Source organism: Aquarana catesbeiana, linkage group LG04, assembly GCF_042186555.1.
Source record: "Aquarana catesbeiana isolate 2022-GZ linkage group LG04, ASM4218655v1, whole genome shotgun sequence".
NCBI classification, from domain to species: Eukaryota; Metazoa; Chordata; class Amphibia; order Anura; family Ranidae; genus Aquarana; species Aquarana catesbeiana.
In genome coordinates, this window is record NC_133327.1 from 617,804,929 (window position 1) to 617,949,107 (window position 144,179).

The 144,179-nt window shown below is 43.0% G+C and overlaps 1 protein-coding gene across 2 annotated transcripts; it reads left to right on the top strand.

The window, feature by feature from the left end:
- The first annotated feature begins 2,620 nt into the window (after positions 1 to 2,620).
- EHD3 (EH domain containing 3) lies at positions 2,621 to 110,052 on the top strand. Of its 2 annotated transcripts, XM_073628288.1 has the most exons (7): positions 2,621 to 3,279; positions 30,160 to 30,336; positions 43,417 to 43,514; positions 75,193 to 75,240; positions 90,800 to 91,212; positions 99,058 to 99,222; positions 106,135 to 110,052. In XM_073628288.1, the coding sequence occupies exons 1-7, from the start codon at positions 3,053 to 3,055 to the stop codon at positions 106,660 to 106,662; spliced, it is 1,656 nt and encodes a 551-aa protein (XP_073484389.1). In that variant the 5' UTR covers positions 2,621 to 3,052; the 3' UTR covers positions 106,663 to 110,052. The 2 variants fall into 2 exon arrangements, with proteins under 2 accessions (XP_073484389.1, XP_073484390.1); XM_073628289.1 differs by lacking the exon at positions 75,193 to 75,240 and having other exon boundaries at positions 2,622 to 3,279.
- The last annotated feature ends 34,127 nt before the right edge of the window (positions 110,053 to 144,179 follow it).

Below are 144,179 nucleotides of genomic sequence, written 5' to 3' on the forward strand. Positions count from 1 at the left end.
AATGATAATATATGTCACAATGATGTAATGTGCCATTTAATAACTATTGGCTTACATGTATTTATGTATATTGTTACAGTACTTTTTAATAAAATCTGAGGCTGCAAAATGCGTTTGCCCACTAAATGGATCCTAATGCCAGGAAAGAAACTATTTGGATGGCTAACCTGTGGATATGTTTTTAAACTTTCTTTTAATATCTGTGATATTTTTTAAAAAAATGCTATGTTTTTATATATAATCAGTTTGTTTTTGCTTGTATTATACCCATGGGGCTACATTTAAAGTCTCACCCAATTTCTGTATTTTTGTGTGTATTACGTAGGGGATCGTACCTCCAAAGGCTAGGAATTCCGTAACGCCCTACCCTGACACACAAAATTAAAGTTTAGCACTGGGAAACACTTTTTGAAAGTTAAAAAGTGAATTTTATGTACAACTATACAGATCAGACCAAAATAAGGGACAAATGAAGAGGAAAGAAGGACAGAGGGACTTTGTTCCAAATCAGGGAGCTATGCTTTTTGGGTTAAACCGTTGTCATTGAAACAGCAAGTGAAGGAAAAACTCGATGAGGGGACAATACACACTACAATCTAACTGCACAACCCCCATAAAATCTCTTTTAAGTTTGGCCAAACTGTGAAAAAACAGGAGAAACCTAAACAATCCAATCAATTTGCATTCCATTGTGCAAGCCCTTATGTTACACAGTTGTTTGGAGATCTAAAGAAGATTGTTCAATTCGATTGTATAGTGTATACCTTGCAAGTAATACATGGACGGTAAAGGCAATAACAGCCATAGCCTGACAAGTGTTCTATTCATTCCCCACTCTACCTAAAAATATTAAAAGTTTTGTCTGGTTGTATACTTTGCTGTCAATATTTTTATTAACGCTTACAAATAGTACAGATAGAAAGACGATTACCTACATATTGACAGTAGTCTAAGGATTCGCCTAAGTATATTTATTTGTTTTGTAAGTGAATAAATCAACTGGAATCAACTCTATCACCTAAGTTTAGGCACAATAAAACCAGAAAGGAAGGATATAGCAAATTAGAAATGGATGTGAGTCAGGAAAGAATAAAGAAAAAGCGAAAAGAAAACTAAGTGCATACAGCATCTCGCCAGTGCCTATACACTGGGGAAAATAATTATTTGATCCCCTGCAGATTTTGTAAGTTTGCCCACTTACATAGAAATGATGGGTCTATCATTTTTATCTTAGGTGTATTTTAAATAATAGAGACAGAATATCAACCTTAAATACAGAAGAAAAAAAAAACAGCATACAAATGATACAATATGATACAATAAATTAAGTTGCAGTTCAGTGAGTAAAAAAATCTTTGATCCCCGAGCAAAACATGACTTAGTACTCGGTGGAGAAACCCTTGTTGGCAAGCATAGAGGTAAGACGTTTCTTGTAGTTGGTGACCAGGTTTGCACATATCTCAGGAGGGATTTTGCTCCATTCTTCTTTACAGATCTTCTCTAAATCCTTAAAGCGGTTGTATACCTGCACAAAAAAAAAAATGTTAAACAAAAAAACCTGTAAGGCAAACCGGTTCCCTACTGCGCATGCACGAAGTATGCTGCACATTCTAACTGACCCAGCGGCAGAGGAAGGAGGAGGGGGGCCGAACTTCTGAGGGACGGCCCTGCGGCGATGTCTCCCAAGTGGGGAAGGGTACCTGTCTAAAACAGCCACCCCCCCCCCCCCTTCCGAAAGGAGCCAAATGTGACACCGGTGGAGAGGAAGCAGATAACCGTGGAACTCCGCTTTGGGTGGCAAAAAACGCAGCTCAGCTGCGCATTTTTGCCACACCGTGACCACAAGTCTAAACGAGGCTAAAAAAAAAATTGAAGCCAGACTCCAGTTCACACTTTATGATCAGTTACAGCAAATCGTTTTTTTTTTTTTTTTTTTCTTTTTGAGATAAAGGTTTTGCATCAATAAATAAAATATACTAATTTTAATCACCCCTGCCAGTGTTAAGTGGTTTGTCTCATCCCTGTAAACTGATACATGCTGCTGGAGAGCTTGAGTTTGTGAAAAACAACAGACTTGCTGCCTGGATCACCAGAAGAAGAAAGAAAGCCTAAAAAGGAACCGAATGCAGCCACCACATCTAAGAATTGGTAAGCTGCAATCTAATAATTTTGGGTTTAATACTGCTTTAACTGAACAACCTGAAGCTGACTGGTTGCCAACAACTACTCCAGTTTTGATCCATTCCCCTCACTGAATGAATCCCTTTCGCACTTGAAGCACCACTGCAATCTGCCTGCAATGGGTTAAAGCAACGAATTACCCTATGACAGTCATTATTGGGCTGTTAAACCTATAAAGTAGTTTATTCACACATTAATCACAGTTCACACGGCCGTTATACAACGATAGCTAAGAAAACAAGTAATGAAGTCACAGGTTATTTTTAGCAGGAGACTAAATTTAGAACAGCAAAGGTGAACAGCGCTATCGCCACCGGCCGCTAGATGTCAGTGCGGCACACGCAGAGGGCAGACGGCGATGCTTGTACCAGCGCTGGATCAGCCCCGCCCCGTCACTGCAGTGCTCGGGATCTGACAGAGCCGCACTCACCAACTTGGCTCCGCCCTCTTCGGCTTCACCCCATGCTCACTGCTGGGGGGGCGGCTTGCCAGGAGATGGGAACTTCCGGTGTACACCGGTTTCCTGGGTTGCTGGCATTTAAATCCAGCTGGAAAAGGCTGATGTGCATCTTTAGATCCTCTGCTCTGACCTCCCATCAGCAGCAGCACACAGCTGAAAGAACATCATTCTTCCCTTGTACATTATTCTCCTACCTAGTCATTGCCAGTGATTGCCTTGATCAGCAGCTGCAGAAGCAATAGCAAGAAAAAAAAGAGAGCATTCTTCTTTATAATCTGCCCATCATCAGGCTGCAGCATTGGCCTTGGACAGCTCTTCTGCAAATCTCAGATTTTTAAAAAAAATATATTTTTGCTGCTGAATTTGTAATTAGATTTATTTAATTTTGCCTCTCTTGCCTGTATCTGCACCATGTTCAGCTGGCTGGGGACCGATGATCGGAGAAAGAAGGACCCCGAAGTCTTCCAGACGGTCAGCGATGGGCTAAAGAAGCTCTACAAGACCAAGCTTCTCCCCCTGGAGGAGTATTACAAGTTCCATGAGTTCCATTCGCCGGCACTAGAGGACGCTGACTTCGATAACAAGCCCATGGTGCTGCTGGTGGGACAGTACTCCACCGGGAAGACCACCTTCATCAGGTAATTCTAGCTTCTGGGTGACTGGGGTCATTTGCTGGGCGAGTTGTGATGGGGGTCGTTGCCAGGGGCAATGGTGATACTAAGTGTGCCATCACCCGTGGCAACCAACTGATTCAGTTTCTTCCAGTCCTGATAGATTTCTGATTGGTTCTGATGGTTTACAGCCCTTTGCGCTGCCTGAGCAAACAAGATGATGGAGAGTGGAAGGATAGTCTAAAGAGATGCTCCACAACCTGGGGTGTGCAGTAGTATTAAACAGTTTTGGATGTGCAGTAGTTAGCAGTATTATTGAACGGATGGGGCTGTGCAGTGGTAGCACAGAACAGCTGTGGATGGATGGGAATGTGCAGTAGTTAGCAGTAGTGCTTCACAGCTAGGGATGTGCAGCAGCAGTTAGTAGTAGTTTCAAACAGCTAGGGGTGTGCAGTAGGTAGTTGCAGTAATAAACAGCTAGGGGTGTGCAGTAGGTAGCCGTAGTAATAAACAGCTGGGGGTGTGCAATAGGTAGTTGCAGTAATAAACAGCTAAGGGTGTGCAGTAGTTAGTTTTAGTATTGAACATCTGGGGCTGGGTGTGTGCAGTAGTATTGAACAGTTGGGGATGTGTAGTAGTTAACAGTAGCATTATTCAACTGATGAGGATAAGCACAAGTAGGATTGAACAGTTGGTTTTGGGGATGTGTAGTAGTTAGTATATTGAACAGTTGGGGTTGGGGACATGTAGTAGATAGTTTATTGAACAGTTGGTGTTGGGGGTGTGTAGTAGTTAGGAAATAGAACAGTTGGGGTTGGGGGGTGTAGTAGTTAGTATATTGAACAGTTAGGGGTGTGTGTAGTAGTTAGTATATTGAACATTTGGGGATGTGTAGTAGTCAGTATATTGAACAGTTGGGGTTGGGGATGTGTAGTAGTTAGTATATTGAACTGTTGGGGTTGGGGATGTGTAGTAGTTAGTTTATTGAACTGTTGGGGTTGGGGGTGTGTAGTAGTTAGTATATTGAACAGTTGGGGATGTGTAGTAGTCAGTATATTGAACAGTTGGGGTTGGGGGTGTGTAGTAGTTAGTATATTGAACTGTTGGGGTTGGGGGTGTGTAGTAGTTAGTATATTGAACAGTTGGGGATGTGTAGTAGTCAGTATATTGAACAGTTGGGGTTGGGGGGTGTGTAGTAGTTAGTATATTGAACAGTTGGGGATGTGTAGTAGTTAGTATATTGAACTGTTGGGGTTGGGGGTGTGTAGTAGTTAGTATATTGAACAGTTGGGGATGTGTAGTAGTCAGTATATTGAACAGTTGGGGTTGGGGGGTGTGTAGTAGTTAGTATATTGAACAGTTGGGGATGTGTAGTAGTTAGTATATTGAACAGTTGGGGTTGGGGGTGTGTAGTAGTTATTATATTGAACAATTGGGGATGTGTAGTAGTCAGTATATTGAACAGTTGGGGCTGGAGGTGTGTAGTAGTTAGTATATTGAACAGTTGGGGTTGGAGGTGTGTAGTAGTTAGTATATTGAACAGTTGGGGTTGGAGGGGGGGTGTAGTAGTTAGCAGTAATATTGAACAGTTGTGGCTGGGCTATGGACAGCTCTCTGGTGCTGAAGGACTACAAGACCCACCATGGCTCTGGTTGGCAGGGTATGCTGAGGCTTGTGGTTCCCTGGCCTCTGGAAGTATCTCTTCTTATTAATGAGTGTATTCACTACATCAAGGCAAAGACCATCTATGATAGCTAACATTAGAGATGTCAGTGCCCGCATTAGTTAGTTCATTCTCTGGGTGGGGCGGGTATTTTACTGTGCGATGTAATGTAGATCATTGCCAGGGCGCACAGGGATATGGAGCGTCATCAATAGCAGCGTTTCGGATTCTTGCAGTCTTGCCAGTTAAGAAATGTTTTTCTATTGGCTGCTGTGTGTTGATCAGCCTTTGGCATATCTTTGTTGGTCACTGTACTGCCTTACTGAAAGTAATAGAGTAAGACTGCAACTGCAAAAGTGGAAGGGATGGGAATGGGACAACTCTGATCTACAGCCTGGGTTGTGCAGTAGTTAGTAAAAGTGATAAGTAGTTTGGTCTGGGGAGGGGTGCAATAGTTAGCAGTAGTGATGAGTAGTTTGGTCTGGGGGGTGCAGTAGTTAGCAGTAGTGATGAGTAGTTTGGTCTGGGGGGGTGCAGTAGTTAGTAGTAGTGATAAGTAGTTTGGTCTGGGGGGTGCAGTAGTTAGTAGTAGTGATAAGTAGTTTGGTCTGGGGGGGGTGCAATAGTTAGCAGTAGTGATGAGTAGTTTGGTCTGGGGGGGTGCAGTAGTTAGTAGTAGTGATAAGTAGTTTGGTCTGGGGGGGGTGCAATAGTTAGCAGTAGTGATGAGTAGTTTGGTCTGGGGGGTGCAGTAGTTAGTAGTAGTGATAAGTAGTTTGGTCTGGGGGGGTGCAGTAGTTAGTAGTAGTGATAAGTAGTTTGGTCTGGGGGGGTGCAATAGTTAGCAGTAGTGATGAGTAGTTTGGTCTGGGGGGGTGCAATAGTTAGTAGTAGTGATGAGTAGTTTGGTCTGGGGGGGGTGCAGTAGTTAGTAGTAGTGATAAGTAGTTTGGTCTGGGGGGGTGCAATAGTTAGTAGTAGTGATAAGTAGTTTGGTCTGGGGGGGGTGCAGTAGTTAGTAGTAGTGATGAGTAGTTTGGTCTGGGGGGGTGCAGTAGTTAGTAGTAGTGATAAGTAGTTTGGTCTGGGGGGGTGCAATAGTTAGTAGTAGTGATAAGTAGTTTGGTCTGGGGGGGTGCAGTAGTTAGTAGTAGTGATGAGTAGTTTGGTCTGGGGGGGTGCAGTAGTTAGCAGTAGTGATGAGTAGTTTGGTCTGGGGGGTGCAGTAGTTAGTAGTAGTGATGAGTAGTTTGGTCTGGGGGGTGCAGTAGTTAGCAGTAGTGTAAACAGTTGGGGCAGGGGTGTTGACTGCTCTCTAGTCCTGAAGAACTACAAGTCCCAGCTTGGCTGTGGCTGATAGGGAATGCTGAGGTTTGTGATCCTGGTATCTGGAACTGGGTGTAGAACAATAATGCTGCAACCAAAAAAAATCTAACTAGGTTTTGTCGACTCTTTCCCGTGCTTTACTTTATGTCTGTGACTTTATAAACAGCCAAATCCTTTGGGGTTGATTTACTAAATGCAAGTAGCCTATGTACTCTACAAGGTGCGGTTGCGCCAGAACTTATTAAATGAGGTGAAGCTTAATTTTGTAAAGATTACTCAATCACATGCAAGGAAAATAAACTATAAAAAAAAAGCATTGTTGCTTGTCATAATTGGATGATGGAAGTCAGCAGAGCTTTCACCCTTTTACCAAGCTCTGCACTTGCAAATTGCACCATTATTATGATATTATGTTATTTTAACTGACAATTGTGCGGTCGTGCAACACTTTACCCAAATAAAATTGATGCCCTTTTCCCCCACAAATAGAGCTTTCTTTTGGTCACCTCTGCAGTTTTTACTTTTGCGCTATAAACAAAAAAAGCCCAACAATTTTGAAAAAAAAAAACAAACGATATTTTTTACTTACTCTGCTATAAAACACATCCAATAAAAAAATGTAAAAAAAAAAATCAAATTTCTTCATCAGATTAGGCCAATATGTATACTGCTACATGTTTTTGATAAAAAAAAATCCCAATAAGTGTATATTGATTGGTTTGCGAAAAAGTTAGTGCCTACAAACTATCGGAAAGATTTATGGAATTTTTCCTTTTTTTTTTTTTTACTAGTAATGACGGCGAGCAGCAATTTTTTAGCACGACTGCGACATTGTGGGGGACAAATCTGACACTTTTTGGGGACCAGTGACACCAATACAGTGATCAGTGCTAAAAATATGCACTGTCACTGTACTAATGACACTGGCTGGGAAGGGGTTAACATCAGGGGCAATCAAAGAGTTAAATGTGCTCCTAGAGTGCTTGCTAACTGTGTGGGAGGTGCTTTGGCTGTGAGAAGACAGAGATCCGTGTTCCTGCTTAGCATAGACACAGGATCTTTGTCTCCCCTACTTACAGAACGTCGATCTGCCTTGTTTACATAGGCAGACCGCCATTCTGGCTCTCTCGTGAACGATCAGCGGGTCCCAGCAGACATCATCAGGTCCACCAGACCGCTGATTGGAGCTGGTCGCCAGCAGCGCGCGTGCGCATCGCAAACCCGGAAGAGGCTATCATGTACAGGTCCATGATTTCGCCTGTAGGATCGGTCAGGGAGCGATCGGCAATCAGTTAAATACCTTTACAAGTCTGCATGAATAAATTCCTGACATGCCACAGTATACAGCAACTGAGTCATTTTTCTAAAAACCCTTTTCCTTTTTTATAATGAAAAAGCTATCCATGTTGTTGTTTGTGTTCCATCCAAGTGACCGTCCCTAGACTGAAATATCAACACTCTGCTGCAGGCAGGAAGAAGTATTTCCTCAGTCTCCTCTCCCCTAGAGATCAGACTGCAACATTGCAACTCTGTAGCACATCACAAGATGAGAGGTTGCAGCAGGCATATAATGGCTTACCTGTAGATAAAATGAATATCTGCTAAACGTGCAATGTATAGGAGATATTCACCCTGCATGCAGCCAGTGACGTCACTGGAACATGCTCTCTGAAGGTCCGGCATACCTCGCCAGAACTTCAGAGCTTTGTGCCGGAACCGAGGGCTCCCATGGGAGTGACGTCATCTTGGCTCTGGCCAATCACACAGCTCGAGTGTGTGAATCCCAAAGAAAGACCGGGGGAAGAGGTCAGCCCTCTCTGCGGTGACATTGCACCATGGGAGGGCTTTGTTCTAAGGTAAGTATTCCATAATGTGCTAGTATGTAATGCATACTAGCACATTATACAATTTCCTTACAGGTGTTTTTTTTTTCTTTTTACCAGCCGCGGTTTACAACCACTTTAAGACGAAGAAATCTACCACTGTAGTCATCATAGGATATGTCTGGTGTCCTTATACTGTATATAAAGAGAATAAATGTGACAGTCATGTGACGTGTCAAGGCCACCTAGACAAGGTCTGACTCGCTGTCAGCAGGTTTAGAAATGCAGAGACGTGATTCCTTGTACACACAGATCACACCGCTTCCGGTATAAACCGGTATTCTGGGAATCGTTCTCTCTCCAGTTAAAGGAGAAAATCTGGATTTGCAGCCAGCGCCATAGAAATTGGTTCACCTCCTTATCGTTGTATCCGCTATCTGGAATTCTGTTATTTTGTTTCATGTTTATTGGGGCTCAAACCACAAACCACAGTCTACAAAAACTTTACAAAAAGTCTTGATTCATGAAATCTGAACTCTGAGCACACTCACTTTCATTTAAATGTCTTCCTCAATAGCCACAAAGGATATAAATCCACTTTGTGTGCACTGAATGCCTTTCAAAACCCAGATATTATCTTGTAAAAGTAGCAGTGACATCATCATTGTGCTGTACATAGTCTGTACAGAGGGAAGAGCTGTGGGAGGGACCCAGCAGACCCCGCCCACTACAGGCTGCCTGCAGAAAACGACAGGAGGGGGGCGGAGACAAGACCAGTCACTCTGCACAAGAAGAGAGAGCAGCAGTGACCGGTCTTTATTTCAGGGAGATCCTACACAGAGGGAAAGTTTCACACTGAATTACTGCACAGATCTGGAAGAAATACACAAATCACACCAAGTTTCAAGAAAACACATGCACTCTTCTCACATCAGATAGAAGCAGCACAGACACACCCATGTAGCCTAAGTACAGTCCATAGGGAGCCCATTAAACAGCTGGTCCTGCTCCCCACCATGTGTTATCTACCAGATACAGCAATGACACCTCCCTAAAGATATATACATCACTATACAGTATACAGATGTTTCCTAGTATGTACAGATTTATGGATAACATTAATTCCAGAAATTCCAAGCATGGGAAAATATTCACTGTAATACTAAACCTCTCCGAAACATTTGGCTAGATGAGAAAATCTATCTATCTATGCTTGCACTGCTCTGTGAAAAGAGATCCACTGCAGATTGCACTTCACAGAGCGAAACAGGTATAAACAAGGCTTTATGCATCAGGGAGACATACTGTTGCCATTCAACACTTCAAGGGAGATTTAAAGTGATTTTAAATGTTAGTGTTTTTTTTTTTAAATAACAAACATGTTATACTTCCCTCCTCTGTGCAAGGGTTTTGCACAGAGCAGCCCCGATCCTCCTCTTCGGGGGCCCATCAGTGGTGCTCTTGGCTCCTCCTCTTCTCGAGTGCCCCCACGGAGAGCCGCTTTCTATAGGGGCACTCATGCAGGCATGCTGCTGCGTCAATGGCTGCTGCTGCTATCAATCTATCCAATGAGGACCCAAGACAGCGGCTGGTGCTGGTGTGCTCGTCCCCGTCACTGGAACGATCGGGTTCAGGTCTGTAAAAGGGGGGCTCTGGGGGGCTGCTGCACTACAGAACGTTTTTCACCTTAATGCATAGAATGCATTAAGGTGAAAAACCATGAGGGTTTACAACCCCTTTAATTAAACTGGAGCACTCAGAATCTGCTGCAGCTGTGCATAGTAACCAATCAGCTTCTAACTTCAGCTTGTTCAATTAAAGAGGAAGTAAACCCTCTGGAAAAAAAAAATAAACACCCTGCAAGACAAAGGCATATGCATAGCATACTAGCTCATTATAAATTACTTACCTGAGATCGAAGCCCCCAAAGCGGTCCACGTTCCCCTCCTCCGTCGCCACCATATCTCCCCGCAGTGACTTCCGGGTATCGCGGCTACGGCGCTGTGACTGGCCGGAGCCGCGATGACGTCACTCCCGTGCATGCGCGGGAGCCGCCACTAACGGCGCGATCCTTCTTAGAAACGGCACGCTCAGTGTGCCTGTGCGCCATTGTCTACATTGTCTAAATTCTTTCGAAATTCGACCCGTGTTTGGCCAGCCTAATGCTGTCCATACACTATACGAAAAATCAGCCGAAATTCAGTCATTTAGACCGTTTGTTTTTCGGCCAGTTAATGGGCATAAAATCGATAATCGTTGAGACGTTTTTGAGCCAAAAAAAGGATAAGGAGGATAAGTTTGGAAATTTTCTGCCGAACGAATGATAAATTGAAAGGTTATTGTGTTTCCCGTCCGAACTGTCTGCACTAGGTATATGTAAAAAGACGAACAAAAAATACATTCATTTATGTCCACTGAGCGTTTTATCGGTCATTACAAGATGGCACTATCGTTTGCGCTCACGACCGAATGTTTGTTTTTCGAAAATGGGTTTGGCTTATTTTTCATATAGTGTATGGCCAGCACAAGTTTTCATAAAAAAATGGCTACCATGTACAGCTGCACCAGATTTTGTACTTTCCGGTTTTAGTAAATCAGATGATGAAGATTCCTTGATCAGCATAGCTATTCAAGTGAACAAAGTTTGGGACATTTTGACTTTTATTTGCTTAAATCTTTAGAAAAACTTTTTACAACACATTTCGAGGGGTCTTGCAGCCCCACTTTCTCAGGTGTAGTTTCCAGCCTGCCCAAAACGTCAGTGATAGAAGCAGCTGAAAAGACCTCTTCCACATGGATGCCCAAGCCCCACTTGTTAAAGAGATCGTAAAATTTTTTTGTTTTTTGTTTTTTGTTTTTCTATTAAAATAGCAAACATGTTATACTTGCCTCCTCTGTGTAGTGGTTTTGCACAGAGCAGCCCAGATCCTCCTCTTCTTGGGTCCCTGGCTGGAGCTTCTGGCTCCTCCCTCCTGTTGAGTGCCCCCACAGAAAGCAGCTTGCTATGGGGGTACCCGAGCCGAGCTGCAGCTCCGTGTATCCATTCAGACACGGAGCTGTGCCTAGGCCCCACTTTCTCTGTCTTCTCATTGGCTAACTGAATTTGATTGACAGCAGGGGGAGCCAATGGCATGGCTGCTGTGTCTCAGCCAATCAGGAGGAAGAGTCACGGACGACCGAGGCATTCATGGACATCACTGGATCGAGATGGGCTCAGGTATTTTTTAGGTGGCTGAGGGGGCTGCTGCACACATAGAATGCATTAAGATAAAAAACCTACATTTACAACCACTTTAAGGAATCAAGATGTTTTTTTCTTTTTTCTGATCTAAATGCAAAAAATCTGTGCAAGTACCCTAAAAGTCTACTACACAAGATCAGAATATCATACAAAAAATATTGCTTTTGAAGCGATCGTGCAATAATCTGATCGTTAGTACACAGCTTTCATTCAAAATTATCCGCAAACATTTTACTTGTACAATACCAGATTGTATGATTGCCGTTCAACTTAAGACGGCTACAGCGTGGGCTTAAAATGCTGGGAGGACGTCACGTAGGTGTGCCCCCCTGGTACTCGGCTGATCACTGATCGAGGTAAAGGGCCAATCACAGCGGGCCCTTTACCACATGATCAGCTGTCAGCAAATGACAGGTGATCGTGGAAGTAAACAGAAGCTGGTTATCAGCTTTTTTTTTTTTTTTTTCTTCACGCTGTCAGCATGAAGAAAAGAAGAAAGCCATTAACCAGCGTTTGTTAGAGGGGCATCGGTCCCCTTAGTGCCCACCAGTGCTGCTACTCAGTGCCACCAGTGCAGTCTATCAGTGCCCATTAGTGCTGCCAATCAGTGCCCATCACTGCCTCATCGTCAGGGTCACTTATCGGTGCCGCCTCATCAGTGCCGCCTCATCAGTGCCCATCAGTAAAGGAGAAACAATACCTGTTTGCAAAATTTTATAACAAAATCTAAAAAGAAGTTTTGGGGCTTTTTTCCCCAAATTTACGGTCTTTTTTTGTTTGCGTAGCGATTGTCATTCAAAGTGTGAGAGCGATGGAAGCTGAAAATTGGCCTGGTCAGGAAGGGGGTATAAGTGCCCGGTAAGCAAGTGGTTAATCATCAGTACAGTTTTTATCTGAAAATACAATACAAATACACAACATTACATCATTTCCAAATTTGTATTATGTCATTCGAGAATTTTCATGCTTTAGTAACCTCTCCATTTTCGATATGAGACTGGCATGTAAAAAATATATAAAAAATGGCCGATCATTTGTCGGATGATGTCGGATGATCTCATTGTATGTGCCAGGCTTAAGTATCGTTATGGACAGATGTTAGAGGATTCTATCCTGAATGTCTTCCTGCAGTTGGTGTGCTGTATGTCCTTTCCTTTGTAGCGGATCTATAGATATACCCCGGGGGGGGTTACATTAGTGTTCTCTGATTGCATCTATAATACTCAGAAAAGTATCGATTGGCTTGAATCAGAAGGGAGGAAGTGTGGAGCTGCCGGGGGCTCAATCATTGTTTTATTAAAGCGGAACTCCAGCCCTACCTTCAGTCTTGCACAGTTGTACAGGTTTCTCTCCTGTACTGAAATTGCTTACTCTGATTTTACTGCACACTGTGAGCTTCTTACAATATGCGTTAGAAGCTGCTGCAAGTCAGATAGAGCTCTCCTCATTTCCTGGCTGAGGACATCAAGCATCATCTAGCTCTTTCCTCTCTCCCTGACTGTCCCTAGCCCACCCTTCATTCAGTGGATTTCAGCTCCTTTAATAATGGAGGGTCAGCATCACATGGAGGCGTTACCTATGGTGGACTGCATGCAAATACTGTATAGACTGCATAGAAACACCCATTTCCAGACATCCACCTATAAGGCATTTTGAGATTTGCATAACTCCTCCCAGGCGCCAGCTCACAGTGGCATCAGAACTGAGGGCTCTTGAGAGGAGCACTGAGGCCGGGTGTTGTCATGTTTTCAGGAAGCTATGTACAGCAGCCTGCAAGCCCCTCCCACAGCCATGATCTGCCACATTGCATAGAGACACACAGAGACCCAGTGATGACATCTTCTGAAAACAGATTATATTTTAAAATATGGTTAGAATGTTGATATTTTATTTATTTATGATATTTTTCTAGCACCGTCAATTTACGCAGCTCTTTACATATATATTGTACATTCACATCAGTCCCTGCCCTCAAGGAGATTACAATCTAAGGTCCCTAACTCACATTCTTACACCTACTAGGGACAATTTAGACAGGTTCACACTGAACTGATTTTCAAGTCGCCGGCAACTGCACCGTTCCAATCAGTGCAACACCGACTTTGCAGCACTTCACCGATTTACAAAAGTAGTTCCTGCACTACTTTTGCCCATTTCGGTTGCAACTTCAATAGACATCTGCATGAGGCCACACAGATGTCTTTCAAGTTGCACCCGAAGTCGCATGGACATGCTGCTTTGAAATCATGTGGCTTCAGATGAAGTTGCACGATTTCAAAGCCTTGTTCAGTGTGAATGAGGGCTAAAGGCAACTTGTCACAGGTCACAAACAGGGGGAGATTTACTAAAACTGGAGCACTCAGAATCTGGTGCAGCTGTGCATGGTAGCCAATCAGCTTCTAACTTTAGCTTGTTCAATTAAACTTTGGCAATAAAAACTTGGAAGCTGATTGGTTTATATGCAGTGCTGCACAAGATTTTGCACTCTCTGGTTTTAGTAAATCTCCCCCACAGTCTGTAATTACTATTAAGATTGTATCAGTAACTGAGCTGGAATTTGTCCCTGATGTGTTATGTAAAAGTCAGAGTCCACAGCACTGAGTATGTTACTGCGGCTGGTTATACTTACTGCTTCATTAACCCCTGCAGCTCTGGAGAAGTCCCAGCATCCTCCTTCTCTATTAGGCACACAGAACGCTCAAAGTCATTTTGGATGTCGGATTTCTGGCAGGAAAACGCGCCTTTAAAAACGTGATTTTATCAGAATTTTGCATTGGCGTCAATGCGTGTTTAGCTAGCTTTTAGCTGCGTTTCTCTGCCTCTATTCAAAATCAATGGTTCCCTATGGGAGCCCATTGATTTGAATAGAAGTCACACCAGAAGTTGGATCATGATGATCCGACTTGCTGTGCAACTTGTGTGCTGAAGATGTTGAAGGGGAACCCGAGCACGCAGCCCGGCAGGTCAGGATAAGTGGGGGGACGAGCGAGCGCCCCCCCCCAGCACCTTGTCCCCATGTTGATGAGGACAAGGGTCTCTTCCCGACACCCCTGGCTGGTGGTTGTCTGGATCTGTGGGCGGGGACTTATCGTGATCTGGAAGCCCCCTTTAACAGGGTGTATGGGGTACAACGTACCCCTACCCATTCACCTAAAAAAAAAGTGTCAAAAATAAACACACTACATGGGTTTTTAAAGTATTTTATTAAAGAAGCTCCCATTTCTGGCGACGTGTTCTCTCCCCTCTGTGCTGTCCTCTCTCTCCGCTATCTTCTGCTCTTTTGCTGGGTCTTCTCCCTCTGTTCTTCTTCCGATGTTGACTCAACGCGATCTCTCGGTGTAATGCTGGGTCCGCCGTGTGCAATGACTTATATTGTCATGGGGCGGGGCCACTTGCTGACGTCATTCGGAGGCCCAACCTCCTTATGACGTCACCACCCGGGGCATGATGTGACGATGACGTCATAAGGAGGTGGGGCCTACAAATGACGTCAGCAGGTGGCCCCGCCCCATGACAATATAAGTCTTTGCACACGGCGGACCCAGCATTACACTGGGAGATCACGCCGAGTCAACATCGGAAGAAGAACAGAGGGAGAAGACCCAGCAAAAGAGCAGAAGATAGCGGAGAGAGAGGACAGCGCAGAGAAGACCCGGAGAGAGGAGAAGACCCGGCAAAAGAGCAGACGATAGCGAAGAGAGAGAGGACCATGCAGAGGGGAAAAGAACCAGGGAGGAGAGAACATGTCACCAGAAGAGGGAGAAGACCCTGAGATGCTTTAATAAAATACTTTAAAAGCTTGTGTAGTGTGTTTTATTTTTGACACTTTTTTTTTTTAGGTGAATGGGTAGGGGTACGTTGTACCCCATACTCATTCACCTAGGGTGGGGGGCTGTGATCTGGGGGGGCCCCTTGTTAAAGGGGGCTTCCAGATCACGATAAGTCACCGCCCACAGACCCCGACAACGACCGGCCAGGGTTGTCGGGAAGAGACCCTTGTCCTCATCAACATGGGGACAGGGTGCTTTGGGGTGGGGGCCCCAGGGCCCCCCTGCTCCAAAGCACCCACCCCCCATGTTAAGGGCATGTGGCCTGGTATGGTCCAGGAGGAGGGGGGGGGGGCTCGTCCCCCCACATATCCTGACCTGCTGGGCTGCGTGCTCGGATAAGGGTTTGGTATGGATTGTGGGGGGGACCCCACGCCATAAAATCCATACCAGTCCGAAGGGTCTGGTATCGTTGAGGGGGGGGGACCCTATGCCAATTTTTTTTTTCATTGGGGGGGGGGGGGTTCCCCTTCAACATTCTCAGCACCGCAAGTCGAATCATCATGATCCGACTTCTGGTGTGAATGGGTTCCATTGATTTTGGCAGAGAAACGCCTGACAAGGCTTAATGCTCTGGGCGTTCAAACAATAGCCCATAAACTCCACTGCTGATAAAAGCTAAAAAACCTCCATGTGTGCATGAACACATAGGATAACATAGAGTGGAGTTTATGGGCTGTTAAAAAAAAACGCCCAAACGCCAAAAAACGGCCGTTTTTGAGCTCCAGTGTGCATGGAGCCTAACACACGTGACACCTGCAAACTGCCAGTATGGGAACTGCCCAATGTCTTTATAGAGCCAAAGCCTTTGTCCGCTACCAAGACATGCTCACAGATAAAAAGTCACAATAGCTGTGTTTTTATGGTAATATTATGCTCAGTAAAGCAGGAGAATTATGTTTAATCTTTTTTTATTAGTTTTGCAGTCCCAATAAAACAAATCGACAAAAGCAATAACATGTCAGTAAATACAAAGGGGTCAGAGGAGCTTGATCATATCAGTGCTCGCAACTGTAGGTAATGCATAGCAAGAATACAAGTATCAAGAATAGTAAGGCCACATACACATGGAATAGGAAGCATCCCTTATTTCCATTATACAATTAATCTGAATCTCCCTAACTGGGGCACAGACAGCAATAAAAACTGACAGGGGTTCTAATCCCTCTTGACTCTACCCAAAACTAAAAGAAAATGTTTTGCCTTTAGTTATACTTTAAATGGAATGTACAGGAATATTGGTTTTCTAGGGGTTGTTAGAGGAGCCCTCCATTGTTTAACATGACCCCTTGCTTTACCAATGCAGAACAAAGCATCGGGTTCACCGCAGGCTAAATTGTAGCTTATATTTTTAAAAGATATATATTGCCCACATTGTTTAAAACTAAAAAAAAATGAACAAGGCAGACGAGGATTGCTCTTGCTGCAGTGCCCACCTCCTCCCCTGCAGAAAGTCCTCTCCAATGTCCAGCTCTGTTCCTCTTTCAGGATGATTTCAGCCATTCGGCTCTAGACATGTCCTGAAATGCCAATGATGCCCATGCAGTTTTTGGCTGTGTTCACAAGTGTCTGAGCCAAATCAGCCCCCTGCTGCAGCCTCTCACCTTATGACTTAGGTGTCCGTTTATGAAGCAGTGATCAGCGGTGATCCCGAGGATCACCGCAGATCACAGTCCATAAACAGTTTATGAAACAGTGATAATCGGGGGAGAACATGTTTGAACTTGTTCTCCCGCCGATTATCTCTACACACGGAGAATCCTCATTGAATGACACAGTAACGGCCAGTTTATGAAGCGGTGATCTCACCGCTTCACTGGCGATCTGTGTCAGAATTCACACTCCCAGGTTCACCATCTCAGAGGTGGTGAATCGGGGAGTGAAGAGGAAATCTGGGGGGATCTGAGGGGGAAGGAGGAAGATTTTTAACTTCCTTATGCCTCGTTCAGACCCCCCAACACTGTAAGCATGTCCCCCTGTCATATTTATGTGTATACATATTTATACATATATACATATAATGTGTATATGTATATATATATCATGTGTGTGTGTATACATGTATATATAGTGTGTGTGTGTGTGTGTATACATATGTGTATAATGTAGGGGGACACATTATTTTATTAACATTAATCCACGCCGTTGAGCGGTGATAATTTATCACTGCTTGATAAACTGACATCTGGTGCTGTAATCTCGTAAAGTCTCACGAGATTCCAGTATCAGGGGACGTTCTCCACTATTTGAAGCATTTGTAGATCTCTTCACTCCTCCAAAGGTGAAGCGATCTACACCGCTTCATAAACTGGCACACAGAGGAGAAGATTCTTCACTGTGAATGCCGGAGAACGAAGCAGTGAATAGATTTCACTGCTTCATAAACGGACACCTTACTACAATGTTGCAATCTGATCACTGAGGGAGAGGAGACTGTGGAAAGGCTTCATCCTGTCTGCAGCACTGATGACATCATCTTGGTCTAGGCAAAGTCGCTGGATGGGAGCTCAAGGATGGCTTTTAAATGATAAAAGGTGGATCTTTTGTGAAGAATGATGCTGTGTCTGTCAGGGCTTTTTTTCAGCGGGAACGTGGGGGAACACAGTTCCGGCACCTCCAGCACTGAATGTATGTAATAGCATGGGGTGTGGGGTGTGCTGGAGGGTCTATTGATGTTGGCTGCTGGGGAATCTATTATCACTGTTGGGGATCTGATTTTGTGTGAGGGTCTATTGTTGCTGATGGGGAATCTATTGTTGCTGGGGGGGGTCTTATGTTGCTGGAAGGGATCTACTGTTGAGGGAGAGGTCTACTTTTACTGGCTGCTGGAGGATCCATTGATGCTGGCTGCTGGGAGATCTGTTATTGCTGCTGGGGGGGGCGTCTAATGTTGCTTGGGTGGATATTTTGTTACTGGGTGTGATATTTTGTTGTGGGTGGTTCACTGTTGGTGCAGGGAATCTATTGTTGTTGGGGTGGAGTCCATTGTTGCTGGGGGATTCTATTGTGGTGTGGGGATCTATTGCTGGGATTTTATTCCTGGCTGCAGGGGATCTATTTTACTGCTTTTCTTTTTATCATTAACATGTTCCATACAAATGATTTAGTGCCACAAAATGATACTTGGTTCTGTATTGTCTAAAAGGGGCAGCACTGGTAGGTGGGTATGGGGTGGAATCAAGGGATGGTGGTCAGAGGTGGGTAGGGGGCAGGGACAAGGGGTGACACAGACCGGGGGAGTTCCTGCACCTATTGTCCAAGAAAAAAAGCCCTGGTGTCTGTATATTGTAATGTGCCAGAAATGTATTTATGCAGGCTTGATCATATACAGGTCCCCTTTAAGTTACCAATCTGTCACAGATCCTTTTGTTCACCTCCAATGCCCCGTACACACGGTCGGATTTTCTGACGGAAAATGTGTGATAGGACCTTGTCGGAAATTCCGACCGTGTGTGGGCTCCATCACACATTTTCCATCGGATTTTCCGACACACAAAGTTTGAGAACAGGATATAAAATTTTCCGACAACAAAATCCGTTGTCGGAAATTCCGATCGTGTGTACACAAATCCGACGGACAAAGTGCCACGCATGCTCAGAATAAATAAAGAGATGAAAGCTATTGGCCACTGCCCCGTTTATAGTCCCAACATACGTGTTTTACGTCACCGCGTTCAGAACGATCGGATTTTCCGACAACTTTGTGTGACAGTGTGTATGCAAGACAAGTTTGAGCCAACATCCGTCGGAAAAAATCCATGGATTTTGTTGTCGGAATGTCCGAACAAAGTCCGACCGTGTGTACGGGGCATAAGTATTAAAGTAGAACTATAGGCAAAACTTTTTTTCATTATCGATAGAGCAAGACAAGGCAATACCCTCTGTCAGATTTTTTTTCCGCAGTCTGTGTCTCATTGCATATATTTCCCCTCACTTCCTGTCCCATAGCCAAACAGGAAGTGAAAATAAATCTCTGCAATTTAAGAGAATTCCTTGGGGACCCCCCGAATTTCTGGGGACTACCCAAAATTTGGGACTTTCTTTTACTTTCACGTTCAATGATAATGATATACAGGATAAATAGAGAGGATGGATCTCCCTAACGGGGACACAGACAGCAATAAAAACTGACAAGCATTCTAATCCCTCTCCATTCTATGCAAAACTAAAAAAAAAAAATTGGCTTTAGTTACACTTTAAGTACACACAATGATGACTGTTGGGAATATTTTATTCATTGACTTTGTTCTTGTTTTCCCAGAAGAATAGATGAGGAGTAATCTTGTAGTTGGTTTCTGAATACACAGAGCACTCTTTTTTGCCAAAATAATTCCTCCTCGGGGTATGGCTGTCCGGAACAGTGTAATCATTAACTCTCGCTTGTCTGGGTCATTTACTCATTCTTGTTTTCTCTTTTCCTACTGGGCTAAGTGTGCATGCCTTGCAGTGTGCCAATATGCTGGCGTAGAGCGAACGCACAGGGCGGTGGGGGCATCCAGCCTTTCCCATGATGTGCATGTAATGTCGAGCTGCTTGTACCTCCCTTCCCTTCACCACCCTGCAGCTCTTTTCATCCTGACAAAATGGTCATACTGCTGAGGTTCTCCCTGTGTGCTCCCCTTTTTTTAAAGCTGCTTCTGTGTCTCTCCTTCCTTCCAACCCCCAGTGACTGAAACATGTTAGATTGATAGCATTTTACAGTACAACAGAACCTAAATAGCTCACAGTGTTGAGCTGCTAAGCAGGGGATGGTGGGAAGATCATGATAGTTTTAAAGTTTTAAAGTCCAAACTGAACCAATATAACTGCTTATACCAGGCATGTCCAAAGTCCGGCCCGCATTCCGGTTTTGAACGGCCCGCCTGGTTATTTGGACATATATATCTTTTGTGGACCCCAACGATCTCCCAGCGCTGGGGCCACTAAAGATATATATGCTGGCTGCCTTGTAGGGGGCGGGACAAGTGCCGTACACACAGGGGAATTTCTTGTTTACACGTCAGCCTCTCTAATAGGAAGTCCTGCCCTGCCATTGGACGACTGTTCTGTCCATCATAGGAGGCGGGACTTTCTATTAAAGAGGCCGTAGAGAAAACAGGAATTTTCCCTGTATGCAATCTTTTGGCACTCGTCCCGCCCCCCCTCCCTGTCCCCTCCAAGGCTGCAGATGGATGGGCATCAATCAGGATGCACTGATGGCAATGGTGAGTCTGCATTCCTGGCAATGGTGGGTGCTGCATTCCTGGCAATGGTGGGTGCTGCATTCATGGCAATGGGGATGCTGCATTCATGGCACTTGTGAGGCTGCAGATGGGCACTGACCCCTATTTTGCTTTACAGTTCTTTATTTAAAATGTAAGTTTTTCTCCTGAAACTTCCCTCTTAAAGTGAAGGTGCGTGTTATACGCCGATAAATACGGTATATCCAAATAACATGCCCAAGCTCATCTCATTACTCACACACAGCCACAAAGGCAAGAGAATCCTTGTTGGGCAATGTATTAGTGCACTAATGCATTAATGGTTCAAAGAATGTCAGGCAAAATGGTCGGCCCTCACACATGTTCACTTCATCAAATCTGGTCCTCTTTGAAAAAAGTTTGGACACCCCTGGTTTATACCATACATGTGGGATCCCTTTAGAGCAGTGGTTGTCGTTTTACGAGCCATAGGTGGGCTCAACTGTAGCCCTTGACATCGTCAAAGGGCCACACATAATGTTTAATATATGTAATGCTTGAGAGGACTGTTAGAAACATTCCCAATAAAGGAAATGAGGGTCGGAGAGTGGGGCTACAGAGTGAGAGTGGGGAGTGCAAAGGCTACTCGAGCCTGAGGGCCGCACATACCAAAGGGCTCTAGAAGTTGGAGATCCATTGGTGTGCGCAGCCTATTGCATTAGGGTTTGCACCCCAGAGCACAAACACACATGCATGTATATCAACAGCAGTGGACGGTATTAGTAGAGCAAGGGCTGCTGTCAGTAGGGCAGTGGATGGTGTCAGTAGTTTTTGAGACAGAGAAAGGGACTGAGGAAAGAGATTCCTCAGTCCCTTTCTCTGTAGCCTCAGCTGCACTGGAGAGTGAACAAATTGGAAGTGCTCTGTGCTGAGCGGCTTTGTAAGAGAACTGTTACGTCCCGGGTTCACTCGCGGGTACACTCGTTCGTAAAGGACTCTTTACGCACGCATGCGTTCGGGAAGGTCGCTTCGGATCGCAGACGTGCCAATGCGCGTGCGCAAAGGAATGGGCGCACCCGCGGGAGCGCGTCCGCGCGGCCCTTTGGCGCCAGACGGCCTATTTAAAGGACACACTGACTGTGACAGGTGCTGACTGATCTTCAGCTGTTCCTGTATCTGTATCCTGTGTTACCTGCCTGCTTGATATCTGTTGCTGAACCTTGGCTCCCCTGACCTTGTCTCTGGACTCTCCCATATCCTGATTCACTGGTTCCTGACTTCGGCTTCCTACGTTGACTCTGCTTCTGCCTGATGATTTGGTACCTTGCTGTCCGCCTGCTTCCGAACCCGGCTATTCCTGTGACTCCGTTCCTGTCTCCTGTTTGGCTCCAAGCTGCCTGTCAAGTTCCTGCATCTCGGCTCCTGCGATCTGCTGCGACTTCCTGCCTACCTAAAGTCGCATCATCTGCCTCAAGATTCCTGGGTTACTTCTACAGGCACTCGTGTTCCTCCTTTCCTTGGGGTCCCTCTGTTCCCACTCTCAGCGGGACCCGGGTTGGAGATACAAGGGAGGCCGACCTCGTCACTTCAGACTCCGATCAGGTACGTGACAGTATCAGTCAGCCAGCAATGGAGTCTGAAAGGGAGGCCTCACCTGTTATGGACATTTGCCGGGCAATTTCTGCACTAGCCCATACCGTACGAAATCTCCAAGAAGACTTGGGCCAGATGCAAGATCGTCTACCGAATCTGCTTGGTGTCTCATCTGCAGCTACTCTCCTTGCACTTGTAAATACGTCTGTACAGACTGACTTCTGCCTGCTCAACGAAACCTCTCTGCCTCCTGAACCTAGAGTACCTTTGCCAGAGCATTTTTCAGGGGATCGCAAATTGTTTCGCACTTTTCAAAATGCCTGTGAACTTTATTTTTCCTTGTTACCACGAACCTTCTCATCCGAGCATATTAAAGTGGGATTTATCATTACACTCCTATGAAATGAACCACTCTCCTGGGCTCATCATCTTAGAGAACACCATGATCCGGCCTTGTCTACCGCTGACTCCTTCTTTTCAGCCATGTCCCAGCTGTATGCTGACCCTTTCCTCCAACAGACTGCTGAATTTACACTGGGAAAACTCCAACAAGGCTTGAGATCCGTGGAGGACTATGTAACAGATTTCCGTGTCTGGAGTTTAGATACGCAGTGGAATAAAGCCGCTTTACATCATCAATTTCGTCTTGGACTCTCTGACCAATTAAAAGACGAACTTGCCCGAACAGGAGTGCCCTCATCCCTGGAAGATCTGATCCATCTTGTTATCCAAATTGACCGTCGATTGCGTGAAAGGCAATCTGAGAAAGCTAGTACCAAGCCAGCGTCTCTCTCAAGAAGTTTTGCTCCTGTCTCCACAATCACGTCCAGATTACCTAAGGGTCACTCCAAGAATAAGGAGCCTCCTGAGCTTCCCCGCAGAAGCTTTTCAAGACCACCACTATCTTCCTCTGAACGCCTCCGGCGAGTACGTGACGGACTATGTTTTTACTGCGGAGGAGCGGGCCATTTCATCCAAGCTTGCCCCATAAGACCTGCCAAGCCCACTTCTACGCCCCCTTACATGTTGCATCTTCCTGGGAGGGATCTGCTACACCTCCCTCTTTCGCTCCAGTTTCATTTGCCAGGGAGGACTATTTCTGTAACCGCAATTATAGACTCTGGAGCTTGCAGTTGTTTTGTGGACTCAGCCTTTGTCTCCTTACATCAACTTCCTGTATGTACCAAGAGGCAGGAATTTACTGTGCATCTGGCAGATGGCTCTGGTCTCAAGTCTGGGCCTGTTACACAAGAGACTGTACCCATTCTTTGCCAAGTCTCTTCGGAACATCAGGAGCTGCTCCGTTTGGACGTCATAACGTCCCCCATGTTTCCTGTTATCCTGGGGCTACCCTGGTTAAGGGCCCATAACCCTCATATTGACTGGCTTACCGGAGATATCTCATTTTCCTCTAATTATTGTCAGAAACATTGTTACCCAAAAAAGTTTGTTAATCCTGCTCCTCTCCTCAGCATCCACTCGGACCCTGAAACCCTGGAATTAGTACCCACAGTCTATCATGAATTCTTGGACGTATTTAATAAAAAGAGTGCAGAGAGCTTACCTCCCCACCGGACTTACGATTGTCCCATTGAACTCCTACCAGGGACGGAAATTCCCTTCGGCCGAATTTACCCTCTCTCGGAACCTGAACTAGAGGCCTTACGCAAATACATTGATGAAAGCCTAGAAAAAGGGTTTATTCGAGCCTCTTCCTCCCCAGCAGGAGCTGGTATCTTTTTTGTGGAGAAAAAAGATCACTCCCTGAGGCCCTGTATTGACTATCGTGATCTTAATAAAATAACTATCAAGAACCGGTACCCACTTCCCTTAATTCCCGAGTTATTTCGGAGACTGCGTGGAGCACGAGTTTTTTCCAAGCTAGATCTAAGAGGTGCCTACAATTTGGTGCGAATCCGAAAGGGGGATGAATGGAAGACTGCCTTCAGGTCACGCTTTGGGCATTTTGAATACCTAGTTATGCCCTTCGGTCTCTGCAACGCCCCAGCCACCTTTCAGCATCTGGTAAATGATGTTTTTCGGGACTTTCTTGACCTGTTTCTCATTGTCTATCTCGATGATATTCTTATCTTCTCTGACTCAATCGAGATCCACCGTACCCATGTGAAAAAAGTTTTGAGTAAACTTCGTGAACATCATCTCTATGTCAAGGCTGAAAAATGCGACTTTGAAAAACATACAATTCAATTCCTGGGACTTGTCATCTCCGCTGATGGGATCTCCGTGGATCCCCAGAAAGTCGCTGCTGTTTTGGATTGGCCAGCTCCTACAGATCGAAAGGCGGTACAAAGGTTTGTGGGATTCGCTAATTTCTACAGGAAATTTATTAAGAACTTTTCTGGTATTATTTCTGCTATCACCCTTTTGACCAAACAGCATGTTCCCTTCCGGTGGAGTACTGAAGCACAAACATCTTTTGAGCAGTTGAAAGCCTTGTTCACCTCAGCTCCCATCTTAAAGCATCCTGACCCTTCCTTGCCCTATATTCTGGAGGTGGACGCCTCTGAAATCGCAGTGGGGGCCATATTGTCGCAGCGACAGGGCCCCAAGTCCTTACTCCATCCTGTGGCATTCTTCTCCAAGAAATTGAATCCCTCTGAGAAGAATTATGATGTAGGGGACCGGGAACTGTTGGCCATTAAAGCTGCCCTCGAGGAATGGCGCTATCTGTTAGAAGGAGCCTTACACCCTATACTCATTTTCACTGACCATAAGAATCTTGAGTATTTGAGAACAGCTAAACGACTCAGACCTCGGCAGGCAAGATGGGCATTGTTCTTTTCCCGTTTCACATTCCACATAACCTTCCGCCCTGGTTCTAAGAATGGGAAACCAGACGCGCTGTCACGCATGTTCCATGACCCTGTTCATCCTTCCGAAGCAGACACCATTTTACCTGCCAAGAACTTTCTTCTTCTCCAAACCAATCTGACTTCCCAAATAAGAGCTGAGCTGTTGGAGCATCCCCCTTCCCAAGATTTATCTCTTCAACTCAAAGACGGGCTGTATTACCATAAGGAACAGGTCTTTGTCCCGGAGCAGTTCAGGGTTTCTGTCCTCAAGCGTTGCCACGATCATCCTTTGGCAGGCCATTTTGGGATTCACAAGAGTATCAACCTAATTTCCCGTTCTTTCTGGTGGCCAGACTTGATTCAAGACTGTAAAAGATACGTCAAATCCTGTGTGACCTGTCAACGCAATAAGACTGACCGAGCCAAGACTTGGGGCCTATTAGAATGTCTTCCTGTGCCTAAGAAACCATGGAGCATGATATCCATGGATTTCATTGTGGAACTTCCCCCGTCTGAAGACTTTACCACCATATTTGTCGTGGTTGATCGCTTGACTAAGATGGCACACTTTTTACCCATGCAAGGAACCCCGTCTGCCGCTGAGACTGCTTCCATATTTATCCGAGAGATAGTGAGACTACATGGTATTCCCGATAATATCACTTCTGATCGAGGGGTACAGTTCACGTCCAGATTCTGGAGATCTCTCTGTGAAGTCTTGAACATCGAGCTCCGTCTGTCCTCTGCCTACCATCCTCAAACTAATGGACAGACGGAGAGAACCAACCAGACGCTGGAGCAATATTTGCGTTGCTTCTCCTCTTTTTCACAGGACGATTGGTCACCTCTGCTTCCACTAGCGGAATTTGCATACAATAATTCCATCCACTCTGCTACCAAGCAAACCCCCTTTTTCGCCAATTATGGATATCACCCTTCCTTTTTGCCTGAATTACCCGTGGATTCTGCTGTGCCTGCTGTTCAAGACAGACTGAGTTGGTTCATCTCCAATAATAAAGTGCTTCAGGACACCATCTCTAAGGCCCAGGCCAATAACAAAAGATTTTTTGACAGGAAAAGGAGGGGTAACTTAAATCTGAATCCAGGAGACAAGGTCTGGCTATCCACTGCTAATTTAAAACTGAAGTGTCCCTCCAAGAAACTTGGTCCAAAATACCTGGGGCCCTTTGCTGTAAAAAGGAGGATCAACTCTGTGGCTTTTGAACTTATCCTACCAAAGAATCTCAAAATTCACCCTGTTTTTCATATTTCTTTGTTGAAGACATCAGTACCCAATCCCTTTTCTAACCGGGATCCAGAAAATCCTCCTCCATTGCTCGTTGAGGGCAGTGAAGAATTTGAGGTAGAAGCCGTTCTCGACTGCAGAACCAGGAATGGCCTAACACAGTTTCTGATTAAATGGAAGGGCTACGGCCCTGAAGACAATTCCTGGGAACCAGCTTCTAACGTACATGCCCCGCAAAAAGTACGAGCATTTTTTCAGCACCATCCAGAAAAGAAGCCCCTGAGGGGCATCCGGAGGCTGCCCGTAAGGAGGGGGCAATGTAAGAGAACTGTTACGTCCCGGGTTCACTCGCGGGTACACTCGTTCGTAAAGGACTCTTTACGCACGCATGCGTTCGGGAAGGTCGCTTCGGATCGCAGACGTGCCAATGCGCGTGCGCAAAGGAATGGGCGCACCCGCGGGAGCGCGTCCGCGCGGCCCTTTGGCGCCAGACGGCCTATTTAAAGGACACACTGACTGTGACAGGTGCTGACTGATCTTCAGCTGTTCCTGTATCTGTATCCTGTGTTACCTGCCTGCTTGATATCTGTTGCTGAACCTTGGCTCCCCTGACCTTGTCTCTGGACTCTCCCATATCCTGATTCACTGGTTCCTGACTTCGGCTTCCTACGTTGACTCTGCTTCTGCCTGATGATTTGGTACCTTGCTGTCCGCCTGCTTCCGAACCCGGCTATTCCTGTGACTCCGTTCCTGTCTCCTGTTTGGCTCCAAGCTGCCTGTCAAGTTCCTGCATCTCGGCTCCTGCGATCTGCTGCGACTTCCTGCCTACCTAAAGTCGCATCATCTGCCTCAAGATTCCTGGGTTACTTCTACAGGCACTCGTGTTCCTCCTTTCCTTGGGTCCCTCTGTTCCCACTCTCAGCGGGACCCGGGTTGGAGATACAAGGGAGGCCGACCTCGTCACTTCAGACTCCGATCAGGTACGTGACAGGCTTCTTGTTCATTCCCAAACTGAAGCATAGTTTACTATGTTTACTATGCTTCAGTTAAGAATAAACACAGGAGCAATCCTTACAGATCACTCACTGTGTTTATTCAGAAAAGGAAGGGTCCGGTAAATGAAATTGTTTACTGGCCCCTTCCCCTGCTTTCCATCCTGAAACATCCCCTGCAGTACCTGGCGGGGGAGGAGAGTGGGGAAGCTGGCAGCACTGCAGGGGGAGACAGGGGGCCCCAGAAAGCAGGGGAAATAGGCACTGTATGAGGTGATTAGGGTGTGCCCCAGCACACCCTGTGCGCATGCTTATGTGGAGATCACTATAGTAGACATTTTAACTCCAAACATCTTCACTATCTTCTGGGTCCCACACCACCCTGCTGCATTCTGAACACAGGAGGTTGGCACAGGTGCCACTCAGAGAATGCTTTGCATATTCTCAATGAATGCAAAGTATTTTCTGATTGGATGATGTGGAGAGGCAGGGTTGTGACATCTCACTCTTCACTTTTTTCTATTTAGAGAAAGTTTTGCATTCTCTGAATGGTGCTTGTGCTGAGCAGAATAGAAGGATAATACACTTACACAGCAAGCAGTATAACACGTGGAATACACAATCCAAAAGCACCACCGTGGGAGTTGCCGGTGTGCGTGATGATGTCACAGAAACAGCTCCTCCCGACGCGTTTCCCCTAAACGGGCATCATCAAGGAAGGCGGAATAGTTACATAAATACAAGCTAAATTAAATAACTGTGTAAAATTGACATACCTGCAATTCTTTTTTTAAAACTATCCTTGCAGGAAGGCTAACCCTTCACTACGAGGGTTAAATGCTTGTTTTTGGCTTGAGGAGCTTTAAAAAGCACTTTAATTACGTTATTCCTCACTCCCCGGACACTTGGCAGTCTCCAGCTAGTGAGCGGACCCTTGGAATCATCACTTACATCCTCACCCTTTTCTCTTCAATGTTCTGCCAGCAGTTATCACATAGAATATAGGATCAGCACTCCAGCATTGTACGTGATAACTGCTGGCAGAGAATTGAAGAGAAAAGGGTTGGCCTGAGTGATCACATGGAGAGGAAGATTTAGCTTTTGGTTCTATTATAATGAATATGTATGTAACAAGACTGAAATGTGTGTGTGTGTGTTTTTTTTTTTTTTTTCTGTAGTTCCGCTCTAAGTATGTTCATTTTCCATGCACTCACATTCCTCGTTTTTAGGTGCGTCATAAAAAAATCGCATAACCTATACACCCGAGATGCTTTACATATTTGACACCTTCCTGGTATTTCAGAGCACCCTGTGATGGAATTTTATCTTATGAATTTTCCACATGTAGATAGATGAATTTTCTCTGTTCACTGTCAGTCGATTTGTTGCTGTGACCCCCTCTAACCTGGCAACTGAGATAAGCAAAACAAAAGGTATACCCCACTCAAATATGAACACTTCACATTAATAATATTATTATTATTATTCAGGATTTATATAGCGCCAACAGTTTGTGCTGCACTCTACAAAATAAATGGACGCACTACAGTTACAATGTAATTCAATACAATTGGATTGGGGGGGCCCGCTTACATTCTAAAAGGGAGGGGCAAGTAATGCAAAAGTTAATGACTTGCCCCATGCTCCTCCATACCTCTTTTATTTGAATATTCTCTTCACACACCCCCAACCCTTTTTTTTCTCATGGGGTCACATGATGCTCTGTGTTCAATTTATCCTTGCTGCAGTGGTGGTCGATCCTTAATGCTGCAGACAGTCCCGACATTATGAAAGTATTGCATTGTGAGCACAGCCCAGAATGGTGATGCCCCAGGGGGTGTGTCCATGACAGTCTGGGCACACAGGAAGTGTGAGGAATGACACTAGCTGTCATCCAACCTGGAAGAGGACCGGCTGTGACTTAACAGAGTTTCTGTGGAGGAAAACCTCTCTGGAAAAAGGGTGAGTATTGCAAAATAAATAATATATAAATATAGATAGATAGATAGATAGATAGATAGATAGATAGATAGATAGATAGATAGATAGATAGATAGATAGATAGATAGATAGATAGATAGATAGATATATCTATACATATACACTATATTGCCAAAAGTATTGAGACGCCTGCCTTTATACGTACATGCGCTTTAATGGCATCCCAGTCTTAGTCTGTAGGGTTCACTATTGAGTTGGCCCACCCTTTGCAGCTTAACAGCTTCAACTCTTCTGGGAAGGTTGTTCACAAGGTTTAGGAATGTGTCTATGGGAATATTTGACCATTCATCCAGAAGTGCATTTGTGAGGTCAGGCACTGATGTTAGATGAGAAGGCCTGGCTCGCAGACTTCACTCTAATTCATCCCAAAGGTGTTCTATCAGGTTGAGGTCAGGACTCATACTCGCTCATGCATGTCTTTATGGACCTTGCTTTGTGCACTGGTGCACAATCATGTTGGAACAGAAATGGGCCATACCTAAACTGTTCCAACAAAGTTGGAAGCATGAAATTGTCCAAAATGTCTTGGTATGCTGACTCCTTAAGAGTTCCCTTTACTGGAACTAAGGAGCCAGGCCCAACCCCTGGTAAGCAACCCCACACCATAACTCCCCCTCCGTCAAATGATGTGGACCAGTGCACAAAGCAAGGTCCATACGGACATAGATGAGCGAGTTTGGGGTGGGGAAACTTGACTGGCCTGCACAGAGTCCTGACCCCAACCCGGTAGAACACATTTGGGATGAATTAGAGTAGAGGCTGCGAGCCAGGCCTTCAGCTCCACATCAGTGTCTCACCTCACAAATGCGCTTCTGGAAGAATGGTCAAACATTCCCATAGACACACTCCTAAACCTTGTGGACAGCCTCCTCTGAAGAGTTGAAGCTGTTATAGTTGCATAGGGTGGACCAACTCAATATTGAACCCTACGGACTAAGACTGGGATGCCATTAAAGTTCATGTACGTGGGCTAGTTTAAAAAAATTAACTGATTTGTTTAAAAAAATAAAAGTTTCTGAACCTCAAGGTCCCTCCATCAGACAGGTTTCCAAAATAAGCAGCAGAAAATACTCAGAAGTATCCACCGCAACTCATCGTCTTTGGGTTACTATACTTTATCCCTTCACACAGGATGTTGAATAGTTTGGCTCTATAGGTGATCCAGAAATTGACGTTTGCACGTATCCTTTCTGTCTTCACAGGTATCTTCTAGAACAGGACTTTCCGGGGATGAGGATAGGACCGGAACCCACCACTGACTCTTTCATAGCGGTAATGCAAGGTGACGTTGAGGGGGTCATTCCAGGCAATGCGCTAGTGGTGGACCCCAAGAAACCGTTCAGAAAACTGAATGCTTTTGGGAACGCCTTCCTGAACAGGTGAGCTTGTTTAGATGCTTTATTACTTCCACCAGAGAAGAACTTGTTGGAAAACTAAGAATATGTTACAACCTTACAATCTCTTTTAAGCTCACCAAGTTACAACCTTTGGACAACCTTTACCATAAGTGTGTAATCTGGGCTGAGGAGTACCTTGCACAACATAGTTGGTAGAGCTCTATAGTTGTATTGTATCGTGTATGGTCAGCTTTATGGTCAGTGTTCCCAAGTAACACATTGGGGTTCATTTACTAAAACTGGAGAGTACAAAATCTGGTTTTAAGAAAGCTGTAGAGGGTAACTCCACTTTTGTGGGGGAAAAAATGTTAAAAAAAAATAGTATAGTATTTTCAATTGCGACATACCGTATATACTCGAGTATAAGCTGAGTTTTTCAGCTCATTTTTTAGGCTGAAAAACTCCCCCTTGGCTTATACTCGAGTGAGCCGTACTTTTTATTACTAAAACAGCGTGCGTCTCCTGCTGTGTAATGCATTCTGTTCAGCCGTCCATTGAAACAAAGCCCCGCCTCCTCCTCATCTGTGATAGGTGGAACACTGATACAGTTTCCCAGCATCGTATCAGTGTTCCTCTATCACGGACGGACGAGGAGGAGGCGAGGTGGGCTTTGTTTCAATGGACGGCTGAACAGAATGCATTACACAGTGGGAGACACACGCTGTTTTAGTAATGAAAGGTACGCTGCAACTGGGCACAGTGAGACTGCAACTGGGCACAGTGAGGCTGCAGATGGGCACAGTGAGGCTGCAGACGGGCATTGTTTACTGGTAGCTGCTGCATTTTCCCACCCTCGACTTATACTCAAGTCAATATGTTTTCCCAGTTTCTTGCGGTAAAATTAGGTGCCTCGGCTTATATTCGAGTTGAATTATACTCGAGTATATACGGTAAGTTATATTGTATTTGGATGTTGTTAAAATTTCCTTTCCCTTTCAATCTTAAGTGTTGTAATTTTCAGTAAAATGCATTGCAATATGACAACCTGGGGGCATTCTGTACACAGATTGTGGTGAGATACTCCCAAAGGGAAATTACGTGTAAGGGCCGATTCACACTGCTGCGATGCGGGAACCCTGCAAATCCACTGCGGGTTCCCGCATCGCATGTTTTCCGCATCGCATGTTTACCTGCGGCTGTTCACACTGCCCTATGCGAACTGCTGGGAGTGTCAGGTAAAAGTTAATGACATCCCCAAATCAGTTCGCATATCGCAGTGCGGGCTGAAATCACATTGCACAGAGATCGCATGTGATTTTCACTGCAGTGCGGTGCGAATCACATCCGATCTCTGACATCGCACCAGTGTGAACTGGCCGTAAAGGAATGCAGACCCTGCAGCTTTCATCATTAGAACCCTGCAGGTGGAGCAGCTTACTGATTATAAAACCACACCCATACAGATTCATTTAGCACATGGACACAGACAAACAAACAACTATTTCTTCAGCATAACAAAAGGAAGGAATCTGCAACAATGTATATTTTAAAATCCTTGCAAAGTACAACAGTGGAGTTACCAACGGAACAAGCTGAAGTTAGAAGCTGATTGGCTTTCATGCACAGCTGCACCAGATTTTGCACTCTCCAGTTTTATTAAATCAACCCCATTGTTTTTACTTTGAAGCAAATCAGACTTATATGGGGTTGCCATTGCTATCCATCTTCTGAAAGTGCTACTTTTCTGGCTATTTTGCTGAGCCACTGGCTTCAGTTCTTTTTGCGTCACGGACCTGGAACAGGTATACAGATAAGGAATGTCAGAAGTCCCTATCTTCATGCTTGTTTATGCTTGTTCTGAGATAATTACTTAGGGCATTGAAGAAAGAAGGGTAAGCATTAGAGATGGTTAGCTAGCATTTTCAAAATGAGAGGTCAGTAATGGTAAAATCCATATTTCTCTTGTGATAGGTTTCTCTTAAGCAGCCCATAGGTTATGCAGTTGATGGATCGACTTCAAGCTGAACTCCAGTTTTTGATACACTTTACGTAGTTTGTTTGGGCCAAGCTGGCCAAACAAACTATGTCCCTCACTAACATGTGAGGCCGCTAGATGTGCCGTATAAACTGTATGTAGCTGAGGCTACATACAGCATACAGCACTGTGTTCCGGGTGCAAGCCAAGACCTTCCTGTCTCATACCCGGAAAACACAGTAGAGTCTATCTGAGCGGCACTCAGCCATTCAGAGAAAGCAATGTATTCGAGCAATAAGTCAGAGAGGTGAGCTGATGATGTCACAACCTCTGACAACCAATCAGCTTTGTATTCATTGCTAGAATACATTGCTTTCTATGAGGGGCTGAGCGCCGCTCAGATAAACTCTATTGTGCTCCAGGTATAGACAGGAAGGTCTCGGGTTGCACCCGTAACACAGTGCTATATGCTGTATGTAACCTCAGCTGGAGTTTAGCTTTCACCAATGGCGGCTGGTGCTCTATTTTTTTGGGGGGGTGGCAAACAAACCAGCTGACCCCCCCCCCCGGTCGTTCAGTCGCACGGTAAAACCAACTCAACCCCCCTGTCGCTCGGCGAACAAACGCCCCCCCCCTTCCGTCGCTTGCCTGTTCACCCGTCAGCCCCGCACTTACTCCATCCAGGTCACAGGCAGATTCGGTGGCTTCTCCCGGTGTCTCCTCGGCACCTCCCCCCTGCTCCTGGCCAATACGGTTGCTTCTCCCCTCGGCCAATCGGGTCTTAAGACCCGCTTCCTGATTGGCCGGGAGGAGAAGCAGGAAGACAATAGCGAATATTAATTTGCTATTGTCACACAACTGGCTCAGGGTGTAATGCTCTGCTCCCCAAGCTCTCCCTTTTTTGATGCTAGGCAGAGCCTCAGGCTCTAAAAACATGCTTAAAACAAAACAAAAAAACATTAAAATCCATGCGTCCAGCGCCCTGCATGTAGCTTAGGGGCTGGGCGCAAGTATTAGGGGGGGGCGGCGCCCCTAAAGGAGAGGCTGCCACTAGCTTTCAGTACAATCAACCTGCCCATAGATGGATCGAATCCCGGTCAGTCCCTGCTGAACCGGTTCGGTTCGATCTATCTATGGCCAGATTAAAAAGAACCAGTACTGTAAAAGATGTGCTTATTAAAGACAAGTAGAGTCCAACTCACTAGTCTCCAGATTTACATGTGCTCTCCCTGCAGCTCATCTGTTCTTTGCTTCATTATGCCAGAGCTGCCCCCTTGGTGACTAGTGATCTGATGGGGTAATGGTTAGAGTAACTCCACATTCTGTGTACAGAACACCTCCAGGTAGTCATATTGCATTTTACAGAGAATTACAGAGCTGCAGATTTAAATGGAAAGGTCATTTTTAATTACATTCAATTACAATATGACTTGAGTCGCAATTGTATATGCTATATTATTATTTTTTTTATTTGTTTTTGGTCTTTTCCCCAAAAAAGTGGCGTTACCCTTTAAAGCTGGCCAAACACCAATATAATTTTGTTCAACTGTACATACAAAGATTTTGAAAAAAATGTTTATCAGGGCATTCTTTCTTGCTATCATTGAAGCACCCCTGGAACAGGAAGTGAAGGGAAATTTCTCCAGTGGTATACAGACAATAAAAAATCAGCGCATTATGCGTGTGTGCTGGTGTGCAATGTGAACGTATTCTGCAGTGCATTCACATTGTTCATTTTCTTCTTCTTTTTTTATATCAATGTTATTTTTATGCAGTGCAGCATGTTGGCTCCGTTCACATCTCCGCGTTCCGAACCGCAATTCGCAATAGCGGCAAATCACGGGACACCCGTGCGTTCCCGGTGCGTTGCCCGCCGATTTCAATAGCACCCCAAACACAACGCAATCTTCCCGCAATTCGTCGGGCGCAGTAAAAACGCACAAACAAAATCATGGGACGCCTGTCGCCCAAAAGAAATACAAGAGCTTCTTTTGGGCGACGGGCGTCCCGCGATTCTGTTTGCTTATTTTTACCACGATTGTCGCCCCCATACTCCTAGATGTGAACGGAGCCTCATAGCATATTGGAACAAAAAAAAAAATAGAACATGCATTTCTTTTCAGCACACACCAACATAGCGCACTGGCTATGGCACAAAAAGCCAATTGCCTGTGTTGGAACTGCATTGGGCAACACTTTCTAACTCAGCCCAACAGGGCCGATGTGAATGAGCTCTAACACTGTGTTTGATTCCTGAAGCCTATGATATTTATTATTGTAAGGCTCAGCATTAATATGTATGTGGTCTAACAGGCTGGGCGAGGATAGCGCTAAAGATACAGAAAAGAACCTCTGATCTGCATGTGTAGATCCTGGTGTGTGTTGCGTTTAACCAAACATTAGGAATTTGCTTTATACTGAGGGTTGTCTACACGCCCTTCTCTAATGTGCTGCCAAAGTCAGGACAATACAGAGCGAGGCACTGAAAGCTTGAGAGGAATATCTTCATTCCCCTGAGGGCTGTTTGTACTGAGCACTCCACACATGGACTAACACTGAGATAACCAACCCACGATTACAGAGGAGAGGAGGAAAGCTCTAGAGACTGGAGAGCCTAAAAGCCCATTAGATATCGGCCATCTGGTTTAAAGGGGAAAGAACAATTTTTTTTTCAGTGACAACCTTAAAGCCCAAAGCCATTATCAAAGAAATTAAATATTCAACAATTATTACCAGGGGATCCCAAATATCATAAGAAGAGGCTCCAGCACTGTGCAAGAGCTCATCCTCTTATGATTTAAAACCATTGGTTTTTCCAGGATCCTGGGAGAAGGCCCAGTGACGTCACCTCGCTTAGACGAGCGCACCAGAAGGCGGGTGTAACAGTAGTATTTTTTTTTATTTTTCTTCCCAAGCTTTGCTTTTTTAAATTGCTTTCACTTTAAAATGAAGTGTCCTTTACTCCAGTGTTTGTCAACTGGTGTGCCGCAGCACCCTGGGATGCTGTAAAGGGACCTCAGGGGTGCCACAGCAAAAAGACAAAAATCTGCATGTACAGTCCGATCTAAATGTATGTTCTGTCTTAACTGTGGTACACAGATAGGAGGGAGAGAGCACAGCCCGCACCTCCTCTCAGCACTCTCCTCCTCTTTGCCCCTAATCTCTACTCCTGTCAAAAACCTGGGCAGCTGTGCCAGCCACCTGCCCGCATCCTACCAACCAATTACGTAATCCATTGCTAAGGACATATTGGGTGGCTGGTAGAACTTTATAACTTTATAGGATGGAGGAGGGATTTTTGAGAGGGCAATTTGTGCTAGGAGGGGGATTTGTCCTAGCAAGAGGGATTTTGGAAGCGAGGGATTTTGGATTGGGGGGGATTTGTGCTAGGAGGGGGGATTTTGGAGGGAAGTATTTGTGCTAGGAGGGGGATTTTTAAGAGGGCAATTTGTGCTAAGAGGGGGATTTTGGAAGGGAGGATGAGTGGTATAAGCAGGGATTATGGAGGTGGTGATTTATGCTGGGAGGGGATTTTGGAGGGAGGATTTGTCCTAGTAGGAGGAGTTTTGGAGGGGGGGCATTTGTACTAGTAGGGGGGATTTTGGATTGGGGGGGGAATTTGTGCTAGGAAGGGGGATTTTGGAGGGAAGTATTTGTGCTAGGAGAGGGGATTTTTAAGAGGGCAATTTGTGCTAGGAGAGGGATTTTGAAAGGGAGGATGAGTGGTATAAGCAGGGATTTTGGAGGTGGGGATTTGTGCTAAATGGGGGGATTTTGCAGTGGGTTTACAACCTACAGACCACTGAACTTTGCCTCACAGACTACATTTCAGGGCTTGTTCACACCAGGTGCAGTGCGGTAATGCGTGTACCTTTTTTGTGCGTTACATGCACATAGAGCAGCCCATTACAAAAAACAGGACGCATGGGAACACACAAAAAAATGTGTGGGCACTCAGACGCACCTCCTGCTGTGAACAAGCCCTCAAACTAGTGTGCCACGGGATTGTTCACAATTCTAAAGGGTGCCTTGACTGAAAAAAGGTTGAAAAACACTATTGTCCTCTGACCCTACCCGCTTGCCCCCAATGCAGTGAGAGTACCTTGCTGGCCAATATAGGTATTTATAAAAAGTATATATAATTACAGTGCTTGCAATAATATAAACAATTAAATTAATGAGTGAAAAAAATAAAGTGCAGTTGTGCTCCAAACATCAAGGTGCACCACACACCCCTCCTGTGCCCCCACTCACCGAAAAGAATGGACCCCTAGCTTTTCAGTCCAGGGGTCGTTCAGGCTAGAACACTGGCCATAAATGGCAAAAGGATCCAATGAAGATCTCCCCCCAATCGTGATGGTCATATGTGGATATTATCACCAAAAATGAAAAAAAGAGGGACTAATAGTGAACGTTTACTGTACAAAATAAGGGTAGTTGGCATGGACCATAGGGTGAGTACATGGATTGAAAACTGGCTACAAGGGCGAGTTCAGAGGGTGGTGATAAATGGGGAGTACTCAGAATGGTCAGGGGTGGGTAGTGGGGTCCCCCAGGGTTCTGTGCTGGGACCAATCCTGTTTAATTTATTCGTAAACAAACTGGAGGATGGGGTACACAGTTCAATCTCTGTATTTGCAGACGATACTAAGCTAAGCAGGGCAAAAAGTTCTCTGCAGGATGTGGAAACCTTGCAAGAAGATCTGAACAAATTAATGGGGTGGGCAACTACATGGCAAATGAGGTTCAATGTAGAAAAATTTAAAATAATGCATTTGGGTTGCAAAAATATGAATGCAATCTACTCACTGGGGGGGAGAACCTCTGGGGGAATCTAGGATGGAAAAGGACCTGGGGGTCCTAGTAGATGATAGGCTCAGCAATGGCATGCAATGCCAATCTGCTGCTAACAAAGCAAACAGAACATTGGCATGCAATAAAAAGGGGATTCATTCCAGAGATAGAACGATAATGCTCCCGCTCTACAAGACTCTGGTCCGGCCTCACCTGGAGTATGCTGTCCAGTTCTGGGCACCAGTCCTCAGGAAGGATGTACTGGAAATGGAGCGAGTTCAAAGAAGGGCAACAAAGCTAATAAAGGGTCTGGAGGATCTTAGTTATGAGGAAGGTTGCGAGCACTGAACTTATTCTCTCTGGAGAAGAGACGCTTGAGAGGGGATATGATTTCAATATACAAATACCACAACAGGGATAAAACTTTTTTCGCGGAAGGGAGTTTAACAAGACACGTGGCCACTCATTAAAATTAGAAGAAAAGAGGTTTAACCATAATCTACGTAGAGGGTTCTTTACTGTATGAGTGGCAAGGATGTGGAATTCCCTTCCACAGGCGGTGGTCTCAGCGGGGAGCATCTATAGTTTCAAGAAACTATTAGATAAGCACCCGAACAACCACAACATACAGGGATATACAAGGTAATACTGACATATAATCACACACATGGGTTGGACTTGATGGACTTCTGTCTTTTTTCAAACTCACCTACTGTGTAACTATGTAACTATATCTTTTAAAGATAGCTGGGAGCAATGTAATTGACAGCAGTCAGTGCAGACAGAGAGCACAGGAAGTTATCAGCTCACTGGGTTTCTGGCAGAATCAAGTATTTTTTGCACCAAAGGGGAAACAATAAAAGAAGTTTACTGTTAGGGTTTACATACACTTCAGTTGAACATCCTATTAAGGCTGGCCATAGATGGATAATTAATTTTTTTTTCAATCAGTGAGCTATTAAAAATAACAGATTTTTTTAATCCACACAAAGAAAAGTTGATGGAGATATCCTCTGCACTGTTATTGTATTCTGACAGCGGGACTCCACTGCCAGAATATACTGATCAGCACTGCAGTTGCTGATGGAAGGAATTTGGATCCATCTATGGCCAGCCTTAGGTCACCAGAGCTGTACGGACTGTAGAGAAGACTCAGGGTTGGGTCTTCCTCGGTGGGTATGGTGTGAATTTTTACAGCTACGTTCTGATTATTGGACAGGGACGTGTGAGGTCAGGTTCAGAGATGACTAATGCTCAGCCAATCTCCATCTTACATAGCAGGAATATTTGTCCTGTAAGCTCTAATTGAACTGAGTGGGCGGGCAGGATTAGTGCAGATATTATCAGAATTATACATTTCCTTAGGCTCCATTTATACTTGTGCGACTTGTCATGCAACTTTGGACATCAAAGTTGCATGACAAGTTGTTCTCCATGTTTTCCAATGATAACCATTCATATATGCGTGACTTAAAGTTGCAGCAACTTCAAAGTAGTTCATGCACGACTTTGGTGCGACTTTCATGCAACTTGAGGGCCATAGAATTCAATGTTAACCCTCAAAAGTTGCATGAAAGAAGTGCCCGAATGTTATACAATGCAACTTGTGTGCAAAAGTTGTCCATTATCACTGGTCAAAGCCAAGGTTGTATCACAGTTGCACCCATCCAAAGTTGCACTCCAAAGTTGGCTCAACTTTGGAGTCATACAAGTGTGAATGTAGCCCATTTAGATGCATGTGTGTGCATAGAGGTGCATTTTTTGTAGTGTAAGGCTCCTTTAACACTTGTACGACTTTGAATTTGTGCCGTCTTTGGCGGGTACAACTTTGTATGGGTGCAACATGGATACGACTTTGGCTTTGACCAGTGATAATGTTGCACACAAGTTACATTGTATACCATTCAGGTATGACTTTCATGCAACTTCTGAGGGTTAACATTGGAGTCTACGGCCCTCAAGTTGCATGAAAGTCGGACCAAAGTAGTGCATTAACTACTTTGAAGTAGCTGCAACTTTAACTCCCCCCCCCTCCCCCTTCACATTGACTGCGGCTTTGAAATGGTGCAACTTCATCTGAAATTGCACGATTTCAAAGCTGCATCTCGGGTGCGACGTGGAAGCTATCTGTGTGACTTCATGCCCAGATGTCTATTCAAGTCGCACCCAAAATCGGCAAAAGTAGTGCGTGTACTACTTTTTCAAATCAGTGCGGCACCGCAAAGTCGGTGTCACACCAATTTTAACAGTGCAATTCCTGGCAATAGGATGCGACTTGTGGTGCGATTTGACCTGTCAGTTCACATGACTAGTCGCTCCAATGTGAACGGGGGGCTTAGTCGCGCATATGTGAATGGGTATCATTGGAAAACATGGGAAACGACTCGTCATGCAACTTTGATGTCCAACTTGTTGCATGACAAGTCGCACAAGTGTGAATGGAGCCTTAGACAGATGCGTTGTCATGTGTCATGTGTTTTTTCTTTGTGCGTTGACATAGTTTAATGCAGATCTAAAGTCCTGCTATCACAGTGAGCTGGTAAGCTCTTTATTGCAAAAGAGACCCGCAAAGTCTCTTCTGCAATAAGATATACCTACCTGGCTGCTCGCAGTCTTCTCCAGCATATAAACGGAATTGCACATGCATGTACAGCTCCGCTTACACTGCCGGTCCAGTCTCTGTGTGCAGGGATTACTGACTCCTATGCATGCACAGAAGTGACCTCATCCCACGCTAGCCAATGAAGATGCCCGAAGACCGCCATACAGCAGAGGATGTTGGTGGCGACCCAGGATCGGACTGTTGGAGTGAAGGTAGGTTTAATTCAGCTTTGGCACAAAAAAATTCATCAAACTGCATGTAACATGTAAACGGTGGGTAGCAGCTGGGGTTGAGGAAATCTGACAAGCACACTGTTGGCTGTCAGATGGAAGCGATGGGGCGGAGCCACACACATCCCAGCTGAAGGTAAACAACAAGCACCTGCAATAAAAAGTTACCCCAAAATTCAAGTAAAGGGGATGCTGCTTGGGTGTAGGTCGATGATGTATGTGGCCATGCTTTGAGTTCTACTCTAAAATATGTATTGTAGGATGAAATGTGGACTATGCCTTTAAGTGAGAACCATGTTGGAGTCTGCTGTTAAATCTTTTATTATTGTGAAGCCGAAGCCTCGTCTCACAGAGGGTTACAGGCCAAGCTTGATCGGGTTCCAGATTTTCTGTCAGTTTATAATTTCATACTTGGAACAAACTCTGCATGGCGAATATGTTCCACAAACACAGCGGCTCTGTGAAAACAAAGCCGTGTTTGCAGAGTATGTTTATTCCGACACGTTCCTCTATGCTAAAACTCGCCCGCTTATGTCCAACTTACAGTATGTGAAACAAAACTCAATTTGATAAGATCAGCAATCAGCTAGTGTTATACCAGAACATAGGAGCTCTGTAGAGCTTTATATTCAAACTGTTCTCCAAATTATTGATGACAAGTAATAGTTCAAGAGACCTAACAATGCAGAGTATTTCAGGAGAGGAGAGTTATATAGGGGAAGGAGCAGAGTATTTCAGGAGAGGAGATTTGGATAAAGGAAGGATCAGAGTCCTCCAGCAGTGCAGAGTATTTCAAGAGAGGAGAGTTAGATAGAGGAAGGAGTAGAGTCCCCCAGCAGGGCAGAGCAGGCCTGGATTGGCCATAGGGCACACCTGGCATTTGCCTAGTGGGCCAGCCGGTAGCTGCAGTAGCTGGGCTGCTCCTTGAGCCCATGCCTCTCACCCGGCCAGCCGCCTATTAAGTTCAGCAGTCGAGGCCGGAGGGTAGAAACTACCCAGCTGCCCCATGAGCGTGAAGAGCAAGGAGCTGCTATAGACCCCATCGCCTGGTACCTGCCAGACCGGAGAAAAAGGGAGTGCCCGTGCAGCCCCTTGTGCAGCTGGATAGGAGGAGTGGCGGGGAAGCTGCATATAGAAGAATTGATCTTTCCATTTTCCTCCTGCAGCTACTGAATGCCTGCAGGAGGGAGAGGAGGAGAAGCGGGCATTCAGAGGCTGCAGGAGGAAAATGGAGAGATTGATTCCTCTATATATATACCCAACATGGCACACTTCAAAATTGCGCCCGCTCGTGGAATGGCGTCAAACTTTTACCCTCAAAAATCTCCATAGGCGATGTTTAAAAAATTCTACAGGTTGCATATTTTGCGGTACAGAAGAGGTCTAGGGCTAGAATTATTGCTCTCGCTCTACCGGTCGCGGCGATACCTCACATGTGTGGTTTGACCACCGTTTTCATATGCGGGCGCTACTCGCGTATGCATTCACTTCTGCACTTGAGTTTGTTGGGACGGGGGTTTTTTTAAGAACATTTTTTTTATTATTTATTTTACATTATTTTATTTATTTTTACACGGTTTAAAAAAAAAAAATTGTGTCACTTTTATTCCTATTACAAGGAATGTAAACATCCCTTGTAATAGAAAAAAGCATGACAGGACCTCTTAAATATGAGATCTGGGGTCAAAAAGACCTCAGATCTCATATTAACACTAAAATGCAAAAAAAAAAAAAGTAATTTAAAAAAATGACATTGAAAAAAAATATGCCTTTAAGAGGCGTGGACGGAAGTGACAATTTGACGTCGCTTCCGCCCAGCAGTGTCATGGAGATGAGTGGGCGCCATCTTAGCCTCACTTGTCTCCAGGCACACCACAGGGAAGGACGCGATCGCCTCCGCCACTACCGATGGCTCCGGTAAGCGGCGGAGGGCACCGGATCGCGGTGGGGGGCCCTCCCCCGCCACCGATAAAAGTGATCTTGCGGCGAATCCGCCGCAGGGACCACTTTTATCTGAAAGCCGGCCGCCGCACGAAAACGGGGATACCGGGGTTATGGCAGCTAGCTGCTGCCATAACAACGATATACCCCTTCAAAATTTGGACGTACATCGTCGTACGGTGGTCGGTAAGTGGTTAATGTGAAATAGTAGTAATTTCGAATGGTAAATAGTATAGGATCATGCGTGTCCCGCTGCCTAAACTGACCAGGGGTGGTCCGAAAGAGGCTGAGTGGAAATGAGGAGATGGAAGGTGGGTGATCTAACGCATGAATCAAAGTGATATAGTTTATTCATAAACAAAATAGATGAGTACAAAGAAATGACTACGAATTCATACAAACTTGGTTACAAGTTATTCATTAAAAATTAGTTATGCCCATACAAGGACAAATGATCAAAGTAGGCTAACACGTTTCGAGGTGTTCCCTCTTCATCAGAGCCTTGGAAAGTAAAAGAAAGTCTGTTTATTTCATTGGACCCGCTGGCCAGCTTTAGAAAGGGAAAGGAGCAGAGTATCCTAGCAGTTCAGAGAATTTTAGAAGAGGAAAGTTAGATAGGGGAAGGGGCAGAATCCCCCAGCAGTGCAGAGTATTTCAGGAGAGGAGAGTTGGATAGCGGAAGGGACAGAGTCTTCCAGCAGTGCAGAGCATTTCAAGAGAGGAGAGTTAGATAGAGGAAGGAGTAGAGTCCTTCATCAATGCAGAGCATTTCAGGAGAGAAGAGTTAGAGGAAGGGACTGAGTCTTCCAGCATAGCAGAGTATTTTGGAAAAGGAGAGAAAGAGAAAGGAGCAGAGTACTCCAGCAGTGCAGAGTATTTCAAGAGTAGAGAGTTGGATAGAGGAAGGAACATATTACTCCAGCAGTGCAGAGTATTTCAAGAGTAGAGAGTTGGATAGAGGAAGGGACATATTACTCCAGCAGTGCAGAGTATTTCAGGAGAGTAGAGATGAATAGAAGGAGTAGAGTCCTTCAGAGCAATGCAGAGCATTTCAGGAGAGAAGAGCACAGTGGTGTATTGGGTAGCATTCTCGCCTAGCAGTAAGAAGGGTTGCTGGTTCAAATCCCAACCACGACACTACCTGCCTGGAGTTTGCATGTTCTCCCTGTGCCGGCGTGGGATCCTCCGGGTACTCCGGTTTCCTCCCACACTCCAAAGACATGCTGGTAGGTTAATTGGCTTCTGTCTAAATTGGCTCTAGTATATGAATGGGTGATAGGGACCTTAGAGTGTAAGCTCCTTGAGGGTAGGGACTGATGTGAATGTATATGTAAAGCGCTGCGTAAATTGATGGCGCTATATAAGTACCTGAAATAAAAAATAATAAATAGAAGAGTTAGGAGGAAGGGACAGAGTCTTCCAGCAGTGCAGATTATTTTGGAAAAGGGGAAATGGAGGAAGGAGTAGAGCCCCCCTAGGAGGTCAGATTAGTGCTGGGAGGCTCCTTTCTTATGTAGTGTTCATACATCCATCTGTATATTAGCAATGTTCATGGTTTATATCCTTTTTCTATTGTGCAGGTTTGTCTGTGCACAGTTGCCGAATCCTGTTCTGGAGAGTATTAGTGTGATTGACACTCCGGGGATCCTGTCTGGGGAGAAGCAAAGGATCAGTCGAGGTGAGACTCTCTCTTTCTGCTGTCACTGCACTTCTCAGACTCCGACTTTCTTTTAGCGAAGTTTACCATAAAATTATGTCCAGATTCATTGTCATTACGTATTGATATTCTGTAGGGCTTTTGTTTTATACTAATAAAGAGCACTTCAATAATTCAGATCTGTATTACATGTGACACCTCACTATACAAAATTGCCGTTACTGATTAAAATTTTCGTGTTCGATTAATCGATTTTTTTTAAATTGATTAATCGACTAATTTTGATTAATTATAACGCACATACAGATCCAATTACTTTTAGCTGATTTAGCACTGTTGTTATGACAACGGCCAAAGCCGGACATAGCAGGGCGTGGCTAGGACGTCACACGTCATAAACTCAGCCTCACTGTGCCCATAATCTCAGAATCACCGTTCTCATAATGCAGTCTCACCGTGCCCATAATCGCAGCCTCACCGTGCCCATAATGCTGTTTCACTGTGCCCATAATCGCAGCCTCGCTGTGCCCATAATGCTTTCTCACTGTGCCCATAATCGCAGCAATGCCGTACCTATAATGGCAGCCTCACCGTGCCCATAATCGCAGCCTCACTGTAGTCAGTGTCTGTGCCTGGATTACACAGTCTGCGGGCATCTCCCGCTGTGTGTCTCAGAGCTGATTGTGAAAACTTTGGCCGCACTGTGAGAAAAGTCCCGCCCTCCTCCTAGATCAGCTCGTGTGATAGACAGAACACTGCGTCTATGTATGACATATAGTGAAGGAGGAGGAGGAGGGAGCGGAGCGCTGCACTGCAGCCACAGCGTGGCCCAAAGCACCCCCACGGCAGGCAGCCTACCGATCCAAAAAATTTTGATTGATCAAAAAAATTAACAATTAATCGAGGAATTAATCGTTAATTTCCACAGCCCTACAAAATTGGGGAAAATGTTATCTGAAACTTTACCCCTCTGCTCAGTAAAGGCAACAAAATATCCTGTAATTAGATAACATAGCAGAACAAAAAACTAGCCATAGATGGCTGGCCATAGATCCCTCCATCTACACAAATGAGGTGTATGGCGGAAGCCCCTCCTGTGCTGCGACAATGTATTTTGACAGCGGGACTTAGAATACACTGACCAGCAGCTGATCGACAAATGTTTTCCAGAGTGTCCCTTCAACAGAGGTCAGTCAAACGATCAACTTCTGTCAAGCAGAGATGGCCACACATGGATAAAAATTCAGCCAGTGCCAGCTGAACCGCCCAAATTTCGATCTGTCTATGGCCAGCCTAAGCAAAACACGCTGTACATAATGGAAGAATACATTATCACAGTGAACAGGCAGGAGTATAGTGTCAGCAGTTCTGGATCACAAATCCCGTCATGATGCTCAGCAGCCTTTTCTGCTGCAGTTGATCATTCCTAATCTTAATCTGTTGCTGCCCACATAACCAATATGTATGGCATCAATGAGGATGGACTTTACAGGCCACATGCCGCAAATATGTGTCCGAGGTTTCTGTTCTAAAAGTGCGCTTATTGCACACTCCCAGCACAGTGAGCGAGCTGTCATTGGTGGGACAGCCAATCACAGTGGTCACATCATCGGCCAGTCCTTCCCACCCACCAAGTGTAAAGACCCTGTTAAAGGGATGCTGGGGGTGGGCAGGAAGGGGTTAAAGTGCTGTTGAGGAATCATTTATTTTACAAATGAAATGTGTTGCTCTAGCCCTTTAAATCTTGTAAAACATCTAAGACTACTACAGCGCGACCACAGAGACTGCAAAAAGAGGATACCTGCTCAGATTCAGGTTTTTACATTGTCTGCAAGTGTAATACTCTAACTTGTTATAATTATCACCGGAAGAGAACAGAGGGGGGATCAGAGTTGGGGATTCTCCTCTCATTGGGAGGATTTATGCTCCCTGTCTCCCATGTCACAGAAAGGAAAAAGAAATCTACCCCATAGGGACACAGACAGCAATAAAGACCTGACTCTTTCCAAAACCAATAAAATGTTTGGTTGGAGTTCCCTTTTAATGTGCCTAAACTTATCAAGGTGTTAAAGGTTTAATAATAATAATCATTTTTTTAAAAAAAGTTTCTTTTTTTTAATTTTTTTTCATCTTTATTTATATTTTATAGGGCTGAAACAACTTATCGATTAATCGACAACTAATCGATTATGAAAATAGTTGTCAACTATTTTCATAATCGATTAATCGGCCAGCCAATTAGTTGGCCTGCATACAGAATGCATTATTTGTTTACATATCAGGAAATACAGTGCAGCACACATGGAGCTCAGTACATCATCCATACATGTCAGTAAGTGCCTGAGAACTTGTGGATGTGAATGTGTGAGCAATGCCTCATGGAACATGTAGTCCTGGGCAGGAAGCGAGTGGGTCTAAAGGCAGATGTTTTTTTTACCGTGCTATAGAGGAACGCTATACTATAATTTGCAGCTTGCTATTGGGGTACTCTGAAGGCAGGAGGAACCAAAAGCATCAGTGGGGGACCCCAGAACAGAAGAATCGGGGCTGCTCTGTGCAAAACCATTACACAGAGCAGATAAGTATAACATGTTTGTTTGTTTTAAAAAAAAAAATTACTTTAAAGACTGTGCAGGGAAGATCCGCATCTGAACCTAGAAAAGGTGGAGGCTGATAGACTGGAGGTCACTACCTGCCTGGAGTTAGCATGTTCTTCCTGTGTCTGCGTGGGTTTCCTCCGGGTACTCCGGTTTCCTCCCACACTCCAAAGACATGCTGTAGGTTAATTGGATCCTGTCTAAATTGTCCCTAGTATGTGAGTTAGGGACCTTAGATTGTAAGCTCCTTGAGGGTAGGGACTGATGTGAATGTACAATGTATATGTAAAGCGCTGCGTAAATTGACGGCGCTATATAAGTACCTGAAATAAATAAAATAAATAAAATAAATAAAATAAATAGGTAACAGAAGGCATTACAATTACATTTTAAGTAAACTTTTACATGGAGGCAAGCCACAATACGTGGGAGCAGGGCACATTACATGAGGGTAGGGCACATTACATGGGAGCAGGGCGCTCATTTCAAGGAGGCAGGGCATATTACATGAGGGCAGGGCACATGGGAACATGGCACATTACAAGGAGGCAGGGCACATTATGTGGGAGCAGGGCACATTATGTGGGAGCAGGGCACATTATGTGGGAGCAGGGCACATTACATGCGCCCCAGTGTAAAAGGGGTCTAAATAATCTGCAGTGATCTCTGAGTCTGATGATATTTACCAGATTCAACCTCTAATGCCGCATACACAGGCTCGGACTTGCCGACGGGACAAGCTCCATCGGCATTTCCGCCGGAAAAATTTAGAGCATGTTCTCTCGGAAATGCCGACAGAAAAAGTCCAATGGGGCACACACACGGTTGGATTATCCGACCAAAAGCTCCCGTCTGACTTTTTCTTTCGGAAATTCCGACCGTGTGTACACGGCATTATAGTATATACAGTATATCTCTTCTGTCTGTTATTCTCAGAGTGGATTAGAGATTTTGCTCCCTAATCATATAGTTAGTTATTTATATTTACCACTGCATATAGATATTTAAGAATAAATTGCCTTTTTTTTAAACTTTACATATTAAAATTATACACCACACTTTTTTTAAGGTTGTTATTATCCGATCAATCGATTACTCAAAAAAATAATCGGCCAACTAATCGATTATGAAAATAGTCGTTAGTTGCAGCCCTCATTTATAAACATATAGAAGACACAGTAATGAATTCAAAAGAACAGACTCAAGTACAATTCTGGTTACATAAAAGAGAGACTAATCTCAAGATATCGCCCAGTAGTTTTTAGTTTTGTGGAGAGGGACGGATATATATATATATATATATATATATATATATATATATATATATATACATATATATACATATATATATATATATATATATATATATATATATATATATATATATATATATATATATATATATATATATATATATATATATATATATATAAAATGTCCTTTTTGGATCTTAATTAAGCAAACTGTTCCATTGAGAAGATATGCTGTATCACCATTGTTATATATACCCAAGTGCCTTGTACTCCCCAAGAAGAGGAATTTCATTATCACTTCTCAACAACAAAGATTAAAATCAAATGTGGAGAGGGGAAGAAAATGTTTCCATTACATGTACAGGCTAGGCTTCCTGCAGAGTGCTGGATGGTGGTATCTTTGGAGGTGCAGCGTTCTCACCTTAAGCTGCTCTTTTAGTTTGGACTACAAACACCTTCTTTCCTCATCACCATTCCATATTGAGGCAGTGTTCTGTAGTGCACATAAGACAACTGGCAGAGCTTATAACTTTGTTTAAAATTTCAGTGTACAAAAATTACAAGGACACTGGATTTCTGGCGGCATTAACAGGCATTATTCACATCCAACCATCACATCTAAGGACTGCTAAGCTGCAATATATTAAATTTCTTTTAAATTAAATGTATTTAAAATAAATGGAGAGGGAAAGAGGGAGGGGTGGTCATGAGAGAATAGTACTGGGACACGGCTTTCAAATCCATCACTCTTAGACCCCTTTCACTTTGGGGCTGCCCGTGGGTTGGCACTAAAGCGCCGCTTGTTTTAGCGGTGCTTTAGCGCTGTTTAAACTGCGCTTTTTGGCCGCTAGCGGGGGGTTTTAACCACTGCTAGTGGCCGAAGAAGGGGTTAAAAACGCCAGTATTGCGGCGCTTCGGAAACGCTTTTCAGGCGCTTCGGAAGCGCTGCCCATTCATTGCAATAGGCAGGGGCAGGGGGTGTATACAGCGCTCCCAAACCGCCCCAAAGATGCTGCTTGAAGAACTATTTCTAACGTCCCGCAAGCACAACGCCCCGGTGTGAAAGCACTCAGGCTTTCACATTCGGACTGCATGAGAGGCAGTTTTTGGGCGCTTTACAGTCGCTTTTTCTAGCGCTAAACCGCCTGAAAACTGCCTCAGTGTGTAAGGGGTCTTAGAGCTGAAGTTTAATCTGCTTGTATTTCACCTTCTCTGGTTCCCTTCTCCCTTCCCATCACCTACATACTAATGATTTTTTTTTTTTGTCTCACCTAAGTGTAGCACAGTGACTGCTGCAGTGCATTTCTTTCATCTTTTTTGTTTATGGAGCGGCACCTTTTACTTGAATAGGCCTCCCTCCACTCCAAAAAACACTCCAAAGAAGCTCATGTACCATCTCTTGGCACAGAGCCAAGAGTGTTTGTTGTTAAGATTTTTTGCCGCGATTGTATCACTTTTTTTTTCGCTGAACAATTGCGGCAAAATCTCACCACGTTTGGGGTGCCATTAAGAAATTATGGCAGCGCAAACGCGTTCCGTGTTTTGCCGCGATTCTGGAATTGCAGGCAGAACCACTGCGATTCCGCCTGCGATCCAAATCGCTCAGGTGTGAACGGAGCCTTACATACTTTATTTTAGACCCAGTGACATCATCGCAGGGTCTCTGTGCTTCTCTTTGCAATGCAGGCAGATCATGGCTGTTGGGAGGAGGTGGCAGGGTGCCGTACATAACTTCCTGAAAAACATCCCAGCATCCTGATCAGTTCTTCTCTCTAAAGTCCTCAGCCCTGATGTTAGCAATGGGAGGAGTTATGCAAATACCAAAACGCCTTGATGGGTGGATGTCAGTCCAGAAGAGTGGATGTTCCTAAGCAGAGTACATTTGCATGCACGGGGCTGTAGGTAGCATCCACATGTAATATTGAGTCCCCATGATTGAAAAAACAAAAATCTTATGGATGAAAAGGGCAGACCAGGAACTAAGAGGCTTGGAAGGAAAGGGCTAGGTGATGCTGGACATCCTCCAGCAAGGTGAGGCAGGCGCTATCTGACTTCCTGCAGCATCTGATGCACATAGTGAAAAGCTCACAGTATGCAGTGAAATCAGAATAAGCAATGTCAGTACAGGAGAAGAGCCTGTACACCTGTGCAGGACTGAAGGGAAGGCTGGAGTTCAGCTTTAATTATAAATCAAGCAACAACAACAAAAAATGTAAAAATCATAAAAATAACTTTCAGGTACACACAATAGCAGTGATTTGGACTGCATGATTTTAAAATACATTGTAATTTCCCTTTTAAAGCCTGTGGGATCACTTCCAATAAAGGTGTCATTCCGTTCAGAGAAATCCCCTTGTATATTGCATTCGGAAAGTTCCCTGCGGACCCCGATGTGTCACTGAATTGTTCCTGGAAAATCGGAATTTCCACCATTTCATTTATCATCATCTGGAATTTCATCTCTCCCTCCCTTCCTCTGAGCTGACCTTGCCATTGGCTAGGGATGATAGGGGGAAGCTGCATGCTGCCCTCTAGGGGTCATTGCCATTGTCACAGTTAATTTCCTCGACATGAGATATTAGAAACTTGGGTTTTGGAATAGGTCAGGTCATATGGAAATAAAGTTATCTAAAGGAAATGTGATAGGATGACCGACTATTAGAATACAGCAAAGTTCACAATACAAAATATTATCAAGTGTTACATTCCATTTGATTTCCTTTAGTACATATAGTACAGAGACTGCATGTCATTTCATTGTCTTGTGTGTGCTGTGTACAGCCAAAAGCCTTTAGAATGACACAAATATTAATTTTCACAAAGCCTGCTGCCTTAGTTTTTATGATGGCAATTTGCATATACTTCAGAATGTTCTGAAGAGTGATCAGATGAAGATGAACTTAAAGTGATTGTAAAGTCTTATTTTTTTTTTTTAGTTAAAAATAACAAACATGTTTATACTTGCCTTCTCTGTGCCGTGGATTTGCACAGAGCAGCCCAGATCCACCTCTTCTTAGGTCCCTCTTCTGTGCTCCTGGCCCTTCCCTCCTGTTGAGTGCCCCCACAGCAAGCAGATTGCTATGGGGGCACCAGAGCCGAGCTACAGCTTCGTGTATCCATTCAGACATGGAGCCGTTACCCGGGCCAGCCCTTTCTTTCCTTATTGGCTGATTGACTTTGATTGACAGCAGCGGGAGCCAATGGTGCAGCGCTGCTGTCTCAGCCAATGAGGAGGGAAGTCCCGGACAGCCAAGACACTCCTGCAGCATCACTGGCTATAGAGGGACCTCAGGTAAGTATTAGGGGGCCTGCTGCACACAGAAGGTTTTTTATCTTAATGCATAGAATGCATTAAGATAAAAAACCTTCTGCCTTTACAACTACTTTAATTCCATAAAAAAACATTTGCACTGCATTTATGAAGAAGGTTTCAGAAAGAGCCAGGTTCCATCAAGAGCCAGGACCGTCTTCTACAGTTGATTCAGCTGCGAGATCGGGGCACCAGCAGTGCAGAGCTTGCTCAGGAATGGCAGCAGGCGGTTGTGAGTACATCTGCAAGAACAGTGAGGTGGAGACTTTTGGAGGATGGCCTGGTGTCAAGAAGGGCAGCAAAGAAGCCACTTCTCTCCAGGAAAAACATCAGGGACAGACTGTTCTTCTGTAAAAGGTACAGGGATTGGACTGCTGAGGACTGGGGTAAAGTCATTTTCTCTAATGAATCTCCTTTCTGATTGGGGCATCTGGAAAAGACCTTGTCCAGAGAAGAAAAGGTGAGTAAAACCATCAGTCCTGTGTCATGCCAACAATAAAGCATCCTGAGACCATTCATGTGTGGGGTGGCTTCTCAGTCAAGGCAGTGGGCTCACTCACAATTTTGCCTAAAAAAATAATTGAAAGAAGTGCTAAATGTCACTGAGTATCCGCTAAACTATCCCAAATGCCAAGTAACAAAACATTGAAAGAATTGAGTTTCCTCTAAGTGAGACTTTTGGAAAGGGATAGATAACGCAATGAGGTATGAGAGTAATATAAAAAGTATATAAGATTTTATTAGAAAACATAAGTTTAAAATAGTAAGCACATATATACACTACACATGTCAAAAAATCATAATTGGGTACTGGACAAGACTATTCAGACAGTGGCAGTTCAGAAAGGACAGCTGATAATCGCAAGGATCTGGTATGTTGAAGATGAACATAACAGAGAAGACCCAACACGTTTCGAAAATGCTATTTCTTCATTAGGGGTGTATGCGATTTTGTCGCAGAACCTATAAACGTCGTATGAGCTGTGTAGTTCTAGAATAGATTTCTTATCCAGGATTTAACATTTAAAAGCAGTTGTGTATTGCAGCTGTCAGCCTGTGGGGCCCCCGGCCCGGCGGGGTAAACCGGAGCACCAGCGCAGATGGATAGATCCAACGGCAGTAGGAGGGGGAGCAACAGCAGAATCCCACACAAAGGACAACCCAAGCTGGCCCTCCGAGATGTACCCCTTGCCTGAAGGCGGTCACAGTGAGAGGGGAGAAACAGATGCCAGAACCCAGGAGACAGTGATCTGTTTATATACAGGTCTACAAATCCACGAGTCAAAAGACCACTCACAACACCTCCATGAATAAAGAATGGTACAAAAACATCCTCTGAGAGCGACTTCTCCCAACCATCCAAGAACAGTTTGGTGATGAACAATGCATTTTCCAGCATGATGGAGAACCTTGCCATAAGGCAAAAGTGATAACTAAGTGGCTTAGAGAACAAAACATTGAGATTTTGGGCCCATGGCCAGGAAACTCCCCAGACCTTAATCCCATTGAGAACTTGTGGTCAATCTTATATGGCGGGTGAACAAAAAACACCCCATAAATTCTGACAAACTCCAAGCATTGATTATGCAAGAATGGGCTGCCATCAGTCAGGGCATGGCCCAGAAGTTGATGGACAGCATGCCAGGGCGAATTGTAGAGGATCTTGAAAAAGAAGGGTCAACACTGCAAATATTGACTTGTAATTTTCAATAAAAGCTCTTGACACTTATGAAATGCTTGTAATTATACTTCAGTATACCATCGTAACATCTGACAAAAAGGTCTAAAAACAGTGAAGCAGCAGACTTTGTGAAAATTAATATTTGTGTAATTCTCAAAACTTTTGGCCACGGCTGTATAAGACAGAAAACAAAGCTAAAAAAAAAGGATCAAAAAGCTGCATAAGATTGGAGGGAGGCATATTTCAGGAGAGTAGAGTTATGCTTGTTATACACATGCAGTTCTTCATTTAATTAGAAGGTTGAGCAAAAAAACGGAAAGATCCCCGCATCAACATAGCAATGTGCATGCAGGGGTCTCCCCCGCCATGCTATTCTATTCTGACAGGGGGCGCTCCGCTGCCAGAATACACAGATCAGTGCTGTTTAAATGCTGGTTTTCCAGCATGGCTGTGCAACAGAAGCCAATCATTAGACCAGCCTGCTGAACTGGCCATTTTCTCTCTGTATATACTCTGCTTAGAGGAAGGAGCAAAGACCTCCAGAAGTGCAGAGTATTTCAGGAGAGGAGGGTTATATAGAGAAAGGAGCAGAGTCCCACAGCAGTGCAGAGTATTTCAGGAGAGGAGGGTTATATAGAGAAAGGAGCCGAGTCCTCCAGCAGTGCAGAGTATTTCAGGAGAGGAGGGTTATATAGAGGAAAGAGCAGAGTCCTCCAGCAGTGCAGAGTATTTTCAGGAGAGGAGAGCTTGATAGAGGAAGGAGCAGAGTCCGTCACGCGTACATGCTATTGCTTCAGTGCGCATGAGCCGATTACATCGGCACATGCAAATACAGGGGATATCTCCTAAACCGTGCAGGTTTAGGAGATATCCTGGGTAGCACAGGTAAGCCTTATTATAGCAAAAAGTGGTCTGTAAGAGTTTACAACCACTTTAATCTTCTAGCAACGTTTTTTTTTCCCTCCTTCTGCTTCAAATTCAATAATGTTCTTATTTTGTTCCTTTATTTATTTATTTTGACTAATAGTTTGTTCTTGCATGTTTTTTTTCCTTCTAAGCCAGACTATAATGATCTAGTTTAAAATAGCAACCAAAAAAATTTATTTATGGAAGTTTTTCCCATTTTAAAAGAATGACAGTAGGCATGTCTCAGTTAGTTTGGGGTATATGATCTCATTGTGGGTTTGGCCAATGCCAGTTTTCCCCTCCATTCGCCTTCTACTTTGCAGAAGGGCTTGTCACTTTACCACAGGGGTGGGCAACTGCAACCATCCAGCTATTACAGAACTACAAGTCCCATCATTCCTCTGCTTCTGGGAATCATGCTTGTAACTGTTAGTTTTGCAATGCCTCATGGGACATGTAGTTCCAATACAGCTGGAGAGCCACAGTTCTCCACCGCTGCTTTACCACAATACATCTGCTAACAAACCAGTCCTGCAGATGAGTTATCAGAGAGACTACGTAGAGATACTGGTGTTGCAGAAGCACACAGCGTGCACAAGGAGTCACTGGATGACACAGGACAATAGTGCACTGGATTCACAGGGGATGCAGCATGCACTGCAGTCACAGGGGTCTTAGAATGCATTGCAGTCACAATGATCACAGGCTGCTCAGGAGGCACTGGAGTCACAGGGGTCTCAGGAGGCACTGGAGTCACAGGGGTCTCAGGAGTCACTGGAGTCACAGGGGTCTCGGGAGTCACTGGAGTCACAGGGGTCTCGGGAGTCACTGGAGTCACAGGGGTCTCGGGAGTCACTGGAGTCACAGGGGTCTCGGGAGTCACTGGAGTCACAGGGGTCTCGGGAGTCACTGGAGTCACAGGGGTCTCGGGAGTCACTGGAGTCACAGGGGTCTCGGGAGTCACTGGAGTCACAGGGGTCTTGGGAGTCACTGGAGTCACAGGGGTCTCGGGAGTCACTGGAGTCACAGGGGTCTCGGGAGTCACTGGAGTCACAGGGGTCTCGGGAGTCACTGGAGTCACAAGGGTCTTGGAAGGCACTGGAGTCACAGGGGTCTCGGGAGGCACCTGACTCACAAAGGTCTCGGGAGGCACTGCAGTCACGGAGGTGACAGGGTGCACACAGGATGCTAGGTACACTGCAGTCTCAGGGGTCACAGGATGCTCAAGGTGCACTGGAATCTCAGGGGTCAAGTAATGGCACAGGATGCAAGGTGCACAGAAGTTACAGAATGCTCAGGGTGCACTGGATCACAGGGGCCAAACAATGACAAGGTACACTAGAGTCAGCGATCACCAATTATTTCACGATGCAATGGAGCCACGGGGGTCACAGGTTGACACATACAAGGTGTGCTGAAGACAGAGGGGTGCACTGGAGACACAGAGGTACACAGAGGCGGTGCTCTGGAGACATGAAGGCATGCTGGAGGAACTAGGGGTCAGTTGGAGATACAGGGGAGGCACTTGGACTGGAGAGAACATTGGAACACCGGAGATACATAGAGGGGCAAAAACTCAGGATGTAGGTAAGTCTCTGGTAGCATGGCAAGCAGCTTGTCTTGGGCATAGCAATACATCGCACTGCCACTTAAGGCGGTACCTTTTTGCTATTTTTCCGTAATGCCGACACTACAAGCAAAACGGGAAAGTGCCAGCAACCCTGTGCCAGAGAGGGGACCCCGCGCTGAATCCGGGAGGAGGTGAATGTGGCACAGACCTGAGAACTCGTGTGGTAGAGTCCCTAAGAGGTAGAAAACCGCTCCTTAAGGCTCAACTCACAAAGCTCTATATATATCCCAGCTGAAAGTAATTGCATTTAAAAAAAAAAAAAAAAGTATCTTCCTGGTTTGTAATCTATTCAACTGCAAAAATTAAGATTCTATATTGTTAGGCCCAGCATAAGTATACCCACATTGTGGGGTTAATTTAATAAAACTGGAGAGTGCAATCGGGTACAGCTCTGCACCAATCAGCTTCCAGGTTTGTTTTGTCACACCTATGCAGGTTGTAGTTTGCATATTCCAGGTGCATTTTGTGTTTTTCATTACACGTTTTTGATCCATTAAAGTCTATGGAGCCAAAAACACAACCCGCTGGCCCCTGGCCCTTTCCATAAAATGCACAGATGTGAACGTGACCCATGTTAAATGGACTCTAGTGTGTTTCTGCAAAACTGAAAACGCACTAACTAAATGCATAGGTGTGAACCAGGCCTAACTGAAAAAACTGCAGTTAGAAGCTGATTGGTTTCTATGCAGAGCTGCACCAGATTTTGCACTCTCCAGTTTTAGTAAATCAACCCCAATGCGTGTTCCGAAACGTCACTGGTTGCATGCTTTTCGGGTTCACTTTAGCAAAGAAAGCTTCCATATTTTTTTTCTGAAAAATTCCATTTTATGTTAAGCCCTTAATAAAATTCACACATCTTATGAGTGACATGCCTGCGTTAGAGGCTTGTGTGGATTTGGCGGCACTACGTTACCTCATTTTCCCATTCTTGTGGATTACGTATAAATATTTACAAGGGTGAAACATTCTTCAGCATCCTAGAAGCCTAGTAAATTTTCTAGAAGGGCTGCAAGCCTCATACAGTGCCTGGTGTCCACATTCCAGGAATCGGTCACCTGAAACTGGAAACTGAGATCAGAAGGCTGATTAGCCACAGATTCATGTTACCCTCTAAATGGAGAACTTTCACTAACCTGCAATAGAACACGCCGCTAGAAGAAGGAATTTTAACCAGTTTAGACCTCATATCTGTGCACCCCCTATGGACCAGAGCAGTTTTTACATCTCTGCTATGGACCTATAGCCAGCTATAACTTTGTAATTACTTAAAATAATAAAGTAGGTTTTTTTTGTTGACATTTCTTCCAAAAATGATTTCATTTTTTTAACCTCCCTGGCGGTATGATTCTTTCGGATTTTAGGTGCTGAAAGCGGTACAATTATTTTGCATGGAAATTTGGCGTTTTATATTGTAGGTCTGTAAATCTTAACAATAACACACTTAAATCTGTCCAAACCAGAGTCTAGTAGATATCCCGGGTATGATAAAGTTTGAAACACAAAAACATAAATTATAATATAATAAATAAAAATAAATAATTAAAAAAAATTAAAAAAAATAGTAATAAAATAAATTTCCCCACAATTCACTATCGCTCAATTCTGCAAGTGTTCTAATTTACTATCGCTGTTTTCTAGCTGGTCTAAAGCCACTTTTGACGTAAAGGGACACTTTTTGGTTGCTATGGACAATCTCCAGTTTCCAGGCAGAAAGAACAGTGTATATCATGTAAAACTGCATGCAGGGCATGGGCCAGAGCACTGGGGACAAAAGGGATGTGAAATCATTTCATACAGTACTGTAATCTGTAAGATTACAGTACTGTATGTGTTATGATTTTGACATTTTTTTTAATTTGCCGCCAGGCTCCGCCCCCGTGCGTCGCACCGCTCGCAGGGAACGGAGCCTGGCACGGAGAGGCTTCGGAGAAGGACGGAGCCCTCGGACACTGCGGGGGACATCGCAGGATCCCGGGGACAAGGTAAGTAAAGCCGCCCCAGGATCCTGCAATGCGATCCCGAGTGTGGCTCGGGGTTACCGCTAATGGTACTGAATTTTAACCCCGAGCCACACTCGGGAATACCGCCAGGGAGGCTACGCAATCTATTAGAGCTGCACGATTCTGGATAAAATGAGAATCACGATTTTTTTGCTTAGAATAAAGATCACGATTTTTTTTTTCATTGAAGTGTTTTTTTTTCCCCAAAAAAATTGCTTTTGAAAGACCACTGTGCAAATACAGTGTGGCATAAAATATTGAAACATCCTCTAGGGTCTCTGCTAAAAAAATAAATTTTTTTTGCATATATATATATATATATATATATATACGTGTGTGTTTGGGGCTTCTAAGTAATTTTCTAGCAAAAAATACTGATTTTAACTTGTAAGCAACAAGTGTCAGAAAAAGGCTTACGCTTTAGGCTCCGTTCACATCTCCGCGTATGGGGGCCCATTGATTTTAACAGGCACCCCAAACACTGTGCGATTTCCCCACGATTCGTCTGGCAACAAACGTGGTAAAAAAAATGCAGGTAGAATCGCGGGATGCACGTCGTCGAAGAGAAGCTCCTGTATTTCTTTTGGGTGATGGGCGTCCCGCGATTCTGTTTGCGAGTTTTTACTGCGATTGTCTCCAGATGAATCACAGGGAAATCGCGCCGCGTTTGGGGTGCTATTAAAATCAACAGGCAACGCATCGTGAAGGCACGGGCGTCCCGCGATTAGCGGCTATTGCAAATCACGGGCAGAGTCGCGGCGATTGCGCCCGCAATTCAGAACTTGGGGAGGTGAACGGAGCCTAAAGAGGTTAAACTGACCCCATTTGCAGGCCGAAGTTCATCCCTTTGATCTAAAAGAACCAAATGATGCAATGGGGTTTATTTACTAAAGCTAGAGTGGGCAAAATTAGTCACAATTCTGCAGAGAATCCAATCATCTTCAAACCTCAGCTTGTTTAGTTATTATCAATTATCAATAAATTATTATCAATTATCAATAAAACCTGGAAGCTGATTGGTTTCTCTGCAGAATTGTGACTAATTTTGCCCTCTCTAGCTTTAGTAAATAAACCCCAATGTTTCTTTTTATCTCTCAGCGCTGAGCAATATTGTAATAAAGTTTGCCGGCTGCCTTTTTTTTTTTTTTTTTGACAGCTGTGTGCAGAGAACAGCTCTTCACTTGAATCGTAGAAATGCCGGATTAAGATCGTAAGGTGGTTGAATCGAGATTGTGATTTTTTTAACAATTAATCGTGCAGCTCTACAGTCTATAGACAAAGAGAAACAGAACTTTTTTCAACTTTGATCAGTGTTTCAAAATAGTGTTCCTACTGTAGATAGAGCAAATTATAAAATGTATGAATGTTATCCTATTTAAAATGACACTAATGACATTTCTGTTTTAGTGCAAAATGAATGAATTAAGAAGAAAAAAGTTGAAATACTAAATATTAGGGGAAAAAAAAAGGAGTTAAAGTGGGAGTAAACTACCATGTATGATTTTTACCTATAGGCTATAATAAGGCTTACCTATAGGTACAGTAAATATTTCCTAAATATGCACTGTTTAGGAGATATTAACTTTAGATGCAGTCGGTTACATCACCCGGCGCATGCGCTCTGAAGGAACGGCATGCCCGTGCTGTTCCTTCAGAGCCATGCCATAAACAGTGACTCCCGCCGCACATGTGCAGGAGTGACGTCATTGCCGGCCCAGCCATTCATATGGCCACAGCCCCCAAACCTAGAAGGAAGAATGGGTGAAGATGGAAGCACCTTCAGCGGTAACAATGTGACGCTGGAGAGCTTCGTTTTTAAGTAAGTCTGTCATAATATGCTAGTATACCATACATACTATCACATTATGACCTAAACTGCCCGGTGCCTATTTTTTATTTTTACAGCATTAAATAAGGCAGATAAAGGACAAACTATGGCGTTAAATGGCAACAAATTCTATTGATTTACTTATTTTTTTACTGGTCAGGTTGCTTTAGGCCCCAACCCGCATTCCGTGCGCAGTTACCGCATCACGTTCAAAACATACTGCAATTGCAATCTACCAAACGGGCCAATGTTAAGTTAATGGCACCTCAAACGCAGGTTGCAAATGCATTCTGTGCCATGTGATCTGGTTGCAGTGAGTATCCAGAAGTAGTGCATGCGCTATTTTTGGTGCAGTGCAATTTGAGCCCATTCAAAACAAATGGCCTGAAATTGCACCACAATGAACTGCATGTGGATCCCACAGTAACGTGCAGCGAGTTCCCGTGTGCTTCCTAGCACGAACTGACCCTTAACTGACATCATATGCAGATCCATTTGATCCGCAGGTGAATGATAATGAGTAGATACAAAAAATAACATTGTTTCTTTGTATCTCTCTATCTGGCAATTGAACAATGTTTGTAAGGTCCGTTTTTTTTTATAGCAGCAGCTATGACAGCTGCTTTAATACACAGCTTAAAAACGTATTTACATGCTTAAAAACCTTTATTTTCACAATCTTGCCTCCACTTTCCTGTTATAATAGTTGTGAAGTGTGTTTAAATCTGAAGTTTAGGTATGATTTTTATCTTGCATAATATTTGTTCAGCTTGGACCCTTGTAAATATGTTTATCTCATACCTGAGTGATCCCTATGTAAGCTCCAAATCACTGTAGTAGTGTCTGCTCCTACACTAATAGCAGACGTAATTTGGGTCCAGAGCAAGTCCAATACATGGCATTCTCTGATAGGACAATGTGGGGATTGTGTATTCCGTGAAAAAATACAAGGCTTTCTCTGAATGGCAGTAGTGCTGAGCGAACTGGCTTCTGTAATTACCATTTAGAGGGGCAGTCGCTGTGCACTGGACATGGAAGAGTGCTGAGATCACTGTGACAGTGGCGACTACTACAATGATTTGCAGCTTACATAGATATTGGTTAGGAATGAAAAATGCAAAAATCCAAGCTGCACCAACGTAACTATGCAAGAAAAATCATACCCAAACTTCAGCTTTAAATAAGACTGTACAGTCCAATGGGTGCCATAACTGTGTTCCAAAGAATACATCCCTTCTTCTTTCTCAGCAACAGGTAATGAGAGTGTGCTTCTTGTTAGGGGTGTTGCCGGTATTCATCTGGGCTAGCATAGAGCATGAGAGTGAGAGGACAGACACCACATTAAGGCCCCTTTCAGATGGATGGAGTCTGCTAGGGGATCTGCCTGCTCAACAAGGAAATGTGTCCGCTGATCCCCGCTGAGCAGGCAGGTGACAGATCCGTGTGTGCTGTACTTATGCAGAGTGGACACAGGCACAGCCCACTTTCCTCAATGGGCAGATGGGGAACAGATCTGTTTTTAGCGGATAGGATCAGATCCAACTGGTGTCAATGGACACGTGTCCGTTGACATCCGCTATTCAACAGAGGGCAATGGATGGTCTGCTCAGGAACGCCTACAGAATAAAAAAAGCACACACCTTCCCTTCAACGCACTACAACACTCAGATGTGATTACACGTGCGCTGCATTGCCCAAAAGAAGTGGTGGTGCATTTATTTTGTGAGTAGGGCTCATGAAGCACCATACGATCTAAAGTGTAAATAATTCATCTGCTGTTGAGGTAAATGGTGAGGCAGCTTTCTTGTGCTCGCTCAGTAGAATATCATACTAGCACCAATTTTGGACAGGAGCCATTTAACCTACCTATGTTTTTTGGGGTGTGGGAAGAAACCTACATAAGCACTGGGAGAACGTGCAGACTCCATGCAGTTAGTGTCCTGACCCAAGACCCCATTTCTGCAAGGCAGAAGTGTTACCCACTAAGCCACTGAAAAAATCCCCCATTTTTGCTGCAAGCTATTTTTCTTCCAAATAATCACAAAAAATTACAGGCAAAAATGTCTCTGTAAGAATACATTTCAGCGCAGTGTGTTTTCGATTAAGTAGGTTCATATTCTTCCTGCTACTGAATAGTGTCCATTCACAAGAACTTCCCTAGAAGGCAACTTATTTACTCCACCTTATTATTTTTTAGGAACCTCCATGTAGAAAAAACCCTTTGTAGTCATCACTTTTCCCATAATAGCAATGTGCTTTCCCTTTTTATATCTCTCACTTTGACTTCCTTCTTGTAGTCAGGATGTTGGTCTTCACAGTTCATAATTCAGCCAGGGTGGAAATTGTGGAAACCTTGTGAAATAAAGATTGATGTCTTTGTTGGAAGCAGAATCCTTCTCTCTGAGGTGCACAGGCTGCAAATAATCTAAAAGTTATAAATCTTTCACAGGATACCTCCAGCTTTGCTGCATATTTGTACTTCTTATTCTATGATCCCGTTGCTGTAGACAGGCCACATGCTGTCAGTGGTGAAGTGGAAGCATGTGCTGTTCTGGAATTACGTTTATGCAAAGTCTCAACCACTTTTTAATTTATTTTTTACAAGATGGAATGTTTTTTTTTTTTTTTTTTTTTTGTATTGTCTGTGTCTCAGTGCAGAAATTTGGCCTTCAGAGAAGTAGCAGGATGAAAGCAGGGATCTCTCCAAAGGGAAGGGACAGTTGTCACCGGGTTTCCCCATCAGAAGAATTCCCCGCTGTTTTTGCACCAGAGACAATGTTTACCATGATAAATAGGATGAATCACCGCAGCATTTGACTACATATAGTATCATTGTACTATTTTTTTTTTTAAATGAATATGAGAACTTTCCAAGTGCCACATCCAAATCTATAAGACTAGAGAGTAGGAGGAGGTCCAAGTGAGGACAAACATCCCCGAAAGGGCCCCTAAATGCGGACTTTATAGACACACCATGAGACCATGATTTATATAAAAATTCATACTTTATTACAATTCAGTTAAAATATCCACAATACATATAAAATTGGGTAAAGAACCCACTCATAAAATCAAATACCCTCTACTGGATCCATACTCAAAGACCTGAACATTGATGAATAAACAAAGCAATATAGCAATATTATGTATAACCAGAATGTGCTGAATCCAGACGTTTGCCAATGTGTTTCGTGGTACTGTCCCTTCATCAGGACAAGAGAGGGTAAGTAGGTGAAAAAAATAACAAGGATAGAGCAACCTAGAGGCATCTGGTGGGTGGACATAGAAGCATAGATATCGTCCACATCCTCAATGGTGCAAGGTATGGACCAATATATCCCTATTAGAAGGAAGTGTAATAACTGGATCAAACTGGCTCCTGATGGATTATCAAAGATAAAGGGACAATGATGTAGTGCCAATAATACGATCAAGCTATATAAGAGTCCATATTTCCCGGGGTCAAAGAGGATCCAATTATAGATTCCATATATCCCCTTATAACTCTACATCATCAATACCTCAATGTAAAGGCCATTGTCTGCCACCACCTCAATGTTTAAGGCCACCATCTGCCGTCACCCAAAACCAACAACATTTTTTTTTCCTATTCATCAATAAAAACTCTGTAAAAGAAAAAAAAATGACACAGAGGTTCTAATTGTCACATTCATATCTCCTGGAATCCTAGCACTTGGTCTCCCCCCTGGCGCTTTGCCCCCGACACTTCCAGATTTCACCCAGAGTGCTGGCACCATGATCAGCCAGGAGACTGCTCTCTTAGTCAACCCCACAGCCAATCAGTAGACAACTGTTCTGTTTGGCACCACCTTAAATTTTAAAGTGATACATGACTTGGAGTTTGAGCAATACGTCACTACTCCTCAGCCGAGCCTCTCTGCTGGAGCACTCATCTGTACCTCCTGTGTCCTCTGTATCTGCCTCCAGCCTCTGGTACTCAGTGTCTTCAACACCGTTAGTGCCCAGTGACTCCGAGGGGCGGATTTACTATAGGCAAGTAGACTGTACATCGCATGTGCAGTTGCACTCTACAAGATGCAGTTGCTACAGAGTTTAGTAAATGAGGGGTAGCTCTGCTGACTTTCATCATCCAATGTTGTTTTTTTTCTTACATGTAATTGGGTATTCTTTGCAAAGTAATGCTTTACCTCATTTACTAAGCTCTGAAACAACTGCAGTTGTAAAGTGTACAGTCTATTTGTCTTTAGCAAGTGCAGTCCCAGTCACAATATCTAGTGACTCTAGTGCACGATGTTGTCTCCAGGGCCCCCCATGTCATCTAGTGACTCCAAGTGTGCCCCAGTACATCTCATGTCTTCTAGTGACTTGTAGTGTGCCTCCAATATGCTCCTACGAATCTCTGTGACAAAAAAATGTTTTAGCCATGGATACACTTTAATAGTTAAAACCATTACATGCCTTTATGTACACATTGGCAGCATATTGACTGCCTATTGCAAGGGTGCTATCCTGTTACAGTAAATGTTAGAACTGAATTCCAGACAGAAAAAAACATCAATTAGTTAATTAGGGATTGTTATAAAATGTATTTTTATATGCAGGTAACAAAAGAGTCAGAATCTGCCTATATTTAAGCAGTTAGAAAAATCTGTTCCAGAGACAGACATACTGACAGGAGCAGAGGAATTCATTTATCAGTGTGCTGCTGCTCCTTCGCTGTCCAGTGACAGCCTGGAGGCATGTTCTAGACTAGGCTTCATTGCTCAACTCCAGTGTAGTCTGCAGAGAGGTCTCAGGAGAGTCACAACCCCGCTGTGCAGTCTGGCAGAGGTGCCTGGATTACAGAGCAGGGATCTGATCAACACAGTCCTCCAAAAGATTTAACAAAGGGGTATCACTCTCCAGCATTTACTAAAACTGGGCTGCCAGCTTTGAGCAAACTGATCCTTAGAAGTGGGAGTAAACTCCCATGGACGATTTTGACCTATAGGTAAGCCTATAGTAAGGCCTACCTATAGGTACAGTAAATACTGTATTTATCGGCGTATAACGCGCATAGGCGTATAACACCCACATTCATTTTAAGAGGGAAGTTTCAGGAAAACTTAAATTTTAAAGCAAAATAAGGGTCGGTGCCCATCTACAGCCTCACAAGTGTCATTAATGCAGCCTCATCAGTCCACATCAATGCAGCCTCACCATTGCCATCAATGCAGCAGCCTCACCATTGCCATCAATGCAGCAGCCTCACCATTGCCTTCAATGCAGCAACCTCACCATTGCCATCAATGCAGCAGCCTCACCATTGCCATCAATGCAGCAGCCTCACCATTGCCATCAATGCAGCAGCCTCACCATTGCCTTCAATGCAGCAACCTCACCATTGCCTTCAATGCAGCAACCTCACCATTGCCATCAATGCAGCAGCCTCACCATTGCCATCAATGCAGCAGCCTCACCATTGCCTTCAATGCAGCATCCTCACCATTGCCATCAATGCAGCAGCCTCACCATTGCCATCAATGCAGCAGCCTCACCATTGCCATCAGTGCAGCAGCCTCACCAGTGTCATCAATGCAGCAGCCTCACCATTGCCATCAGTGCAGCAGCCTCACCATTGACATCAATGCAGCAGCCTCACCATTGCCATCAATGCAGCAGCCTCACCATTGCCGTCAATGCAGCAGCCTCACCAGTGTCATCAATGCAGCAGCCTCACCATTGCCATCAATGCAGCAGCCTCACCATTGCCATCAATGCAGCAGCCTCACCATTGCCTTCAATGCAGCAACCTCACCATTGCCTTCAATGCAGCAACCTCACCATTGCCATCAATGCAGCAGCCTCACCATTGCCATCAATGCAGCAGCCTCACCATTGCCTTCAATGCAGCATCCTCACCATTGCCATCAATGCAGCAGCCTCACCATTGCCATCAGTGCAGCAGCCTCACCATTGCCATCAATGCAGCAGCCTCACCATTGCCATCAGTGCAGCAGCCTCACCAGTGTCATCAATGCAGCAGCCTCACCATTGCCATCAGTGCAGCAGCCTCACCATTGACATCAATGCAGCAGCCTCACCATTGCCATCAATGCAGCAGCCTCACCATTGCTGTCAATGCAGCAGCCTCACCAGTGTCATCAATGCAGCAGCCTCACCATTGCCATCAATGCAGCAGCCTCACCATTGACATCAATGCAGCAGCCTCACCATTGCCTTTAATGCAGCAGCCTCACCAGTGCAGTGCAGCCTGATCGATGCCCATATGCAGCCTAGAGGGGACAGGGAGGGGGGCGGGATGAGCGCCGACAGATTACATACAGTGAGAATCTCCTATGATAGACAGAACAGTGGTCCAATGGCGGCCCAGGAGACAGGACTTCCTATTACAGAGGCCGCCAAGTAAACAGGAGATTCTCACTGTATGTAATCTGATGGCGCTCATCCCGCCTCCCTCCCTGTCCCCTCCGAGGCAGCTAAAATTTAAGTATTGGCGTATGACACGCACACGCTATTTGCACCCAATTTTCAGGGTGAAAAGGTGCGTGTTATACGCCAATAAATACAGTATCTCCTAAACGTGCACCGTTTAGGAGATATTTACTTGTGAAGCCGCCTGTGGCGTCACCGCGTGCCATGCCGTGACCTCATCGCAGCTCATCCAATCAAAGGACCGGAGCCTGCCAACTCGATAGGAAGACCAGGTGAAGATGGAAGCCCTGTTAGCGGTGACAGCGCACTGCTGGAGGGCTTCATTTTAAGGTAAGTTTCACATAATGTGCTAGATTGCAGATTTAGGAAAAACAAAAAAGAAAAGGCGGTATACTACCACTTTAAGTGTTCTGGAGAAAATGACATTTTGATTCTAGTCTTGACCGTATCCCTGAAAAGGAAACTGAATTTATGCTATGAATTTGCTGGACTAGCCTCCTGGGGCTGTACTAGGATGGTGATCTTGGCACAGAAGCTAAAAGTGTAATTTTCCACTTGTGCCCAACATTCACAAGCTACGTCAGGCCCTTTTCTGTTAAGTGTCCTGAATAGAACGTAATGAATTATGGATAAGTGTCCCTCTATGCTCAGCTGTGTTTACCCTCTCCAGCTGCACAGCACAGTGACAGCACTGCTCTTTTCTGTGGTTCTGCTCCACGCCGGGTCTTCCTGCTGTGTATAAAGGACAGTGGTTTGTTGAGGTCAATCATCCTTTTCTTTTTTCTTTGACCTTCTTTGTCTACTAAATATATTTGTAAAGCTAATAAAACATTGTTCCTGTACTTCATTCCTCTTGTTTTAGTCAAGGGCATACTTCTGACGTACAGTGCCTTGAAAAAGTATTCATACCCCTTGAAATTTTCCACATTTTGTCATGTAACAACCCAAAACGTAAATGTTTTTTATTGGGATTTTATGTGATAGATCAACACAAAGTGGTACATAAGTGTGAAGTGGAAGGGAAATGATAAATGGTTTTCAACATTTTTTACAAATAAATATGTGAAAAGTGTGGCGTGCATTTGTATTCAGCCCCCCTGAGTCAATACTTTGTAGAACCAGCTTTCTCTGTAATTACCACTTACAAGTCTTTTTGGGGATGTCTCTACCAGCTTTGCACATCTACAGAGTGACATTTTTACCCATTCTTCTTTGCATAATAGCTCAAGCTCAGATTGGATGGAGAGTGTCTGTGAACAGCAATTTTCTTGCCGCAGATTCCCAATTGGATTTAGGTCTGGACTTTGACTGGACCATTCTAACACATGAATATGCTTTGATCTAAACCATTCCATTGTAGCTCTGGCTGTATGTTTAGGGTTGTTGTCCTGCTGGAAGGTGAACCTCCATTCATTTGATTGGGCTGCTGTACCCGTGAGAAAGGCAGGATGACGCTTTTTTAAAAACGTGCTGGTGCCACACACGCAAAAATGTGCTTGGGTGCTGATGCTTGGGGGTGCCATTAAGAACTAATGGCACCCCGCGTGTCTGCTAAAGAGCAGCGCGTTTCTGTGTGAGTCAGGAGCGCACGTAATTATGCATGTGTTCCCGACCTGCACAAATGTGAACCTAACCTTACTTAAAACTTTATTAAAAGGAAAAAAAATCCCTCCAGGTCATCTTTATACTAAAGAATCTTCAACAATTGTATCTCAGATTTTTACCTGCTTCAGTCCTGTAGATATTGAGGCCATGCCAGGGCACTTGCGGGTAGCTTGTAATCAGGTCAGTAGACCTGGGGGTTTGTTCATAACTGTTTTTACACAGGATTAAAGTGGAAATTCGTTGCATCTGAGGTAGAGCTGCACAATTCTGGCCAAAATGAGAATCACAATTTTTTTTTGCTTAGAATAAAAAGATCACGATTCTCGCGGCGTAAAATCTTTCACATTATACAAAAAAATTGGGCTAACTTTACTGGTTAGTTTTTTTAAAATTCATTAAAGTGTAATTTTTCCCCAAAAAATTGCATTTGAAGGACTGATGCACAAATACAGTGTGACATAACATATTGCAACAACCACCATTTTATTCTCTAGGGTCTCTACTAAATATATATATATATATATGTTTGGGGGTTCTAAGTAATTTTCTAGCAAAAAAAAAAAAATGATTTTAACTACCAACAAATGTCAGAAAAAGGTTTAGTGTTTAAGTGGTTAAACTTCCCTCATTTACACACCAAAGTGTATTCCTTTGATCTAAAGGACAAATCGTTACAATGTTTATACTTAAGTTCCACTGCTAAAGAATGTTGTGATTCTTGGCAGACTGCCCTGTTTTTTTTTTTCCTTTCTTTTGACGGCTGTCGGCTTTAGCAGAGCAGAGAGAATTCTCTGCATAGAAAGAATCGGAAATACTTTGTCAAGATCGCAACGGGAAAAAATCGCGATAACGATTCTTAACGATTATTCGTGCAGCTCTAATCTGAGGACTACAAAGCAACAACACTGTTTCATTAATTTTTAAAAAGCATACTCCCCCATCCATCCATGTCTCTATGCTTTATTTTGCTGGGAAATCACTTTGAAAAACATCTCCCAGCATTTCTGGCCATGGCCATTATGAGAAAGGGCAGATAATTCATGTAGCATTTACTTCCTGGAATCCATCTGCCCTGAGCTTAAACATGCAGGTGTTTTTCCTCAGAATCAGTGACCCATCAGATTAGGTAACGGAAGTGACGTTCCACCGCTACCAGGTTTGCTAATCTGACACCTGCAGTCAGAAGAAGGCAGCTGACATCTTACTACACCCAGCTACGTCTTGAGTTTCACAGTAATTTTAGCAATAAAGTGAGTGAATATAAATAAATATAGTATATTGACATCTGTGATGCTGTTTGGATGTTTCATTTTGAAAGGCTAAAGGTTTAGCGCTGAGCAGTGCGGGGTGTACCAACATGGCCTCCGCCACCTTCCTACTGCTGGTGTCCAGCTTCTTTCAAAATGTAACATGAAAACAGCATCACAGATGTCAACATACTATATTGATTAATATACGCTCACTTTAGTGGTGGAATTACTGTGAAATTCAAGACGTAGCTGGGTGTAGTAAGATGTCTGCTGTCTCCTTCTTCTGACTGCAGGTGTTCTGTCAGATTAGCAAACCTGGTAGCAGTGGAACACGTGCGCAGCTGACGGAACGTCACTTTCGTTATCTGACGGGTCGCAGATTCTGACGAAACACAGGCAGGAGGGTGTGCTTAGCTAAGAGAGTCGTCCCCATCCCCCCCCCCCCCCGACACTCCTGAGATGTGTGACATCATTTGCCTAGGCATGGAAAACACGAAGTAACTGAAAAAATGTAAAAAAAAAAAAAAAAAAAGCTTAAAACAACTAAATATAATATGCATTACGATCTATTTACCAATGCTAACGGCATAAGAATTAAAAATAGTCACTGTTGACAAAAAGGTTGAAGTTCCGCTTTAAGACAACTTTCATTTACACATTTTTCTCATTGGATTTGATTACATGAATGTGTGACTCCCAGGTGAGAGTTTCATGTATCCTGTGTGAACAGAAATATTCTCTCAAGCAGCCTTAGATATGCAACAGCTTTGCAGATATTTAAAGCTGAACCCCAGCATAAGCAAATGTTGGCTAAATACAAAAGGCTTGTGTATTCTTATATAACTCTCAGTGCTTTGTGTATTTCTTCCAGGTCTGTGCAGTAATCCAACGTGAAACTTTACCTCTGTGCTGGAGTTTCCTGTAATAAAGACCGGTCACTGCTGCTCTCTCTCCTTATGTGGGGTGACTGGTCTTGTCTCCGCCCCTTCTTGTAGTTTTCTATAGGCATCCTGTAGTGCATGTGGCCTACTGGGCCCCTCCCACAGCTTCTCTCTGCACAGGATGATGTCACTGCTGTTTTTACAAGATAATAACTAGGTTTGTAAAGACATTTGGATTTGGTGCACACAAAGTGGGTATATATATATATAGTGTGTGTGTGTGTGTATATATCCTTTGTGGCTATTGAGGAATATATTTAAATGAAAGTATTTGTGCCTGGAGTTCAGCTTTAATATCCCCTTAAAGGGCAGACGTCGGCAGCGCATCCACCCGCTCAGCAGGTTCCGCCCGCCTGCTCTCTCTGCTGATCCCTGCTGAGCAGGTGGATGACAGGTCTGCATCAGCAGAGTGAACACGGACACAGCCCACTGTTCTCTATAGGGCAGTCGGATGGACACAGACCACCTGTCCATTTCCATTCGACTGTCATCCAATCCAATCCACCAGATGCCCATCCGTCTGTTTTTAGTGGATCAGATCAGTTGCTGGCAGGTTTCAGTGGACACATGTCTGCTGACATCCGCTGCTATATAGAGAAGAATGGAGGTTCTGATCGGGTCCGCCTGAAAAACTGACAGATGGACCCAATCGGAACATCCGTGTTAAAGGGGCAGAGAAGAGAACTAAACTGTATCTGAGCAGCACAAACTGAAAAAGCTATTTAATTCATTTTTAATATTCAGTGTAAACGCCCTCATCCATCCATGTCTCCATGCTTTATTTTGTTGAGAAATCACTTTGAAAAGCCCTAGCATTTCTGGCAGTGGCAAACTTGAGTAAGGGTAGATGATTCATGTAGCATTTATTTCATAGAATCCATCTGCCCTTAGCTCAGGCATGCAAGCTGGAGGGTGTGCTTAGCAGAGAAAACCCCTCCTTGCCCTCCTCCCCTCCTGAAGACTCCTGGGATGTATGACATCATTTTGGCCTATTCCTGAAAAGCAGGAAGTAACTGAAGAAATGTTAAAAGAAAAGTTTAAAACAGGTAAATGTGATATACTTTCCTATCTATTTACTAATGCTAGCAGCATGAATATTAGAAATAGTTAATGTTGCATGAGAGAGTTTAGTGTGCTTTAGGCAGAAAATAAAAAGGCTAACGCAGCATATTACTGGACATCTGTAACTTGACCTCCTGCTTTCTGCAGACTTCTGGGAAAAGACGTAAGATAGTTAAGGGTCAGTAGGAAATTGGAATCCTAGCAAAGTACATGTGTGTATTCCAGATAGCAAGAATAACGTGCCACACATTTGCGACAGACAATCTGTTAACTTAAAGAGGAACTGCAGTCTGCTCACATAATTTGTAATAAAAACATCTTTGCCATTCTGAAGCTTCCCTCCAACCACTTTGCATATTATTTTATGAATACTGTGATTCTGTACTTGCCAAATATGCTGCAGAAATCTCCCTCCACTGACTCTGGCTGCAGCCATTTTAACTGTGGGCAGCTGAAGCTGCTGCCTGTTTACTTCCTGGATTTATACAGACACACAGAGGCACACCTCCAGCTCTGCAGCTCTCATTGGCCCTCTTATGACTCATCCCCCTCCCTTCCTGGCAAACTCTCATGAGAGAGAGAGAGATGTGCATGATGTTATAAGCCTAGGCTTTTTTCCAGACAAGAAACAGGAAGTGGGCTGTATAAGGTACTTACTAGCAGAAAATAAATGTTTTACCATCCAAAGTTAAAACAACAAGGGAAGAAGATTTAATAGATGGAAAGATGAAAAAATGACTGAAGTTCCACTTTAAATGTGTGTGGCAAGTCTCTAGCAAGAGCAAAGTTGCAGTTGTGAGTCTACAGCAGGAGCTCTGCAAGTCATAGTGACCCCTGTGGTGGGATGACTATCGCACAACATAACTGAACCTGAACTTGCAGCAGACTTGCAGAATGTTTGTAAAGAAAGTTGATCTGGAATCATGCAATGCGGACTTGCTGCAAATGTGCAACAAACGTGTGTGAAGCATTGCAAGTCTAGCAACAGCTTAACAAGTCCTTTTCAAACTTGCAGCATAATTGATTGCTATCTGAGATATACTGTGTGTGTGTGTGTGTGTGTGTGTATGTATATATATATATATTTCGCTGTCTGTGAACAGTTGGTGAAATTTCCCTTCACTTCCTGTTCCAGAGACACAGCAGGAAGTTAACCACTTGCCGACCAACGCACGCCGATGTAGGTCCTAACTTTGCTGGTGGATATCGTTGTTATGGCAGCATCTAGCTGCCATAACCCCGGTATCCCCGTTTTCGTGCGGCGGTCAGCTACAAGATAAAAGTGGTCTCTGCAGCGGATTAGCCGCAAAATCACTTTTATCGGTGGCGGGAGAGGCCCCCCCCGCGCGCGCCGCAATGCAGTGCCCTCCACCGCTTACCGGAGCCGTCAGTACCGGCGGAGGCGATCGCGTCTTTCCCCTTGCTGTGCCTGGAGACGAGTGAGGGGAAGATGGCGCTCACTCGTCTCCATGACACTGCAGGGCGGAAGCGACGCCAAAATGTCACTTCCGCCCATACGTCTTAAAGCGGGGTTCCACTCAAATTTAAACTTAATCTTACCCCCTTCAGTTAATTGCATAGATGTTCAAATGCCGCACGAAAATTTTTTTTATCGCTGTAATTACCTTTATATTGTACTTTATTGTGGCACTTCCTGTCTCTCCTCACATGGGAGTAGGCGTGTTTATTGCCTTTCCCCGGGGCTGCACTGTCTCCTGGGAGCTTAGTGTCAGGCTTCCCAAGATTCAGTGCGGGAACAATGATCATGCTTGTGAACAAGCTGTGAATGAACAGCATTCACCGCATCCAGGAAATCAATGCTTGTGGGCTTCACATGCCCACAAGCAAGATGGAAACAGCCAGCATCACATTTTTAAAGTTATTCTTCAGTACGAAAACAAACAGAAGTGGAAATATTACACCCAAACTGTGAGTATTATTTTGGGATTAGCAAAGTGTCTCAATGACCTTAAAAAAAAAAAAAAAAGATTGGTCGCCGGACTCTCACTTTAAAGCAGGGGTCTTCAAACTGCGGCCCTCCAGGTGTTCAGGAAGTACAATTCCCATCATGCCTAGTCATGTCTGTGAATGTCAGAGTTTTACAATGCCTCATGGGATGTGTAGTTCTGCAACAGCTGGAGGGCCGTAGTTTGAGGATCCCTGCTTTAAAGGCATATTTTTTTCAGTGTCATTTTTTTAAATGACTTTTTTTTTTTTTATTGCATTTTAGTGTAAATATGAGATCTGAGGTCTTTTTGACCCCAGATCTCATATTTAAGAGGACCTGTCATGCTTTTTTCTATTACAAGGATGTTTAATTTTACATTTTAATTTTTTAAACGCCCCGTCCCGACAAGCTCGTGCGCAGAAGCGAACGCATACGTGAGTGGCGCCCGCATATGAAAATGGTGGTCAAACCACACATGTGAGGGATCGCCACGATCGGTAGAGCGAGAGCAATAATTCTAGCCCTAGACCTCCTCTGTAACGCAAAACATGCAACCTGTAGAATTTTTTTAAACGTCGCCTATGGAGATTTTTGAGAGTAAAAGTTTGACGCCATTCCATGAGCGGGCGCAATTTTGAAGCGTGACATGTTGGGTATCAGTTTACTCGATGTAACATTATCTTTCACAATATGAAAAAAAATTGGGCTAACTTTACTGTTGTCTTATTTTTTTATTCAAAAAAGTGAATTTTTAAAAAAAAAAACGCGTAAGACCGCTGCGCAAATACGGTGTGAAAAAAGTATTGCAATGACCGCCATTTTATTCTCTAGTGTGTTCGAAAAAAAAAAACAATATATAATGTTTGGGGGTACTAATTTTCTAGCAAAAAAAAACTGTTTTAAACATGTAAACACCTAAATTCCAAAACGAGGCTAGTCCTTAAGTGGTTAAAGGAAATCTCCCAAAGTGAGGGAAATTCCCAACTTGAACAGTTGTCTCCAAAACAAATGTCCCCATTTGACAACTTCCTCGTGCCTCTTATTCTGGGGACAATTTAAAATTTTGGGATTTCCCCTAATATACTTTCTAATTAACGGTGGTCACCAGTACAAACAGAGGGGGACGCAGCAATAACAAACTTGAGAGAGTCTAACCATTTTCCACTCTTTCTAAAACTAAAAAAAAAAAAGTTTCGCCTAGAGATGCACTTTAAACATGCAATATTACAGTATATGGTAAATGTAAAATGCATTAAAATTGATAACAGCTTATAATAAAAATAAACCTTACTCGGGAATTATTGAAAATGATGTACCAAATTAAAGCCTTTTATGCGCTTAAAGGGTAACTCCACTTTCGTGGGGAAAAAAAAATAGCAAATAAAGAAAAAATAATATAGCACATATAATTGCGACACTAATCATATTATTATTGAATGTTATTAAAAATTACCTTTCCTTTTCAATCTGCAGCCACTGTAATTTTCTGAGAATTTATTGCAATATGGCTACCTGGAGTTGTTCTGTACAGAGAATGTGTACTGACCACTCCCCAGAAACATCATTTCCTACTTGTGTGATTGACTCACCGATTTTCCCAGAAGTCTGCCCAAGATACAAGTCAGATTTCAGGCATCCCCTGCAACAAAAATGTCATTTTTGGAGAGATACTTTCAATAGGAACACATCTAAAGGGATGCAGGCCCTGCAGCTTTCCTCATTGGTGCCCTGCAGCTGCACAGCTGACAGTTAGTTATGAAACCACTCCCATTAGACCTCCTCAGCAAAGGCATAGACAATCACACATGGATTTCTTCAGAATAACAAAAGGTAGGAATCTGTAACAAAGGTTGTTCTAATCCTTGAAATGTACATAGATACATTTTCTCAAAAAAAGTGGAGTTATGCTTTAAAAACAATGTAAAAGGTATTTAGGTGGACAAACCAGTTATAGCGTTATTATTAAAGCCCCACTCCAGGAGGAAGGTGGGGGGAACCCTTAACAGGGTCATAAAGGCTTATTTTTTTCCTCAAATAACAAACATGTTGTACTTACCTGCTGTGTGCAATCATTCTAAACCCCCTCTTTTGGGTCTCCCGCTGGCACTCTTGGCTTTACCTCTTCTGTGTGTGCCACCATAGGAAGCCGCTTGCTATTGTGGCACCCCTGCAGGATCTCTGCTGAGTTGGGCTGTGTGCATCCTTAGACACACACAGTGCAACTTGGCCCCGCCCCAGCTCCCTCCTCACATGATTTGATTGATAGCAGCGGGAGCCAATGGTTCCCACTGCTGCCTTTGTGTCCTGTTAGGAGAGGAACACAGACCAGAACAGCTGCAGATGGGCACAGCCCTGGATCGAAATCGTACTTAGGTAAGTGTATGGGGGGGGTTGCATACACACACAGTTGACGGAACGTCACTTCCATTACCTAATCTGATGGAGTTTGGCAAAGGATACCACTTTCCAAACCCTTTTGTGCCAAGTTAAAATTTCTGCACCACAAAGCTATCCTGTCCATCTGGGAATTTTAAAATGGTTCTATAGGCAGAACACATTTTACCTAAATGCATTCCCTGCATTAATGTAAAAACTAGTAGTTCTATCACCCCCTCACCCCCCAACAAAGCCACACGCTGAGTGTTTGGCAAGTGGTTATGGCACAGGATTGAACAAAAAAAAAAACAGGCATTCAAAAGGTGGCAGTGTCACCTTCTGAATGCCTGTAAACCATCTCTAAGCCACCTCTGAAAAAGCAATCCACAGTGGACCGGTTTTCAGATGGGTGGTAGAGCCTGGAGCCGGCTACCCATTTAAAAAAAGCTAAAAAAAAACAGGAATGACACAGTCTAGTAAACTGCACCTTTGACCAAAATATCATTTTTGGGTGAACAGACCCTTTAAGAAGGGGGGGCAATAACGATGCTTCTCTAAACTACAGTAAGAAGCTTGTTGAATATGTTAACCTTGTGTCCTATAAACCTTAGATCATTTTTGGCAAAAATGTGTTTTATCTTCACAATTTGACAGTAACTCTGTCCTTGAATTTTGGAATTTAACATTGAAATATGTAACAGATTTTCCTCCTCAGTATCTTCTGTACAGCTGCGGAGAGGCGTCCTAACACTGCCCAGGAAACCGGGAACCATATAATAATATTACTTATCTCTTTAGCAGCCTCATTAGGGAACAGAACACTTGTTTTTGGCTGACATTTATCCGCATGCTTGATGTCTTTCTCTGTTGTTGTTTTTTTTATTTTCCTGTTCAGCACGAGAGGAGAATGGATATAGTGGTCTACACCGATGCGTTTACGGAGGTATTGGAAACAAAAGCACAAGAGCTTTTTGCAACTTTCTATAAGGCTTTGACTTGCATGAACTTCTGTTTTGTTAACAGCTCTGACAATGTAACCGCAACACAGTAACCTCTAACGAGCATCGGCTGCAATGCAAAACCCCCATTTTGCATTGATTCAGTTACTTACAAGTTTATTTTTATTTGACTAGTATTATTATAACTGCTATCATATATTTAATAATGTTGGCAAATCATCTAGTGTTTACAGTATAAAATTCTCCAAGTGTAATAGCAAAGGAAATAATAAACTACAAGCTGCCTGCTGCTAGCTTGCAAAAGAAGAAATGGATTAGGCAGAAATGAGGCTTGTCCAGGCCAAAGGCTCAGATTGTGGATAGATTGGGCACAGGCCATGGTCAGAGACCAGCAGAACTTGGTTTTACCTAAGCTGAGTAGACTACTATGACAGTTTCAGGGTTTCTGTGGGCCCAGTTTTTCTTTCACTTTATGTTTATTGGTAAAAAAAAAATAAAGAAATGAAGGTAATACTTATACATAGTATACAGTATGACACAAAACCTAAATCACCTGTTTTGTTCAGTTTTCCAAGGAACTAGATTAAGAAACATCACCCAATACAGGGCTCTCTCTCTTGTAAAACAAATAACTGTGAAAGACAATCTTATTGAGCTTAGAACAAGACAAGCCAAGGGATATGCAAAAAATGAGGAGGAAGGGGTGAAACATTGTAAATTAGAACAAGGGTTACCCGACTAATGGATGATGGAGTAGTGTCATGGAAAGACCGAAAGCTTAGCAGGCCCAGTTTTTTGCGAGACCATATACAGTAGGCCATGGTGATCTTCCCTAAGATGCTTGGGTTTGTTTAGGCCCAAGTTTTGGTCAGGCCTAGGCTTGAAAACAAAGCGTTTGAGACTGCCCAGTTTTAAGTTTTGGACAGGCTACATAGAACTTGGCTTTAGACCAGTAGAATGGATCTTCAGCTTGTTTAGGTCCAAATTTTGGAGAAGGAACATAAATATCGATAGGATGATCAATGGAATTCCATGCTATGGTACCTTAATTTTTCATGGTGGTAGATAACCGGGACTTTCCTGGCTTTTCTTCTGTAGATTCCAACTCTCAGTAGGCTACAGTTATTGTCTCTCACTCCTGGCTACTAGTATAATAATGGATAAGGCTTACTGTTGAAGATCTGGGTTGCCATGTCATACGCTGTAATATGGTTAATCACAGTCCCAAGCTTCAGGTATGGAAGAGAAAACTGAGGGCCTATGGAGGTATAACCTCAAAGTTAACTTGTGCTCTACCCATGAATGGCAAAGTGTTAGGCTCCCTTTAACAATGGCCCAACCTTCAGCTTGTACTTACCTTCTCTTCGCTACCCTGTTACTCTGTTTGGCTGTCAGGAGCAAAGAGAAGAAGCCCTGCTCAAACTCATTACTTGGAGTTTACCTAGCCTTGGACTCTCTTCCCAACCCTATGTGACAGTGCTAGATGCCTGAGAAGCCTATCAGCAAGGACCAGTGCTGTGGCATGGGATAGAAATCACGGGCTCCCTCCTATGCAGACGTCCAGGTTATTTCTCCTTTCTTCCTTTTCCTAAAGTGGACCTTTGACTTTGCCCTGCATGGACCTTGAGGTTGTTTAATCACCTTCTGTTAGATCAGTGGTCGCTAACCTTTCGGACCTTGGGGACCACTAAACTCACAATTATGAATCCCGTGGACCACTAACATGAATTTTCCATGCCTTATACACACAGTGCTCTCTGTCCCCAGTATTAACTGTCAGCGCGCATTGAGAACACTCAAAACATTGGGTGGTATACATCTGCTGCAATGTTGATGTGCGGCAGGAACCCTGGCGACCTTTGTGTTATATGACCAAGCAGACTTCTGGACTGTCATATAGTCATCACGAGGTGAACAAATGAATACATCTAAGTGGTGATCAGCAGTAGTTTCCTTATCAGATCCCATACAATTACTAATGCTTGGCAATGCCACTTGATTTTCTCAGAGCCCACCTATCAAACCAATTGGTGTTTAAATGCGGGTTGTTCTCTGTGGCCCTATCTAGTCTTGAAAATCTCATAATATACACATTTTCAAGGAAAGCTGGAAGAACTCAAGCCTCTCAGAGCAGGACCAGTAAAACTGCTTGCCAGGGTTAAGAGTGGGCCATGGTGCAGGTCAGCTGTGGAAGGCAGCTGTAAAGGTTTCCTACTTTCTCTATGAATCTGCTCCATTGTTGTGCTCCATATCCGCTCTCCTAAATTTTCAGTCCCCAGAGGGTGCAGCCTGAACAGCCAGACACTTTCCCTGCTGAAAAAAGTTAGTCATTCTAGTTTTGAAGTTTTTCTTCATAAGAAATAATCCCCATGACACCACTCTGCTAAAGATGAAAGGACACAGCTCCCCCGTTTCAGAGGAAATCACGGTCGCTTGGTAGAGTCTTGCAGGAAGGGGATGCCAGTTCATCCAAATTAACCAATTGTTTTGTGAAAAATAAGTGCCCCCTTTGTTTTTGTTGTCCTCTATATATAATTTGACCCTTTGGTGTCCTTGTGCGCCCTTTAGAACAGAAACATGACTAAGATATCAAGACTCATAACAATCCAATAAGAAGTGTATATCATGGAGAAAGAAAGAGGATACATCTGTAATGTGCAGGATAAAAATAGACGGTTCATGGGCTCTGGGGGAAAGACTTCTATGGTATTAAATAAAAATGTCCTGGCAGTTTTTTTACAATTGTTCTAAATTGTGCACATATGAGTAAAAACATTCAGTTGCAGTCGTAAATTCCTCTAATAGACCGCAGTTGATAAATGAACAGCAATGTGCATACATTTTAGAAAAGGCCAATGACTTTTTATACAGGGATCTCAGGTCTCATTGTACATGAACCCCAAGTGTTCTGGGCCCTGGAGTGTCAGTGTGTCATGATTCTGAGACCTGCAAGTGTCAATGTGTTTTTGTTATGGGATCCTAAGTGTCGGAGTGTAATTGTTTCAAGGCCCCCAAGTGTCAGTATATCATTGTTTTGGGTCCCCCCGAGGTGTCAGTATATCATTGTTCAGGGACAACAAAGTTACAGTGTGTCTTCGTTCTGTGATTCAAAGCGTGGGTGCATCTTTGTTTCGCAGCCCCCCCTCCCCCCAAGTGTCAGTGTGTCATTATTCTGGCAGTCCAAGTGTGGGTGTTTTGTTGTTTTGGGGGGCCCCCAGGTTTTTTGTAATTGTTTGGGGATCCAAGTGCCAGTGTGTCATTGTCCCATCCCCCCAGTGCCAGAGTGTAATTGTTCTGGGACCTCAAGTGTCAATGTATAGGGGGATATTGGTACAATCTTCTCACTCTAAAAGTGGTTGTAAATCTCAGACATAAGATATGAACAAAGCACATCCCTGTATATTGTGTACTTGTCTCAAACCAGAGCACTAGGTGTCATTTCTGTCTGCTGCCTTGATAATAACAAGCCTTGTGAGCCACAGAAGGGTTAATGCCTTAAAACAAATCCTAAGTGCAGATCAGCTGCAAACACTAATCACGTTTCATAGTCGTGTAGTGGTTGAAAAAATATAAATGTGTCTGCGCTGAAAAATCCAGAAAGTGCTCCGTGCAAAAATAAATAAAATCAAATAGATATATACTGAATACCAAATAATCAAGGCTAATTGACTCTTAGTGCTTAATCCACATGACCCCCAAAAGTGCAATGTGCAAAATTATTCCAAAATATATCCAAAATCTGAGTGTCAAGATAGAAATGAAAGAATAAAAAATATAAAAATTATATATAACCATTCCTTATAAAAAGTCTTTATAGTCCATAAAATATAAAGTGCTCAAAAAAGTGTGTCCATAATCAGTGAAGTCCATCCATCCTGCTCATTTCATAAGTGTATCACCATAAAGCATGCCTTAGTGCTCTCCTGTGACCCCCAAAAGCGCATGCGCTCACCTTGATGTGTGTGACACAGTAACTAAACTCTGTCAATACACTCTTTGGAGCCACTCCTGTGCTCAATGGGATCAGCTGTGTAGGTCTCCAATGTTCCCCAACATTCGTAGAGGATCGCCTTCTTCCTTACTTGAGCTGAGCAGATTCATACAGATTTTCTGAGGGAACATTCCACCTTCTCCTCCAGGCTCTGAAGGAAGGTTTACTGGGTCCCTGGCAGTGGCGGCCCGTCCATAGGGGGTGCATGGGCACTGCCTCCCCAAGCTTAGAAGCTGCCAGCGAAGCTCAGGAGTCGGTCAGGCTTTCTTCACTCCACCTAGGTCTTATTTTCAGGGTATGTCTTATTTTTCCATGAAGAAGAATACGGTACACATTTATTGTGCCATTTTTATTGATCCCCCCCCCTTCTGATCCTCCTGTGCCATTTTGATCCCCCCCCCCCTCAAATCCACCCTGTGTCATTTTAAGTGAGTCCCCCTCCCCCCACCCCTGTGCCAGTGGACAGTGGATTATTTAGTCTCTCCCCCCTTCACCAGACATTCCACCCCCCTCTTTACCAGACATCCCCCCACCCCTTTATCAGATTTCCACCCCCCCCCTCCACCTCATTCACCCCAGTGTATCTGTGCCGGCCAGATTCCACACAATGTGCCCGACTCCTGCCCCACGCGACTCACTCACTGTCTACTTGTGAGTCAGCCAGACTCCGTCAGGGCAGAGCGAACAGAAGACGGCAGCTTGTCCTGGCGGCGGCGCGGGCTCTCTGATTTAAAGAGACCTCGCACTGCCTGAACAGCTCTGGCTGCGCTGTAGCCAATCAGTGAGCTTCGCGGCGGCGCCCGCCACTACAGTCCAGAGGAGTCAGACGCTTTAGGGTAGCTTCGGGGGCCTTGTTTCATCAGGGTGGCCTTATTATCGGGAAGGCCTTATTATCGGGGAGGCCTTATTATCGGGGGATGCCTTATATTACAGCGAGAAGCAAAACTGGAAGTAGGTCTTATTTTCAGGGGATGTCTTACTTTCGGGGAAACAGTGTATGTAAGGGTTTACAACCATTTTAAGGTCCTATGTATAAATGTGTTCTTATTAGAAAATTAAGTATTTTACCTACAGCCACCAACCAGGGCCACACTTTTTAGACCACGCTTATTGCTAATTTGTAGCGGAGTAGAAGTATCTTAAGTTTTTAATAAGAACACATTCATCCAAAAAGCCTTTAACCCCTTGGTGCCGTCCGCATGCAAATATGTTGTCTCTTGTCGCAGAGAGGCCACATATTTGCATTAATTGCTGTCAATACAGCTGTGCCGAGAGCGCATGTGCTGCGCACTCCTGGCACAGTTACCAGCGCCTAAATTAACGTTTTCAGATCATGTGACCACCGTGACAGCCAATCACAGTCACATGATCTTAAGTTCCGCCCTGCCTCCCAGCGTCATAAACCTCTTAAAGGGCCGGGAGGCACCGGCGTGAAGAGGTTAATGTTCTGAAGATTTTAAAGCACTACTAAAGTTAAAAAAGAAAATAAACTTTCCCCCTGCAAGGTAAAGGCATGATGTTCTGATATGCATCACATGCTAGCACATTATGAGAGACTTACCTTAAAGCCCTCCAGCGACGCACTTCCCCTGGCTCACAGGGCTTCCATCTTCACCTGGTCTTTGTTCCAGGTTTGTGGGCTCTGGCCGTTTGAATGGCGGGCCGTCCCTTCAGAGCACAGTGCGCATGCACCGGTTGCAGAAGTAGTGAATGTCTCCAAAACGGTGCAGGTTTAGGAGATATACCTTGTACCTATAAGTAAGCTTTATTATAAGATTACCTATAGCTTCAAGGGAGCAAGCAATATTTACTACTGCTTTATATAAGGGAAAATTTTTCAGTTTGTATAGTTCAGCTAATTGCATCCCGCATACGTAATGTGATTAGCAGACTAGTGAAATAGAATTCATAAGAAAGAACATTGATGGAATTGTTTAGTTCCTTCTTCAACTTGTTACACACCTTTGTTGTATTTGGCTTCCGAGTTGTAACTTGTTGTGTCACTTTTCTTGCCATGAATTAATGCTGCATTCAAGAATTGCCTGCTTTATGTGTGCCTGCCTGGTACCCTTCAAAAAACATTTTGGTACATACCACTGGTATATATATTTTTGTAATTTAGTTCTATTTGCAAAAAAAAAAAAAAATGTATGCGTCCTTGCGTGGGCTAGTTTTGTGCACTTTGAGTGTAATATTTGCATGTCAGTTGAAAGTTAAAGTTTTACTGAACCCACAACAGTAAAATCAGTCTGTATCTGCAGTAAAGCATGCTTGTTATACTCATTGTGGAACCTAAGGGGTTAATTCTCGCCATTGTGTAAAAAGGCTGTTTGAGCCTGTCTTCTTTGATCCTCCCCTTCTTCCACTATCCCCAATTAATCTCCCGATAGTACAGAGCCTCGGGGAATTCTGCACATGCTTAATTTGGTGTGTATTGCTAGAGAATTTTTTTTTTTTTTTTTATGGGAGGATGTATGTGATTGGCACAGGGCCAATCAGCACTGTCCAGACAGAGGGTCAGGAAATAAACAGTAAGACTGGGGAGGAATCTAATCTAGCAGAGCAGGGCAGACAAACAGTGAGTTTGGAATACGTGTAATAAATGCAATATCACAAGCATGAGACTGCAGGCTTGGCTGGCTTAAATCAGGTTTGGTCTCCACCCAGAGACTGGCCACATCAATAAACTTGCAGGTGGACAGACAGACTGGGATGCATCATAGCCAAAATCAGGATGCCGCAATGAGACCAGCAGCTGTCAAAGGACAGGAGTGTTTAGAAGCTACTGACAAGAGATTGCAGTTCCTGGCTAAACATGAATACAGAAAGCAACCAAACAATTGCTCAGGTCCACAAGGTAGGAAGAGGTGTCGAAAGGAGACAGAACCTTATTTAGAACTCTTCTTACGACATAGAGAGTAAGTGTCGGATAATATATTCCCAATCAAGAAAGATAGATACTTCCCCCTGACAAAGAATGCACAAGGCAAGTATAAAATACTGTTCGGAGCACCATTCACTAGAAAGTTTCAAGCAACCAATATGGGAGTGCCTAGAGGGAGACTGAAATTGCATATGTCCCAGCTGTAGAGTTATCCCATTGATCCCACACATTGAATGTAGTAGAAAACACCTGTAGTCATTTCCAAAGGTGGTGAGCGGTGGACGCACTGGCTTGTAGTGTCCTCCTAGCACCCGAGCAAACATGTAGATAAAGGAAAGTCGGCAGCTCGATCCACCGCAATGAATACATTTATTAATCCAGGTGTGGTACAAACTATTACAGGGCTTACACGTTTTGGCGTGTAGCCTTAGTCATAACCATGGAAAATCGAGCTGCAGGCTTTCCTTTATCCACAGATCCCACACCTTGTTGAATTTATTTGGGCAGCTCTGTGAGAGGTAGGCTTTGGGAGGACATGTTTAATGATTGTATTTCTGCCCAGAGTTAGGCTTCAACTATGATAAACTGAAATAAATTTATCAAAATGGCAGATTTTCCCATTGTAGAAAGAAAGATTGGGCTCTGTGCATATGAGCAGACTAACTTTTTTAGCCAATGAAATTTTGCCTTCCATTTTTGCTAATTTGGTACAAGTATTTTGGACAACAACGGTTCTTCTTCATTTGAAAACTTTTATGCATGTCCCAGTTTATCGGTTGCTATGGACAATACAAACAATCCCTTCTTTGATACATAAGGCACAACATCAACCTATTTATCGGCATTGTGCCCTTTGGCATCCAGGGCATTCTTGGGCTTTTGGTTCTTGCCATGGATTTCTCCAGCCTAGCCTAAGCTGTTTTTGACAGATATTTTTTAGTCTCTCACAGGAGTCAGAGCCGTGAGCCATTCTTCGTCATGTTTGGAATTTCCTGTAGGAGAATGACACTTCATATTTGACATCAGTCGATCCAGACACTTTCTACTGTGATCGCTGTCGCATTAGATTTGATTTATATATCCCTCCTCGTCATGAGGTTAATTGGAATGGACAGCGGCCCGCTAAGCCCTGCGTTCACCCTTCTCAGGGCGATGGGGGAGGAAGCGCTGTTCAGTGACACCGCACAATGTATGTAAGCAGCTGGTTAGTGCTGCGTAAACATTTTAAGCTCAGGATGTGTAAAGGGTGATAATCCCGCTGTGTAAGTCCGGTAAATCCAGGGACCGCGCTTGGCTCTTTGTTTTACTAACAGTGGGATTCCATTACCTCTGACCTGGTTTAAAAAAGATCAAGAATTGTTGGTTTATGTAGCTGTGTTCTTGGCAATGCTGGTGAAATTCTGTTATGATAGGGGCCCTGAGCCCACTGTCTCCTCGAATAATGGCACTTCCCCTACAAGGAAACTGTATTTCAATGAGCACACACTTAGACACACTGATTTTATACCTGATTGTCAGACACTGGGGGAGAGGAACATCATGCAATCACTATTGTACTGCAGGGCCAGAACAAGGGGTGGGCAGGAGGGGCGACTGTCCTGGGCACCGTGGAATTATGTGACGTGGGGGGGGGCCACAACGTGGTTGGGGGAGGAGATTTTTGTTGGGAGGGGGAATCCTGAAGGGCAGCAGGGGGTAGGAATTGTTTTAGGAGGGGAAATGTGGGGGTTGTGTGCTAGGAGTGGTGATTTGGGGGAATTTATGTTGAGATGGGGAAAGAGGATTCATGCTAGGAGTGCAGATTTTGGGGATTTGTGCTAGAAGAGCTGATATGGAAGAATTTGTGCTAAGAGGGGAATTTTTTTGTTGGTGTGTGTGTGTGGGGGGGATTTCAGCATGGGGGAGATTTGTACTGAGAGGAGGGGGGTTTTAGGGAGTAAGCATGCAGATTAGTGCTCAAATTTTTTTTTTTTGGGGGGGGGGGGGGGTTTTGCTCACACGATGCTCATACATCTTAGGGAGGGATGGGGGTGCAGTTTGGTATGTTCGCCCTGGGCTGTAGATGACCTTGTCCCAGCACTGTTGTGCTGTATTGCAAAGGAGGAAGCAGAGCATGCCTGTGTAATTAACAATTATACGCAAAAACAGAAACCAGGTTTAATAATAAATGGATCACTTTCCCATATACATGTAACACTCTCTCTGCTGGGCTATCTTTTATTTTACACATGCTAAAATGGTTATTTTGTTCATAAAAATGTGGATTGCCTCTGTAACATCTTTATTAATTCTAACCAGGTCCAGTTGAATGTCACAAAAACTACTATTAGTTAAAGAGGAGCTCCAATCGTATTGGTGTATATTAAAAGTCAGCAGCTACAAAAACTGTAGCTGCTGACTTTTAATAAACAGACACTCCCCTGTCCCGGGGATCCAGTGATGTGCTTACCCGATTTTTTTTACCGTTGTTCTGCTGCTTCACAGCTGGGAGCCCCTGCGCATCCGCAAGTCGCACTGCGCTCTGCAGATGGCCCCGCAGTCCTCTGGGACCTGTGACATGTCCCAGAAGACTGCAAGAAAGGGAGGAGAACGTCCTCTCGGATCGCCTAGGTGGTCGGAGCGGAAGTGGAAGCGGGTACTTGTCAAAGCCAGACAAAGCTGCTGTCCGTGACTTTTATTCATAGTTTAGGACCTTATAGGAGGTCCTGTGAACATCAAGGGAGGTAGTCCTGTTTAGGGATGGGGGGTCCTGGAGGGTGTAAATAGTATGTACTTGATCCACATGTGATTAACAAATGCTGGGATTAGATTAGACAAGAGGGTTGATTTACTAAAGACAAATCCACTCTGCACTACAATTGCACTTGAAAGTGAATTCACTGCATTCACTGTAAAGGAAGATCTGAAATGAGGGGAAGCTCTGCTGATTGTATCATCATATCATGTACAAGCAAAAATGCTGTTTTTTTAATTTTCCTTGCATGTCCCCCTCAGATCTACAGTGACTGCACTTCCAAGTGCACTTGTAGTGCAAAGTGGATTTGCCTTTCGTAAATAAACCCCAAGGTCTTTTTTAAAGCCAATATTCTCTATATGCAAGAGCAGTGTGTGTTCTTCCTCTCTATTACTGTTCTGGTGACTATCCAAAATTTGTAAGCAGGGCAAATAGAGAGGGTTTATCCCCCCTAACAGAGGCACAGACAGTAAATAAAAAACCTGATAGCCTTTCAAATCCCTCTGCACTCTTTCCAAAACTAAAAATTAAAGTTGTACTTTGGGTATTACGAAGCAGGAAGCAGAGCCTGCATATGCTATGAGCAAATACTTCTGCTCTGATAGTCACCTATAATTGTACACTATATGGCCAAAGGTGTGCTGCCTCTTGATCATCACATCTGTAACACACTTGTATGTGGCTATAAAACATCCCATTCCAAAACCAGGTATATTAAATCAAGCACATAGCTTTTTAATATCCATAGGCAAACATAAGCACAGATATGGTGGATGGTTAAAGCGGTAATAAACGTGGGAATTTAAAAAAAGAAAACTTTCCCCTGTAAGGCAATGGCATAATGTGCTAGTATGCATTGTAGAGAGGTGCACTCCAGAGGTGAGCTGTCAACACTGACAGGGCTTCCATCTTCTCCCTGTCTTCCTTCTGGGTTCGTGGGCATTGGCTGAATAAGTGGCCAGGGCCGCAATGACGTCACTCCAGCCCCCAGCTACGGCACAGAGCTCTGAAGATCCGGCACAGTATGTTGGACCTTCAAAGCGCATGCGCCGGTGACATCACAGGCTGCATCCAGTGTGAATATCTCCTAAACAGCGCAAGTTTAGGAGATATTCACTATACCTACAAGTAAGCCTTACTATAGGCTTACCTGTAGGTACAAGTTCACAAAAAGAGTTTAGTACTGCTTTAAAGCCAAAACTACCCTTTTCTTAACATCGAATTTTCGATCCCATCCAAGTCAATCACAGCTCCTCTGTTCTACATTTTAGCATTTTTGACTTTTTCTGGTATCCTAGGGTTGTTCTAAGATCTACACCAGTGTTTCTCATCCTTTTTTCAGTCAAGGCACCATAAAAAAGTATGCACAATGTTGAGGCACCTCATCCTAAAATGTAAAACGAATAGTTTTACAGAATGCACCAACATTCACATACATAGGACACCCAACATTAGAAGTGATTTATTCTCCCACAGCAAACACAGGTTTGCACAATGGTAAAGACTATTATTATAGTGTTTCTATTCTCCCTCATTTTCTCTCCCTCACTCAACTAATATGACCCCAGTGATGATGGAAAGGGGCAGGAGAGGGACAAACAAGGATGCTGTGCAGGGACCTGATGTCCTCCTTATCAACTGATGACATTGTTAGTTGTTAGGACATAGGTGTCTAGAAGGTTGTAATGGTGCACATGTGGCTTTGTGTAACTAAAAGGCAGGCTTGATCCACCCACTGGCTTGTGTACAATTTTTTGCCAATTTTTAGTTATTTTTTTCAAGGCACCCCTGAAGAAACTGGAAGGCACCCTGGTTGAAAAAGACTGATCTACACTGTATTGCTAAAAGTTTGTGGACACCTGAGTGTCACACCTACTATATGGGCACATACTACTCCAAACGATTCTGAGTTTACGTGTCTCCAAGGAAGGGAACTGTTAAATGCCTACAGCATGCAAAGATGTTATAGACAATTGCGTGCTTCCAACCTTGGGGTAACAGTTTGAGAAAGGTCCGTTGCTGTTCCAGCATGACTGTGCCCCTGTGTACAAAGCCGACTCCATAGACATGGTTGTAGGAGTTAAGTATGGAAGATTTCAAGTGGCCTTCACAGAGCCCTGACCTCAACCCTACTAAACACCTTTGGAAATGAATTAGAACTCTGATGGCAAGTCAGGTCTTCTCATTCAACATCACCGCCTGACTTCACAAATGCTCTTTTGACTAAATGGATACAAATTCCCACAGGCACACTTCAAAATCTTATGGAAGGCTTTCCTTCTCAGAATAGTGGAGCCTGGTAAAGCCACAAAGAGGGGGCAAATTCATATTAATGCCCATAGTTTTAGAATGGGATTTTCAGATGTCCACAAATGTTTTGCCATATATTGTCTACATTTAAACCTTCTTCAAAAGTCTTCAGTGAACCTTAACATAAAGCATAAAATCAATGTGAACCTTAAGTAAACATAATATTTTAACGATTCTTTAGTTATTCCTGAAATTGTATTCAGGCTGGGAATTGCCTGACTCATGTCACAAATATGCACAACAGAACTTAATTTGGCCAGTTGGAGAGCTGGATTGGGCAAGGAGAGGGGAGAAGAATCTATGTGTTGACTGCATGTGCTAACACACTGTGATAGTATCTTGCTCTGAAACCCCCTAGCCAGTAATTACACACACCAAGGCGGTAATAACAGACACAAATAAACCTTGTGAGAACAATACAGTTTCCTGTATCGGCAGCAAGCGACCAACCTTCCTTGGAAAATATGAAAGCCTAAAAGTGACGTTTAATGCAGATAAATGTGAACATCATTGCCTGGCACTGCTAAAGAGATCATCATTCACCAGAAATACATCATATTTCTGTAGACGATGACTCTTCTTATACCTTGGGAATAAGCAAATCAGTTCCAGCTTGGCCCAGATCCAGCACTTTTAAAGTTAGTAGGACAATGATTTAAAAGGAAACCCTAATGCATTTTAAGTACGTTCATATTCTGAAGTTAAAAGTAAAATTTTTGATGTTACATTTTGCATGGTTTTTGTAATGGTCAAATGGATGTCAGGAAATGTCCCTGCTAAGGACTGTTAATATCTAATATCTCGAGTGAAAGGTACTGTCAGACTCATAAACCTAAAGTGTTTCTAAACCCATGAACAAAATTGTAAAATATTGCAGCTTACCTGTCCTTAGATGTGGTGGTTGCATTAGTTTTCTTTTTGTCAGGCTTTTTTTTCCTTTATTTTCATCTAGTGATCTTGCCTGTAACACATCTCCTCTCCTCAGGTGACAGTGCTGACTGTATAGGAAAGACAAAGCAGAGAAGAAGGCGCTTCCAAGTGCAGTAATAAAACACTTTTTACAGTCTGCCCACCGCTGCAAAAATTAAAAGCCAGCAGCTGCACACACTGCAGCTGCTGACTTTTAATAATCGGACTCTTACCTGTCGGCATGTCGGCACTGAAGCTGATGTTTTCATAGTCTGTCAGGTGCATGCCGTCTCCATTGTGAGTAAGGGAATCTGGTAGTGTAGCCTTACGGCTTCACGCCGGGAACCCTACTGCTCATGTGCGAGGCTCCACTCCTCTCTACTACTGGCCCGGCGGCTGGGAAAGGAGGAGGGAGGAGCCCGGGCGGTGACATCAATACCCGTGACTGAGGCTACCCCCCCAATGTGGCACTGAAGGGGGGGAGGAGTACAACGAGCGGAAGTTCCACTTTTGGGTGGAACTCTGCTTTAATGACAAGGAAGGGTTAAAAACACTTACAAGATGGAAGTGAAAATTAGGCATATCAATGTGTAAAACAGCCTTGTACATGTATTTAATAAAGACATACTATTTTGGATGTCATCCCGGGTGCCGACCATCCCTTTCTGTATTCATGCTGTCAGGACCAGTATGGAATCCAGGCAATCAGAAGTGAGGTCAGAGTGGGAGGGACATGTTTTGGAGCATGCCCAGTCGCTCCTTCTTCCAACTTGCGATGGGCGAAACATGTCCCGCCCACTCTGACGTCACTTCCGATTGCCTGGATTCCATGCTGGTCCTGACAGGACGGCCCTCCATCTTGGATCAGAGACACAATGTTTCGGCTGGAACTTCCACCTGCAGCTGTCTCTATTTCCAGGAGACATCCCGCTGGACATTATGAATTCATTGATATGTCTGCTTTTTACTTTCATCTTGTAAGTGTTTTTAACCCTTTCTTGTCATTAAAGTGTTTTATTACTGCACTTAGAAGCGCCTTCTTCTCTGTTTTCTTTTTCCTGTAGAGTGTGCTTCCCTCTTCTGAAGTGCTGCTGTGGTGCATTATTCACATCTCAAGAGCCAGTCATATGTACTGTTTGTTAAAGTTTCCTTGTTGTCAAGAGCGCCCTTTTCTCCACACTCCTAGTGCTGACTGACTGCACTGTATCTATGGAGCAGCCAAATTGTCACCCTAGGCTTTTATCCTGATTTTGACATCATATCACCTCTTTCTCTCCTCTCTTCCATAACATGGGGAGCCATTCTGTAGTCAAGCTGGGAAGAACTTAGTCAGGGCTGACAACACTTCTTGACATTTCAGTGCAGTAGAAGCAGTGTTGTCAGCTCACTACAGGAAGTTAGGAGCTCAATGGATTTCTGGCAAGATAAACAGATAGCTTTCTATACTTGAAGCATTTTTGTAGGGACAAAATATGGGAAAATGTGCGTGTATTGCAGAGATGTACTGAATCTTTTTTATTTTATTTATTTATTATGGTATAGATTAAAAATTATTTTACATATGTGTTTTTTTTTGTTTTTTTTTTTTTTACTTGAATAAATTGTAATATTGCACTAGAATAGTTAGAAACATAAAACACCAAGTGGTTCATTGAGTTTTGCCTTTTTTTGGTAACATTTTTATCTGAAAATAGACCCATGTTTATTCCACATATGTTTAAATTTACTTCCTTTGTTATCATCTCAAGCCAATAGGTGGAGCTGTAGCTTTCACATGTTTACCTGTCTTTTCTGAGCTGCCTTATTGAAAGAAATATTGCATTGCTTACAGAGTTCAGTAGCTAAAGCTCAGATTTACATGCACAACAAATTGAGTTGTAGGTATACTTGTTCCACCACTATCAACTGTCTATTTGCAGCAGCTGAAGACTGTAAAGAAACAAAGAATGGAACATTCTCCCTGTCTGACTATAGATCTCTAATAGGGATGCACTGATACCATTTTTTTTTTTTTTTTTTACAAGTACGAGTACCGATACTTTTTTTTTTTTTGGTACTCGCCGATACCAATTACCGATACCTACCACAACTGTTTTGTTTTTACTTCAGCTGTCAGCAATGTTACAAAGTATTGAAAAGTTATTTACAAATGAAATTAATTTGTTTTGTTTTTTCATTTTGCACTTTTTCAATGTGAAATGTGTAAATATATTTTAATATATATGTGTAAAAATATTCACTAACAAAGCAAACCAAAAAAAAAGTTTTAATTGTTTATCGTTTATAAAATAGACGTGAACAAAAAAAAAAAAACAGGAAAATAATAATTAAATGGAGGAGAACAGGGATTTAAGGCTGATTAGAGTAAATTAAGGGTTAATAAGGGGTTAAACAGAGGAATATTTGTTCATCCCCACTGACAGCTCAAAGAACCGAGCCTGAAAGTATTGGTTTTAGGTATCGGTGCATTTGCACGATTAACGATACTTGTGCAAATACTCAGTATTGGTACCAATACCGATTACTAGTATCGGTGCAACCCTAATCTTATTAATATCACAAGATTAACTTCACCTGTATTTCTGTTACTTAACTTTTTTTTTCTAATATAGTAACGTGCAGGATTTTCTTCCCAACAGACCTTATTATTCAGTTCCATGTTTTTCTTTATACTAATGGCCTGTAATGACTTTATCATGTACTGTGTCGTTGCAGGATATGACTTTGCAGCCGTGTTGGAGTGGTTCGCGGAGAGGGTGGACCGCATCATTCTGCTGTTTGATGCTCACAAGCTGGACATTTCTGATGAGTTCTCAGAAGTTATCAAAGCTCTGAAGAACCATGAAGACAAAATGCGTGTAGTCCTCAACAAGGCTGACCAGATAGAGACCCAGCAGCTGATGAGGGTCTATGGTGCTCTCATGTGGTCCCTAGGGAAAATTGTCAACACCCCAGAGGTGATCAGAGTCTACATTGGTTCATTCTGGTCCCACCCGCTTCTCATCCCTGATAACCGCAAACTGTTTGAAGCCGAGGAGCAAGACCTCTTCAGAGATATTCAGAGTCTTCCAAGAAATGCAGCCCTGAGAAAACTCAATGACTTGATCAAAAGGGCGCGGCTGGCAAAAGTGAGTCACGTTGCTGATGCTTTAACACCTAAGAAAATATTAATCTATGTTGTATTATATTAAGGAAATATAAATCTACAGGTACTATTTTAGAACTAAAAGAACAAAGCTGTGAACTCTGCTAGTTCCAAGTCTGAGTTATCACTGACAGCCATTGGTTAACGTTCATTATCTTAGAGATCACATGATGTTTGTTTACAAACAAAATTGTTGGCTTCGGCTGTCACTGTCCCCGACACAGAGAGAGACACATCGACATCTGATGCCGACAGGCTGCAGCTGTCAAAGGACAATAAAATGTTTAAAAAATATTTGGTGAATCTTCAGTAAAAAACATGAATAATGCACATTTCTAATTTTTGCCCATTTGTCAGCTTATGATAACAAAAACACATGTATAAACACAAGTAAAAACTTTATATGTTCCCTTACCTCTTATATATGCGGTGGGCATTAAAGTGGCAGTAAACTCATCTGTGACATTTTTAACTACAGGTAAGCTTATAATAAAGCCTACCTGTGGGTAAAATGAATATCTCCTAAACGTGCACTGTTTAGGAGATATTCCACGGAGCTGCAGCTGTTGACCTCACCGGCGCATGCGCTCTGAAGGAACAGCATACCGTGCCATTCATTCAGAGGTCTGTGCCATAAACAGTGACTCCCATGCGCATGCGTGGGAGTGACGTCCGAAATGAAAACCGGATGAAGATGAAAGCCTCTGTATCGGTGACAGTGCGCCGTTGAAGGGTTTCGTTTTAAGGTAACTCTCATAATGTGCTAGTATGTGATGCATACTAGCACGTTATGATATTGCGTTGCAGGGAGAATTTTTTTTTTTTTTACAAGGTTTACTACCACTTTAACAGCCAGCTGAATTACATATAAGTCCACGTTTCTCCAAGGTTCTGTACTAAAAGCATGCCCACTGCGTGCTTCGAGCAAACTGAACAAATTGTTTCTGGCTGCTCCCGGTCATTGAAGAAAAATACACTGCTCCAGGTAACAAAATCCCTCTACTCCACTTCCTCTGCATATGTGCAAATGGAAAGGGTGCTGGCCCTGCATGCATCAGGAAGCATAAAGTCAAAAGTCTGGATGGCCGTACTCCCATAAAATAATCTTTATTGATCCATGACAGAAAAATGACAATCCATATAGCATTGGGAGTACAAATACAGCACAGCTAACGCATTACACACCTTCCCTGGTGCTTAGTCATAGCTATCACTAAGCACCAGGGAAGGTGTGTAATGTATTTGTACCCCCATTGCTGTATGGATTGTCGTTTTTCTATCATGGATCAATAAAGGTTATTTTATGGGGCTGCGGCCATCCAGACATTTCACTTTATGCTCCCGGTTTGTTTGCATTCAGGAGCCAGTGGAATGGGCTCCCAATTATGTGAACCCCCCCCCCCCCCAATAAACTTAACTGTTATTATTGAACCAGGGCACATTAACTGCTTCATTAATAACAGTTAAAGTGGTGTTCCCATTATTAAAAAAAATAAATAAAAGTCTGCAGCTACAAATACTGCAGCTGCTGACTTTTAATAATCGGACACTTACAATAAAAAATACCGCGCTGGAGCAATAAAATAGAGCAGCAGTAAACAGTGTGACAACACAAATTAACAATAAAAATAAACTGCGCTAAATGTCCTTAGTGGATATTAACATAAATATGGAGTATAAATGGTATAGTCCAAATATCGCTTAGAGTGAGAGAAAACTCCCCAGATCCTCCAAGTGGTACAACATGCGTGGGAATAATTAATAATCCAAAAAGATCACGACCATAAATTGCCCTTACCAGAGCGCAAAATATATTGAGCAGACGGCTTAAACCCAGCCAGGGCCTTTAGGGACAAGGACCAATCAGATCTGTCAGAGTTCAGGCGTAGTTCCCTCAGTTCATCACCGAAAGAGAAACAAAAATGCTTGCCATAGTATAATATTGTTTGCAATCAAGTTAAACATGCACCTGAAACCAACACCCTATTGTGCATATGGGATAAAGGTGATAACCCACCACCACAGCTGTAGATTGTGCTTACCAACTCTCAGGCTTTAGTATTCATTGAGCTGTATATCACTGGGAGATTGGTAGCTGTGTTAGGAAATCCTTATCCATAGTATGCGACCCAAAAATGAAATAGATAAACCATAGTGTAATACGTTCAGATACCCTTTGCAGTCCACTCTATGCTACCGATGTCAGAGCTGTTTTTTCTGTCCCTGAGGGGCAGCGGCGGCTCCTTCCTTCCAGCCCCAGCTCCACTTCCCAGGTCTCGCTTACCTGCTTGGGCGCAACCTAACCCGACAGCTAGCGCTGCTTACAACCGCCGAGTCACCACCCAACCAAAGCACCGCCCAGACATAGCAACCACAATCGGACACTTACCTGTCTCAGGGTCCAGCGATGCGGGGGATCGAAGCCTCGCTCATCTCCCTCTCTGTTCGGTGGCGCCAGCATTGTAACTGTGGGCGCCCAGCTGTGGATTCACCGACTGCATGCACTGTGCATGCCCGAGTGGCACCGTGATTGGCCGCGCAATCATCTGGGACCTGTCACATGTCCCAGATGATTGACAAGAGGGAGGGGGCAGAGCTGAACCCTTCCTGCGATGAGGGGAAGTGATGTCAAGAACCCAGGCACTGAAGGAGGCAGACTACGAGGGACCCCCTAGCAACAGCCATTTAGAGGAGAGTAAAAAAAAATAAAAATTTTACAAATTTTTTTTTTTTTTTTTTTTTTTTTGAGGCACATTCATTAATTTTTTTTTTTGGGTGGAACACCACTTTAAGTTTATTGGAATAGGCCAGTGGAAGACTGGGCATAGAGACTGTTACTATACCCTGGTGTGATTTGCATTTGGTGTATCCTGCGTTAGTGATCTCTTATAATCTGGTGATTCTGGTTATCCAGTAAGAAGATTCATATATTTATGTCCGAGGTGGTTTGGGACAAAAACACGTGGAACTGTGGCATTTCATTTTCACACAAGACTTTACACTGGCCCCCTAGTGGAGCCCTGAAATAGTCTTTCAGGACTGGAGCTTCATTTTCACACACAGTTGTTTATATTGGCCTCTACTGGAGCCCTGAATATTCCTTTGGGAGTGGACTTTCATTTATATTATACCACTGTTTGATTAATACGGAATATGGGTTTTTTTGCCACTATATTGGTGGCTTTATTTATTAATGTTGATATTATTTGTATCACTTTACTGTTTGTTTTCATCGTGATTTTTAGGCCTCATGTACATTGCTGCTGGTAAACGGATGTTTAGAAGCAGTTGGGCATTTTTTTCAACTGCTCCTGAACTCTCCTCTATGTTATCTTATCAGTACATGTACACAGGGTCGTTTATAGTCATTTCTAGGCAGTTGCATTTAGAGGCTTTTTTGGAACCCAAAAAAATGCGTTCAGAAGCTGTGTTTAGAGGCATTTCAAACGCCAAGCGCGGTAACTCACGTTTAGCTGCATTTTTTTACAGGCGTTTTTCATTTTTGGCTATTTTATAAAAAAAAAAAAAAAAAAATTATTATTTTTTCAAACGCTTCTAAACGCAAACAAGGCAAGACACCGCTAAACGCAGCATGTAAACGCGGCAAAACGGACGTTTTAAACGTGGGTTACTATCTGTCAAGTTAAATCATTCAGGAGAGGTTGTTAAAATGTCCCGTGTACATTAAGCCTTAGGCCTCATGCACAATGGACGTTAAAATAATGTTATAAAAACATCAGTAGCTTTGCAGCGAGTTTTTTTTTTCAACGTTTTTGCAATAACGTTTTTTTTTCCTTTTTTAGCATTTTTTCGCATTAGCTTTTTTTTTTTTTTTTTTTTTTTTTTTTTTTTAATTTTTTTTCAATGGATCAAAAACATTAAAAAACGCTGGTAATCAGCGTTTATCAGCATTACAGCGTTTTTGCAGCTGAAAAACGTCTCTCAGAACCCACTAGTTTTGTTTCTGATCAAAAACGCCACTGCCCAAAACTGCTGATAACAGCCTATATGTACATGCACACATAGGATAATATGATGGAGAGTTTAATGACTGTAGAAAAAAACGTCTACAGCCAAAAACAGCTGCTATAAAAACATCAAAAAACATCCAGTGTGCATTAAGCCTTTTTATGTTTTTGCACACTCTTTTTTGTTTATTGTTATGTTTTTTCCTGTATCTGGATCATAGTGTGCAGCATTACCCTCTAGCACGAGAGCATCATTATTTGGTGGTTTAAATGCTCCGTTGATGTCTGCCTTTAATGAATGTTTAAATGGCTACATTTTAAATATTTGGAAGTCAGGGACACAAGAATGTTTTGAATTAGCTATTTTAAGGGAAACAATTGTTTATTTATACTGAGCACATATTTTGATTAATTATTACAATATATACCATTAAGATAAATTGCACTTTAAAAACTTTTTTGCACTTTTTGTACTGTATATCCAGCACCAAGTAGCTTTACAAATATAAACTCTGCCATTTTCTTCCAGTGCTTTTGAGGGCTGTCATCACAGATCCAGACCAGTATAATCTTCACTTTGTTTACTTTTAGTCTGTCTACAGCCTGCACTGTCTATTAACTGTATAGTGGGCAACTCCCTGTTTGATTCAGTATTGCAAGTGCCAGGAGCCACAGATGATGCTTTATGTGCTGCACTGCACTCATGTAATCACAGGTGGAACAGGTCACAAGCTGCTTCAGTACCGCAATCCCCTTATCACATGTGATTCCAACTCTGGAAGCAGCATTCACACCCAGAGGGACACCTGATTTGTTCTGAATCTCAGCCTGTGACCTGTACTTTATACAGTGCAGATGGAGTGCATATCATTGTTCATTGCAGATTACCTGGGGGGAGAATTTTATTTTTGGGGGAGAACCTCTGGGGGAATCTAGGATGGAAAAGGACCTGGGGGTTCTAGTAGATGATAGGCTCAGCAATGGCATGCAATGCCAAGCTGCTGCTAATAAAGCAAACAGAATATTGGCATGCATTAAAAGGGGGATCAAATCCAGAGATAAAACGATAATTCTCCCGCTCTACAAGAATCTGGTCCGGCCGCACCTGGAGTATGCTGTCCAGTTCTGGGCACCAGTCCTCAGGAGGGATGTACTGGAAATGGAGCGAGTACAAAGAAGGGCAACAAAGCTAATAAAGGGTCTGGAGGATCTTAGTTATGAGGAAAGGTTGCGAGCGCTGAACTTATTCTCTCTGGAGAAGAGACGCTTGAGAGGGGATATGATTTCAATTTACAAATACTGTACTGGTGACCCCACAATAGGGATAAAACTTTTTCGCAGAAGAGAAGAGAATTTAATAAGACTCGTGGCCACTCATTACAATTAGAAGAAAAGAAGTTTAACCTTAAACTACGTAGAGGGTTCTTTACTGTAAGAGCGGCAAGGATGTGGAATTCCCTTCCACAAGCGGTGGTCTCAGCGGGGAGCATTGATAGCTTCAAGAAACTATTAGATAATCACCTGAATGACCGCAAAATACAGGGATATGTAATGTAATACTGACACATAATCACACACATAGGTTGGACTTGATGGACTTGTGTCTTTTTTCAACCTCACCTACTATGTAACTATGTAACCTGAAAGTAAACAAAGCAGGCTTTACTCTATAGGAATATAATTACATAAGGACTGAACATAGAAGCCTACTTTAGTGTCAGTATACGTTTATGTATTTAAAGTAGTATTGCATGTTCCCATTTTTTAAAATAATGCTTTCTAAGAAAATTTTTTAAAAAATGTTTTCAAATTTTTACGTATAAGTGAGCGAAAACACATTATGTAGTATTCACCACCACCGGCACCAGGTCCTTCTCTGCAGCCTTTCTGAACCTCCTGTGGCAGAGCACACACTGAGTATCAGGTCACAAGGGGCAGCAGAGGTGCCAGCAGGTGACCCATCTACTATAATATATAAACATATAGTGTAGCGCTAAAATGAAAAACAGCATAAAACTGTGATAATCAATGTATGTAACATTTAAACAAAATAAGTGAACTAACAAAGAGTCCAATGTTCACTGGTGGTGAACTGGAAATTTAATGAAAATTCAGAAAATCGTGTCCATCTCATGCACAGTAGCAAATCTTCAATTGAACAAGGACAGCACAAATAATATGCAACTAGTTGTGAAGTTGTAGATGTTGAAAAATCCTTGGCCGAAAGGAATAAAGGTGGATTACCGGATATGGTGGACCCGCTTACCAATGGTAGTGGGTTAATTTAGCTTATGTGGGCCAAGTGCCACAGAGTTAGGGTTGACAGGAAAACGATCACTCCAAACAGGATGGTTCCACTCCTCTCCGTAATAGTCCAACCGAAGTTCCTGGATCTTTGTAACTCTCCAATGCAGTGTGTAACTTCCACACTATGGGGGAGCCGTCTGGAGGTTGGTGATGTATAAAAATGGACTCAGTCGAACCGGGATAAAAAAAAAAAGAGATGTAGAAACTCCATATGGTATAATTCAAAAAAACCCAGAGAGGTATTTATTTAAAATTACGGTACATCAAAAATGAATGAGTACAAATACTGGTGATCACAAGTAAAAATAAGTATAAAAGTATAAAGAGCAATGTGGGGAGCAAGCGTAGAAATTTCTAATGCGTTTCGTTCTAAAGGACTTCAACTGGGGCCAACCTTCCTTTAGGACATTGCTTTATATACTTATTTTTACTTGTGATCTCCATTTCTCTTTATGTTTATCCCGTTTCAATTGAGTCCATTTTTATACATCACCAACCTCCAGACAGCTCCCCCATAGGGGGGAAGTTACACACTGCGTTGGAGAGTTACAAAGATCCAGGAACTTCGGTTGGACTATCACGGATGAGGAGTGGAACCATCCTGTTTGGAGTAATCGTTTTCCTGTCGAGCTAACTCTGTGGCACTTGGCCCACATAAGCTCAATTAATCCACTACCTTTGGTAAGCGGGTCCACTACCATTGGTAAGCGGTCCACCATATCTGGTAAGAGTATCCATCTTTATGCCTTTTGGCCAAGGATTTTTCCACAGCTACAACTTCACAGCTAGTTGCATATTGTTTGTGCTGTCCCTGTTTAATTGAAGATTTGCTATTGTGCATGAGATGGACACGATTTTCTGAATTTTCATTTATTTCCAGTTCACCACCAGTGAACATTGGACTCTTTGTTAGTTCACTTTTTCTGCTTAAATGTTACACACATTGATTATCACAGTTTTATGCGTTTTTTCATTTTAGCGCTACACTATATGTTTATATTTGTTTGTACTTTGAGTGTTAGCTGCTTTGTTTGGTACTATTTTTGGATTAGCGCAGTAGTTTCCCCAATTTCCTTATCCCATCTACCAACTTGGTGTATGGAGGAGCAGGAAAGTGGCTTGCCATCCTGGTCCTAGCACAGAGCTGGGATTAGATTGTGTATAAGCCCTAAGGCTTTTGTTTTTTAATTTTTTGATGAACTTGAGAAAAGAAAAAAAACATTTTCTATGCTTGACCCTGTTAGGGAGATTTAACCTTTCTTCCTATCCTTGTGAAAGCAGACCAGGAAATGAGGGGAGGTTACCAGGACAGGGAAACGTGCATAGTAATTATAATCTATCCCCACTTTACTAAAAAAAAAGTGTTTTTTTCCCCGTCTGTAACCCCAATGGAGAGATTTTCCAAAACTTCCAATTCCAAAATGAAATAGGAGAACATCTATCCAATGGGGGGCATAGATTCCTCTGCCCCTTCCCTGTCACACATTAACAAAAAAGTTTTGGCTGGAGTTGAATTTCATAAATAATCTTATGACTATGCTTTGTTGTTGTAGGTTCACGCATATATTATCAGCTCCCTGAAGAAGGAGATGCCATCGGTGTTTGGCAAGGACAACAAAAAGAAGGAGCTGGTTGCCAGTCTGGGTGATATCTATAGTCGAATTGAGAAAGAACACCAGATCTCACCAGGAGACTTTCCCAACCTTAAGAAGATGCAGGTATTATTATTATACAGGATTTATATAGCACCAACAGTTTGTGCAGCACTTTACAATATGAGGGCAGACGTTACAGTTTCAATACAGAAGGAATCAGAGAGCCCTGCTCGTTAGAGCTTACGATCTGAGAGGGAGAGTAAAGTGATACAAAAGGTAATAACTGTGGGGGCATAGGTGTGCACAGCCTATTGCATTAGGGTGTGCATGTGTTTATATACTGACGATGTCAGCAGAGCAATGGACAGTGTCCGTAGGGCAAAGATTGGTGTCAGTAGGGCAGTGGATGGTGTCAGTAGTTTTTATTTTTATTATTTTTTTACAATTTTTTAAGGAGCCCCATTAGGGGGCTTTGATGAAATATCAAGGTTCTAAACAGAGAAAATCTGTACCATACAGGGCGATTAGGGTGTGTCCAGGCACACCTGGCACACTCTGTGCACATGCCTATGTGTGGGGGTTGAGCTGATTCAGAAAATAAAAATACAGTTGTTGAGACAAAGTAGGCTTCTCCAAAGAGATTGGTTTTCAGGGATCGTCTAAAAGCAAACAGAGTAGGAGATCATCCGACATATTGGGGTAGGGAGTTCCATAGGATGGGAGAGGCTCAGGAAAAGTTATGGAAGTGAGGTAAGCCAATGAGGAGGGAGTTGCAGTAATCGAGGTGACAGATGGCCTGGGAGTGAACAAGGAGCTTTGTGGTGTCATTGGTTAGAAAGGGGCGTATTTTGGAGATGTTGCAGGGGTTAAGGCAGCAAGAGATGGACAGTGATTGGGTGTGGAATAAAAGGACAGTTCAGGTACTGTTGCGAATACAAACCCTTTCCAAAGTTTTATGAATACAATGCTGCACCTGTGTTTGCCCCACTCAGTCCGGTTTGATGCAGATTTCTTGGCAGTTTTTTTGACCGCAGTGATGCAGCACCTTGTAAATAGGCTCCAAAGCTTTATCAGAATATAAAGTGCTGCTCTAAACTAAAAATGAATAAATATATAATGATTGCAAGGAGATGATTATATGCAAAAAAAACAATAAGCAAAAATGGTGATAAGTAATTAATGAGTCTTGTGATTATGCTTCTATATATATATATATATATATATATATATATATATATATATATATATATTGAACAAAACTTCTAAGCTTGAAAGTGATAAGTCCACAATTATAAAAACGATGAAAAGACGTGACACCCACAGCACTTTAGATTCTTAAATTTCTAACTATACACTGTCTTTGAACTGTTGCACAAATTTCTTACACATTCATAGGCTCCAAACCTTTCCCTGAATTACATCTTCATTGCGATAGCATTTTCATGGCTTAACGGTATTTCTTGTTGTAGCACTTATCGCTGAGATAGTGTCCATTTCACCTGAGGTTTTAGGTTAAGTGTTGGTTCACACTACAGCACCTTGGGATCCAACTTGTCAGACCTCAAGTCGCCCCCAAGTCGCTGGACATAAGAAATTTCATTGAAGTGAATGAGAGCCATCTTAATGTACACTACTAAAGTCGCTCCGACTTCAGAAAAGGTCCCTGTACTACTTCAAGGCGACTTCTAGCCGACTTCTACCCATAGATTTCAATGGAATTTTCCTCCAAGTTGGATCCTTATCTTAATTTATGTGATTTGGATCCGACATTAGATGGAGATTACCCAGGATCTCCCTGAAGCTGCCTCGAAGTTGCCTGGCAAAGTCAAGACGACTTTCAGGTCACTTCAGTGTGAACCGTCTCTAAAGGGATTGTAAAGGTGTTTTCTTTTTTTTTTTCTTTTTTTTTTTTTTTAAATAACAAACATGTCATACTTACCTCCTCAAGGGTTTGCACAGAGGGGCCTCGATCCTCTTCTGGGGTCCCCCAGTGGCACTTCTGGCGCCTCCTTCTCTCGAATGCCCCCATGGAGACATGCATTCCGACGGGGCACTCATGCAGGCGTGCTCCTGAGTCCTGCTGCTGCGTCCATTGACACAGACTGCAGAACTCGGCCCCACCCCCGGCTCCTGTGTCACTGGCTTTGATTGACAGCAACAGGAGTCAATGCTCATGCTGCTATCAATCCAGCCAATGAGAACCCGAGACGGCAGCTGGAGATGCTCTGCTCGTCCCTGTTGCTGGAATAATCAGGTCCAGGTAAGTAAAAGGGTGGCTCTGGGGGGCTGCTGCACCACAAAAGGTTTTTCACCTTAATGCATATAATGCATTAAGGTGAAAACTTTAAGGGTTTCCAACCCCTTTAATGTTAAAGGCTCTGTTTAGGTGAAAGCAAACATGAAGCCATGCAGTACTTCCACTGGTATCACATAGCTGCCCCCTCCAGGTGCCTGCTCAATTGCTTCTCCATCCTGTTCAGTGTCCTGGATCCCAGAAGATCTAAATCTAATAACTAAAATTCCATATAACCTTTACCATGTTACAGCTGAAATCCTGGCTGGAGAAGAAGTTAACAAAGGAAACATCAGCGCAACCCTACAGTGTAGCATTAAAAAAAAAAAAAGACAATTTATTGAAAAATACAAATGCACTCACAAAAGTACGCATGTGTAGGACATGGCATAAAGGTTACTTGGGAGCCAGAAATGTCCAAGAGGGCAGCCAGAGGACCACCAGCCTTGGCCGCCGGCTCGGGATGAAGCATGCTGAAGATGGAGGAAGCTGCTGTCACTGCAACTGCAGTCAGTGTTCAACCCAGGACTGGAATCCCTGGCATTACGGTAGACACATGAGTTGTAGACACGGGGCACGTTTCGAAGCCGGTTGGCTTATTCATCAGGCTGAGGCATGTCTATAACACATGTGTCTACAGTGACGTTGGGGATTACAGTCCTGGGTTGAACGCTGATTGCAGTTGCAGTGACATCGGCTTCTTCCATCTTCAGCACGCTTTATCCCCATCCAGTGGCCAAGGCTTGTGGTCCTCTTGCTGCACTTGGAACATTTCTGGCTCCAAAGTCACCTTTATGTCATGCCCTAAACATGCGTACTTTAGTGAGTACATTTCTACTTTTCAAAAAATTGTCATTTAGTTTAGTTTTTAATGCTACATGGAGTTGTGCTGTTGTTTCTTATATTTTCTTCCAGTGGTTGGAAAGTGAGCACCTCTGGTCTTCTAGCTGCAGCTCCTACTTTTAGCTAGGTTTAGCACTCTGGGCTATCCCACGCACGTCTTTTAATACTGTTGTTACATATCATTAGTATTGTCTATTACCAATCATTTTCTACAATTTTCATCCCTTATTTTTTATTTGGTACTTTTATTTTTTTTTATGATCCATCCATTTGGTAGATTCATTACAATTACCACCCACAGTATACCTGGTTTATTAGATCACTCCTGAGTGCTGTAGTTTTGACAAGCTCATTCATTCACATATTTATTCCTTGAAGAAAAAGGTACCCTTACAGTGGGCCCCTGCCTGTACTGCAAGAGCTGCCTTATTATTTTGTCTAGGGGAATTGGGAATAAGGGGAAACATGTACCTTATTTCTCGTTCTGTCAGAATTTCTCCACACTACACAACCAGTACCCAAAGCTGCTTGTCATCGCTGCCCAAACAGTTGTAGCTCCCTGACATTATCATGTTTAGTGCAAGTCTAGTGGTCCTGCATTGTACACAAAGGCTTTAAGGGTCTGCCAACATCATGGGAGTGCCAGAGAAGAGCACCAGCTCCCCAGGGAGTAATAAAGTAACTCTATTTATCGTCTAGACCAGCCATCCTCAACCTGGGTTTTGTGGAACCCTAGGGTTTCCCCAGAGGTTGCTAGGGGTTCCTTGAGCTGTGGCAGATTGACCTCCCTTCTGAATGTGCTTGCATACTTCCAGGGTCAACGCTATCTGTAAGGATGGCATTATGACCACCACTGTTAAAGGGATATTCTCTCTACTGACCACAAATGTAGGGGGCCTTTGATAAAGTGGTTTTAGCAGGAGTTCCCTGAGACCTGAAAATTAGGTCAAGGGTTCCTCTGGGATAAAACAGTTGAGAAAGGTTGCTCTAGACAGTTTGGAGGTGGGGCACACGGGCAACTGTGTCTTCAGCCGGGAGTTCAGCTCCAATTTCAAAAGTTGTTTTTAGTCTTTTTAAATTTGCAGATTAAGTGGTCCAGCCATTAAAGCTTAATGCTTACATGTCAGTAGTTCCATAATTCCTTCATCTGTTAGCACCCAGGGGAGCATGGAGGTGATGGAACAAAGAAGTATTTTTTAAAAGGCGAGATCTGTGTTACTCTCCCTAGTTGTTAACTTTAACCTCACCTACGGAGTCACTGAGAGATATAAGAAGTTAGGTGCTTTAACTTATCAACATGTACCAAAATCTTAAATATATGAAGTCGTCATGAAATATCCATTTTAAGTGGAATGACCTTTTAAAATATATTGTTCAGACATCGGATGGTTTTAGAAAGATTCTATAGCAGTTTTTCTAAAGATAGAAAAAGGCTAAATTTAAGTGAGCTTTCTTGTTTATTTAGGAAAATGTCAAACTTTTCCAAGGCAACACTGTCATTTACTAGATTAATATAAGCCATGGCAAGGAGCAGTGATAAGTTCCAGATCCCGCTGGTGTAAACTTGGCTCTGTCCTGGGGGAAGAAGATCCAAGCAGAAAACATTTTTTATTTATTTTTTCAAAAGAAGAGGGCTCTGGCACAAGTAACGGGATATCTGTGATTGATTCCTCTCTGTATTATGTTTGTACGGACCTCATTTATAATATGTTAGTAATGTGGATCCTCCTGGGTCTGCATGCTCAGATGTTGGTCTATTCTGTGGCATGAAAGCTTGATGCTGCAATATTATGTGGAGGGTTAAAATGCTGGCATGGAGCTACCTCCGGACTGATGCAGTCACACCTGTTTATAAATAGTAAACGCTTAAAGGCGACATTGATCAATGTCTATTGTGAATATACTAGGTTTTTGCTGTTCTGAGATGATGTAATACTGAGAAAATGTACACGTCAGGGATAATATCATATGGTAGAACTAGGTTGATAAGAACTTTACTTGTATAAACATACTATGTTTTATTATGATATACTGTAAGGAGGCTGCGACCTCACTTTTCTATTTTATACCATTGTGGTAATTTGTTCGGGGCCTTGCCCTTTTTCTATGATAATTAATAAAATTTATATTTGAAAAAAAAAATGCTGGCATGGGCAAAAAAAATAAAAAAATATTTGGTACATCTCTGGAATACATGCACATTTTCCTATGTTTTGTCTATTGTCCCTGAACTCAGGGATAAGCTAATACTTTCTAAATTCAAGCGAAATGTGTATTCTATTTTGATTTTTGGTGTACTTTTTCCAGATCTTTGCAGTAATCCCGTGTGAAACTTTGCTTCTGCGCAGGAGCTTCTTGTAATAAAGACCGGTCACTGCTGCTCCCTCTCTTTACACAGTGTGACTGGTCTTGTACCTGCCCCCTCCTCTAGTTCTCTACAGGAAGCCTGTAGTTGGTTGGGTCTGCTGGGTCCCTCCCACAGATCTGCACTCTGCACAAGTTAATTGCAGCACAGTAATAATACCACTCCTATAATATTTGGGTTTGCAGAGGATTTGGTGCACACAAACAAAAAAAGTTAGATTCTCTGTCCTATATGCCCTTAATCTTGAAATATGTGTGAAATAAAACAATTATTGTAGCAATGAATTTTTTTCTGGACATACAATAATGGCACCACATAATGAATCCATAAAACCATAAAATTTATTATACAGATAATAAAATTGAATATAGTACCAATATTTGCAAAGTAAAGTCCACAGATTCTATTTCATTTCGACATCCACATGTCAGCTCAATGAATTTTGACTGCTTTAAACCTTTTCATCAGGAGCACATGTGAACAGTATCCTTACAGGGAAACCCAGTAGTATAAAATCAAAAGTTTCTGTACAGTTTGCTTGAGTAGGAATTCACAATTCCAGAAGGAAACATCCAAGGGACAGCAAATTGGCAATCCAGAAAATTATGATTCTCTAAAATAGTCCTATAGTTTCTCACATCAAGAGCGGGGGACTTCAAAAACAAGAGACAATATATTCATACAAAAGTTCTAATCTTTTATGGTCTAGAACTGAATCCAACCATCCATAGGGGTGCATTAACAAGCTTAGATCTTTAACCTACACAGCAATGTATGCAACCCTACTAATCAGCAGATGAGAGGTACTTCAGAGAACATCCCCCGAGCCTATCCCATCAAACTGGATTGCATTGCATACATTGCTATGTGGGTTATACACTTGTTGATACATCATTTCTTTGGATGGTTGGATTCAGCTCCAGATCAGAAAAGCTTTGAATTTTTTTTATAAATATTGTTGCTTGTTTTTGAAGTCCCCCAGACTTGATCTGAGAAACTATAGGACTATGAGAATATTTTATTTTCTGGATTACAATTTTCCTCAGATGTTCCCTGCTGGAATTGAGAATTCCTACTCCAGAAAACTGTACAGAAACATTTGATTTTACACAACTGGGTTCCCCTACATGGATACGGTTCACATTGTCTCCTGATGAAGATATTTAAAGCATAAGAAACACTTTGAGATGACATGTGGATGTTGAAATGAAATAAAATCTGTGGACTTTACTTTGCAAATATTGGACACAGTGCTATATGGTGCTATATTATTTTAATATCTGTATAATAAACATTAAGGTTTTATGAATTCATTCTGTGGTGCCATTTACTATATGCCAAGAAAAATCCATTGCTACAAGCATTCTTTTGTTTCATTTAGTGAACACAGAGTGGATTTATTTCCTCTGTGGCTATTGAAGAACATTAATTTAGGATTTTTTTTGTGCTCTGAGTTTTACTTAGAAACGTTGCAAGTGCAGATTAAATACCTGTTGTGTGAGCTTCTAAATATCTTTTTTTTTTTTTTGCTTAGGACCTTCTACAATCCCAAGACTTCACAAAATTCCAACCCATAAAGAACAAGCTTCTGGAAACCGTGGACGAGATGTTAGCACATGACATCGCTCACTTGATGGTCCTAGTTAGACAGGAGGAGTCTCAGAAACCAGTTCAGATAGTCAAGGGAGGTGCATTTGAGGGCACCCAGAATGGCCCATTTGGACACGGTTATGGCGAGGGGGCAGGAGAAGGCATCGATGATGCAGACTGGGTGGTATCCAGAGACAAGCCCATGTACGATGAAATCTTCTACACGCTGTCTCCGGTCAATGGCAAGGTCACTGGGGCCAATGCCAAGAGGGAAATGGTAAAGTCCAAACTGCCTAACACGGTGCTAGGCAAGATCTGGAAACTGGCCGACATAGACAAGGACGGCTTGCTAGACGACGAAGAGTTTGCCTTAGCCAATCACCTCATCAAGGTTAAACTAGAAGGCCATGAGCTTCCCAACGATCTCCCCTGCCATCTCATCCCACCATCCAAAAGAAAAATGGTCGGGTAATTTTAACCAGATAAAGACGGAGGAGAACACAAGAAGTTAAAATGTGTAATGTGAAGTGAACCTACTGTGAGCATTTTGGTTGATAGTTCTCGATCTATATCAGGATGCTATGCTAAAGAAAAAAAAGGAAGCAGAGCTTTTATTAACAGAATAACCTAAAGCTAATGGAGTTTTTTTTTTGTTTTCGGGCTGACAACTACTAAAATAAACATTTCTGAAGAAGGGAAAAAAAAAAGACCTTGAAAAGACATGCTGTACTTCCCAGTCTGTGTTGCGCTGTATTGTGCTTACAATTCCTTTTCTTTGCTATCTAAATACCTCATCGGTGTCCTATCAGTTTGTTGTTTAATGTTGTTCTGTGTATGTAGCCATCTTGTCATCCATGATATCGAAATTTCTGTGTTACATCCTTGTAGCTAGATCTTAATGATGACAGTTTAGCACATTTGTTGTTTTATCTTTCACAGGACAAAGTTTATGTATGAGGAATGTCAAGTGGTATTGAGATTTAGTGAGAATGGTTGATGGATGTGGGTCTGAGAAGGTCTAATCCAGCCAAAACTGATTAGAATGGGAAGGGGGTTACAACGTCTGTCGGGTTCTTATTTCTTCCAGCGAAAGAATTCCTTTCACTTCCTGTCCTGGAGATGTGACAGATTAAATCTTTCCAAAAAGAGGGGAAGCTCTACTTCTGATCTCCCCCTTTTCATCTGCTCTGGTGTAATAGCCTCCAGGCAAGAAGCTAAATACACAAATGAAAAACTGTACATCTATGCGAGCTGTTTTACCCACCAAAGGATTTGTATTTATGTCACTTAAAGTGTTAATAAACCCAAAGCAGTAAAATCTGTGTATATGCAGTAAAGCATGCTTATTATACTCACTGTGGAACCTAAGGGGTTAGTCCTCCACATTGTGTTAATAGACTGTTTAAACCTGTCTTCTCTGATCCTCCCCTTCTTCCACTCTCCCCAATCCTGATAGAACAGAGCCTTGGGGGGACACTGCAAATGCTCAGTTTTGTGTGTATTGCTACAGTTTTTTTTTTCTTGGAAGGGTGACACTCCCAAGAAAAGCACTGTCCAGAGGATCAGGGGTCCTGCAGCCGCATTGGACAGTCAGAGCAGAATGAAAACCCCTCCTACAAGCTTTAACCAGTCACTCATAGAAGTCATAAGACTGCTATTTCCTGGTGATGAGAAAATGTATTTAGAAAATATATTTATGATGGACACAACACCGGTCCAACGGCAGGATGTAAAAGCTAGGAGGCGGGACTGGGCGTGACTGCGAGCGTAGCTGAGTACACAGTACACTCGGATCGGATTGGTCTTTTTCGGCGACGCTCCTCTTCCCTCAGGGGGGGATCAGCATATAACATGCACCCATGATTTTCCCCTGATTTTAAGGGGAAAAAAGTGCATGTTATACGCCGATAAATACTGAAACATAGAAATCATGGTGTTAAAGTGGACGCCCAGGCTATACCTAATTAATCTTAAAAATGCTTCATCCCCCCTCCTAATGCCTATGTTGACTAATCAATTGAAGAAAGGTCTGTATACTTACCTATTTTCAGGCCACTCTGGTCCGGTCCTGTGACCCAGCTCCCCTGTGTCAGCCAGCGCCGGCTGCAGGAGAGAGGAGGGAGTGCCAACAATGACTGGCAATGCCCGGCAGCGGTGATATCACCCATAGGCTGCCATGGCCCATCCGTTGTCAGCATTCCTTCCTCTCCCCAGCAAGCGGTGCTGACTGACACAGAAGAGCCAGAGCGACCTGAGCATAGGTAAGTATATACATCTTTCTTACACAGGTTCAATAGGTGTTAGGAGGGGTAGGGAGCATTTTTAGGACTAGTTATACCTGGAATTCCACTTTAAATCAGAGACACAACTAAGGCACATTGGAGTATATAATGTACCCATTAGACCAATTGAACAAAGATCAGAATATATCCTGTGGACTGGAAAACTGTGAACTTTAGCTATAAACTAATGAATAATAAATTAATAAATATTAATTACAGATAAAAATATATTTAAAACAAATCTAACAGGGACACCATGAATATTGGAATTGTTATAACATAAAACAATTGTTCGGGGTGTTGGACTCTACTCAGAATATTAGCCTCACTTCTGCTGCAAGGGAAGCAGGTAGTATGGTGTCATGCGAATCAGGTAGTATGGTGTCATGCGAATCAGGTAGTATGGTGTCATGCGAATCAGGTAGTATGGTGTCATGCGAAGCAGGTAGTATGGTGTCATGCGAAGCAGATAGTATGGTGTCATACAAAGCAGGTAGTATAGTGTCATGCGAAGCAGATAGTATGGTGTCATACAAAGCAGATAGTATGGTGTTATGCAAAGCAGGTGTCATGCAATGCAGATAGTATGGTGTCATGCAAAGCAGGTAGTGTTGGTTCATGCGAAGCAGGTAGTATGGTTTCATGCAATGCAGGTAGTATGGTGTCATGCAATGCAGGTAGTATGGTGTCATGCGAAGCAGATAGTATGGTGTCATGCAATGCAGATAGTATGGTGTCATGCAAAGCAGGTAGTATTGGTTCATGCGAAGCAGGTAGTATGGTTTCATGCAATGCAGGTAGTATGGTGTCATGCGAAGCAGATAGTATGGTGTCATGCAATGCAGATAATATGGTGTCATTTGAAGCAAGTGTATGGTGTCATGCTTGGTCCTGTAGGCTAGGTTTCCACTATTGCGACCTGAAAATCGTGCAATTTTGATGCATCTTGAAGCAATGCCTGTGTATTCTTGAGGTCTACGGACCTCAAGTCGCATCAAAGTGGGACCAGAGTAGTGCAGGGACTACTTTGTAGTCGCTGCGACTTGAAGTCGCACAGTTATGAATGGTACTCATTGGAAATCATGGGGTACAACTTGTCATGTGACTTTGCAGTCCCAAGTCGCAGGACAAGTCGCACTAGTGGAAACCAAGCCTTAGAGTTTTTTTAAAACTAAGCACTGTGAGAGAGATTGCAATGGGAACCTCATTAGAATGGGATTTTTAAGGCAACAAACAAAGAGAAAAAATTTTTTTTAAAAAGTTGAATAAGTTTTATTTATACAAAGATTGTTAAAAGGTGATTAAACATATGAAAATATACATTTACAAATAATACAAAATGATACACTACAGAAGTGGCAAAGAATTATATGATCCAACGCGTTTCAAAATGATTAAATTTCTTCTTCAGGGATAAATTTTTGCCAATATCTGAAAGGCACAAGAGTAACATAAATATACATACATATCTATTTTTGAACAACCGGCAAAAAATATGTGTAAAAAGGCTTACAGTAATCATGATTGACCCAGCGAAATCTCAGTATGATACTCCAAGAACCCCCATCCAGCCAGAAAACGGTCTTTTCTGGCTGGATGGGGGTTCTTGGAGTATCATACTGAGATTTCGCTGGGTCAATCATGATTACTGTAAGCCTTTTTACACATATTTTTTGCCGGTTGTTCAAAAATAGATATGTATGTATATTTATGTTACTCTTGTGCCTTTCAGATATTGGCAAAAATTTATCCCTGAAGAAGAAATTTAATCATTTTGAAACGCGTTGGATCATATAATTCTTTGCCACTTCTGTAGTGTATCATTTTGTATTATTTGTAAATGTATATTTTCATATGTTTAATCACCTTTTAACAATCTTTGTATAAATAAAACTTATTCAACTTTTTTAAAAAAAAATTTTCTCTTTGTTTGTTGCCTTAAAAATCCCATTCTAATGAGGTTCCCATTGCATATTGTTTAGGGATGATGGCAACTTTGTCACACTAATTGCGGAGAAGTCTATATCTATTCTGTGAGAGAGATTTGGCCAGAGGTTGACAAGATGGCAATGTAAGTGTGATTTTGGATGAATATGAACATTAACAAAATATTACAGAGCGAATATTCCATAAGAGCTAAAAAGCTCAAGTTGTCATTTAAATGACTTGGCATGGACTTTATACAAGTTTAAATAAGACAACACAAAGGAAAGTAACATTGTGTGGCTTTTGTTAATTGCATTTAACACTAAATTCCTACCTTGCATTCATTCTTGCACAGTTGTGAAGACTCCTCTCCTGCACCGATTTCACTGCACACTGTGAGCCTTTCACAATGTGCATTAGGCCTCATGTACACTGCTGCTGGTATAAACGGGCGTTCAGGAGCAGTTGGGCATTTTTTTCAACTGCTCCTGAACTCTCCTCTGTTATCTTATCAGTACATGTACACAGGGTCATTTATAGTCCTTTCTAGGCAGTTGAGTTTAGAGGCTTTTTTTGTAATGAAAAAAATGGGTTCAGAAGCTGAGTTTAGAGGCATTTCAAGCGCCAAACACTTCTAAATGTGGTAACTCGCGTTTAGCCGCGTTTCGTTTACAGGCGTTTTTCATTTTTGGCTATTTTGGAAAAAAAAAAAAAAAAAATATATATATATATATATATATATATATATATATATATATATATATATATATCAGATGTAGCCTGACTGTCTCTAGCCCCCCCACTTTCATTCCGTGGATTTCAGTACTTCCAATCATCAACCTTACATGTGGGCATTACCTGGGGGTAGTCTGCATGTAAATACAGCCTGCCTAAGAACACCCAATCCTCCAGACTGACATTCACTTATCGAGGTATTTTGATAATTGCATAACCCCTCCCAAAAGCCAGCCCACCGCTCTTAAATGGAATACTGAGACAGGTTGCCGTGATGTGTTTTATTACATTTGTGCAGCACCTGTACAAGCTTCCTTTGACCCGGGGTTCTCGGCTCTTGATTGGATAGATTGATAGCTGCACGGCCATTGGCTCCCGCTGCTGTCAATCAAATCCAATGACACGGGTGCTGGGGGCGGGGCAAAGTCTGGCATTGTGTCTATGGACACTGAATGATGGACTCGGGAGTGCCCTTGCAAGGTACCCCACCGGGAGAGCGCTTCTCCTAGGGCAGCCTTTCTTAACCTTTTCGACACAGAGGAACCCTGGAAATACTTCTCCGTTCTTGGGGAACCCCTGATAAAAATGAAAAATCTACAGCTCATCATACATTAGTGTGCTGGTCAATGAGAAGAATACTTCTTACACTTGTGGTTATTGGGAAGAATTACCCCTTACAGATAACTAAAAAGATCAATGGTGTCCTTGAGAACTTACCTGAGAGGCAGAAATTGACCATTGTTCAGGGAACCCCTAGCAACCTCTAGAGCAGCCTTTCTCAACCTTTTCAACACAGAGGAACCCTTGCAACAGTTCTCCGGTCTCAGGGAACTCCTGCTAAAAATTAGAAATCTACAACTCATGATACATTAGTGTGATGGTCAGTGGGAAGAATGGTCCTTACACTTGTGGTCATTGGGAAGAATTACCTCCTTACAGATAGTTAAAAAGATAAATGGTGTCAGTGGGAACTTATCTGAGAGGCAGAAATTGCCCAATACTGAAGGAACCCCTAGCAACCTCTGGAGGAACCCTGGTTGAGAATCACTGCTCTAGAGGAACCCAAGGGTTCCACTGAACCCTGGGTGAGAAACTCTGTCCTAGGGGGTTATCTGATAAAAGGAGGAGCCGGGAGAGCCGCCGAGAGACCCCAAAAGTCGGTGTTCGGGGCCACTCTGTGCACAGTGGAGGTAAGTATGACATGTTTGTTATTTTAAAAAAAACGCAAACCTTTACAATCTCTTTAAGTAGAAGGCATGATGATATCTCATGTTCACTGTTACCAGCCTCATGGTTGCTGTGAATTCCATCATTTTAGATGCTGCTCAATCGAATAAGCCCCTCATATCACACGGACAGTAGAGTCAGCTGTCATTAGGATGGAATCAGTCTTTGTGAGACTCCATTTTCAGGAATATTAGTTGACTCCTTGGAAATGCCACCATAGTTCTGTGCACACAACAGTAAACCAAGATACAAACTGATCTATAAATGTGCTTTTAAGAGTATTTTAAGCTAGATGTATTAGAAAATTATTTTATAACCCTTGAAGTTCTGTTTCCAAAAGGAGATCTTTTTCTGACCTGCACGTGGTTGACTTCCTATTGGTGATCCTAATAATTAACCTGCAAGTTAGCCCTTTCTCAGCCTAAAATTTGACTTTGGAGTGCAATTTTGATACAACTTTGAATGGGTGCGACGTGGATACGACTTTGGCTATGCCCAGTGATAATAGACAACTGTTGCATTGTATAACAGTCAGGTACACCTTTCATGCAACTTAAGAGGATTAACATTGAATTCTATGGCCCACAAGTTGCATGAGAGTCGGACCAAATTAGTTCACGAACTACTTTGAAATTCTCACATATATGAATGGTTATCATTGGAAACATGGGAAATTACTTCTCATGCGACTTTGATGAATGGAGCCTAAAGTCTCGTACACACGATCGTAATTTCAGCAGGGAATTGTGTGATGACAGACTGTTTGCCTAAAATCTGACTGTTAGTATGCTCCATCAGACAATTTTTGTCCAACTTTCAGCCAACAAATGTTAGCAGGCTACTAAATTTTCGGCGGACAACAGTCTGTTGTCAGATTTTCGTATCGTGTGTACACAAGTCCATCACACAAAAGTCCAAAGTACAAACACGCATGCTCGGAATCAATGCTCACCAAACACAACATTAGCAGAAAGTGCCCAAAGGGTGGCGCCCAAGAGCTGAAATTCCACGTAGTACGTCACTACGTTCGTGTTTGTTGGCCGACAATTGTGTGTCGTTACTATGCAAGACAAGTTCGCGGCACGCGCCCTTCAGACAAAAGTCTGACGCTTTGTCTGCCGAAAATCTGATCGTGTGTATGAGGCTTAAAACTCATAAAACCATGTTTTTTTTATAGAGCAGGCTTTGTGCACCTCAACTCAATAATTTAGATAGGTGTCTATAATTATTTATCCATATAGTGTATATGTGAGCTGTTACCTGTCAAAATATTTTAATTCTGCTCAACCAGACTTGAGATTTACACAAATCTCCCACCTTGCAGATTGGCGGGCACCATCATCTGTCTGCTTATATTTAGTTCAGCTGTAAGGCCCATGTTGCGTTAGTGATCCTGGTGCTGGCTTGAACTCACAAGTGTCTTGATCTTTAAGGGCCCAGCAGGGCAGTGAGACACTCATCTGCTGGATAAGGAAGGCTCTGCTTGCTCTCTGGCTGCTTAGATTCTGCAGTGTTTTTGTGAGTGACGTCTTATGCCCCGTACATACGGTCGGATTTTCCGACGGAAAATATTCTATGGGAGCTTGTTGTCGGAAATTAGGCTCCATCGGACATTCTCCATCGGAATTTCTGTCACAGAATATTGCAGATCTGGATCTCAAATTTTCTGACAACAAAATCCGTTGTCGTAAATTCTGATTGTGTGTACACAAGTCCAACGTACAAAGTTCCATGCATGCTCGGAATCAAGCAGAAGAGCCGCATTGGCTATTGACCTTCATTTTTCTCGGCTCGTCGTACATGTTGTACGTCACCGCGTTCTGGTTGTTTGGAATTTCCTACAAGATTTGTGTGACCGTGTGTATGCAAGACAAGTTTGAGCCAAAATCCGGCGGAAAAAATCCATGGATTTTGTTGTTGGAATGTCCGATCGTGTGTACGGGGCATTACTCATCCAGCCAATGAAGGAGCCACACATAGACAGGTGAGCGCACATTTTAGTGATTCTGTTGCTGGCAAGTTCTCAGATTGCTAGTTTGCCATTGGCCTAAGAATACTGTGGGGTTGATTTAGTAAAACTGGAGAGTGCAAAATCTGGTACAGCTGTGCATGGTAGCCAGTCAGCTTCTAACTTCAGCTTGTTCAATGAAACGGTAACTCCACATTCGTGGAGAAAAAAAATAGCAAATAAAGAAAAAATAATATAGCGTATACAATTGTGACACAAGTCATATTGTAATTGAATGTTGTTAAAAATTACCTTTCCTTTTCAATCTGCAGCTGCTGTCATTTTCTATAAATGCAATGCAATATGGCTACATGGAGTTTTTCTGTACACAGTGTGTACTGACCACTCTCCAGAAACATCATTTTCCGCTTGTGTGATTGGCTCACCAATTTTCCCAGAAATCTGCCTAAGATACAAGTCTTTCAGGCATCCCCTGCAACAAAAATATCATTTTTGGTGTGATACTTCCAATAGGAACACATCTAAAGGGATGCAGGCCCAGCAGATTTCCTCATTAGTGCCCTGCAGCTGCCAGAGCTGACTGATAATTAAGAAACCACTCCCATTAGACCCACCTAGCACAGAGACACAGACAAAAACACATGGATTTCTTCAGAATAACAAAATGTAGGAATCTGCAACAAAGTTTGTTATAATCCTTGTAATGTACATAGATTTCCCGGGGGGGGGGGGGGGGGGGTTGTTTTTTTTTTCTCAACAAAAGTGGAGTTATGCTTTAAGCTTTGAAAAAAAAAAAAAAAATAACTGGAAGGTGATTGGTTTCTATGCAGAGCTGCACCAGATTTTACACTCTCCAGTTTTAGTAAAGCAACTCCATAGTGTTTTTTAGTAATCATTACAATTGCTGAAGAACTTTTACTGTTAATCTCCATACAGGATAAGAAATAACTGCAAAACAGTGTGAAAAACAAATAGTATTTTTATCTTTTGTCTAATATTATGTAACTTATTTTATAAATATATACTTCAAAGTCTTGCTTGGTGTGTTTTACTGTAATTCTATATTTTACTGTATTTATATGTTTTACTAAGCTCTTCCACTCCCAGCTCTTGCTAATTTCCTTGCTTTGTCTGGCTGTGATGTTGGATCCGATAGTGTGATGTGTCCGTATGATTCATCGTCCTGATTTACACTCTGTACACTGAGGATCGGGAAGTCGTAATTGTAGGAAGTACACAGGTGCACGCACAAATAGGATTATTTCATTGGGCCCTGTGCATAGCGGTAGTAATGTGTGAAGTGCTGCAAGGTATACAGCTGGAGATCTAAACTTGTGAGTGTTTAGTGTTCCTGTAGTTTAGATGTGTTATTACAATGTAAGGCAGTGCACTGTATATGTGTGTTGAGTTGAATTGCTATTCACCTTCAGTTAAACCCCAAAGCAAATACAGAGATGTGAAAAAGTAAGTACACCCCATGGAAACTATTGACTTTTTCAACATATTTGAACAAACAAGCATTATAGATCTGTATTCAATTAGTGCCTACAGATAAAGGTGACATACTTGAATAAGAATCATTGGCATTTTCAATCATTTATTCAATAACAATATCATTAAATGTATAAAAGCAGGTATAGCCTTGGCATCAAATCTGGTATTGCCCCTTTAGCAAAAGTGATTGCCCACTAGTCTCTGAAATGTTTGACCACTTCTGCATGCAAAATTCCTTCAGTTGCAAGATGTGTTATGGCTTTCCTTTAGAGGGTTATGGACTGTGGTAGTCCATAACCCTCTAATACTTCTCATCGGTTCATTTCCTAGTGTGATAATATTATAATATTAAATGACTTGTTTCCAGACCCACTTTAACTTTTGAAATGATGGCCTCACAACCTTATTAAGCAAACTATGATATGGTGCCAAATGTATAATTGAGTCAATGACTGTAAGCTGTCCAGCCCCTGAAGCAGCAATGCAACCCCAAACCATAACATTTCCACCACCACGATTTACAGTTGGTATTATATTCTTCTCCTGATAAACTGTCAAGCATGTCTACTGTTACCGTGACCAAACAACTCTATCTTTTTTTGATGAGTCTTCAGAGAGCCCTGTATTTGCCTGTATGTGCAATGGTGAGCTGTAATCATGCTTTAGTATTCTTTTTAGACAGCATGAGCTTTTGTTTTTGTTAAACCATCACATCTCTCATGCAGGTTCAATTGGTGTAAACTCTGTCTGGTTGTATAAGGTTGAGTTGAATTGGCTGGGACAGCCAGTCCTGGACAAATTAGCAGTTGTTATTTGACATCCATGCAACTTATTTTCCTTACAGTGTAATTATTGATTTCAAATAATTTTGTAATCTCTTTAAATACCATATTTATCAGCGTATAACAGGCACCTTTATTTTAAGAGGGAAGTTTCAGGAAAAAGAATGACATTTTAAATAAAGACATTTGAAGAAAAATAAGGGTCACAGCCCATCAATGCAGCCTTATCAGTGCCGATCTGCAGCCTTACCATTGCCCATCAATGCAGCCTCACCATTGCCCATCAAAAGCTGCCTGATCAATGCCCATCATTGCAGCCTGCTCAGTGCCCATCTGCAGCCTTACCATTGCAGCCTGATCAGTGCCCATCTGCAGCCTCACCATTGCCCATTAATACAGCCTGATCAGTGCCCATCTGCAGCCTCTCCATTGCCCATCAATGCCGCCTGCTCAATGCCCATTTGCAGCCTCTCTATTGCCCATCAATGCAGCCTGCTCAGTGCCCATCTGCAGCCTCTACATTGCCCATCAGTGCAGCCTGATCACAGCACATCTGCAGCCTCTCCATTGCCCATCAATGCAGCCTAAACTGTTCCCATCTGCAGCCTCGCCTTTGCCTATCATTGCAGCCTCACCAGTGCTGGATTGCACAGAGCCTCAACCTCCTGTGTACCCGGTGCTCTCAGTCACTCACAGTGCAAGACTGTTTGTGACTGAGTGTCAGGTACACAAGATATTGTGGCTCTGTGTAATCCCCTCCGAGGAAGTGTATAACACGCCCCCATGATTTGCACCCGATTATTCAGGGGAAAAAGGGCGTGTTATATGATGATAAATGCGGTACATTATATACAGTACTTAAAGCAATCCACAACCTTCTTTCTGAGGGCCAAAGGGAACTCAGTTTCTTTTTTTGTTTCTTAGATTTTGAAAATGACTAGATCATGTCAATTTTATGTGTCATTTGTTCAAGTACATCTTATTTATCTGTAGACCATATTTGAATCTGCCTGTTCAATTAATGTTAAAAATCTGCAACTTCTACAACACTAGTCAAAACTGTTTCCTTACTGTTCAGAATATATCCACCTTTTCCATTGGTACCTACAGTACATGCTGGGCTCCACCCTAGTGTTAGCCAGAGATTTTACTCCTGAGCCAAAGCAGTTTTTTCCGACTCCAGCAGCCGATGGCATCATGAAGTAGGATCAAGTGGAAGCTGAAAACCGGCCACCAGTGACACCACATCCAACAGTAGAGTGTAGGAAGATAGTCAGGGAGTTTCCATTGCATTGTGGTTTGTAGATTATAGTCTGGAAAATTTTAGGTTGGAGCATTCAAAAGAAATTAAATTAATACAGTTTGGTAATTGCTAAAGGTTTCTGCACATTACACTTTCTTCTTTGTAGCCGGGAATCGGTCAAGCTTTGTTCATGTTCTTCTAGAATATTATGATTACAGGGTGGTGGAGACATGAAGACTTACATGGCTTAAGATGAGGAGTATAGATGGTCCAGCAGGTTATCTAAAGAAGTTTTGATAGCGTAAAACGAATGCTGAAGAGGGGACAGAGGAAGAATTAGGATTCCTTGTCAAGACAAGTTCATATAGGATACAGTGTTTTCACTGTATTTAGATGCATTAAGGCTTGATGTTTGATTCCTCATGATATAATTAAGCCCCGATTTCAACATGTGTCTCTTTAGAACTTTCAGTTAATGGCTGGAACATTGATGTGGTAGAGGCTGTATTGGCAGTGATTTCTAGCAATTTTATTGTGACTGTTGGGAGTTCACAGTCTCCAACCACACACCTACCATGTTCACAGCCTTTCACCATCTTCGGTATCATATCCACAGACTCTTACCATCTCTTGTATTATGTCTGTATTATCTTATCATTTTTTGTAGTATGAGAGTGGAGAGGCCCTACCATTCTGCTACAAACTACTGATATCTAAAGTTGGCCGCTTGAACTCCAGCAAATGCTTGCTGAATTGGCTATAATTCGAGCCACGGGTGGCCCTACAAGTACAAGGCCCTACAAGAAATAAAGGATCTTTATTTCTACTTCTTTTTTTTATTTTTTTATAACAAATATGTTATACATACCTGCTCTGCCCAATTGTTTTGCACAGAGCACCCCCAATCCTTCTCTTCTGGGGCCCCCTTCCGGCGCTCCTGGTTTTTCACAAGTTGCCCAAAAGAGATTTGTGTTTTGTTTTTTGTTTTTATCAGTGTTAGAAAATTGAATTTGGCTTCTGAATGAAATAGAGTATTCTTTTTATAAAACAATGAAATTACGGTATGGCTGACATGGTAAAAAAATGTTATGCTTCAATATTTTTGGAGGCTCTAAGTTGGAACAAATATATATAAAAGTTTGACTTTGATCTGCATTCTTGTTCAGGTCAGCTAAGCAATGGCATTCCTTAGGTTTCGGTCATACGTAATGTGTATCGTTTCAAGCATTCGATGAACCAATTGATTGCTTATTTTGACTGCATCTAGTAAATGCTGAATATTTTTGAATTACTACTTAGACCTCTAAGACCTATTTCACAACATCCTGATGTAGCTGGAAATGATTGGATGGGTTGCAAATGTTTAGGCAAACAATCGCTGACAAATATTTTCTCCCATTGACATTTCTTTCAATATCAGTGACAAATCAGCACTGATTGTGTAATTTTCAATGTAAGCACAAAACCAATGTTTTCAGGGTGACATTTAACAAACTCTCATTGACTTTTGTTATTGCAAGTTAGGAGATTGACTTATCAAATTTACAGTTGGTGTTATATAAAACAATTGTTTTCTAAAATATTTAATAGTTTGGAACTGATGGTCGATCCGATAAAAAATAAGCGGAGTGTGCAAAAATGACCTGCATAAAACCCCTGTACTCTTGAGATCCATTTTTTACAAGGCCAAAGATATCCTCTGAACCCAAAGAGGTTGGTTCAGCGTGTATTTTATTAAAGTTTATCAAAAGGCAAAACTTTCTTTTATAGTTTTGGATGGAGAAGATGCTGACTTTATATGTAAGGACACTTACCTGTCCAGTGATTCTGCAATGTTGTCTCCCCAAGCAGATTTGTCAATTGGTTTCGGGTGCAGCTGCTGGGTTTGTAACTAAGGGAAACCGGCAGTGAAGCCTTCAGGCGTGAGTCGCGTTGCACTTTCTGAATGGTCCCACCATATTCTGGGACCCAGGGGGAAGGAGGAGGTTCGGAAATGTCGTAGATCAAATGTGGCAGGGGAGGGTGCAAACAAGCGGAGCTTCCCTTTTGGGTGGAGTTCCGCTTTAAGCTGACTCACTTTGGTGAGACTGCTCTCATACACCAGAGTAACCCAACAAGAGGGGTGTCCTGAGGGAAATCTAAATTTATAGCGGTAATGGTCCTACATAATTGTTTATAGATTCCAGAAAAGTTAATTGTTTGAAAAAGAAATCTAACATGTTTCGGGGATTCAGTTACTCCCCCTTAATAAGGCTTTTAATAGTATAGTAATTGGCTGAAGTGGTTAGCACTTCCACCTGGCAGTACTAGGGTCATCGGTTCGAAACCCAACCATGGCAAAACCTGCCAAGGGTCTGCATGTTCTTCTCGTGCCTGCATGAGTTTCAAACGGGTACTCCAGTTTTCATTCCACACTCCAAAGACATGCTGGAAGGTTAGTTGGCTCCTGTCTAAATTGGCCCTAGTATTTGTATGTATGAATGTGAGTTAGGGACCCTAAATTGTAAGCTTTATGAAGGCAGGGACTGATGTGGATGTACAATATATAAATATAAAGTGCTGTGTAAATTGACAGCATTATATAGGTACCTGTAATAAATACCGTAAATAAACTCAATAGGTCATTGATTAGATATATACTGTATATAATGATTTAGGAATCAGCCATTCCCATTTCTGCCAGTTATTTCATAGAACATTTTACTGGACTCTATGACATTGGTGTTACACTATTACTGCTTTCTACAAATTAGGTTTTTACTGTTACGAAGGTTCACCCTCTGTAAAAGTCTTGCATCTTTGGAAAGGCATCAGGAACTTAAAGTCAATGTATAACTATTTATTTTTTCTTTTGGATGAAACTTTTATTTTGGAAATTCATCCTCTCTATTAGTCCTGGTGATCATTGTCACTGAGACAGGACGTAATGGGAAATCCAAAATGTTAGATCTGTCACAAGAACAAGAGGTGAAGGGAAAATCTTTCAACGCGTGTTCTGGTGACAACTATCCAAGAAGAGCATTCCTTCATTTAGCAAAGATGTTCCCCTTCTTTATATATTCAGGGCAGGAAGTGAGGGAAAATCTCTACACAGGCAGAAAAAAAAAGAACTGAAGGGTTTAACCCCTCCCTATTTAAAACAAAAAGATTTGGCCATCCATACACTTTAAGGCTGGGTTCACACTATTAGGAATTAGATGTGTTTCTCCGCATCCAATTCGCATGTCAGGAGATTGTGACCGGCTCTCTATGGCGTTGATTCACACATCTCCAGAGCGGCTCTGGTGCGAATCCTGTGCGTCTTCTGGTCCGTTTCAGGTTCAAATTTAGCCAAAAATTCTGACTGAAATTGGACCTGAAGCAGTGAATGGAGACGCACTGGAGCCCTGTTGTGAGCCGCTCCGTGCTGCAATGTGAACCTCCAGCCTAAAGGTCCCATCACTGTAAGGTTTGCAGCTGGGTTGCTTCTATACTTACATTTTATGTAAGAACTCCACTGTATTAGTGCTAAATAACTGTAATCGCCCCACACCCAGGTAACAATTGTCTAACCCTTGTGCACCCAGAAATATATACCCAGGTAACAATTTTCTAACCCTTGTGCACCCAGAAATATATTTGTATAAAATGCATCCCTGTGCCATGTCTTCAGTTGGTTGGGCCACTCAATGAAGTATTGGTTTCTACAAGTAGATAGTGATTGTATTGACAGTGTAGCTATGTATACACTGTATAATACAGATATAACCAAGGTTGATTGAAGCAGGTAATGAGGTGGCTGTGAACACCATGGCTATTGATGACTTAACCTGCACACCCTGATGGGGCGTACTTCTTACTGATGGTTTTATGAATAAAATGTAACATATAATGATTAATAAAATAAACATATTTACATTCCAATCCTTTGTATTGTTTTTTTTTTTACTGAGCTCTGCAGTACATAAGATTGCAATAAGCTGATACCAGATCAAATTCAGGTGCACGCTGCTTGCATTTAAAAATAAATACATGTATTAAAGTGAAACTAAACTCTCTAAATCAACTTTTGTTGTTTCCTGGTTTACTGCTCATACAATCCAGGAGTCTTCATGGGCATTTTTTTTTCTTTCATCTGGAGGAGCGTTTTTTTCAGCTAAGCACATCCTCCTGCCTGCATGCCTGAGCTAAGGGCAGATTGATTCCAGGAAGTAAATGATACACAAATCATCTGTCCTTACTCAAGATGACCATGGGCAGAAATGCTAAGGGGGGGTTCAAAGTGATTGCTCAAAAAGATGGGTGAGTGTGCTTTGAATATTAAAAATGAATTAAAGAGCGTTTGCAGTTTGTGGTGCTCAGATACAGTTTAGTTCCACTTTAATGATAGAGCAACATTATTCTGTGCCTTCTATATCTGCCTGGGGTTCAGATTTAAAGCCTTCAGGTTAGTCAACTGTAACAAAGAAAGGGCAGATATATCACCACCCATCAATCTCAGGGATATATCTGCTCATCTATGGCTAACTTAAAGCTGAACGATGCAAGCAGCTAAGCACACAGATGAAATTTATATAACTGTTTTACGTGCCAAAGCATTTGTTTGTTTGACTATCCATTGGGCAATCAGCCAATGACAGCATCAGGAGACCTGATATTTTTTTGCTGCAGTTAAGTTGTACTTATGGGTCTTACCCCTCCCCCAGCCCGTGACTGGACACAAGCAGTAGACTGATGAGCTCATTTCTCTGTCACTTCGCTCTCTCCTTCTATTGGCATGCAGCACAACTGTTTGGTCACTTGTGCTGCTTCTCTGAACCCTTCTCTACAGGGTATTGCAAGAAGCTGATATCAGGTCAAATTTAGGTACTGGCACTGCATTGTTTTAAAATACCTATATAGAATGATTTGTGTGTTTTAAATCTACATAGAGTTCAGCCCTTAAGAGACAGGCAACCCAAAAATGTCTATAGATTGGCAGCAATAGGTATTCATAAATACAGTGTCAATCATATTCTTAGCTGGTTTTCTATCCCATTTTATGGGATACTCTGAGTCTAGAGACACAGAGTAAAAAAAAATATTCCACATCTCGGAGAATGAATGCATGAGAGTTGGATATTATCTTCCAGCCCCCAAGGTATACTGGGTAATGCAGTGTGCTGAGTCAGACTTAAAATAAATATAGAGAGCTTTAAGCATCCTGCTCGAGGAGGGTGATAATAAGAGGGATACTGTGCTTCCTCTCTGCTTTTTTTGTTAAAATGTCATAATAATCCTTGAAAACGTAAAGAAGAAATGATCTCAAAAAGTGAAGATTTGTTATAATATTAAGAAAGTGTAGAAATGTTAGTTGTGCCTATGCAGTACCCTTTGGTCTTAAACTACCACTGAAAAAGAAAAGCAACTTCTGGTATCTGAGTGTGCCTAGGCACCCCTGTTCTACGGCCCCATCGCTATTTCTCCACAGTGTGAGGCCTAAAGAACTGCTGCCTCTTACTGCTAGTCTCTTCAAATTTGGAGAGATTTGGTTATAGCATTTCACCAAATCCAGTGGTGGCTGGTGCTCGTTTGTCCCCCCAACAGCCCCGCACTTAACTCATCCAGGTCGCGGGCAGCTTTGGCTCCTTCCTGCATCTCCTCCTCCTCGGCAGCTTCACCCTGCATCTCCTCCTCGCCGGCTTCACCTTGTGTCTCCTCCTCCTCGGCCGCTTCACCCTGCATCTCCTCCTCGCTGGCTTCACCCTCTGTCTCCTCCTCCTCGGCAACCAATACGATCACTTCTCCTCTCGGCCAGTCAGGTCTTAAGACTTTGATTGGCTGGAAGGAGAATCAGGAAGACAATAGCAAATAGGAATTTGTGATTGACACGCAACTGGGTGGGCTCAGGGCTCAGTGCTCTGCGCCCCGAGTCCACCCTTTTTTGAAGCCAATTAGAGCCTCAGGCTCTAACCATGTGCTTCAAAAAATAAAAAAAAACCTAGAAAGCCATGCGTCCAGCGCCCTACATGTAGATTAGGGGCCGGGCGCATGGATTAGGGGGGCGGTGCCCTTGCGCCCCTTATGGATGGGCCGAAATTGACCAAATACTTAATAGAGGTTCTAGTACCCCAGTGCCCAAAATGCAGCCTCTGCTGTGGCCTGTGGGATATTGGGCTAAAAGTGCACTGTTGGTGGGTCTCTGCCCACAATTACAAGTAAAGTCCCAGCCTGGGGAGAGAGAGAGCAGTGCAGGAGCATATAATCAGGCAAGGGGGAAGGAGGTTAACGTTCGCTGCCATGGCCACCACTGGGGGGGGGTTAACTTTCACTGTAAGTGGAATGGGGGTAAGGGAGCAGGTAATAACTTTCACTGGCCTTTCACTGGAGGGCAAAGGGAGGGGTGATAACTTTCACTCTCCGGACCACCGATGAGTGGGGGGAGGGGTTAACTTTCACTACCACTGACCAACAATGTAGGGGGGTGGGATGGAATGATTAAAATTCACTGCCAGACACCACCTATGTGGGTGGATTTATAGTACTAACACCAATGTTGGGGGATTTTATTTGTTCACTGACACTGGTATTATTGCATCCACTGACATCAATGCTGATGGTTATTATTGCGTCCACTGACGCAAATGTCAGGGGCTATTATTAAGTCTACTGACATCCTTGTTGGGGACTATTAATGATTGTGTGCACATAACGGTAGTTGTAAGCTCTACGCATTTCGGGACCTTATAGCCACTCATCAGGAGCAAAACCGTAGTGACCACCTATGAATAGGGAAAGCAACAATATTTTAAATAGTCTGAAAAGCAAGTGGGCAAATGTAAGTACATAAGTACATTCGACCCGCGGACTTACAAATATATCTGCGCAATGATGGTGCAGCCATGAAAGTCAAGCCAGCCAGAAATGCCACATCCCGGAGCTGAGGGCACACGTCTGGGCTATGAACACCCAACACAGACAACACCCCGAGTGGGTCAGGGTGTGGGAAAAAACACAAGTGGGTTATGAAAGAAAGGTGGCCTCAATGGGGGGGGGACCCTGAAAAACGAACAATGACTGAATGAGTGAAAATTATTGGCGTGTATAGAGGGTGAGGGAGAATGAAGGACAGATGAGCAAAAAGTAAAATTGAAGACAGTAGAAAAAAAAAGGAGGAAAAAAGGAGAAAAAAGAAGTGATGAGAGAAAGGTAGAATGGAAGAAAAGAACCTGTGAGAGAGGCCATAGCAGTGAAAGAAATAGCCAGAGGGAAGGAAAGGGGAACAATTGGAAGGAAGTGAGTGTGATGGGGGTGAAAAAAATATTGAATACCTGCTAAAAAGTGAATAAGGGCATGAGAGCCAAAAAACTTATGGTTGCAATGAAAAAAGTGATGAATGGAAGCCGGGGTGTAAGACCCTGCACAAGGAGAGGCTCATGCGGGGAGTGCCGCCACAAAACCGCCCCCAACGTCATGCACCAGCAACCCAAGGGTAAACCATGCAGCCATACATCCGGCGCAGGAAGCATGACGTCGACACGCAGTGGAGGAGACCCCGCCCGCCCCACATCAGAACAGGGTGGAGGGGAAATCCTCAGTGCGCGTCGCAGCTCCCGGATGTGATAAAAGAGGCACGGCCATTGGACAAACAACAGCCGATGCCACTAATGCGTAGTTAATGCGGAGCTCCACCCAAAAGGGGAAGCTCCGCTTGTCTGCCGCCTACCTACTTGATGTCTGTTTACTTGTGCTGTCTCCATTGTAGGGGCCCCAGAGCATTATTTTGCCCAGGGGCCCATGGTGCTATTAAGACGGCCCTATTTTTGGGCACAGCTTCCAGTGTTAAGTTCCCCTTTAAAGCACATCGGTCATAAGAAAAGTAAGGGAGCTTCCATTGCTGGCCTCCTTTTGAAAATGCAGGTTGCCTGGCCATATCTGGCTTCAGTCTTTTTGAGTCAAGTACCTGGAACAAGCATGATGAAAATGAGAACTGCTTCTCCCTATACTTGTTCCAGGCCAGTGACACAAAAAACATTGAAAGCACTAAACTGACAACCAGACAACTAACATTCTGAAAAGGAGAGCTTAACCACTTCAGCCCCGGAAGAATTTACCCCCTTCCTGGCCAAGCCATTTTTTGCGATACAGCACTGCGTTGCTTTAACTGACAATTGCGTGGTCGTGCGACGTTGTACCCAAACAAAATTGATGTCCTTTTTTCCCCGCAAATAGAGCTTTCTTTTGGTGGTATTTGATCAGCTCCTGCGGTTTTTAATTTTTGCGCTATAAACAAAAAAAGACCAACAGTATTTTGTACTTTTTGCTGTAATAAATACCCCAATTTTTTTTTTTTTTTAAATAAATTTTTTCCTCAGTTTAGGCCGATATGTATTCTTCAACATATTTTTGGTAAAAAAATTGCAATAAGTGTATATTGATTGGTTTACGCAATTAAGTTAAGAGTTATAGCGTCTACAAAATATGGGATAGATTTATGGCATTTTTATTATTATTTTTTTTTTTTTTACTAGTAATGGCGGTGATTTTTTTTGTGACTGCGACATTGCGGCAGACAGACCAGACACTTTTGATACTTTTTTGGGACCAGTGACACTTATACAGCGATCAGAGCTAAAAATTACTGTATAAATGTCACTGGTAGGGAAGGGGTTGACACTAGGGGGCGATCAAGGGGTTAACTGTGTTCCCTAGGTGTGTTCTAACTGTGGGGGGATGGGTCTGACAAAGGGCGGAGACCGAACGGTTTTCCTACTTAGTAGGAGCACCCAATCTGTCTCTACACCCCCTGAGAGAACCGGGATTTGTGTGTTTACACACACAGATCCCGGTTCTCGCTCTGTCACAAGCGATCGCGGGTGCCCGGCAGTCATCTCGCCCACTGGGCACACACATCAGCTACGGCAGTGGTTCTCAACCCTACTGGTGCCGTGACCCCTTGATAACTTTCCCAAGTTGTGGGGACCCCTAACAGTAAAATTATTTTCGTAGCGTGGGATGTCAGCACCCAAGGCAAGACAAGTAATTTGCACCACTAGCCCACAGACATTTAGCGCTCCCTGAGTCCCTTCCACTCGTACCGTATTAAAACTCCTTATGGTACATTTTAGGACGTACTTCTTCCTTTCCCTTTTACCTCCCTTTATCCTAATTTCTTGTCCCCCCCCCCCATCCTTCTCTCTAGCCGTGTTTCTTATGCCCCGTACACACGATCGGACTTTCCGCCAACAAAATCCTGGATTTTTTTCCAAGGTTGTTGGCTCAAACTTGTCTTGTATACACAGAGTCACACAAATGTTGGCCAACAATTCCGAACGTGAGAACGTAGTGACGTACGACGAGCCGAAAAAAAAGGAAGTTCAATAGGCAGTGCAGCTCCTTCTGCTTGATTCTGAGCATGCGTGAACTTTTGTGCGACGGACTTGTATACACACGATTGGACTTTCCGACAGCAAAATTTTCTTGGTGGAAAATGTGAGAACCTGCTAAGAAACATTTGTTGGCGGAAATTCCGACAGCAAATGTTTGAGGGAGCATACACACGGTTGGACTTTCCGACAACAAGCTCACATCCAACATTTCCCGTTGGAAAATCCGACCATGTGTACGCAGCATTATTCTTTCTCTCCCTTTTTTTTTTGTTCCAACCCCTCTTTTCTTCTCCCTTTCATGTATTCTCTATTTTTATTCCTTCTGTTACTCCTTGATGGGTTGGGGTTGGGATCATTGGCAGTGCTGGGGGGAGTTCTGATAAGCCAACTTTGGTACTCTTGACAGGGGTGGACTGACAACTCATGGGGCCCCCAGGCAGTAAGAGGTTATGGGGCCCCAGGGCAATAGGAGAAGATTATGGGGCCCCGGGCAATAGGAGATTATGGGGCCCCCAGGCAATAGGAGATTATGGGGCCCCCAGGCAATAGATTATGGGGCCACACAGTATACACACACACATACAGTATACACACACAGACACACATTATACACACACAGTACACACACACAGAATACACATACACACACTGAAAAGGTACTGGAGAGGTGGGGCAGCTATAATCTTGGGATTTTTAAAAAAACACAGATTTTTACATACTGTCCCTGGTTTTATTGAGGCTGACAATCCTGATGGGGCCCCTTAGTGGCATGGGGCCCTCGGGCAGTGCCCAAGTGCCCGAATGGTCAGTCCGCCCCTGGCTCTTGATCAAGGTCATCTGCTGATCTGAGAACTGTAGTGGGGACTTTTAATGGCAACTATAATCACAGGTAGTGTTACTGTGTCTCCGGCTTTGTGGTGTCTCGTAGCAGTGACACCTATGCCGAAATCAGGAAATAGGGTCTCCTCTAGCCCCTCCCACTTCACATCCCTCTGACCTCTAGTCTCTGCCCCCCAGCCATGCCATGAACTGAATGTGCGGGTGTGAAGAGGCTTAGTGGGCGGCTGCAGGCTCCAGGGACAGCCCTGCTGGGCGGCTGCAAAAAGGTTGGGAGAGCGGTGCAGGCTTCAGGAACAGCCCAGGATTCGGTGACCCCTGGCAAATCATCATTCGACCCCCGAGGGGGTCCCGACCCCCAGGTTGAGAACCACTGAGCTACGGGGACACGCTGCGGGCACGCGCCTGCTAAAGCGTCTTAAAGAGCCCATGTACAGCTACGACGGCTCGCGCAAGGAAGCCATCCTGCCTCAGTATAACTGCAGCGGCTGGTCGGGAAGCGGTTAACCATGGCAGCCTACCATATTCTCTCATGATAGGCTTACTTTAATCACTTGCCGTCCATCCGGTGTACATAAACGATTGGACAGCTTACTCCTGAGGGCAGTGCAGCCAGCAACAGTGTTCCTGATGACCAACACACCAGGGTAGTGTTGCCTCGGCCTGTACTGACCCTGGCCTGTTTATCTACCACGTTTCTGCTTGCCACCTGAATTGATCCTTTTCCCGTCTATTGGTCACATTTCTTCTTAACACCTGGACCAATCCTTTGCATGTTTATTGACCACATTTCCACCCGGACTGATCCTTTGCCTGTTTGCTCAGCATGTCTCTGCCGGCCTGAACTGACCCACTGACTACCTTATGTTCCTGTGACACACCAGTCTCAGCCATCTCCTGTAGACATCTGCACTCCTGGAACCACAGGGACTCTTCTATTCACCCTTCGTTTAGCTTTCTGTACTTTCTGGCCAGTGAATATGGCATTCCTGGGGGCATCCATGTACCAGTAAAGTAAGCTTACTTGGCTTATAGGTATGGGGCTGCTATAGGTGTTGCTACACTATGCTATATTCCCTGATCACTCGTACAGAGGTAAAAATCTTATAATTATAATATAATAAATCTTATTAAACCGACACCTTGCTTCCAGTTTCTGATATCACACAGTGGAAGGAACAACATCAGTTCCTCTGTTTGCCCGTAGTTGGATGCCACCGGTCGCATCCTTATCGGGATACCCAATCGCTTGGAAGAGCCTGGTAAAGGCAGCGGGAGGGGGGGTGGGGTGGGACCCCCTTCCGCCGCCTGTAAAAAGTAATACACAACTCTTTAGCAGCTTGGATTACTTTTACCAGCAGAAACACTGACATCACCCTTCCTGTCCAGAACCAGTACGTCACTGGACGGTAAACAGTTTAAAGGGTAAAGCAGAAGGCATTATCAGGGGGAGTACTGTGTTCTCTGTGAGAGGTAATAAAAAGCCTGGAAGTGTTACAATGACAAATAAAACTTATAATATATACATCTAATGTTACCTCCTTTAAAACAAAACGCTAGTAATATGAGAACTACTTAAAGATCAGACATTTCTGCCAAAAATATTTCTCACTCACTCTCCATTCCCCTTTTCACTTTTCAAACAAATTTGCATTTCTTCCCCACGTGATAGAGGTTTAATATCCAGAATATATAAAAGTCTAAATGAACTCCACATGCCAGAAAAATCACACCCCATGCTCCAATGGGAATCTGAGCTAGACTTATCATTCTCACCTGAACAATGGGATACTATATTTGAAAATCTACATAAGTGCACCAAAACAACTTCTATCAGAGAATCAGCCACAAAACCACTCTATAGATGGTATCTTACCCCTGACAAAATGAACTCATTCTACCCATCAACATCACCCCTCTGTTTCAGGGGATGCCCCACACTAGGAACACTATTACATACGTTTTGGGACTGTGTTCACCTCAAAAATATTTGGCACAATGCTACCATGATAGAACAAATTACAGGCAGAAAAAAATCCTTTAACACCTTAATTATGCCTGTTATTCACCCCCATACAAGATATCCCAACAGCCAATTCTAGATTAATCCATACCTTATTTAGTTCTATCCACTGGACTATAGCATTCAACTGGCGCTCATCTAACATCCCATGGACCCGGGTTCTAAACCGTATGGTAAATATCAAACTATCAGAAAGGATACACCATACACTGTACGATACCATGCATATATATATATAAAGAATTGGACACCATGGGAAAAAGCACTGCTGGTTTAAGATTTAATACTGTTATGTTATTCATAAAGATTACTACCTCTTGATACCTATCGAAACCATACTTACAATTGTATTATGCATCTACTGTTAAAAATCCTGTTATTTCCCATATGATATACCATATACTTCTATGTAATCAAAGATTACCCCTTCACCTGTACTTTTCCTTCATTGTATATATTTTGTACCATGACCTTTTCTACAATAAAAACCATTTGTAAACAAAAAAAAGTAAAAAGCTAGTGGTAATATTAGGTGAAAATTGGTACAAAGTTCATACACATATCTGTATTTTTCCCCTGCATGGCATGATACAGCATGTAGGATTTCCCATTTTGCGCAACATTTTACTACTATGGTTCAAAGAACAATCCAGGTAAATATTTTTTTATAGCTTTTGCTTTAGATGGGATTTCATCCAAACATTCTTTCAATTCCGAGAAATTTCTTTCCTGAGGAGACACATCTAGAAACATTTACGGTATATAATATGAACCAAGCAGGATCTTGCTCATGCACGGGATACATACAATAAATCATATCTGAAGATGGGGGTAGGAGGAGGGTAAGATTTCCTTTTATAATGCGAACATTCAGTGCTCCTTGTTTTAAAGAATAATAAAAAAAGATCTCTCAAAATCATATTCAGGGGCCTCAAAACCTGCTCATAATAAACATAACATATGGGCAGCACAGTGGTGTAGTGGATAGCACTTTCGCCTAGCAGTAAGACGGGTCTCTGGTTCAAGTCCCAGCCATGACACTACCTGCCTGGAGTTTGTATGCTCTCCCTGTGCCTGTGTGGGGTTCCTCCGGATACTCTGCTTTCCTCCCACACTCCAAAGACATGCTGGTAGGTTAATTGGATCCTGTCTAAATTGTCCCTAGTATGTATGAATGTGAGTTAGGGACCTTAGATTGTAAGCTCCTTGAGGGTAGGGACTAATGTGAATGTACAATGTATATGTAAAGCGCTGCGTAAATTGACGGCGCTATATAAATACCTGAAATAAATAAAATAAATAAATAAATATTGCAGAACAAAATGGAGGCATGTCACTCCCAGATGTTAAACTACTGTATACCAGATTGCCTTACACTTCATGAGAGCTTTGGACTGGCACAGACACTACAACACAAAACAGCGAGTTGTTATATAACAATCGGTCTACCCTACACCCTTAAGCACCTTACTGGGATGCACCAAGTTTCCAACAGCGGAACTCAGTAAACATCCCACTATTTCACCGACCTGGGATATACACTCGCTGGCCACTTTATTGCTAATCAGCCAATCACGTGCAGCAACTCCATGCATTTAGGCATCTAGACAAGGTGAAGACAACTTGCTGAAGTTCAAACCGAGCATCAGAATTGGGAAGGAAGGGGATTTAAGTGTCTTTGAACGTGGCATGGTTGTTTAGCGCAAGATGAGCTGGTGTGAGCATTTAAAAAAACTGCTGATATCCTGGGATTTTTATGCACAACCATCTCTAGGGTTTACAGAGAATGGTCAGAAAAAGAGAAAATATCCAGTGAGTGGCAGTTGTGTGGACGAAAATGTCTTGTTGATGTAAGAGGAGAATGGACAGACTGGCAATGAGTTCACTGTACTCCAGTGGCCTCCACAGTCACCAGATTTAAATCCAATAGAGCACCTTTGGGATGGGGTGGAATCGGAAGATTGACATCATTGATGTGCAGCTGACAAATCTGCAGCAACTGCGTGATGCTATCATATCAATATAGACCAAAATCTCTGAGGAATGTTTCCAACACCTTGTTGAATCTATGCCATGAAGAAGTAAGGCGGTTCTGAAGGCAAAAGGGGCAACCCGATACTAGCAAGGTGTACCTAAAAGTGGCCGGTGAGTGTATGTAACCAGGCATTTACAGCATATTTCACCATCTCCCTCATCTTTATTTGCCATCCTGGGAAACCCACAGTTTGAATCTGGCCTACAAGATATTGCCTTTAAAACCAAACTCCCGCCCAAAAAAAAGTTTTCCCATGCAGTTTTTGTCCACGGGAGAGCGGAGATATACTTACCTAATCCTCCAATCTTCACCACACAAGACTCATCCTCATTACTCTTGCGCCCCACCCCCCACCCCACGGTCTAGCAGTCTTGTGCAGTGGACTGTTCCTGACGTCATCACGCCCATATACTTGCTCTGGACGTGAAGACATCAGGAACTGTCCACTGCTGGATCATGGGGGGAGCACTGTTTGTAGGTGGAAAGGAGGATCAGGAGAGTATAAGCTTTCTCTAATCCCCTAGACCAGTGGTCATCAACCCTGTCGCCAGGGCCCACTAACAGGCCAGGTTTGCAAGATAACTGAAATACATCACAGGTGATATAATTTGCTGCTCAGTGATTGCAGTATTCTAGTCTGCATCTCCCCAAGGTAATACATAAAACCTGGCCTGTTAGTGGGCCCTGAGGACAGGATTGATGACCACTGTCCTAGACAAAAACATGCAGTTGACCAATGCAGTGCAGGAAAAGCCCCACTGCACGGGAAAACTTTTTTTGCCCAGAGTTGGGCTTTAACCCCTTGCAACAAAACACAGACGAAACATTACAGAACCAAAAAAGTCAGGTTACAGTCTGATTTCTTGCTATAACACCCTGTTTCATGTCATTGGGACCACTGAAGATCCTACAACTTTCATATTACCTCAAATCACTGCCCAACTCTCATCTTTTCCAATGGCACATAAGGCAATTTGAGCGAGATTGTCAGACTGGGGGTACAGTGCGGCATGCACTCTCCTTTTCATATAAATGACTTCTATCAGAAACCTTGAGCCCCCGCTCTGATTCCTAAATCGATGGGAACTCGATTTACTACCCTCACAGTGAGAGGTAAAATCCTTACACTTTCGTATCGTTTGTCGATTAGTAACAAATACCAGGAACCCGGGTTATAAAATAAAATAGCGAGGCAATGGTATGACTGCAGCCTGCTCTGCAGATCTAGGTGCACTCCGGTGACCAACAGGAGAAGTATGGCCAAAAGACACCCTACCTCTCCTTTAAAGAATCGTATTGTAAAGCAATTAAAAACTGCAGGCTTTTACTTGGAATATCATCCGAATACATTTAAATTTCCAATAAGCAAAAAATTGCAAAAACAATGTTCCCATGGCCTGGCTGAGAAAGATCCCATAAAGCCTGGTTTTAAGATCACCCTGCATATGCAGATATTAAACTGTATGTGAACGGCAATATCAAACTGTTTATGCAAATGTGTCCTGTGCTCTAATCTATGGGAGAACCACCACAGAGATAAATCTAAAAATGACAATATGTAAGGGGGTGAGTCAAAGGTGCCCTCCCTGATAAAGAGACATTAGTCTTTATTGGGTTGGAATGGGATAGGTTGGAATCTACTCCTTTATACTGTATACTATGGGAAACCTTCAGCTATGTAAATTTTATAGTGTATGGGATAAAAAGCAGATGTATTAAAAATAAATAAATAAATAAATAAATAAATAAATAAATAAATAAAATAATGAGGATATTGAAATGTTGTTTTTTGACACAAGAAAAGATCCAGAACCATTGAAAGGAGCTTTCTTGGAGAGGATGTGGCCAAAAGGGCCATCTGTTACACATACTATGGGAATGCAAAAGTCTCCATAGTTTCTGGAACTCCAAATTTACTTTTATATCCTCAATTACAGGAAATATAATTGCCGCTTCCCAGGGTTAGCTATCCTTAACCTTACAATCAATAAATTCCCAGTGCAAATTCAAACCATAATCACCCATATATTGATTGCTGCCCGTCTTACCATTACTTTCAATTGGAAAAAAGCTACAGCCCCAAACCTTTCAGATGGCATCCCAATGCCGCGTACACATGATCGGACTTTCCACCAAGAAATTTTTGTTCGAAGGTTGTTGGCTTAAACTTGTCTTGCATACACACGGTCACACAAATGTTTGCCAACAATTCCAAACGTGAGAACGTGGTGACGTACAAGATGTACGACGAGCCAAGAAAAAGGAAGTTCAATAGCCAGTGCGGCTCCTTCTGCTTGATTCCGAGCATGCGTGAACTTTTGTGCGACGGGCTTGTGTACATACGATCGGACTTTCCGACAACAAAGTTTTGTTGGCGGAAAATTTGAGAACCTGCTAGCAAACATTTGTTGGCGGAAAGTCCGACAGCAAATGTTCGATGGAGCATACACACGGTCGGACTTTCCGCCAACAAGCTCACATACAACATTCCCCTTGGAAAATCCATTATAGTACGCACACAATGCAAATATGAAAGGTTCATTTGCATATACCTCCAAAACCTGGGCTAGCTTACAGACAAAGGGGGGATTTACTAAAGCTAGAGCAATCAGACTCTGGTGCAGCTGTGCATGCTAGCCAATCAGCTTCTAACTTGTTCAATTAAGCTTTACCAATAAAACCTGGATGCTGATTTTGCACTTTCCAGTTTTAGTAAATAACCCCCAAAGTGGAAATTATGGAGTTTAGCATTTCCAGAAATGCCTCCTGGTTAGCGGTAGGCAAGCTCCTTCATAGTTAGCACTGAGTACTGATTCTGATTCTAATGAATACCGATACTACTATGTATGGTTGGTGCCTTCTTTTCATTTTTGTTTCTCTTTACGCTTTGTTATAATTCTGATTTTTATTGCACTAAATATTCTAAATCTTTTCTTGTGCAATCCTTGTTTCTCCTGTTGGATTGCTACGACTCTATGGGTGTTTAATGCCAATATTCAAAGTTTGTAATTCATTTTGCTGACTTTTCATTTGCTTTGTTTTGTAATAGTTGACTTTATGCTGTATTTTGTCTACTTGAATATTTGAATAAAAACCAAAGGAGCTTTCATAATTGTTCAGAAGCCATTTGAAGCCCATTGCACCCTTACAAAAACCAACAAAAAACATTTAATTTCCCCTTTCTCCAATGTGTTTTGCCAAAATGACACATTTCACCAATATCTCAAAATTTCCTTTAAAATTTCAGAAAAATGAAAACTTTTTATTTCACTCATTCCTAATAGGCAGAGATAGATAAATAGATATTATATTACTCTTGTTTTATACATGCTTTTGTCAAACGTCTGAATTGTTGGTGAAAAGTTTGTTGATATGTTTATCTTTATGTGTCATGCATCCTGTGTGTATTTGCTTGCACAGATAAGCATCAGACTCCTGAACAAGATAGCTGTGCCAACATATTTTTCTAAATTAGGGTCCCTTTCACCTTATTGCAAGCCGCATTCTCCAATCAATCTGTCACTGCAGAAAACATGAAGTTATTTTAAGTCTTTTCCTTCCCGCAGCTGCTCCAGCCCTTCCCTTGCTGCAGCGCGGCCCACGAAGCAAGTGTCCTGGACAAGGCAGCCAGTTCAAGGTGAGTTCATTCCCAAAACACGCAGAGTTCACTTTTTCCACATATGAGCGAGCCACAGCCAGCATTGTATGGACACTATATAAATGCAGCTGGGATTCTCCTAGTACAGTAAGGTCACGGCTGTCACTCATTATTCATCTACACTATATGTACACTTTATAAAGGGGCTTTTTTAACTCCATTGGAAGATATTGACAATCAACTCTTGAAAATTAAAAGTTAAAGCAGAACTCCATTTGTCATGCCTCCAGCAAACAGTTTATAATGTTTATTGTTTACGTGTTAAATTTGTCTTGAGCTCCGCCTAGTGGTCAAAGTGTGCAACCCCACTGAATGGCTCTTTACCTCAATCTGTGATCAGAGGTGTCCTCCGGACAGTGTGATCAGAAAGCGCGCCACCCGCGCCCTCCACAGCCAGTGCACAGCGGGCACGATCACGGGAGGCCTTTATATGACGGCCTCCCAGAATTAGCCATTCAAGCTGTAGCCGCCATTTGGTTATAGCGCGGTCGGCAAGTAGTTAACTGACAATTGCACAGTCATGCAACGCTGTACCAAAACTACATTTATATCATTTTTTTCATACAAATTGGCATGGGGAAAAAAAGGCGAGGCGACCTGAGCCTGTCGTTGTGCCGTAATCGCACAGGTACTCGTTGACAGCCCTCTACTGCATGTATAGCCACTGTTTCATTCCCAAAGTCAGTTCCACCTTGTGGGCATGTCACAAATCAGGCGGTTTACGTGCAGGTGGAATTCCCGCTGAACGGAGCACTGGCTGTAATGACCGCCTGAAATGGCTACAGAGTCTTCTGGCCTGCTTTAGCACATCTTGCAACCCTGGGTACGTATTTAGGAAACACTACACCACCAAATTGAGGACATGTGCCAGGCAGACAGGAGGTTTGAGCCATTATCGGACACCACCATTCCTGACTCCAGCTAGCATGGTGTGAATCACCTCTGGGCCTGTCCCTGCAGAGCTACAAGGATCTCTGCTCCGGTGTGGTTCCTGTCCCCTAAACACACCAGCCGAAGCACTGCATGGCACCTTTTAGCTGACTCATGGAATAGCCCTTTAAGTGCTTAAGGGGTACCTGATTTTCATAGGACAATTCTGCAGAGGAGGTCATGAAGGTGGCACAGGAGGAGGAGGGGGTAGAGCTCACAGGTCTGACATCATTATCACCAGCTGTATGGAGACGTGGGGGCACAACAAGCTGCAGCACCGAGCCTTGTCCTGCATCCTTTCAAGTTGCAAACAGTGTTACCCAGTGTGCTATGAACGAAATATATTGTCCCTGCCCATGCTTGCTGGACCACGTGTCAGCAGTAAGGTTGGGATTTTATGGCTGACTGCCTTGCCCAACAATGCCAGAACATTCCCTTCCACATTATGGTAGAGAGATGGTACGACCTTACGTGAAAAGTAGTAGTGACTGGGAACCTGCCATTGTGGTACAGCACATTGTGCGAATTCACGGAAGGGGGCAGAATCCACCAGGCTGAAATGCAGAAGTTGGAGAGCCAACAGCTTTGACAATTTGTATTTAGACTCTGGACATGTGGGTGACAGGGACTGTATTTTTTTTCTCGCTGCAGATGCAGATGGAAATTTGCTGGCTACAGTCTACAGCTGGTGGTGTGCTGCTGGCAGATGTGCTGCTAGGACCTGGGACACCCTGTGCTATACCATCATCCCTGTCAGTGGAGGCTGCTGAGAGGTAATGACTCGGTATAGCAGGGGCAGCCTGAAGTGGGAAAGGAGGAGGAGGAGGTACATATTTGTGCCCCTTTTGTGTGGCTTTTAGGTGCTCTTACCAACGGTCTGACTCTGAGTGGTTGGACGTTAAATTCCTTGTTAAGCATGTGGTACCCAAATGGCTGGTGTTTTTGCCACATTTGATGTGCCTGAGACACAGTTTGCAGATAGCAACAGTTCGATCTGCTGCAGATGTGCTGAAAAAGGCCCAGACAGCTGAGCTTTGGGGAGTGGGCTGGGAGATAACAGCTGCAGAATGTGATGGAATAGGGTGGCTGCTCTCTACTCTTTCTTGATGTTGGTCTCCTTGGGGTTGTGCCTTCCGTTTCCCCCTCTGCTCTATCTGGCACCCAAGTCTCATCAGTGACTTCATCATCATCATCTCCATCTCCTCCATCATCATCATTACCACTGGAGACAACTTGGCAATATGCTGCGGCTGGGGGAACATGAATGCCAGTTTGTCTGCCAGTTTGTCTGCCAGTGTTCTCCTCTCTCTAGGCTCATGTTCCTGTCATCCTCAACCTCAGAACCAACATCTGAATCCAGTAATGGCTGGGCATCATCAAGGAGCAAGTGGCTGACGCTGTGGTCAAATAACTCAGCTGACTCCTCCATAGCTGATGTTGGAGCTATGGCAGGAATACATGTGGACAAGGAGGCAGGTTTATCCACTCTGCACACAGAAGTAAATGGTGTTAAACTTGCAGTAACGCACAAAACTATATGGTGTTAAACTGGCAGTAACGCACACAGAACTATATGGTGTTAAACTGGCAGTAACGCACACAGAAGTAAATGGCGTTAAACTTGCAGTAACGCACAAAACTATATGGCGTTAAACTGGCAGTAACGCACCCAGAACTATATGGTGTTAAACTGGCAGTAACGTACACAGAACTGTATAGTGTTAAACTGGCAGTAACGCACACTAAACTATATAGCGTTAAACTGGCAGTAACGCACCCAGAACTATATGGTGTTAAACTGGCAGTAACGCACATGGAACTATATGGCGTTAAACTGGCAGTAACGCACACAGAACTATATGGTGCTAAACTGGCAGCTGACTCCTCCATAGCTGATGTTGGAGCTATGACAGGAATACATGTGGACAAGGAGGCAGGTTTATCCACTCTGCACACAGAAGTAAATGGTGTTAAACTTGCAGTAACGCACAAAACTATATGGTGTAAAACTGACAGTAACGCACAAAACTGTATGGTGTTAAACTGGCAGTAACACACACAGAAGTAGATGGTGTTAAACTTGCAGTAACGCACATAGAAGTAAATGGCGTTAAACTTGCAGTAACGCACAAAACTATATAGCGTTAAACTGGCAGTAATGCACGAAACTATATGGCGTTAAACTGGCAGTAACGCACACAGAACTATATGGCGTTAAACTGGCAGTAATGCACACAGAACTATACATAAAAACATAGAAATCGCCCTGGGACTTTGAGTGAGGTGAGAGAGGTTAGCCAATATTCATAACAAGGGTAGAAGAATCTCAATTTATTGCAAAATATCATGCATATAAAAGCAACAGCAATAAATATACATTTCACAAGCCGATAGGTATACATACACAGTAAAAGAATAACAATCCACATACAGTTGTACAGAAATTTAAAAAAGCAAGATACAAGCATCAATGACACCCAAAAATAAAAATATAAATACGTGTTTCGCAAGACCACGCTCGCTTCTTCAGGGGTGGATGCATAATTATAGTATCAAAGGGCTGAGCCAAATCACCAGTCACCGAGTATCCAGATGGTGGTAGCAACAATCATCCAGCACGGGAGCTAAGGAGGCGGAGCAAACAAAGGCCACAACAGGGGGGCATCCCGAGGACCAATATAGCCTGGGTGGTGGTGTGTCCCCCTATGGTCTCAACTTGTCCATATTGGATGACCGCTAAATGGAGTGAAAGAAACTAAGTACATGTGGTCTCCCCCTCAAAAAATGAGGCTTTCACTGCTTCAGCCAATCAGGGCTTGCAATGCACTGTGGTCGGTTCGGGGGTGCGTACAAACGGTTGAATGGCCCTTTTGTTCGGATGTTCCCCGAATGTCTGAACAACGAAAGTTCGGCCCAAACGTATGCTCAGGCCGAACCGTTCGCCCATCCCTAGTAGGAACACAGGATCACAACCTTCCCTTCTCACAGAATGGCTATCTGCCTTGTTTACATAGGCAGACCACCATTCTGCCTATGTCCCGAACGATCGACGGGTCCCACTGGACATTGCATTCACCGCACCCGCTAATTGGCTCCTAATGTATCCAGTCACAGCAGGAGCTGGTTGCCGGTGGCGCACATACACGACCCACACCTGGAAGTGCAGGACCACGTACAGGTGTGTGATCCTGCCCAGGGGAGTTGCCTTATATTTACAGCATACGGTCGGTAAGCGGTTAAAAGCAGGTATGCCTGAAGGCAACCCATTCCTCCTTAAGAGCACAGGGACAAATTAGAAGACTAGCAAGAACATAACGGCAGCTGCAGACATCCAGTGAGTCTCCACTCTGATTTCAGCAAGCAAACTATGCAAAAATGCCAGCCACCCCAATTTATAATTAGCTTTTGAAGTAAGGTGCACATAGAAGGACTTTGCACAGCACAAATAAACAAAGGTTTTCCCAGCACACTTTACCCCCTGAAGACGTGCTGTTGCACAAAACACATAGGGGCGGAGTTATGTGCTGATGGACGTCCAACCACCGCTTCTAGTTTCAGGGCCGGCAGCCATCTTTGTGAGTGCACTCTAATTGTAATAAATGCTGTATTGCTGGATAGTGCATTTTTATTTCTCTATTTTAAAGTTTTTAATTGGTACCTATATGTTCTTACTTTTATGTGGTGAAGAGCTGAGTTTTTAAATAAATGTCTACACTATATACTGTATGGTCCTCTTTTTTGGCTCTGTTTGTTGCGATCCGATTCCCCCCACCATCACCTAGTTCCATTCAAGTGCTGATGTTCTATTGTTCTATTGTGAATGAGGATCGTTTTGCTCCTGTGCCTGGGGAAGTTCCATGGAGTTCATTGACATTCAGATCTCCAAGCGTTATACATAATTACTATAGAAGACCAATCATTAATGTTTTTTTTTGGGTAGAAGTGTACTCTGCAGGACCGCTGGAGTCTGCCATGAGTACAGCTCCCCATAGGAATGAATAGGGTCTCAGCACGGTGAAGATGGCAGGAACAGGAGCCAAGGTAAATGTTAGACTGGCTGGGCTACACTTGGGGGGGTGAGGAAGAAGTACTAAAGGTAAAGTTGCCTGTAGCCATGTTGGTTGCCCAAGGCCTCCCGCAGCTGCTTCCCAGCTGGTTGCAGGTCAGTGTTGTACTGATACATTCAGTCCTGCATTGTACAGGTGACAGTGGAAGCCCACCCACAATCCAGAGCATTGGTCAGCAGAGGAAAGTGCCAGCTCTGGGGGGGGGAGCAGAGAATAAGGTAAGTATTCATACTCTTCCCTTTCTCCCTTAGCAAAACAAGCATTTAACCCATGCAGTGTGTGTGTGTGTGTGTGTGTGTGTGTGTGTGTGTGTGTGTGTGTGTGTGTGTGTGTGTGTGGGGCTCTGCATGGGTAATTTAACAGTAGCCCTGAGTTGGATTTTCAAGATAAACTCAAGGCAGATATGAAATAAACAAATTAAAGCAGTTACTGTAAGCAGTGCAAGTACCCAAATATGCCTCAGTATGAGCCTCTTGCAATCCCTCCACAGCAGAGCTCAGAGTGGGAGAGGGAGAAACAGCACCAGGAGCCAATCAGTTTTGCTAAAGTGCTCATGTGCTAAAAAGAAACATGCTGGTAGGACTGGATTTTCTCTTGCCACGGATTAGCAAACCCCAAACATTGGATCAATTGGTAGTTTAGATCTCTTCTCTGGTTATTTAAATTTATGTTTTTTCCTTGTATATGGAATTGAGATATAAAATAATATATCCCTTTTTCCAGATGGAAAGCCCCTTTCTTGGAGTTTTTATGTCCTTCTCTGTGGCACACCAGATATCTCCATAATATCAATATCCTTCATACGTCTGAGCTGCATGATGTTTATATGGGACGCGCATCACAGTTTAGGTGGGGATGATTTGGGGTTTAGTTCCACATTCAATGCACATCTGAGAAAATTATGATTTTTGTATACATTTATGTTTATGAAGTGATGTTGTTTATCATCTTTGCATTTTCTAATATATTGTTTTTACTCTATAATCACCATACATGCAGTGCTTATCTGAAGTCTCCTGAGAAAGCCATTATTTGGTGAAACATGTAGAACAAAGAAGTTACTGCTGTTTACTCTACATATGGTAATTGTATGATGACATTCCGGTTTTATACATTTTTGTATTAATACATTTGATACTTTTACATATCTATATGCAATTTTTTGTGGCACCTTTTAAGTCCAATTTATCCTTTCCTATCATATGTATATATAGGGATGAGGTGCCTTTAACTGTCCAAACTCCAGCAAATCATAATATATGCTGATAGGGGGAAGAGCAGTGTGCCAGAAAGATGAATCCATCAGTCTGCTGCTTCTCCTTTTACTGTCCAGTTGCAGGCTGAGGGAAGGGACAAGACCTGTAAGTTTTACTGCAGCAGTGAAAAATTAGGCCTGCTGCCCCACCAGGCATGGCTGTGCTGTGTGTGAGAGCTGTGTAAATGTCAGGGCTGGATGGACAGTAAAACAAATTCTTTGGCTGGTAAAACAGCCCCCATATATGTATTAAATGTGTGTATTTAGCTAATTGCCTGGAGCTCAGCTTTAATGCAACACATATTTATCATTTATTATCTGGCCTGCACTCAGAATAGATCCGCCCAGTGTTATCCTATCTTGTCCTTGTTATCTGACATCCTGTCTCCCGCTGTGACTTCTATATACAGATTTCGGCCTATCCCGAGGGTTTGGTGTTCCTGTGTCAGGAGCAATGACCTGAAAAAACTCCGTACTGTACACTGCATGCCCTCTGCACTCCGCTCTGTGTCACCTGGTGATCCAGTGACGTCTTCTAGCATTATTTATATATACCAGGGAGGGCTACGTCCTTGGCTGCGTGCCAGACACAGCGAGGATTTGAGAAGAGCCGCTGGAGTAAATAAATATTAGAAGGTATCAGGGGACAACCCAGGAAGATGCTGAACATATAGAACATTTTAAGTGTGAGTTTTAAGAGAATAATCCTGAAAGAAAAGTATTGATACAACAAAGCAAATAAAGCAAAAGGTTAAAACAAAAAGGTGTACCTTAAGACTACATAGAATAAATTCCAATTTGAACAGAATAGAATACAAAATAATAAAACAGAATAGAATAAATAATAGAATAGAAAGAATATAACAATTTTAACTGTTTTCCGAAATTCAAATTTCGAATAGAATAAATTTGAATTTGAATAGAACAGAATAGAAAATAAAAGAATAGAATAGAAAAAACAATAGAATAGAATAGAAATAATTAGAATTTAGAATAGAATAAATTAAATTTAGAATAGAATCTAATAAATAAAATAAACAAAATCTATAATTAGATATTACCCCTTTGAGCAGGGTATTTTGATTTTTTACCTTGGTTTTGTTTATTTTAAGCTTGTTGGAAAACATTTATAGTGAGAATCTTTGACCACTTACCTCTGTGTGTGACCTATACTTTAATATTTTTACATCTTCAATCTTAAGACTATTATATATCAGGTGAGAGTCACTCTGGTATAATTGTTTCTTGAATGGGGACTATTTCCCCATTCATAAATTCGAGTCCCAAGAGGCGTTATATAAACACCCATTTCAATCTAATGTATAGGTGCACCTTATCCCATAGTGTACTATGATGAATATTTTTTGTTTAATTTAGTGGTATCTACTATAGACCACATGATATGCGTGTACTTCATCACCGCATACATATATATATGAAATTCGAAACTTCATCTGATTGGGTGGCTGTTTAGTGTTATGAGGTGTCTCCATACCCTGAGTCACAAGTTCACCAGGCAAGCATATATGTTGATGTGTCTATAGCCGTATGTTTCTTGTTTTATATGTATTCTTCCTGGATAAATGTTGCAATAATTATTGTTCTACTTATATAGATATATATTACATTAAATACTTATACATGTACTTTTTTTTTTAATATACCAGCACCTACCCAGTATCTGTCCTGAGGAAGCTAATTATTTTAGTGAAACGCGTCGACGAGCAAGTTCTTGGAGGCATTGCTGGATCAATAATTCCTTTTTCATATTGATATATTACCAAACCAATTCTTATACTTTGGATCCATCCCTCTTTAACTGCATTATTGGATAACTGTTAACTGTGTCCGTACAGGGTGTTGTTTGTATGTTGTTTATATGTTTTTAAATATGCTGTAATAAAATTTATACTTATTTTCTTATTTTCCCTCTCATTATGTGCCCACAAAGTCCACCAGTTTTTTTACTTCAATCCTTATATATATATATTTTGGATGTTGGCATGGTGAGGGTCTTCTCATCCTAAGTAAAAAGTCCCAAATTCATAAACTGTCTCACGATTGGTGTGCAAATCCAACCAGAAAAATTCTTGTAAAGTGCTGCGCCACCTATATGCACATTCCTAATCAAAACGATCAGACCTCTAAATTATAGTAGGTAGATGTGGCACAGTCGGAT

Bases quoted from the DNA above. Each gene is read 5' to 3' on its own strand.
- EHD3 (XM_073628288.1), top strand. From the start codon at position 3,053: ATGTTCAGCTGGCTGGGGACCGATGATCGGAGAAAGAAGGACCCCGAA. The intron at 3,280-30,159 runs GTAATTCTAGCT...CTGTCTTCACAG, and splicing joins GGGAAGACCACCTTCATCAG to GTATCTTCTAGAACAGGACT. The intron at 43,515-75,192 runs GTGAGACTCTCT...TTTCCTGTTCAG, and splicing joins GAAGCAAAGGATCAGTCGAG to CACGAGAGGAGAATGGATAT.